The sequence below is a fragment of the Limanda limanda genome, chromosome 1 (genome assembly GCF_963576545.1).
Source record: "Limanda limanda chromosome 1, fLimLim1.1, whole genome shotgun sequence".
Lineage (NCBI taxonomy): Eukaryota > Metazoa > Chordata > Actinopteri > Pleuronectiformes > Pleuronectidae > Limanda > Limanda limanda.
Window position 1 is genome coordinate 34,734,567 of NC_083636.1, and position 137,103 is coordinate 34,871,669.

At 42.2% G+C, this 137,103-nt stretch overlaps 18 protein-coding genes across 26 annotated transcripts in view; 11 read left to right on the plus strand and 7 right to left on the minus strand.

The window, feature by feature from the left end:
* The first annotated feature begins 301 nt into the window (after positions 1-301).
* On the plus strand, positions 302-3,119 carry tescb (tescalcin b). Its single transcript, XM_061079413.1, has 8 exons — positions 302-423; positions 1,220-1,289; positions 1,513-1,593; positions 1,679-1,818; positions 1,899-1,960; positions 2,549-2,656; positions 2,734-2,781; positions 2,900-3,119. The coding sequence occupies exons 1-8, from the start codon at positions 360-362 to the stop codon at positions 2,975-2,977; spliced, it is 651 nt and encodes a 216-aa protein (XP_060935396.1). The 5' UTR covers positions 302-359; the 3' UTR covers positions 2,978-3,119.
* A 2,592-nt stretch (positions 3,120-5,711) lies between these two features.
* Positions 5,712-7,280, minus strand: m17 (IL-6 subfamily cytokine M17). Of its 2 annotated transcripts, none has more exons than XM_061078972.1 (3): positions 7,214-7,280; positions 6,575-6,723; positions 5,712-6,437 (listed from the first exon to the last, which is right to left on the minus strand). In XM_061078972.1, exons 1-3 carry the CDS (start codon positions 7,266-7,268, stop codon positions 5,964-5,966), a joined length of 678 nt encoding a protein of 225 aa, XP_060934955.1. In that variant the 5' UTR covers positions 7,269-7,280; the 3' UTR covers positions 5,712-5,963. The 2 variants fall into 2 exon arrangements, with proteins under 2 accessions (XP_060934955.1, XP_060934947.1); XM_061078964.1 differs by having other exon boundaries at positions 5,712-6,440.
* A 4,067-nt stretch (positions 7,281-11,347) lies between these two features.
* On the minus strand, positions 11,348-16,017 carry taok3b (TAO kinase 3b). The gene is made up of 7 exons (XM_061076967.1): positions 15,817-16,017; positions 15,566-15,694; positions 15,248-15,451; positions 14,216-14,455; positions 13,377-13,589; positions 12,965-13,147; positions 11,348-11,509 (listed from the first exon to the last, which is right to left on the minus strand). Exons 1-7 carry the CDS (start codon positions 16,000-16,002, stop codon positions 11,348-11,350), a joined length of 1,317 nt encoding a protein of 438 aa, XP_060932950.1. The 5' UTR covers positions 16,003-16,017.
* A 4,723-nt stretch (positions 16,018-20,740) lies between these two features.
* On the minus strand, positions 20,741-21,596 carry LOC133012412 (heat shock protein beta-1-like). Its single transcript, XM_061080319.1, has 3 exons — positions 21,224-21,596; positions 21,023-21,086; positions 20,741-20,900 (listed from the first exon to the last, which is right to left on the minus strand). The coding sequence occupies exons 1-3, from the start codon at positions 21,594-21,596 to the stop codon at positions 20,741-20,743; spliced, it is 597 nt and encodes a 198-aa protein (XP_060936302.1).
* A 1,529-nt stretch (positions 21,597-23,125) lies between these two features.
* LOC133012186 (sushi domain-containing protein 2-like) lies at positions 23,126-31,532 on the minus strand. Its single transcript, XM_061080170.1, has 16 exons — positions 31,472-31,532; positions 30,904-31,102; positions 30,415-30,566; positions 30,149-30,316; positions 29,889-30,063; positions 29,515-29,716; positions 28,025-28,110; positions 26,833-27,101; positions 26,605-26,739; positions 26,353-26,508; positions 25,363-25,611; positions 24,954-25,137; positions 24,406-24,500; positions 24,141-24,320; positions 23,320-23,416; positions 23,126-23,228 (listed from the first exon to the last, which is right to left on the minus strand). Exons 1-16 carry the CDS (start codon positions 31,530-31,532, stop codon positions 23,183-23,185), a joined length of 2,454 nt encoding a protein of 817 aa, XP_060936153.1. The 3' UTR covers positions 23,126-23,182.
* Positions 31,533-34,559: 3,027 nt separating this feature from the next.
* Positions 34,560-42,748, minus strand: myo1hb (myosin IHb). The gene is made up of 31 exons (XM_061068997.1): positions 42,595-42,748; positions 42,089-42,204; positions 41,197-41,395; positions 41,022-41,102; positions 40,737-40,916; positions 40,556-40,654; positions 40,348-40,461; positions 40,148-40,219; positions 39,939-40,058; positions 39,722-39,789; positions 39,520-39,625; positions 39,348-39,428; positions 39,163-39,254; positions 38,936-39,030; positions 38,549-38,595; positions 38,241-38,321; positions 38,047-38,152; positions 37,812-37,929; positions 37,588-37,701; positions 37,419-37,495; positions 37,258-37,326; positions 37,074-37,158; positions 36,828-36,990; positions 36,670-36,753; positions 36,274-36,367; positions 35,983-36,038; positions 35,769-35,904; positions 35,605-35,675; positions 35,225-35,322; positions 35,050-35,149; positions 34,560-34,980 (listed from the first exon to the last, which is right to left on the minus strand). Exons 1-31 carry the CDS (start codon positions 42,718-42,720, stop codon positions 34,951-34,953), a joined length of 3,078 nt encoding a protein of 1,025 aa, XP_060924980.1. The 5' UTR covers positions 42,721-42,748; the 3' UTR covers positions 34,560-34,950.
* Positions 42,749-49,996: 7,248 nt separating this feature from the next.
* On the plus strand, positions 49,997-55,754 carry svopb (SV2 related protein b). Its single transcript, XM_061075194.1, has 16 exons — positions 49,997-50,058; positions 50,166-50,287; positions 51,430-51,515; positions 51,606-51,704; positions 51,803-51,874; positions 51,958-52,082; positions 52,165-52,228; positions 52,348-52,473; positions 52,559-52,687; positions 53,247-53,320; positions 53,707-53,783; positions 53,878-53,982; positions 54,365-54,476; positions 54,566-54,647; positions 54,731-54,820; positions 55,569-55,754. Exons 1-16 carry the CDS (start codon positions 49,997-49,999, stop codon positions 55,752-55,754), a joined length of 1,611 nt encoding a protein of 536 aa, XP_060931177.1.
* Positions 55,755-57,154: 1,400 nt separating this feature from the next.
* Positions 57,155-68,466, plus strand: ssh1b (slingshot protein phosphatase 1b). Its single transcript, XM_061078527.1, has 15 exons — positions 57,155-57,235; positions 59,124-59,161; positions 61,706-61,806; positions 62,821-62,885; positions 62,983-63,104; positions 63,197-63,265; positions 63,691-63,756; positions 64,641-64,835; positions 65,183-65,276; positions 65,426-65,554; positions 65,724-65,770; positions 66,153-66,299; positions 66,826-67,026; positions 67,133-67,739; positions 67,861-68,466. Exons 1-15 carry the CDS (start codon positions 57,155-57,157, stop codon positions 68,464-68,466), a joined length of 2,568 nt encoding a protein of 855 aa, XP_060934510.1.
* Positions 68,467-84,265: 15,799 nt separating this feature from the next.
* On the plus strand, positions 84,266-90,228 carry coro1cb (coronin, actin binding protein, 1Cb). 2 transcript variants are annotated; one of them, XM_061073950.1, is made up of 10 exons: positions 84,266-84,463; positions 85,968-86,090; positions 86,353-86,482; positions 86,685-86,866; positions 87,003-87,122; positions 87,499-87,603; positions 87,694-87,839; positions 88,657-88,714; positions 88,834-89,076; positions 89,496-90,228. In XM_061073950.1, the coding sequence occupies exons 1-10, from the start codon at positions 84,266-84,268 to the stop codon at positions 89,616-89,618; spliced, it is 1,428 nt and encodes a 475-aa protein (XP_060929933.1). In that variant the 3' UTR covers positions 89,619-90,228. The 2 variants fall into 2 exon arrangements, with proteins under 2 accessions (XP_060929933.1, XP_060929941.1); XM_061073958.1 differs by having other exon boundaries at positions 89,499-90,228.
* Positions 90,229-92,142: 1,914 nt separating this feature from the next.
* On the plus strand, positions 92,143-95,037 carry selplg (selectin P ligand). The gene is made up of 2 exons (XM_061075807.1): positions 92,143-92,242; positions 92,668-95,037. Exon 2 carries the CDS (start codon positions 92,684-92,686, stop codon positions 93,911-93,913), a length of 1,230 nt encoding a protein of 409 aa, XP_060931790.1. The 5' UTR covers positions 92,143-92,242; positions 92,668-92,683; the 3' UTR covers positions 93,914-95,037.
* A 2,492-nt stretch (positions 95,038-97,529) lies between these two features.
* tmem119b (transmembrane protein 119b) lies at positions 97,530-98,807 on the plus strand. The gene has a single exon (XM_061075312.1). The coding sequence runs from the start codon at positions 97,530-97,532 to the stop codon at positions 98,580-98,582; it is 1,053 nt and encodes a 350-aa protein (XP_060931295.1). The 3' UTR covers positions 98,583-98,807.
* Positions 98,808-99,365: 558 nt separating this feature from the next.
* On the minus strand, positions 99,366-106,598 carry LOC133007669 (iron-sulfur cluster assembly scaffold protein IscU-like). 2 transcript variants are annotated; one of them, XM_061075749.1, is made up of 6 exons: positions 105,876-106,598; positions 102,200-102,416; positions 100,605-100,718; positions 100,220-100,330; positions 100,045-100,123; positions 99,366-99,952 (listed from the first exon to the last, which is right to left on the minus strand). In XM_061075749.1, exons 1-6 carry the CDS (start codon positions 105,896-105,898, stop codon positions 99,861-99,863), a joined length of 636 nt encoding a protein of 211 aa, XP_060931732.1. In that variant the 5' UTR covers positions 105,899-106,598; the 3' UTR covers positions 99,366-99,860. The 2 variants fall into 2 exon arrangements, with proteins under 2 accessions (XP_060931732.1, XP_060931731.1); XM_061075748.1 differs by lacking the exon at positions 105,876-106,598 and having other exon boundaries at positions 102,200-102,639.
* Positions 105,596-107,024, plus strand: LOC133007653 (chemerin-like receptor 1). The gene is made up of 2 exons (XM_061075747.1): positions 105,596-105,666; positions 105,787-107,024. Exon 2 carries the CDS (start codon positions 105,797-105,799, stop codon positions 106,814-106,816), a length of 1,020 nt encoding a protein of 339 aa, XP_060931730.1. The 5' UTR covers positions 105,596-105,666; positions 105,787-105,796; the 3' UTR covers positions 106,817-107,024.
* Positions 107,025-108,669: 1,645 nt separating this feature from the next.
* On the plus strand, positions 108,670-113,847 carry rnf185 (ring finger protein 185). Of its 2 annotated transcripts, none has more exons than XM_061073914.1 (6): positions 108,670-109,136; positions 111,474-111,492; positions 111,574-111,686; positions 111,869-111,923; positions 112,297-112,414; positions 112,500-113,847. In XM_061073914.1, exons 1-6 carry the CDS (start codon positions 108,931-108,933, stop codon positions 112,595-112,597), a joined length of 609 nt encoding a protein of 202 aa, XP_060929897.1. In that variant the 5' UTR covers positions 108,670-108,930; the 3' UTR covers positions 112,598-113,847. The 2 variants fall into 2 exon arrangements, with proteins under 2 accessions (XP_060929897.1, XP_060929898.1); XM_061073915.1 differs by having other exon boundaries at positions 112,297-112,399.
* LOC133004160 (uncharacterized) lies at positions 113,434-116,632 on the minus strand. 2 transcript variants are annotated; one of them, XM_061073912.1, is made up of 2 exons: positions 116,475-116,632; positions 113,434-114,567 (listed from the first exon to the last, which is right to left on the minus strand). In XM_061073912.1, exons 1-2 carry the CDS (start codon positions 116,602-116,604, stop codon positions 113,855-113,857), a joined length of 843 nt encoding a protein of 280 aa, XP_060929895.1. In that variant the 5' UTR covers positions 116,605-116,632; the 3' UTR covers positions 113,434-113,854. The 2 variants fall into 2 exon arrangements, with proteins under 2 accessions (XP_060929895.1, XP_060929896.1); XM_061073913.1 differs by lacking the exon at positions 116,475-116,632 and adding an exon at positions 116,092-116,152.
* A 4,713-nt stretch (positions 116,633-121,345) lies between these two features.
* LOC133005644 (homeobox protein goosecoid-2) lies at positions 121,346-122,434 on the plus strand. Its single transcript, XM_061075429.1, is given in 5 exon segments — positions 121,346-121,378; positions 121,380-121,428; positions 121,431-121,778; positions 121,870-122,120; positions 122,357-122,434. Coding segments are annotated over 5 exon segments (759 nt in total).
* A 1,410-nt stretch (positions 122,435-123,844) lies between these two features.
* On the plus strand, positions 123,845-128,162 carry ess2 (ess-2 splicing factor homolog). The gene is made up of 10 exons (XM_061071257.1): positions 123,845-124,242; positions 125,005-125,173; positions 125,350-125,430; positions 125,531-125,700; positions 126,038-126,155; positions 126,255-126,388; positions 126,509-126,611; positions 126,713-126,822; positions 126,937-127,052; positions 127,208-128,162. The coding sequence occupies exons 1-10, from the start codon at positions 124,096-124,098 to the stop codon at positions 127,476-127,478; spliced, it is 1,419 nt and encodes a 472-aa protein (XP_060927240.1). The 5' UTR covers positions 123,845-124,095; the 3' UTR covers positions 127,479-128,162.
* Positions 128,163-129,781: 1,619 nt separating this feature from the next.
* The window catches only part of dgcr2 (DiGeorge syndrome critical region gene 2), a 15,472-nt gene continuing 8,150 nt past the window's right edge, over positions 129,782-137,103 (plus strand). For 3 of the 4 annotated variants that reach the window (XM_061089462.1, XM_061089541.1, XM_061089622.1), the window contains exons 1-2: positions 129,782-130,177; positions 136,689-136,721. In XM_061089462.1, the coding sequence (XP_060945445.1) occupies positions 130,096-130,177; positions 136,689-136,721 (115 nt within the window). In that variant the 5' untranslated portion in view covers positions 129,782-130,095. The remainder of the gene's footprint in view (positions 130,178-136,688; positions 136,722-137,103) is intronic. The other variant, XM_061089701.1, reaches the window with a different exon arrangement.

The following is a 137,103-nucleotide window of genomic DNA, read 5'->3' on the forward strand; positions in this document are numbered from 1 at the left end:
TCTCCTCATCTTTCACTCGCATTAAACAAACACACAGTCGCAGCCTCTGAATAAATATCACCAATAATAAACAGGGTGAGGATGAATAATTGAAAGTGCAGCCTGTTGTTTCCCGTGGCGGTGTGTCGTCACCAGGAAGTGGTTGCTGGTGTTTGCAGAGGATGGGACCTGCAGGTGGAGGAGGAGGAGGAGGTGGAGGAGGAGCAGGGGGAGGAGGAGGAGGAGGAGGAGGAGGAGGAGGAGGAGGAGCTCAGCTGTCGGACGCGTGTTTCCCTCACAGCTCGGTGGAGGAGATGGAGGATCCCCGGAACTCGATCCTCTGAGATCCGACCCCAGTCGCAAGGGAGGCTTGTGGAGGAATGGGTGCTCTCCAGTCTACGTCCGCTCATCCAGAATACGTTGATCTGGCGGAGAAGACGGGATGTGAGTGTTAGTGTGTTTGACTTTTGAAATGACATCAGGAAAACCACGAGCTCCCTGTTGGAATTACAGGTTTAAACCAGTGTGATCTTAAATTCCAGTGTTGGACATGTGTTGAGCAGAAAGGTGATCAGGCCTGTTATTTGTCTATATCATGTAAGGTAAACACATCTCCAGCCTCTCTATGTGTGTCAAGTTGAAGCTGCTTGTCTGCTGCAGCTGCAGCACCGATGAATAATTCAAGTTCACAGGAGAGTACGTTTCAGAGATGGCGGGTAGCAGCAGGCAAAACCAGAATGTTTTGCATAAATATGGATATACAAATCTGTTGCCACGAAAGTTTCCTGTAGAACCTGAAGAGCTTGTTCATTGAGAACAAACGCATTGCATAGTTAAAGGTTCAGTGTGTAGGTTCTAGTGACACCTAGTGGTGAAGTTGCATGTTGCAGCTGAATGCCCCTCAGCTCACCCTCCCCTTTAAAACATAAGAGAGAACCTGTGGCAGCAGTCAGTTGTCGTACAAACTCAAAAGGTTTAGTTTGTCCAGGCGGGGCTACTGTAAAAAAAACATGGTGGCCTCCGTAGAGAGGACTCACTCCTTATGTAAATATAAAATATTTAAATATAAAGAGTAAAGACAACAACAATTCATACAATTTCGATGAAACACAGTCGTGAAAACATCACCAGGATTATTTTATATTCAATTTCTGCCTAAACACACTTTAAATGACCTTTTAAAATGTCGAAATGTTTCATTCCTTCAAATTAGAATTAGACCTAACGTTGCTTCTTTCAGTTTCATATGAACAGATCCGAGTCCTGCATGAAAGATTCAAACAGCTGAGCCACCATGAAGAAACTCTGCGGTAAGTTGACCTTGTGGTGTAATTTGCAAGTCATTTTCATTTATTTTGTTTTTTTTAAAGCAACTTTTCCTAATAAATTGTCTCGCTGTGCCACCTTTTTTCTCTGGAAATGGAAACCTGCATAACAGGCTCCATGGGGCCACAAACAGCCTGTAGCACGTGACCTCGGTTGATTTATTGTGTGACACCATGTTCCACTCCTTTAAAAGCCTTCTTTCCTCAGGAGAGATCACCTCAATGAGATCCCAGATCTTGCGTGCAACCCCATCCGTGCACAGATCGTAGAGGCTTTCTTTGACAGAAGGTGCAGTGACAATACCCTGTGAGTCTGAAACGGATCTCTCCTGTGGATGTGAGGGTTTTAATGTGATCACCGTGCATTTCTGTAGAAACTACCATCAGAACGGCGAGGGCCCGGTGCAGGAGATCGGCTTCGAGGAGTTCCTGGTGGTCATGTCCCATTTCAGGCCCCCGTCTCATCACATGACAGAGGAGCAGCGTGAGAACGTCAGGAGGGAGAAACTGAAATGTGTGTCTGAACACAAACCACACGATCACGTGCTCGACGTTCTCTGTGACCGAGCTGATGGTTCTTTTCTTCCTCCACAGTTTTATTCAACATGCACGACACAGACAACGATGGGACAATAACCCTGGAGGAATACAGACACGTAAGCCAAAAACAATGCACCACTCAAGCCCTGTTAAAACTTTTAAAAAAAAACTTTATGCATAAAGCTGCTGAAGATTACAACAATGTTTGTGCAAAGTTTGGGAAATTTTTTTTTTCTGTGGGCTTAATTATTATTATTTAAAATGCAGATTCAGCAAAGCAGAACAAAGTCTCCTTCATGTTTTACAGTATATATATATATATATAACTCCACTTCTGGTTATCGGACATCTCCACTCCACCGCTCAAGAGTCAACTGACTTCCTGCAAAGTACTTGATTGGCAGATAATGAGTGAAGGGGGAGGGGGTGTCATTTCCTCCAGCCCCCGGAGATCGGAGTGTCATGGAACTTAATGTAGTAATGTTATGACTTCCTCTATGGAGGTTTGTCTGTTTTCTTGTTTGTGAGCAAGATTACACAGAAATAATTAAACGGATTTCCACAAACCTGGTGGAAATAGGCAGCGTGGCTCAAAGAAGAATCCATTACATTCTAGTTATAGGGGACTGTCGGGCTTGGTGGAGTGTGCGCTCTACTAAGTGCCCTTCTAGTATTTCAACTGTTGTATTTCTACATCTGTCCAGGTGGTGGAGGAGCTGATATCTCAAAGCGGGACTCTGGAGAAGGAGACGGCCAAAAGCATTGCCGATGCAGCCATGTTGGAGGTGGCCAGCATTTCAATGGGTCACATGGTGCGTAAGCTATAAGATGACAAGTTTCAAATCCAAGTTGGTCGGAACAGTGTCTGTAAACTCTTTGTCTTACACAGGAGCCGGATGAATTCTATGAGGGGATCACATTTGAGCATTTCATCAAGGTAGGTAACCAGAACATAAACTATAAGACACTATAATACCATGTCCGATAAATATAAGTATAGTTTGAATTGTCATGTTAAACGATGTGGTGGTACTAAAGTCAAACTCTTTTTGCAGCTGCTGCATGGCTTTGAAATTGAATCAAAAATGAACATTTTCTTTTTGAACATGGACACGTCGACCCTGTGTAAGTGACGCTGGGACGTTAGTCGCTGACTCGGCGTAAACTCTGATGACACACATCGTTGTTTTCATGATAACAGCAACTCTCGCCTGTTTCCTACACCAACGTTTGGCGCTTCCTCTGACTTTATGCCTTATTCATGTTGGAATAACTATGCAGATCCAAAGAAAATATATATATATTTTATTATATATTATATTATGGATGTTTTAGGATTATTTTATTTGACTGTAAGCAATAATTTGAGGCACTACATTATATAATAACCAGCCTGTAGTTCGACAAAGCAATAATCAAATATCCATGTCTGGAGTAACAGACGGTTCGACTATGCATGCGAATATGGATGCTTCAACTGTTAATGCCATTAATCGATAGCACCCAATAATCAGGGATAAAGGTTTGTCTTTAAATGTAAATGTCTAGAAATAATAGGAGAACAATAAGAAATGCCTTCACGCTGACACTGCAGCATATTTAACATGGCTCCTGCTTTGCACACGACATTTGCACAATAAAAAAAAACCCATGAAAACAGGCCTGACTCTATTTGATGATTTGCATTTCTGTTAAAAAGGAAACGGGAGTGTGCGCTCATGCGAGATAAAATAGGCCAAACGACAAAATCTGATTAGTTCTAAGAACTTTCAGCAGATCACACTTTGCTTTCTCAGAAAAGTCAGTGCACGCTCCGGAGGGCGAGTGACTTGTGGAACTAGCCGCACACTAAGTTTAATGTGCGAACTCTGGTATATGATTTAATTACAACATTTTAAAATTAGAACCGTTTCTTGAAGAATGCAGAGAAGTCACAACACAAGGTGACTGATGAGAATATCCTCCCTCGTGATATTTCTTCATCTTAAATCCAACAATTACAAGAGGATCACGCAACCAGATCCTTTTTATTCCAACATTTAACACAAGTGTGAGCAAAGCGTTTATATCTTCATCATATTAGAAGTTTCAAGAGGTATTTGTAATCCTATTACTCCAAATAACTTCTTATTCCTTAAAAACTTTAATAACTGATATCCTCATGGAATCAAAATCCTGTAACGGAGGAAGAAGGGGCAAAGACAGAAATAATCAATGCAGGTGAGTTATAAAAGTGTGATCAAGGGCAGTTCCCCTAATCTTCCATTCTCTTGTCCTTTCATGGAGATCTGCTGTTCCACTGGCCTGCACTGACTCCCCCTGCTCTTCCTGTGACTGTGTTAATGCATCTGTGCTGTTTGTTGCTTTTATACTCAGACGTTAACTAAACGTTGTCTAGTTTTGTTTAGTCGAGCTATAAATGTAGAGAATAGCCAGCAGCACTGCTCATGCACTGTGACGTCAGACTCCAGCCAAGCTCTGCAGTGTACTGCCCTCTGCAGGACAAAAGATGGAAAAGCAAATTGAAGCGTGATGAACTTCAACCTGATTCTTTTTGGGTGTAATTTCAGATTATGTGAAATCTGTGACGCAGCGGTTTTAAACATGATACACTTTTGAGTCATTTTCTTCCTTGTTCTTCACTATTTTAATGTTTACGTTTTGTCACAGCCCAGAACATGATATCATTTTGTTTTTTAAACTGCGGGAAACCACAAATGGGGAAGTTGCCTCAAAGGTTTGGATCCTACTATAAATCCCTAAAGCAAATACATGTGCAAGTTTAAATCAGACCGCTCAGAGAATAGTAGTTTTTTAGGGATTTTTTTAACATTTTCCTTGATTTCTCAGAGAATAATTCATGGGTCTTGATCAAAAATATAGATCTGGCATATTTGGGGGACTGCAATGTGGTGCAGATCCAAGTGAAAAGCTGATTGTCCAAATGACAAATAATTTGATGCTTCCCTCCACCCTTCAGATATGATATTACTGACCTGTGCTAATTAGAAGTCAACACATTCTCATGGTAATGTGCTGTAGACTGATGGTAGATCAGGTCCTGTGAAGTGAAAAGGAATAAATAACCTAGACTGGAGAATTGGCGTTGTCCTAACGTACCCTCTGTGTTTGAGCTTTAAATAAAGCAGAGTTATAACGAGGAACTTGATTCATGACCTAGAGTGAATCCCCCATCTACTTCCAGTTTCCTGAGAGCTTGTGATTTCAGGAAAGTTAAGTTGGCATTACTTGGTTTCAACAAAAACTTCTAGTGTCTGTGATTTACATGTGATACGTTTACTCGCTGCTATTCATCAACTAAAATAAGGGTTTTCTGAATAATTTCAACTTTGCTCTTGTTTTTTCCGACCAACCCTTCACACACTCGCATCTCCATCTCGATGAAGATGCGAGCGTTTAACACGTACAGTATTCTCACCCGCACCTTGTGACCGGCCAGACGTCCCGCCAGTGTCATGAAGTCTTTCCTATCTGATGCAGCCTTGTGTCAAACACATGCGTCACTCTGAGCTGATATCAGCTCGGTCAGCGTCTCAGCAGCTTCCTGATTTTCTTTTAACTCCTTTTGATGGACTGATTCTGTGCAGAAAACACTACGCGACGCTTCAAACGAGTTAAACTGTTCCACTGAACTGTGTAACAATGTAGAAACAGATATAGTGGCACTTTAAATGAGTTTAACAAATGGGAATACAAGTGTAAAGCATGAAAATCTGTTTACTCTTTAGAGATGGTCATTTTTCCAGACACTCGTGTTGCTGTGTGGCTCAAATTGTGCAACAACACTTAGAAAATCAACAATCACAAAGAACTGCAGCTGTAAATTTTCTTTTAATAATTCCGTAGGCAGTAAATAAGTTTACATCAGAAAAATAGATCCTTATATAACATCAAATGTATTAAATATACATGGCTTTCATGGAGTTGTATTTGTAACATGACTCCATTTTATCAGGAACACAAAAGAAAATAAATATTAAATACCATAAATAGTATCAATTACTCTGATGTACCAGCCACCTTCAAACTTCTTTACAAGTCTTTATCAAAACCCGTTGAGAACAGGTGTTGTTGGGAGCTGACTGTCTAAGGCCAGCCTTAGGTCATCCTCAGGAGAAAGGTGTTGGACTCTATCCTCCTCCTGCACACTTTGCCCTTTAGGGTTCTCAGTTCTCGGGAGACATTCGACAGGAACTCCTTGTAGTTCTTGAGGACCGCACAGCCGTAGACCTTCTGCTGGAAGACGTTCTGAGGCGGAGGTAGCATCGTGGGCCCCCCCGCCGGCTCCGGCATGGGCAGGTTTGGGAAGAGGCTCTGGTAGAAGCTGTTTATGAGATTGGCCAGGCCTCTGCTGCGGGCACTGACAACGGTAAGCTCACCCAGGAGCGGGCTGGTTGGTAACTGCAAGTCTGTCTGCTGCTCGTACACCCGTTTGAAATGGGCCATGAAGGATTGGAGGTGCGTGTAGATGCTCGCTATCCTCTCCGAGGGCTCCAGGCCAGAGATGTTGGGGTCAGGGACGTTGTTGACCGACACCTTGCAGAAGAGCTCTGACATCTCTCCTTGAGCGGCCTTCTGCAGAGAAAGATAATTCAATTAGCTTAAAGAGGAACATGAACAGTCACCATGTGCTATATATACCACTGCATGAGCACATGGGGATTTTAACACAGCAAAACAAACTGTAGCACTTTTGCGCCCGTACTCACATAAGTTTTGATGAGGAGGACGGATTCCTTCTGTGCGAGTCTGGTGAGCTTTAAAGTCTGCTGCAGAGAATTCCCACACTCCTGGCTGCTGCTGGCTGCCACAGTCCTCGTTGAATCAACAGCCATAACCAGCAGGAGAGAGAGTAGCGCTGAGGAGAAAGGAACCGGTCAGTTACCGTGATCCTACATCACACCAGCGAGGGGAACTTTGGCGTTAAAGTCACAAGCGGCGAGCAAAGGAGATAAAAATAGAGTGGAAAACATCCAGCAAGTCGAGGAAGGAACACGACAGGTCTGTTGTGTTATCACTTCTGAGATTATATACATTTAATTCATGTACTTATGCTGACCTGTCATCCTACTTGTCTCTTTAAAGAAAGATCAGATTCTCCAAACACTTTACAAACTGATAAAATGTACTAATGCAGGAATACATCTTGAATTTGTAAGTTTATAATAGACTGTAAGGCTGTAAAAGTTATAAATATAGAACTGTATAACACTGTGTAGCACTAGAATTGAATATGAAACAGGCACAAAAAACATCCAAAACATGCACAATGGCAAGAAAAGCTGTGACATTGTCTAATTGCAGTGTTGATATTCCAATAGAATACAGCAGATTTGAGTAAAACTTACTTGTTGTCAGTTCCATAAATTGTTGAAAGCTCATTCTCTTTACATGACCATTCATTCTCTCCTCGGTATCTCAGGCAAATTGCGCGGACTTGTCATAATCACACCGCTTTAAAACTTTTTTTAAAAGACAGAAACCACACATTTGTCATAGGAGGAAATGACGTGCACTTTGTGAGGCAACCAAATTTCCCAGAATTTCCTCCTTTTTTTTCACGTGTGCATTTTTTTTTCTTCTGCATTAAACAAGTGGTCAACGTCCCCTCATGGCTGCTCAGTGCACAGACATGTTGGGACGTTGCCCACTTATTGTCACAGGTGTGAACTCAACCTTTTTGACACTTGTAAAGCTCTTCCTCTCCATTTGTGCATGGAAACTAGTCACACTTGTGATATATATTTAAATCCCTTGAGGAAGATAAACCTGCAAGATTTAGAAAATAGTCTCGGTATGTATGGAAATAAATTTAATTAATACACCTAATACTCATCCAAAATTGACTGGAAAGTACAAGTTGCAGTCTTAAAAGCAAAGTTTATGAACTGTATCTTCATATTTTCATCCACTTTTACTGCCTTAGGTGAACATTTATCAATATAACTGTATTTTGTACAACTTAAATTGAATCAGTGCTCGTGATTTTGCAGCAATATTCTCATGCGGGCACAGTGCAGGAAGCTTGCGAGGTCACAGGAAGCGCATTTCTCAATCAGAAACTTTTACATGTGCGTAAAGGGGCGGGACTGCGTCACTCCAGCATGCAGCATGTCAGCTTCACTACGCTGAAGCTTCGGTCCGACTGAGCTCATGTAACTCAGGGGATGATTTCATCCTGACATCATGAGGTGCTGCTTCCTCAGTTCCAGTGAATATTTGGAGGAGTGAAAAATATGAAGATAAACTGGGGTTTTTCATGTGTTGTCTCACTAACACTCACCTCTAGGAATTGAGGTCACTTCTGCTTGGAGACACGCTATGATGTGTTTAGTCAGCCGTCTGCATCACAGGGTTGGTGAGAGGTCAATGCCTCAGCTCACTGACATGATCTCCTTTTTTTTAATTTTTTTTAACGACAGTCATTTCAAGCTTCCACACTCTACGCTGTATTGTTATCAAAAACCACTACTGCTTGAGAAAAGCCAAGGGGAACTCGACACACCACAACCCTGTCAGCACTACTTCAGGTGAAGGCAAAACCACCTTCTCTGCTGCCCTCGGGGCTTTCCACTTGCCCCAGGGGATAATAGGGGGGTTGTGGTGAGGCAGGCAACTGCTGCAGAGGGAGCCGCAGACGTCGACGGTTCAAGGAAACTACTGCCGGATTCCTGCCAGCAGACGTGCCCCAAAAAAAGACACCAATCAACACCTAAATCAAGCAAGAATCAAGTTTACCCGAAACTTATAAGCGGCCTATAAAACCCAGCCCAGGCCTGCGCTGTTTAACTTCCCTCTCACCTCCTGTTCCCTTTTCAAAGTTTGGGTTTTCACAAGTCGTCTTTGACCTGCAGTTGCCTGTAGATCTACGGTGACTTAAAATGAAAAGTGTTTGACACAATGTGGGTCATGGTGGTGATGTGGCACCAAAGAAAAGCAAAAGTAACAAGTCCTCAACCGCACAACAAAGCATTACAAGGAAACTCAACCACAGACGATATGAAATGCAATGTCATAAGATGCAGGATGTCGACTGAGACTTTCTTTTTCGTTTTTTTCAACAGAATCTCTTTTATTTTGTCTTTTATCTGCACAGGAAACGGTTGATCAGGAAAGTCCCCTTTTATTCTAACTAAATACATCTTTCTATCAACTTAAAATTCACACAAACTGTTAAGGTTCATCACTGTTCCCAAGACAAACCTTACTCCAGCCGCCCAGTAGCACTTTATTTATTTTCTCACTGGAACGGCTTTGTCCACAAGGCTTCAGTTCATATCTGACCAGACAAAAAGGCCTTACTGCATATGAGAAACTTTTTCATCAAATTTCAAAAAACTTTTTATGAAAATGTAAAAGGCTGAAAAATCTCGAGGAGCCATTCAACTTCATCAACACATTCTGGTCAAACACAACAAGTTCAGAAATTAGATTTCTGTCTGTAAATTTTTTCAATTTCCATCAGAAATGATACTCAATATATTCCTCTGTTTAAAATACTGTGTTAATTCAGGGGACGTCTTCCGCCTTTCATCGTGTGGGGAACACGACTGAACATCAATACAAGCCGCGGCTACGAAATCAAAAGAAACAGGAAATGCCTGTCCAAACATAACAGGGTTGCAATTCAAGACCACAACGTTAGTTAAACAATGTTTCAAAAAACTGACCCGTGATAAAATAGTATTTATTTTTTCATACATATACTTCATTTTTAGAGGGTTTCACTGCATGGGGTACTCTAAATATGTCATGAGTGTCTGAAAAAACTTAGTAGTGTTTTGACTCGGGGAGGGGGGAGGGGGAGGGGCTTCAAAATGCTTCATGTTCACATTTTGTAAAAATCAATCGTCTCTCTCCAAGACACAAAACTACAAGGCTAAATGTGGTATTAGAAATTAAGCACCAAACAATTCTCGTCCCATTCGGTATAAATGGAAACATTGTGCAACCTGTTCAATGACCTTAATGAACATGGCAAAAAAAATATGTAAATCTGATCATTAGACACAAATTACTCAAATGCAATCTCGATTCAAGTGTTGTGTATTTTTTTTCCTTTTTCTAGAACCGCTGATCGATAAAAGATCAATCGGAATGATATTACAAGAAGTCTGTGGTTCCATTCACCAGCATTTATACAATCTGAGAGTCTAGTGATTTCCACTTAGCAATATACTGAGCTATTGTTTGACCGTATCTCCATGTTACAAAACAAAAACGAAGCAAAAACCTTTATCGTTAAGCTCTGCTATCGGTAATAGACCAGTGTCTCTGTGTGTCCTAGCTATTATTCTCATGTACAAATATTGATATCAAAAGTTATACAGCACAATTCTCACCATTTTTCCTTTACAAGAACTTTGATTAGTGAACATTAAATGATTCACAAGTTTAGATGAAACCAAAACAAAAAAATGGTGCCGGCCTCAGGAAATAAAACATAGAGAAACACAAAAAAACTAAAATCTGCTTCAGGCACAACTTAAATAAAGGCATTTGTGAAATTATCATATCAAATATGGAGCTCATGTCCAGTAACCATAGGCTTTAAACTAAAACTAAAATTAAAAAAAATGCTATGACCACTTTTATATACAAACAGCTAAAATCTCTGACAGATTCATGCTTCACTTCACAACCTGAATTTGTCCTTAAAGTGCATGCAATAATAAGCAGTTTTACCAAGTGGGATCTTGAATTGTGATAAAGAGAAACGGGCTGATCAAGCTGATGCCAATCGATCCTACATATCAAATGAAAAACCGTTGCCTAGAAAAGTGAGGGACCACAGTATACTGTATGCATAAGCACAATATGGAAGTATGACCGAAGAAAATGTAAAAAAAATAAACAATGAATAAACTCTGACTTTATCCAGTGACCCCATACAGTAATATTATCCACATTCAGAGCATAAAATAAATAAAACAAAGAAAAATAAACTTGTAAATTATAAGACAAAGCAGCTTAACACCACGGGGGAGTCCGCAGCTCACATTCCACAATGTCCCTCCATGTAACACACACATTTAGCATCATATGAACATGATGGGTTTCTACTTAAACATATCAAAGTGCCCATTTTACTAAAATTTCCTGATTTATTCATTTCATACCAAAAGGAGGAAATGGCATGGAGGAAAACCAAAAGAAAAAAGAGTCTGTTGTTTTGTTTTGAACACGTAGGTTTTGAGTTACACTGACTAGGTTTGATTTTTATTGACATGTTGTTGTTGTTGTTGTTGTTGTTGTTGCTGCTTCTTTTGTTTTACTTTCCCCCTTCAAGTTTCACAAAAGAAGTTCTCATTGCACGAGACACCTCGATTCAAAGATGCAATATCTGCGAGAGAAGAAAAGCAATAAGAGAAAGTTATCCAGCTTCGTCACCGTGGGGGGGGGGGGGGGGGGGGCGCGACAAGCGGGGGGGTGGACGTGAAAAGGGGGCGTGGATATGTTCTCCTCCAGAGATAAGTCCACTTTCATCTGTTGTCTTCTTTGGCGAAGTCCAGAGATCCCAGGCTTCCGAAGCCGAGACTTCTACTCTCTGAGTCAAAGGTGTTCATTTCTCTGTCCTGACGTTCCAACAAGTGCTTGATCCTCTCGGTGCGTTCCTTCTGAAGTGCGGCCAGTTCCTCCTCAATCTGCAAAGCCAAAAATATCACGGCAGATATTTCATGATATGGAAATTTGACTTGTGTTTTCGCCCATAGCCTGCATATTAACACGGAACACATGACGGCTTTCCAACAGTGAAGCCCAAAGCGCCTTGATCACACCCTAGTGGCTGGCGGCAGTATAGGTCATAAACACTGTCTCCTCCATGTTAGTGGATAGGACACAGACTAAACTGAAGAAATCTAAATAGATGTCAAATTAATTTTGACCTCACGGCTTCATCCTCTGTTTGCTACCGTGAAAACTCCGGCTCCTATTGATGCAATTGGCGCGAGATAACAGCTTTTATTTTACAGTTTATGGTTTCTTCCACTGGCATGTCTGTACTGTAGCCAGTGACTTTAACATAAGAAATCATACGGGTTACCATGATAATTATTGTGGATTTTCATGGTTCTGTAAGGAATTAAACTTAAACAGTCGGTAATAGTTCTCCTGACCTTTAGCACCCCCCAACCTCTACAGCTGAAATGTTAAGTCAGGATATGTCACTCAACATACAAATTGTCAGACATTACAGAGTCTTCACATAGAGTTTCTCTTATTTGAATATTTGATACTTTTATCTGATAGTAAATTGAAACGTTTTATTTTGGTTCTGTTGGTCACACCTAACAAGAAATTTAAGGATGTCTCCCTGTGCATTAGTTGAGCTTTATAACCCAAACACACTTAATTAATCAATAAACCCCTCTTGGAAACCTGTGGCTCAGAGGTTAGAGTGGGTTGTCCCCTAACCAGAAGGACGGCGGTTCGATCCTAGTCCTCCCCCATTCCGCTCGCCAACATGTCCTTGGGTAAGATACTGAACCCCAACTTGCCCCTGATGGTTGTGCTGTTCTCATAGAGAGGTCCTGCCCATAGCTGCACTGCATGGATATGTGTGTGAATGGGTAGAGCACTTTGAGTCATCAAAAGTAAAAAAGCATTGTTAGCCACCTCAGTCTGACATTTTCAGCTTGTACCAATCTTTCCAATTAGTTGATACTCTTTGTTTGCTTGCTCACGCCCCCTGGAGGATGTTCCCTATTCATTTTTTTGTGCTCTTTGACTTCTTTTTTTTTTCTGCACTGTCACCTTTAGGACAAACAAAATGAAGCTTTGCACACAACATTTTACACAATGGACAGATGTAATCAGCAGGTATTCCAGCAAACCACCAATGTCAGCCAAAACATATCCAGGTTAGATATAACTGGAACCTACTGGTACTCAGACGAGTAAAGTTGTGAGTTTGTGGGGACTTTTATTTCTGGGGTTGTAATGAACACTGCAGCCTCTAGGGGCCATTAAAATCTTCTTCAACTTGCCACCACAGGATCAATAAATCTCCTTCTGCACATGTATCTATCTGCTACCTATGCTGAGGTCATTCTGTTATACAGCTTGGTGTTTCAGAACGGTGTCCATCTCAAACCTACCTTCTGTTCAAGGTGCGCTCTGCGTATGGAGACCTTCTGCTCCAGTTTCTGCTGCTCCCGCTCGTGTTGGGCCTCCATCTGCGACTGGGTTTTTCTCTGGTAGGCGTCCAGCAGCTCCATCTCCTGCTTCAGCTGCTGCTTCAGAGCTTCACACTCTGCTTCCTGCTCCTCATCCAGTCGCATCTAGAGACGCAGCGAGACACAGGCGGTCACAATGGTATCAGCCGCGAGCTGAAGCCGGGCCACAAGATTACGGCAAAACTGTTGACAGCACTTTTGATTATCAGATTCACGATGAAGCGGGAAACAACTGATGCACATAGGGTGGTCGTGATGAATATGCGACATACAAATGATGATGATTGAGGTCCACGTTTGCAACTCAAGACAAGAGGCTTCAGGACCCTCGTACCGCTTGTGACGCCATCATCTCGTTGATGCTCTGCTCGTACTGTTCGGCCAGTATCGCCAGCTTGCGCGTCTGCTCCTCTTTCAGGCATCTCAGGATGTTCTTGTGGTCGCCCTTGGGGGAAACCTCCAGCTGATGGTTCCGAAGAGCTTTGTACTGCTTGTTCTGCACCTTGCACGTGTCCTGGAACTGTTTCTTGATCTGCATCTCCAGCGCCTGCAGAGGGAGACAGAAAGCAGTTTAGTGTCCTGTTCTTTCATGTTATACATTCAGATGGTTGAACACAATTAAACTAAACTCATCAAAATATGGGAAAGTGCAACTGATTACATGATGTGACAATATTTGTTCAATGTGTCTCTTAATTTGACTGATTTAATTAGTTCCACACTGAATCTACCTCTCAATGTGGAGCGAATACTTTTGAAGTGGTATTGTAATAATAATTAATTCATTTAATTGATTTGTTTGCAGTGACCTTGAATATTTTAGTTTGCACAGATGAGCTTTCAACTCTCCACTGTGCAGCTGCTATTGTCAATTGGTAGGTAGAGAAGGTGAAAGTATTCACATTTGGAAAAATTCAGTTCTCATGACAACTTAGTTAGAAAGAATAGTTTTCTATTTGGAACTTTAGAATAAGATACAAGGTTCATTAACCAATGGGAGACGTGCAGGGCAGATGTACAGTACCCGCTGAGCATCCACTTTAAACCTAATATCTAATCCTTTTGTCATGAACCATGTCCTGCTCCTTTTATAATCAAGCCTGTGTTGGCATGAAGCTAACCGGATATCAACTAAATAACTCAAAACACTGGTAAAGAAACCTCTTCAGGCACCTTGAGGTTTCTGGGCTGCTGCCGCTGCTCCAGACTGTGTTTCCTGTGCAGCTCCCTCTGCCGCCGCCCGTTGTACTCCTCCTGGTTCTCCAGCTCCGTCTGATGCTGCAGCCGCATGAGTTCGATGCGCAGCTTCTGCAGCATCTGCAGCTGCCTGCGCTCCAGGTCCTGTGTGGACTCGTCCTGCCGGATCATCAGGGCATGCTCCATCTCCTTCTGGGTCCTCTTCTTGTTCAGCTCCTGGAACAAGAAGTTGAGTCATTAGATTCTTTACCTCGAAATCTTAAGACTTCATTGGAGCATCATCATTTTAGTGTCCTCTCCTTTTAATTTCACATGCTGGTTTTTGGTATGCACTATTAGATTCTGTAGTATATTTAGCTTAGCTAATAGATCTATCTAGCATAGTTATAAAACATAATGAAATGTTAACATCTTAGGCGTGTTGATTCTCAAATTCTCAGACTCTTTTGAACACTATCCCAGGTGTTATTCTTTAGCGCTCTCCCCCAGAGAATACTCTTTTGAACTGTAAAATGAAGACTTGCAGTACAAGATACTAAACATGTCCTTATTTAGGTAAAAGGCCCGGTTTTGTGATGTCATGTTATCTCTAGTGTTGGGATCCCAGCTCCCCATGGGGTCCCACCTCCACGAATAAAACTCGTTGTCTTGCAAGAGGCAAGTCAGATTTTCACCATTTGGCAGTGTGATGTCTCCGAGTCTCTAGAGCTCGTCCTGACCTGTGAACTTCTTGTAATAAACATTGTATACATGTAAGTAATGGGTCTGCGGTCTCCTCTCTTCAAACACCGACTTCGTCAAGACTCTACTGCTGATAAGACACGATAATTCCATTCTTAAAAATAGCTGCAATGTCAGAGGGAATAATCGGCGTCCATCAAATTGAGAGGATTTGTAGGTTTGCTACTATTTAATGGTCATTTTTCTTTGAATGTCCACACACCTCCTCAAAACACCAATAACCATACTAAAATTGTGATTGACTCTAATGTCATGAAGTCTCACTACCTCTCTCAGCTGCTCCTGTTCAAACTCCTGCTTCCTGTACACACTCCGGCGTTTGAGGGCCCTGCAGCTCCGGTCGTAGACCAGCCTCTGCTGGGCCAGCAGGTGAGCTTCCTCCTCTGCCTGAGAGCGCTGCATTGTTTCTTTGTGCCTGGACAGACGCTCCTGCTTCTCCTCCTTGGGTGTGCAAGGGTCTTCACTCATCTCCTTAACGGAAACAGAAGCACAGATACACAGAGACGACACAAACAAAGCTCAATTAAATCCTCCGAGAACGTGTGTCTGACGAGTAGGTTGATACACTTTGTTCTGGATATTTACTTCTTTGATCTTGTCTTTGCAAAGCCTGTACTCCTTCTTCTGGCTGTCTAAGAAAGACGTCAGCTCCCTCTTCTGCTGAGCAACAATCTGTTGCTGGATCCTCCGCTCTTCTGATGCAACTGACTTCATCTGTGAGGAGACATTTAAAAAAGTGTTTCACCCAAAATGCTTTGACAACCATTGTTTTTAGCTCAAACTGAATCACTGTGTAGTTTCCACCTCATTCACAAGAAACACCCAGAGGGCTGTACCTCTTTGTCCGTTTGAGCAGCGTGCCGCTTGGCCAGTCTCTCCAGCTCAATGTAAGTGTTGTTCGCATGTGTCTCTAGTTCCTTCTGCAGCCGGAGCCTATGCTCATCCATCTCGGCCTTTAGCCTGTTCTCCAGGGCGATCAGCTGCTTCTGGTGCTGCCGCCGCATGCGCTTATACCCAGACATCTGCTCCCGCAGCTCAAAGTCCTGCTCATGCTCCTGGATCTACCTGATGACCTAGACAGAGGAACACAGGAGGCGGGAAGTAAAAGACACAGAGCAGGCAGAGAGACACAACTGCCATGGAGGAGACATGGGGGGGGGGAGGAAGGAAGAGGGACAGCTGGTAAGTCAGAGGCTGCGGCCTAAAAACAGACCACATGCACCACAGAGGAAAGAAGAGCTCTTTCAAAGAAAAGTAATGAGTCAAAGGATTACTACACATCCACGATAACCGAAGACTCTAAAAGGTGAATTAAGGTTATAGTGTAATCAATATAAAAAAAGATCTACTGCTTCAATCCCATTAACAACAAATATAGTCGCCCTGTCATGTTTCTGCAGCTCAGGAAACTTTCAAAGTTTGGATCTAGAGGAATTTTAAAGATTTGCCATTCATGCCTTCATTCCCTCTGGTTTGGATTATTGAAATTCCCTCTTCACCTGCACCTGAGTCCACATAAACTACAGCTCGTCCAGACTCCTCACCAAATCTGCTGAAACAGAGAATACTACTCCGACTCTAGCTTCTCTTCATTGGCCTCCAGGAAATTTCAGAATAGTTTTAAGATTTGACTGCAGACTTTGAAGGACCGTTCTGGACTTGCACCCAGGTACATTTTTTTTGACACCTCACGTGACCTCCAGAGGTGACCGGCTCTTTTCTGGCAACCTCTCGTTTTTCCTCTTTTCTCATCTGTAACCTTTTCTCCATTTCTGTATGTTGCTTTTAAAACTGTTTCTTATTGTTAGCTTTTTTATCCATTTCCTGGTTTGCCTCCAATTTGAACTTGCCAAACACCTTGTGACTGTTGTGAGAGGTGCCATGTAAATAAAGTTTATTAGATCCCATTCAAAATTATACACCAATGAGTCAAGTACTCTGCACAGTGTGCTTCCCAATCAGCAAGGACTATCCACACCATTTCAAACGTCGGGATCCGTGACCCGACCACCTGAGACGACGTGTGGAGAAGCACCTTTCAACACCTCTCTGACACAAACTAAATCCCATTAGCGGCAGGCGGCGAGCAGCGATCTGCACATGGACGTACGTACGAATGCATAAAGGCAGAGGCAGAGAGAGAGAGGGAAGCTGAGGATGGAAAAATGACATCCATTAACAGGATACGGTTGCCATGACTACAGATGTACAGCTGAGAACACAGACACCCCCTTCCCTCCCCTCATCCACCTCACCCCCTATACCACCACCACCCCCCAAATGGTACGCACACAAGCACGCACGCACGCACACACTCGCTCACACACACACGGGCGCGCGCACCCCGTCCGCGTGCACCCGCACACGTAGCCCTATTTCCCATGCAGGGAGAGGGGAGCTGCGTACCAAAGATGCTGATTTGATGGTGGTGGTGGCGATGTGTTCACGGGTCTTGCAGTCGGGAGACCGGCTCTTGTGAGAAGTAGGCCGCAGCTCTGGCCTGGTGTCCCCGTGCACAGCCTCATCCCTCACGCAAGCATGGTCCTGCAGGGGGGGAGGAAAAGGGGGAGATCGTGGGGCTGGGTGCTTCCCAGGCCCTCCGCACTCGCTGTTCCTGCCTGAGCCGCGATCACTGGCGAATGTCCCTGAATGCAGCACACATCCAGCGTCAAATGCATCATTCCCCCCGGCTACTGTCCGCAAGTCCTTCCTAAGAGAGAAGAGGGCATTGCCAAACAATTGTGCAAGGCAGCACCAAAAAAAAAGAGGCAGCCACAGGATGGAGTCGGGTTTTTCTTTTCTTTCTTTTTTTTTTTTTTTTTTTGCTTTCTGGCGTCCCCCCCTCTCTTCCCACAGAGGAGGAACCAAATGGCTCCGGTGGATAAGGGTGAATTATGCAATGCCTACCATTGATAATCGGAGAGCACGGGGACGTGTTCTGCTGCCACTCTTCTCTTCCGCCTCAAAACGCAAGAAATGTTTGGGAGGATAAAGACTTCTCCTGTGCGCCCATGATCGCATGTGGTGCCGCGGGTGAAAACGCTGGAGTCAGGCGGCGACGCGCATCCCAACATGGTTTGATTTCCCCGAATCTGTCGCCCGACGATCCGCTTGTGTTCCACTCGAATTTCTGTCCTACATTCACAGCGCACTTGGTCATGGTAGGTGGTTCTGGTGCCTTCTATTCATCTCGGTCCTCTGTCCCCTGCTACACTCCCCCTTCCTTTAAAGAGACACCGCAATACTACAGCCCCCCCCACCTCATCAGGACCAAACTTCTACATCCCAGGTCGCAGGAAGAACACCCGTCAGTAATCAGGTGTGAATGTGGGAGATACAATTTCACCTTTTTATATATATGTTGATTGTAAAAGATCATCTTAGTTTCCCAGTTTAAACACATTTGAGCAATGGCAGATTAAAAAAGAGATTTCAACTGTCACAAAATCCTTCAGTGCATTTTCTGAGAACAATGTTAAGCAAAAAATTATAAAATATCTTATCTCACACTATACATTTAAGTGTTTGCAAATGTTAAATTTAAATATAAATGTCAACCATACAGGTAAATTTTAAATATATATCTGAATGTTAAATGTATAATATACATGTTTAAGAAGTATCTAAATGTTAAATGTAAATGTTGAATTTAAATATTGAATATACATCTCTGTTAAATATAAATGCTAAATGTAAATTTAAATATTAAAGATATATGTAAGTGCTAAATGTAAGGGTTAAATATATATCTATATGTTAAATATAAATGTAAATGTTAAGAGTAAAAATAAATATTAAACTTTTAAAAAAAACTTGGGAAGAAATGGAAAAATAAGACCCATGCTATCAATCAGATTAAAAAAAAAAGTCTGCTGTGGACTATTATTATTATTACAATTAATTTGCAGTAACAATAAAGCAGAGACCAATAACATGAATATTTTTACCTCGCTTATCACTTGTATTGTTGATTCATGTGGCAACAGACAAATATTCAAATACAGTCTCTCTGGTGCTGAATATATCTCTATCAAATGTATACTGTCGTCACTTCTGCTATCATGTTCAGCACTATTAATATCAGCTCAATAGCGTCCCTGTGGCTGCTGGGAGTACTGCATAGTGCAACACTTAAAGGTCCAGTGTGTAAGATTTAGGGGAAAAGTATCTAGTTTAGATTTAGTTTACCCTGGAACAGGGCCTTTATATTTAGATACCTAAATATCGCCATCTTTTTTCACAGTAGTTTATACTGGACGAACTAAACCTTTTGAGTTTTGATGACAACTGAAGCTACTACAGGTTCATGTTTGGAAGGGGGGGGTGAGGTGAGGGGTATTCAGCTGCAACATGCAAAGTAACCACTAGATGTCACTAAATTCTACACACTAAACCTTTAACAACCACCTAGTACAACTCTAGCTACCTCGAATAACAGCTAGTAGCTACCTTACAATGCCAGAGACTAAATATACTATAGCAACTACCTAGCGACAAACTGCTGACACTATAGCAAGTCAATTAAAAAAGAGAACTTATAGGGACATACTAAATTATACATATAGCAACAACCCATAGAAGCCCTGTATCAATCATGTCCTTCAGAAGAGTTTGTTTTTTACTTTTCTTATTTGTGCTGCAATTGTTAGAACTGATGTACAACAATTGTTTCAGATGTCACAGTGATACAATGTTGTGCGGTTCAGGTTTGCTTTAATGTATTAAATGACACATTTAAATTCACACTAGAACAACCTTCACAAACCCCTATTCAGCTTAGAGATATTGTCGCAGACCAAAGTGTACTACCACTGAGAATTCACTCTTTATAGCTGACCCCTGGTCGGATTGTAAGTAAATAGTCAAGAAACCAATCAAGTAATCACAATAAGTTATATTTGTATGTGTATTTATATTCTGTTCAATAAATATTTTACTTTACCTTCTTTATTTTCATCGGTTATTCAAATTAGTACATTAATCCCTGTGATGTCATTCAGGACACTTGATCCGCTTGTCATGTCTGAAAACGGCTGAACAATAACTTCTATCATATAATACTCCAAACACTAGATGTCACTGTTCACTTTTGAATGACTCGGTCTTCGTCAGACTGACTCTGTGTCTCTCAGGGAGGAAGCTGATTGTTTACTTTTTCTTGTGATAAACCTCTATCAGCTGATTAAAACCTACATTGAACTTCTCCTAAAGAGGAAATCAGGGTAAACAGTATTTCAGGGGTTTCAGGGGCAATGGATGAAATGAAACAGAACGAACTGGTTCCTTCTAACCTTTTAATCTGCTAATAGATGCATCATAAATGAAATGAGAAACATACATTCTATATTAGTCTTATGAAAGGAGCTGTTTAATGAAATTGAACATTTTATTAAAATCAAAATTAAAAAACTGCAGCTTTTCCAGTGTTTCTCTGCCTTAAAAGCAAATTAAAACTCAAACCAAGTCATTTCTATATTCAGCTCTTCTGCCCAGTAGAGGACATGGCAACACTGTAAATGCATAAATCACTAATACACATGTTCAATTAGAAAATGCCGTCATGCTAAGACTCAAAATCAGTTACTTTTTTTTTACATTGATGAGTTTGCATTTATTTGTTACTGTAGTGGTGATGGTGCATTATATTAGAAGATAGTTCCTCATAGAGATCACCTATACAAAGCTGTAACAAACTTTTTATTCAGTGCTACTTAGGTCGCTACACACAACTTGAGCTACATCTTGTTCTGCTGGCTGGTCTCACTTGTCTCCGTCCTGCCTCTGTCGGATCTGAACGGGTATGACGAGCTCCCTGGGCTGCTCGCTGATGGACGTCCCGGGAACGGGAGCCTCCACTGACAGGACGCCATCGCCAGACAGGGACGAGCTGATGTGCTGCAGGTCCACCCCCTGCGGCAGCCTGGAAGAGGGGAAGGAAACCTCTGAGTCCTCAAAATCATGTGTTTTTCACTCTTGTTGATACAACACACTGCAATGGAAATCTCCCAGATATGTGAAATTATACAGATTTATTCAACTGACTTGTATTTCCTGTTGAAGCATCTTGAAACCGATCCATGCTGATCTTGCTTTTCTTCATGATTTCCTTCAAATAACAAAACAAATTGTAAGAAAAACACGATACAAAAACACTGCTAAACACATCCGTCCATTCACAACTTGCAAATGATGCTTTTACTTAGTTTCCATCACACGATTCAATAAAAGAAGCACAGGCAGCACCTGATATCTGCAGGTAGCCCTCCTTGGTTGTGATTGTGATCTCTTCAGGGGAGAAGTGGTTGACGTCCAGGTCAATCTTCCAGCTGTCCGGCCCCGTGCGAACCTCCGACACCCCACTCGTCAGTTGTCTTGGGCCCTTTGCGTGACCCCCCAGCGGAGGCAGGAGTGGAGTCTGTGTGTAGTCGGGCCAGGAGAACGTGGTCAGCCTCCTCTTTGCCCAGTGTATCCAGTCCACATCGCCGGGATCCAGGAAAGGAGGGAGGCCAAAATCCTGATTGAAGGTGCGGTTCGGCTGCGTCCAGTTTGGGAACGGTTCCCAGCTGACATCCCGGCTGAAAATGGGACGGGATAGTGTCTTGTTTTGTTCGCCCATGTCCCAGAAAACAAGCTCAGAGCGGATGAGAGGTTTGTTGAAACTGAAAAGCCCGTAGCTCCACCCTGACAAACAAGTCTGGATTGATGACCCCGGACACCGGACAATAGAGCAGCTGTATTTTTACTCTCTGGGTGAGCAGGGGCCTGATTTGGCATATATACCCGGCTGACTCATTTTAACACTTGTCCAGCAGCCAGTGGGATCTAGGTGATGAGAAGCTCTCGGTATGTCCTCAGCTGGGAGGTAACTCCTCCGTCGCCCTGGAGCCTGGATAGGAAAATGCTAATTATTTGTATTTATATCTCTGGAGTGTCTGTGGCAAGTTGTTGGCGAATGACTCTGGACAGTTTATTCAAGCGGTGGCCTCTACAGTCTTGTCACATACTGGTGCTCTTTGTCCATAGGAGTCACAGCTTTGTGTGATGTGAGGGAACAGCACGTACATCCAGTCACACAGTAAACAACCGAGTTAAACCCTGTTTCCAAACACAACACTGAAGTAAAACAATAAAAACTTAAGACCAAACAAACGCTACTACTGGATGAATACATATAGGTAAAATTATTTGATGTGACGATGATAGGTTATGTTTACGTCCAGCTCAAAGTGACGGGCTGAGAGACTGACGCGGTGAAGTGGAGCTGAGGAATTTGACATCTGCGGCATTCTCATGTTATGTCGTCCGAATAATGAAAGGAGCTTCGGAGGAATAAATCTATGAGCTCTTCGCCATCAGAGAGGAATGATATTTATTAATGAGGCAATATCTGTAACTTTTCCATCAGCGCCCATGAGTCACAGGTAAACAGATAAACACAATAACAGGGATGACATCGTGTTTTGAGGATGTTAATACACAATACAATCAGACACGATCAATTCAAATGACCTTGTTTTTAAACCAAAGAATTGTATAGATTATAGCTAATACTGATTTATGTCCTGTAAAGAAAAATCTTAATCTGTATTATGCTACATTAACTACAGGAGTCTCTTTTTAATAGGAACAGCTTCTGTGAGTCATACAAAGAGATTCAAGCTGCACAGTATTAGTGTATGAGAATAACTTTATTGTCGGACAATTGTGAATAATAAACAGTTAAATAATATTGATCAGCGTTTGAGGACGATACACAAACAATGCACACACAGTTAAATTGACTTTACAGTTGTTACTTCTGTTTTCTGCAAAATACATGGATGTAAAAAAACGATCAGGAGCCCAAACACTTAAAGCTCTGTGGATATTTTTACTTCCTGACTTAAATGGAGCGTTCAAACAGTTGCAGGAGGCAATATGCTTTACTCTTAAAACTAAATCCGTATTTTTTAGCTCAGAGTCCTGTGTAGTGTTGGGTGTTGTTAAAAACAAAAAAGTGCAACACATGTTGGACGTAAATCAAACGATACTTTTCTGCCACAGAGGATGTGGTATGGAGTGTTACCTGCTGCTCCCTTTGTTCAGTCTGATGATATATTCATCTTTATTATATAAGAAGGTATTTATGTACCAAATAAAGTTGTTATGGTATCAGTAGGTGGAGATATGAACATGTAGGCCACAGTGAAGCACAACCTGTGGTTAGAAGGCCTCACTCTTCACTTCTAGGTTTGCACTTGCAGCTTTCCTGAAATTAGAAAAATGATAACAATACACATCTGTCAATTCAAAGCGTATAGAGTTGATTCATTCATAAGATTTTAGATACTGTAATGCACCTTTTCTGTTTCCTGGAGCTGAGTATGATTGTCGTTATAATAACAATCAGCGCCAGAGCTCCAATGACTGAACCGGCCACGATTCCTGCGACATTACCTGAAATATGACAAGGATGCATTTAGACCAGAGGCTCTCAACAGAAGCAGAGAAATTTGATAAGATGAAGTGGGTTTGATTAAATGCATTCATTTTAGTTTAACTATATAGGTTTGGATGGAAAGACAGAGGTCAAAGGTCACCGGGATCCCCCAACATTTGTTTCAACACATACACTGAATCAAGCTCCTTTGTTTCCTTGTGCAAGTGGCATGAAGCACATGAGTGTGTTACTTCTCTCTCTTATGGAAAATGGTTGTTCTAGTGGTGAGGAACCAAGCAGCAAAGATTTTATATCGCTGCGCTGTGATAATGAGGCCCTCTTTTTGAATACTTAACAAAATCTCTAAAAGAAACAATTGATCGATTATTTAATCTGGTTGAACTACCCGTTTTTGAGGATGAAAGTAAAAACTTATAGTACGACAACTTACAAAAAAATCCAGTGATGATACGAGAGGAGAAGGAGGGAAGTTGTCAAATGCAAAATTGACAACATTTTATGTAGGGATTTGATGACAGATGGAGTTGTTTAATTTTGTTCATATTTCCAATTTGTTGCGTGCATTTGATTTGACTCAATAATCAAAGGTCATGAAAGAGATTACAGTTTTTCCTCATTCAACACTTCAGTCACAGAGCTGATTCCTTGGATGACACTCACACTCATGATTTATAAAGATAAAAATCATTGGAGAAGAGTGATCTCATAGTTTATTCATACTGGGAACCACGCAGCTGGTCTCCTCTCCGGACCACTGGCCGCCCTCCTGGCACACCCTCTCCGCTGACCCTTGGAGAGTGTAGCCGTCGTTGCAAGAGAGCACAACCTTCGCTCCTTGTAAATACGTGGTCCCCTCCTTTTGACCGTTGTAAGGTGGTGAGAGCCAGCCACAGGAAGTCACTGCAGAGTGTGACAGAAACTATTACACCTTATAAATGTTTCTAAACATGGGACAATAGGATGTCTTCATCACGTGAACACTGACCTGGTTTCAAATCCCCAACAAGAGAGATGTGATTCTGGAAAGACACTTTGGTGGCGTCTCCCATCCTTGGACTGCGACCCACCAGGACATCGAACCTGCGGTGCGGAGGAAGTGATCAGGTAATGAGAAGCTGTGACATTATTTAACAGACAATAGAAATTCCCATGACGTTGAAAGGTGAATCACCAGAGATTGAATTATCATGCCTTTTAGTCCCTTTGTGGGCTAAAAATACAACATGCTTAATAGGCTATTTCTTTCAAAAGTCATATCTCCAGTTTATAACATGTTGTTTTAGTCCAGGTCAAAATAACCCTGATGACATCGATAGGGCAATATCAGGATTATTTTGTCAGATGTCAATTTTTTATTATTTCATTATCAATTATTTGTTTATCCACTCTTCATGAATTTAAAATACTCAATAAATATTTTTTTCTGACAGTACAACTGGAGATGATCACAGAATATTTTTTCTTGACTAAAACAGTTGTACTGACTAATTTTGTCAGTATTATAATGAGTAAAAGTTAATTTTCTTTGTGCACCTGCAGAACTGCGCTCCCTCTCCAATGCAAATCTCTGACGCCTGTTCACCTAACGGATCGTCTGGGCTCACAGGGACAGAAAACACTGGAATAAAAGTGATGTCGTGTCTCGGAGCGTAGTAGTATGTGTCCAAAAGAAACTTTGTGTCATATGTGAACAAGGCCGACGCGTTGTATACGACCCCTGCAAGAAAAAGAAAAGAAAGACACACAGTTAATACAAATAATGCAAATGTTGGAATAAAGATAGAAACAAGAAGTAACATTTTCCACTGATGTTTCATAAAAGAGCATGATTTTTCTGTGAGAGAAGAATATACACAGTTTAAAACAGATTCACATCGGATGCAAACATCACAGGAATTCTGACCAATACTCAAAGGTTTCATTGATTTCATCGGTTTCTTACAGCTCGCCCCGAAGCTGAAGACCTCCTCTGGATTGTTGTGGTCCAGCACCAGTTGACCGTTGCTGAGGACGAGGTCGTCCGCGGCGTCACCGTTCATCTTTCCCAGCAGGCCGAGGGTAGAGTCTTTGAACGCCTCTGGCAGGAGCACGGTGGTTGTCATGGTTCCCTCTATCAGTCGCACCTCCACCCCGGCTCCGCTCGGGAACATCACGGTCACGTTCGTCGAGGAAGGAGAAAACACAAAGACGCCTGCGAGAGAGATTCGGTGAAAGTAATAAGAACTTAAGAACTTGATTGTAAGGCCATGAAAGAAAATGTATTTATTAGCCATGGGGATGTGATATGAAATCACAGTTTCTGGTTTCCTCACAGCAGCACGAAAACAGTAGAAGTATTATTGGCCTCAATAAGCGCCTATCATAGTACTTTACAGTTGTAGCTGTTCAGGGGGAAGATAATTTTAACATCTTTATATACTGTTGGATTGATGGATGAATGGATGGATCTTGGCCACACACCCATACACGTAGTGAGTCATATTTAAGTCAGGGTAAGCAGGTATAACTATTTATTTTCTAAGCCAAACAGATAAGGATAAAGAAAATATTCATAATTGGGATAATATAGTGGAGGATAATTTAATACACGATTTCTCTACACCTGAATAAATATAACACAGTCCCTTGATGTTGTCAAGAGATGTGTTTTGGGGCTTCAGGATGTCCGACTGTCTTTGTTTCAGGGCAGAAAACTTCTCTATAGTCAAAAAGCCTCCAAGCGTCAACTGAGGTATAAATTCTCAGTTTTTGCTTTGTTTACAATAAGTTATTAATCGCAAATCCATCGGTTCACCACAAAGTGAGAATCATGATGTCACAAATATGAGGATTTTGTTCAAATTCTCCAAAGAAATGAAGCCAAGAAAGTATTTCAGAAGATTTCCGCAGGAGCAGTAAAATGAATGATCAGGTGCAGTGGGGTGGATCTCACCGTGCAGGTCTATCCAGCTCTGCTCAGTGAAGGACAGGATCTTTTGGTTCTGCAGCACCTGGAGCCCGTTGTGTCCCGTGGTGAGCCGAACCTCGATAACATCAGAGGATGCTTCTCTCATGGCCACGGATGTTAACTGGGTCGCTTTTATGGTTTCTAATCATGAAAGAAGCAGATCAGTGGCTACAGGTATGTATTTTATTTCCAGAAACAACAGTGTGGTCTCAAGGCTCAGGCTCTTCAGTCACTCACCATTCACAGCTTCTGTTCTCCCTTGGATTGTCAGGTTCTTCTTTGCTGAGGTCACCAGAGTGTATTCCCCTTTACCATTGAAGGTGTAGCTGACGCCATCGAACGTTATGAAGTGGGGATCTCCAAACACCACAGCTGTTTCACGCACAAAACGTCACGTCATGCCACAGGACACTTTTTCTTGAAAACAAACTGGTAAACTGTTACCGCGGTGAGTGAGTCACTGACCCGAGCTGGGGGACTGGTAGTGTCTGCAGTCGCTGGAGGGCCGGTGCCTGAAGTAGTAGTGGCAGTTGTCCGACCACAGGCAGCAGTAGTAGAAGCTGAGCACGTCGTACACCCAGTGGGACTGTCCAGGGATGCGAGGGGGTCTCTTGTAGGGAGGAGAGCCCCAGTCGTGGGCTCGGTCCGGAGTGCTCCCCCCGATGGAGTCCGCCGTCAGGACCTGGGCACCGGTGCTGTCATAGCAACACTGCTGTCCCGCAGCGTACATGGGACTGTGGAGGGGTTTACCAAACACAATGTTGAGTTCACAATGACAAGGCAAACATCCATCCATCCGCTCTAGTGTTTAAAGGTGGCTGGGGACATTCACATCAGACAATTGAGTCTCTTTAATAAAATGCAAACTCAACGCAAACAGGCCTATGACCAGAGATCAAACCAAGAGGTGACAGCGTTGACCTCTGCACCACCGTGCCGCCCACAACGCTAATATGCTGATGGAAACGATGAAGAAGCAGGACTCAAAGTTCAAAGATACGTAACCTTTCACCCAATGTCCCCCTTGACCTGAGACCTTCAAAGGTTAAGCACTATAGATAACTGATGGATGGATGGATGATCAGCTGCTTTTCTCTCTCAGTAGCTCCAATAATCAATATCAATCGACAGTTCAAGGTGCCATAAATCAATATGGGTATTTAATTAGAGGTCAATGGGATTATGCAACAGAGTAGCAGGATAAGGAGGGAATTTACTGCAACTTACTGTCAAGGATAATGTATTAATGGTCAAGTACCGCAATGTCTTTGAGGTTATAGATAAGAGTACAATTTTATTATTAAGGTAGCAGAACGTCTGCAAGTATAAGAATTGTTTTTGTTTGCTTTCTCTTAATTTTAATTGTACTGCAATAAAAAAAGAAAAATCTGTGTGTTTGCCAAATGTGAATCTTTTTTACCTCGTTAAGACAGAGCTTATCTTTTGCTCTGCTGATAGACAGTTGGTTGGCACATCTTTAATTTAATCTGAATCAGTGGAAACTACAGGTTTGGCCTCTTTGCTAATTGTCACAGATACTGGTGGGTATCAACAGACAAATGTCACCACCAGTTCCCTCCATCCATTAAACGTTTAGAGAACAACATGTTGAGCTGTGAAGTTGAGGGTGTGTTCCCGGTGTCAGTGGAGCGCTCACCTGGCTTGTATGGCCCTCACACAGTGAACACTCCCGGGGTGGTAGGTGCAGACACTCCCTTTCTCTATGTCACAGCCATAATCCGTCTGAGGAGAGAGAGAGAGAGAGAGAGATAGAGAGAGAGAGAGAGAGAGAGAGAGAGAGAGAGAGAGAGAGAGAGAGAGAGAGAGAGAGAGAGAGAGAGAGAGAGAGAGAGAGTCTGTGAGCAGGCGGAGGATCGTACATTTCACTGTCTTAACGTTTGAACCCGTGTTCAGGAACTGGCTGCACTGTTTAAGAAAACCTATATGGGCAGAGTGACAGCCCCGGGGCCTCGGCTTGTGTGAGTTCTAGTTTTGTTTGTGCCCTAATGCACAAACAAGCCATCAGGGGAAAGTGAGGGCAGCTGAACACTGTGTCCCAGTAGAACATTTATGTGATATATGTTCTCAGATTTGGGCCAAGGCACCAGTTAAGATTTAAGAGGCTGGACTATAAGTCAGGTTTAATGGTGTAAACTGGATTCAAATTGAACTTTACAAGCAAACTTGGTGTGAACTCTGATGCATAGTTATAATATGGAAAGTGCAACCACTGTTATTCTGTTTGCTCGTCCGTGATTTTCACCACAGTGGTTTAATAACACATGCTGAACCAGAAGTTTAACAACATGTTTCTACTTCACCTGTCTCTAACACTCTGTAATGCATTTGCCTGTCCCTCACTGTAAAGGACTAAGATAAAAAGGTCATATAAGGTCTGTGATGGAACATGTAAATCTCAGAGAAGAGACTTCTTGACTTTGAACTGACATAAGACGTGAGTATTAGCAGGAGGCCACAGCAACTTAAGTACAAGCATCATAAACTCATAAAGTAATTACACACTTTTTATCTTGAATCAGTAACACAATGCAAGATAAAGGGGGTGTGGTGTGGATCCATGTGAGCATCTGGGTCCACCCACATTTAACTGCCTCGGTTGAAGAGGTTATGTTTTCACCCCTGACCGCAAAAACAACTGAATGTATTTCTAGAGTCTTTGACATAATGGCGTATGAGTTGGAAGAAATGTTACCTTCATGTTTAGGGGACTGATATCTATGAAATTTAGTGCAGATAATAAAAATCTGGATCTAGTGGATTTCAAAAATCCGGTTTCATGGAGCACAGAGTACCATTCTAGTTTCAGATTAGTTGATCAGGTAACCCAAGCCATTTGTCTCTTTTTCAAATGCCACCAAACACCTGACTCACAAGTTTATTATGACGCTATCTTTATATTTTTATACTTGATTTATAATATTGATTATATTTTAGTTCCAGCACATTTACAGTCCAGCACAGCATCTGTTCGTCTCTCTTACGGTACTTGATTGTTTTTGTGTGCGTGAGGTAATTCGGAGCATCTCAGGATGATTTTGTTGATACACTTGATAAGTGTCTTTATCGCGAAGCTGTTTCAAGTGGCTGCAGGTAGATAATAGACACTGTGCTGCTCTTCACACTCACATGAAACCTCCCTGTGTCGGCTCTGGCCTGAGCCAGGGTGCAGGGGCAGTCGATGACCTCACTGAGGAAGTTGGGGAGCTTGTTTTCCAGCTGGTCCCAGGCCACACACTTGTCCAGGGCCCAAACTGTCGAGTTCTGCCTGAACTTCTCCTCCAGGTGCCAAGCAAGAGCGTGGTCGTCAGTCCAGGCAGCTTGCACATTCCTAAATTAAACAGATACAGATATGAAATACTTTTTTTATTCAGCAATTGTTAGTAGGGACAGGAGCATTTTTGAGGAAATATGAGGTGTAAATAATAGAACACATTGGACTATTTGAATGTTATGAAACCATTATTAAATAGCAAGAAGAAGAATATTTCTTTCAGTCATACCACATGCCATCGCTGTAGTTACTGGAGCTGATGCGCACAGAGCCGAGCTCCCAGCTGGAGAAGCCGTTCTCTGCTGGTTTGGGCAAAAAGCTGAAGGATCCACTGTTGGGTTGATCCTTTGCGAGCGAGTACAGATATTCCCACTCACCCTGCCAGTTGGCTGAGTAAGGCTCTCCTGGAGAGAGGCATTACACAGATGCTCAGGTTTTCTACAGTTATGAGTTAGCTCAGGTGTTTATGTACTATACAGTGGTACTCACCGGTCTCCCTGTATCCCCACAACTCCACGTTGACCCTCGCAGCTCTGACCAGTGTCGTGTTCCAAGTCATCTCCAGAGAGCCTCCGACCCCTGGCGTGCCGTAGTACTGCCATTTGGTCGAGTTCACCAGAGCCGCCTTGAACTTAGAATCTAACTTGCCACCGTGTACTGTAGAAACACATTAAAAGCAAAAATAACTTGTGTTAATGGTGTTTAATTTCCAAGAAATGGTTTTAAATGAACCCTTACTATGATAATCCCAGTACCTGAAAGCCAGGATCCAACTCTGCTGAATGTGGTGCCATTATCAGAGGAGATGTGCAAAGGGATCCATCCCGTTTCGAAGAGAAATGGGGAGATACAGTGGCCTCGACTGTTTTCGTCCACATACCCCACAGTGTTGGTATCATTATTGAATCTGCAATTTCAGAAGGATTAATATTATCATTTATAAAATATTTAATAATTAAGGTTCCATGCTTTTTTCTGCACTTTAAATATATGTTTAAGCCACTGTGAGGCCATTAGGAGGCTTTCTACATGACAAACCTTTTGAACATGTAATTTGGGGAATGAAGAAGAGTTTAAGGGGCTGTTCTAAGCTACTGGAGTGGAACTTATACTATCATGGTTGTTTTGCTCAATGACAAATGCCCATTAAGTCAATGTCTGCATTACACTCTACCAAAATCAGCCAATTAAAAAAAGTTATAACCATTTAGGGACGTGTAAATGCTATAAAAGGAAAATGTTACCTGCATACAACCTGGGAACTTTGATTGAAAGTTGCATCGAGGACGATAAAATCCGTCCCACCGAACGAGGTCCCGGAATACGGAGAGATTCCCACACAGTAGTCTTTATAGTCCGTGCAGCAGGTCTTCAGGGACGTGCACGTCGGGTGACACGAGCAAACGTTGACTGTTTTTCCACAGTTTCCTTCACACGTCTGCCCTGTGCAATGAAAAAGAGGATTTAGGTGACGATCAATACATTGTATTATTATTTAATTAGCATTTAATTAATACACCTACAAAATATTTTAAATTAGACTTACATTTCGCAACTGAACATATATCAGTTTGTGAATCTTTATGAATTTTAATTGACGTAACCCATCTTTATATAATGTTTCACCATGTAATTGAGGTATCTCTTGCCTTATCATTTAGATTTTCTGTTTTGTTATTGCATTAAGTCAACAAGTGTGTTTCCTGTCTCTGTTTTGATCCTCCTCTCACTCTGATTAGACAGCGAAACAATAAAATGTCGGACATTAGACACGATAGAGTTTTAACATTTCAGAGGTGTGCAGATACTAACCTGCTGTCCTGCAGACACATGAAACCAGGAGGACAAATAGTACTGCGGTGACTCTGTCCATCGTGTCACAGTGTCTCTGTCTGTCCAAGGCTTCTGCTCCACGCTCCTCTGCAGCCTGCGTCTTCAACAACTCAGTCCCAGCTGGTTAGATCACACTCAGCACTCTTACAAACCTTGGCCCTTTTATCACATGCAGTTACAAACACTGGTTTAATCATCAGCCAGGAGTCCTTGTGATCCCAACGTCAGCTGTACATGCCCTGTTTCCCCTCTCAACTTTCACCATCTCAGGCTCATCTTGACACAGACAACCCAAGTTTGAACGTGGCGCAACGACACAGTCAAGCTATTTTTAGTTTGGATGCTGGACAGACATCAGCACCGGATGTAGCAGCAGACGAGGAGGATTTCAGTGCTTCTCCTTTACCAATATAGAATAGAATATAGGCAATGACATGAAATCCAATTAAATGAGGTTATAATCAAATTCAGCATTGGTTTGTAATCAGTATGTCACATTAAGCTATTAAATATATATGTATATATATACATATTCATATTCATATAAAATAGAGTCATACTAAAATCCAATAAACTGATGTGTGAGCTATTTTCCAGGTTATAATAATAATAATAACCAGTTCTGAGAGAGAGAGAGACGTGACCTTTGCAAGACATAAGGTTTCCTTTGATCTATGAAGACTGACACTGCAGGAGTGGAGTTGTTTATGGCTCAGCATCAAAGGATTCATGGTCTATGTATTTCCCCGTTACAGAACATCGTGTTTTATTGGCATGTAATCAAACTTTGACGCCACGCCACGCCACGGTCATACAGTGTGACGAAAAATCAATCCCTCAATCAGTTTTAATCTCAGTCTTGTTGTGATGACACTCATCTCAATTTGAAGTTGATACGATGAAAGCCCTTGTACAAGTACATCAAACTATAAATGTGGAATAGTGTCCAGTGCTCCTGGCTGTTTGAAACGTTGGAGACGTTATGGTGACTGTTGTCAGAGAAATGGGATGAGAGGACAGAGTCTCCTCCGGTCTTTGAGATATCGTAAAAAAAAAATTCACTCAATGTCTACTCACCACTGTTCAGAGGGTGGAGGGTGGGTGAAGTCTTAGAGTCCGAAAAACACTTTTGGAGTTTCAGGGGTGAACAGCGTTGCAGCCAGATCCAATACAATTGAAGGTTATGGGGACTCCTCCTTCAGACGTAATAAAACAACAGATAAAAAACCACAACATGCCTCCAAACACTTATATTGACTTGAAACGGCTTCCTTCAAATCATGTTTTAAATCATCCTCTTGTCCTCAAGCTCGAGGCGAGAGCTTGTGTGTGTGTGTGCAAAACTAAACTTGGCAATGTTCTGTGGGTTTTTTTCTGTTATTTTATTTTACCCTTGAGTAAGTGGTCACTATTTCCTTCAATTTTATTGGATTTGGCTGAGACTCTGTTTTCCCCAGAAACTCCAGATGTGTTATGTGGACTCAGACAGTTCCCACCCCTCCATCGACATAGTGGGGAGCAGAGAATGAGGGAATTTAGATTTTTGGGTGAACTTCAAAAACCTTTAAGGAACGCTTCCTCTTCTCCTCCCTGCTTCTCCCAAACCACCTATCCACCAAAAACATGCACGTGACGTGTTGAGATATCTATGTTTTGTTCTCTATCTTATGACTATCTTTTACTATATTTTACCTACATTTATATCCTGTGAATCAATATTAGCTGTATAGTCTATAGAATCAATAATACTACAACTGTTTCTTTTCATTGGAATGATGTATAACTTTTTGACTCAGGCGCAGGGTCAGACACAGAGCACAACCACACAGAGCACAGGAGAGAGGACGTGCCAGAACTAACACAATGAAGTACTTCATGAAATATTGTGAGAAAAAGGTATGAAAACCTCCTCTAAGTCTAATCTGCTGTGTCTCTCCGCTGTGGCAAACTCCCTGTTGGCCAAGGACACTTGGTCCGATAGGATTTTCCCTTACAAGTGAGATGTTTGCAAAAAACTGCACTTTGAGGAGACAGTATACATCTGGTCAATTGCTGAGTTCCCTCAAGGAAAGAACCGCCTCTGTGTTGCACCCTGTGTCTTTACAAATACTGTGGACTTAGGATGAGGGGGGCTTCTTCTGGACATGATCCAGAACCTGGTGACGTGTCCGGCAGAACCCCAGAGACTCTCTGTAAGTATTGTTCTTATACAATAAACTTATTGCTGTGAAACTTTTGAACATGGAACTTGTCTAAATTATTAACCTTTCCCATTTGAACCTCAAATCTACGAACACACTGTCTGGTCCGGTTGGGACCGGGCTCAACAGACGTCATCAAGGAAGTGTACCTGAACCTTCACCTGTAAGTAAACTGCTGAGTCATGACTTGAGGAATGACGGGCGACGAAGGGGGGGGGGGTTTATTAGCTAAGCAAGAACTTAATCTATTGCATTTTGAGCAATGTGTGACATAACCAAATCTAAAAGTAATACAACTTTTCCACTGGTCCAATCAGAGCAGGGCAGGTATTCTTAGACCCCGCCTCCTCCATCACGTGGTGAAGATTCAGAATCACCTGAAATGGATTCACCAAGTTTCAGCCACGAAAAATACAGCATCATCTGCAATATTCGCTATTAATATGACAGAGTCTCTATTGTATTAAACCAACTATACATTTAGCGCAGTTACAGATATAGTAGATCATTGCATTTGGGAATAGGTCACACTCTTTTAAGTATATTTAAAAGCAAGCATGTGCTTACTTTTAGTCAAGTACTTACTTTTACTTTTACTTTATTTAATTGTTCACTATGTATTTGTACTTCTACCCAAATAAAATGTTTGAGTACTTCCTCCATAACTGATCTAGCCTGACGTTGTCATACCCGACCAAGGCTTCCACTGATCCATAGCATTGATAGAATAAAAAAAGGCCAGTAGGTGGAGCTGCTGCCCAAGAAATCATCAACACTGTCTTGAAGGCTCTTATTGAATATTATGCCAAACACCCACTTCAAACGAGGCTGATATTTCCAGTACTGAAGCTGATACAGAGTCAGTGGTGGTTTAACATGTTTTAATGTAAAGTTACAGCATCTGTGAGCTATTATAAACAAGAATACACTAATGGTTGCACACATGTACTAGGTCTCTCTACTGGTGTAATCTAACATTTCTTATACATTTAATACAAAACAATACAAGTGCTTTTCTTCATATTAGGGGTAGCTGACAGTTTGTTCACATATAGAGCCACTGATATTCTGTACATTGGGTTCTGCTATAAACATGTTTTTTTCTCTTTACAGTCGAGGTATTGGCAGTAATTATGTAATAGTAGCATCTACAACTTAAATGTTTCAGATGCAAAATGCTAAAATTTTATTTGCAGCAGGATTATTATTAGAACAATCGTGGCTGTTGCAGCTCTGAGACTCAGCATCGTACTCGCATCATAATCTCGTCTTGGTTCTCGTCGATTCCTGAAAAACATAAAAAGCTTGGTCACTTGTTGGTGGCTTCGATGATGATTTAACAGCGTCTGTACTCACCACCATCAGATGGCCATTCTTTGCCCTGTAGACAATGAACTCCTGACCACTCTTAAAGTCCACAAAGCCTTCTCTGCCTGGCTGGATGTCGAATCTCACACTGCAAAATGACATCAGAATAAACCCATTTGTCTTTTACCATTTAGATATATACGTATAACTCTGGATCCTGTACCTGCCCTGCACCACTTTGATGCAGTTCTGCTTGTTGGCTATAACACTCAGCTTGATCAGGGCCTCAAACAGGAAGTCACACTGCAGCACCAGATCCCCCTGAAAGAACAAATGTACCCATTCAACTGATCAGTCTGGTGATTTTTACAAACCCATGTGATCTGATCCAGGTCTGATTCAGGTCTGATTTAGGAGTTGGCAAGTCTGATCTGCACGGTGTGAGCCTTACATGTTATTAAGATTAATATCAATTCTGAAATTTATTCTGAAGAATTTACAAATAAACTACTTGTCTAAAGAAACGTGATTTACATGATTCTTTTATTGTGTTAAACGTCCATATCTACCACAGACACCAGACTGTTGATAGCTCTATGGTACCTTTTTCTTGATGTCATCACTTTTAACATGAAGGATCAGGAAGTTGTCGCTCAGGTTGCTCACGGATACGCCTGTTTAAAAAAAGTGCAACCTTTTTTAAAGCATGAATCACACAACAAATGCAGGTTTCAAGTGTGTGTGTCACTTGTCTCCTCACTAGTTACCTTTCAGAGAGCTGTAATCGATCCGTTGCTTGATCCTGGCCTCTTCCACCAGGTAGGCGGCTTCCAGGGTGAAGATGAGCTGCCGGTCACGAGGCCTGAAGCCGTTCCTGTCGTACTTCACGACTGGCACGCTGTACTGTGGGTAGAAGGTGACCGAGGTGAGAGGGGCTGAAAAAGACCACGTTAATGCAGAGTTAAAATAATGTCAGTTTACCTTGACTTGCTCCTGTCGTATCATCTGAAGCACTTTGATGTGTATGTCGTCTGTGCCTTAAGAAAATAAAAGAAGGTTTTGAGAATCCATGAGAGAGAGTTCCACACTAATTGGATACTATAATATGGAAATAAGCCAATTGACAGTATTTTTACATGCATATTAAAATTTGTGAATGAAAATATGCAATTATTTGCTTTTTATTAATTGGAAAATAATAAAAGTGAAATGTTTAAAGGCAATATTCCTGTAAGTACATTCAGAGGCTATGAAATAATTCTGCAATCTTACTGATCCTGGTGTCCAGGAAGGGTCTGCAGACACTGAATGAGTAGTTTTCTTTCTTTCCTTTAAACATGGAGCTCGTCTGTAATTTTAACAGAAGCTGCAAACAGGAAAAATATGTTAAACATAAAGTAAGATATATATAGTAATAAACAGTATACCTCATATTTACTGTATAATGTAACTTTATTCATTCGGGACATTTGTCTTGGTTTCGTGTTTTCCACAAACTGGTTCAAGAAATAAAATACAAAACCTAACTGTTTGTATAAAAGTGAATGTTAATATCAGAAGAATGAATTTAAATCTTACTATTCTATTAATGCGGACACACATGGGAAGTTTAGGTTATTGCAAATGTGACTTGTTCTACCCTTGTGTGTGACAGAGTGTGGATCGTACCTGTGCTCTCCTCTGTGGAGTAATTCCTCCAACGTACTTCTTCACCATGTGGCGGATGTAGATCTGCTTCAAGAGCTTGGACGCCTGCACAAAAAAAAGAGCTGTTTGATTTCCAGCATGTGAACTGGTGCATGCAGCCTTTTGGAGAAACAACCCACCTCCTGCATCACAGGCGGAGGCGTGAGCCAAGCGTCTTTCTCCAGGACGGTTCTGGGAAGGTTCTCTTTCAGTCGGGTGAGGAAGTTCTGCCTCACGTACGCCAGGTACTCGCTGTTGTCGACGCAGGCCGGCTGATTCCTGGTCATGAAACCTTTGATGAACCTGGAACAAATCAACAGACGTCACAGCACAGACTCTAAACACACATAGCCTCACTGTCATACTCATATATCATATCAACTTACTTCTTGATGACCTTCACAGCCCATGATCTCTTTTCTCGCTCCTTTCTGGCCAGGATGCCTCTCCAGCAGTTCTCAATCTTAGTGGCTGTTAAGATCAGACAAGTAAAAAAAGGTAAATAATCCAATAAAACATTTAATCAAGGAATTATAGTTTGTGCCCATGACGCCAAATGCTGCCTCTCACCAGCGTCTCTCTGTTTCATGTAGTCTCCTTTCACCCTGTAGCCTTTGTACTTGGCCTGAATCCTTGTCGCTGCAACAGAAACAGTCAGAAGTTTCACCCCGTTTAGCTTTTTGATGCTTTTACTCCGTCAATAAAAACCTATCTACAGCACCACAGCTCACCTAGCTTATGTTTGCAGACCTGAAAGGCGTCTTCTGTTGCAAACAGAGTTCTGGGATGGCGGATGAAGATTTTTGTCCTTCGGGAAAAGACGGCGAAACACTCATTACTGTAAATCCTGAATCCACCACAGAGAGTCTGTGACAGCCATACATTAGCATCTGTTTGTACCTGCCCATCTTGTACTCATTTGATTTGTAGCCCAAGTGTTTGACGAGGCACCGCACCCCCTCTGCTGCCGTCCCTTTCCAGTTGGGCCAGGTTTCAGGACACAGAGGTTTATACCTGAGCACAGAGGAACACACAGAAACATTTGATACCAGCAGAAGCTAGTAAATTAGTACCTTCATGCGTATTTTGAATGCAAATAAGGAAATTAAATGGGTGCTTGATACCTCTGGAGGAAGATCTCATATTTGCGGCGGTAAGCAAACCCGGCGCGCCTGACCCTCAGGTGCTCCATCAGCCCCAGGTACTTCACCTGATGCCGCACCAACACGTCATCAAAGCGTCCTGCAGGAGACACCGCAGTAGTAAGAGTTCAAGTGTCTCCTCCTAACTTACAGTGCACATTTAACTAAGACGCTGAGGTCTCTAAGGTCGGAGGTGTTGTGGGACACCTGGCCTCACCTGGCTGCTTGGCATCATTGGGCTTAATGCAGCGGACATACCACGGCTCTTTGGACATTAGGATCTCTGTCAAGCCCACCAGGCTGCTTTTAAACTGAGTCACCACCTAAGGAGTAACAGAGAAATGGGATATGATAACTAAAGGTTTGTTTAGTGTACTTGTGTAAATGGGTCATTTAATGACATCATCTTACAGTCTCAGGTCTCCTCTTAGTGTCCGGCTCAGTAGAAGGAAAACAGAGCTTGATGATGGCGTTCTTGGATTGTCTCATGACCTGAGGAGGAACAGGAAATCTGTACCATCAGTAAACACATCCAACGTATGACCCTTAATGTAAGAGAAAAGAGATCGGCTCGTTTAATCTCAATATATTGTCAGTTATGTTGGTGTTGAAGTGGAGAACATTAGAAGTCATTCAGTACATTTAGAAAGAAGTCTGCATTTGTGCAATACACTTGTTCAAACTCCTGGTGTCAGAGGAGTCATATGAGATGAAATTACCTCTTTCCCATTACGATACAAGAGATCATTGTTTTTGTCCAAGAATCCTGAAAGTTTATAAAGCAAGGAAAATACTTTAAATTCACAAGAAAACAATACATTCCAATTCTCACAGAGAGTCTGTGTCAGCTGTCAATCATGACGTTTCACTATGTTTTTATCGCATTGAATAACCAATGAAAACCAAACTTGCTGTAAAAATTAGAACTTTAATGTTATTTACTTTGAAACTACCTAAAATGATAGAATAACTAGTAGCATATGGTGCATAGCATATGGGCTTTTCTTTACTTGCACTACTGTTGTTCTACATGTCATTCATCGGCTCATTCAATGGGATTTAAACACAAAAAGACGTGAACAACAATATAGTATTTCATCTCTCACCGACAACACAGTAGGTAACTTCCCCTGCGTAGTGCAGGAGGCGGAAGTCTCCCCGATCCAGTGTTTTTCTCGTCTTTTGGTCTGCGAGTTTATGTCTGCATTGAGCACAGGGGGAGTCAGTGAAGGTAATTAGGTTTATGTTTATGGTTATGGGATGTGCTGGCTTGATTGCTGGGTCACCTTTTAACCATATGCATTTTCTGTAAAGCAAAAGGTGCTGGACTCACGTGACGAAATGCGGGTGGCCACCCATCTTTTCCTCCATCTTCTCCAGGAAGGTGAGATCTGTTGCTTCTCCCGGACGTAAACATTCTTCGTCCTGTGTGAGAGGACGAGCATCACGTTTTACTTTGTTGTTGTGTCACAGAGTTGTTGATATTTACGAACAACCATAAATGAATCACAGCTTTACCAATTGAGAGATGATTCCTCTGTATTTCTCCTCCACGAGGTCACATATGATCTTGTTGTTGAAATATGGCACCGGTTCCCACTGAGCATAGAAATCATTAATAGGATGAGTGTTTTGTACCACTGTGAGTTACTAATGTAGTGAAAAATATAAGGAAAACTGATGTTCATACTTCTATCCCTTCCATATCGTACTCCTCCTGCTCTGATTTGAGGGTCAGCTGGATGAAAAGCTGCTGCAGCTTCTCGTTGCAGTAGTTGATGCAAAACTGCTCAAAGCTGAAATGAAACACGTGCACGTCAGTATGCAGATTCCTCGTTTTACACTGTTTCTGTTGAAGAATAATCAGATTCTTTGTTTTAAAGTGGTCTCACCTGTTTACATTGAAAACCTCAAACCCGTAGATGTCCAGCAGACCGATCACTGTCTTTCTGGAGGAATCCTGGATATGGTTTACAGGGGGGAAAAGTCACGCTTTCTGGTTTTTAAATGTAGATTGTACAAAATTTGCTAAAGTCTTCCAGTAGATTAATGAGCTCAGGTTAAGGGGAGATTAAAAAAGAGTAGTTGTAGATCTTTTTTACCACCCACCTTGTTGGCTAACGATTCATTGATCTTGTTGACCAGCCAGTTGAAAGTGCGGCCATAGATGGCTTTGGCAAGGGCATCCCTGGCATACACTGCGTGGTCCACAGAGAAGGGAGTGAGCACCTTCAACATTAGGACGAGGGAAATGATTTAAAACCAATATAATAATAAACAGCCCGTCAGATTTTACACTGTATGAAGAATAAAGTCACCTCCTCCATTTTGGCTTCAATCTTCCTGTGGGTTAAGCCCTGTTGTAGCACCTGAGAAGGAATCCCCAGCAACTACATAGCAAAGGCAAAACGAAACCGGACATGAAATAGTCTTTTACATCAGGAGGTCTATATGAAAGCTATAAACCATAAGAACGCATATAAAGATATAAACTCTCTGTTGTCTGTTTGGGACTCACCTTTGACACCCAGTGCATCTCCTGGTTGGTGTTGAGAGAGGCGTACCCTCGACTGTCTGCTTCAAACCGGATGTTACCCAGGTGGAGCACACTGGCAATGATTCCAAACAGTTGCTGCATTACATCCAGAGAGAAACCCAGTTCATTATACATGGTTTTATGTGAGGTTTTGTCCAGCGTTAGTGTGTAAAGTCATTTTCTACCTCACCTCAATATCACTCTCACTGAACTCTATGACAGAGAGAGCTTTCCGCACTGTCCTCCAGTCACTTTTATCATTGATGGAGCTAACTTTGGCACAATCTCCCTGAAGAAGATAAAAAAACTAAAGGTCAGACTCACGTTTTTGTCACCGGATATATAACAAGAAGTTTTTTTTTCACGCTGACCTGCACCAGATAACTGTAGTGCTGGCAGTTTCTCTCCAGGCCGAGCCAGAGGAGCAGATCATCCTCTCCTCCGTCCACCAGCTGATAGAAGATGTGGAAGTTTCTCTCTCCGTGGTTCTGGTGGACCACTCGGGATTTCTCCAACAGGTAACTGAGGATGTGACCTCCTACCGCACCACCCTGAGGAGGAAAGGTCATCTTAAACCCCTGGTGTGTGCTCAGTGTTATACACAGAGTTTGTAATGGTGCAATGTAATGTAATGTAAAGATGACAAATCAGTCCACCTGGTGGTCAAACTGGATATCCATGTATTTCCCAAAGCGGCTTGAGTTGTCATTCTTCAAGGTTTTGGCATTTCCGAAAGCCTGGAAGATATAAAACGCAATCGATTTTTCAAATGACATTTTTCTCAGCACTGGTTCTACACGGTAGCAACTTGGTCCGACATGTGACACTGACCTCCAGCACTGGATTGGAGAGAAGAAGTCTGTCTCGAACATTGTTCAGGAGTCTTGTACTTGGGCAGCTCACGGCGTAGTACTGCAGGATTTTCTTGGAGGCCTCGGTCTTTCCAGCCCCGCTCTCCCCTGAGATCAGGATGAAGTGGTTGTTGAACTCAGACAGCATGGTGCGGAAGACGTTGTCTGCCAGAGCATAACTGAAAGTACAAATTCAGTCAAAACTCGGACATCAGACTCGCCATAGCTTTATCTTAAACACTTCTTATATAAGGTGCAGAGAAGGTGAAGGGCTCTGGCCAGATGCAAACCAGGGACATTGTGGTTCATGGCCCCTCACGTGCATAGATTCCCTCCATGATTAAATCAGTTAAAAGTTAAATGTCAATAGGCAGTTCTAGCCATGCTAACAACTCTGTGAGGCTGGACTTGGCCAAGCTTGGTGCTGTGATGTAAATGATAACACCATAATGCTAACATGCAGAATTTATATACCATGTTTATTGTTTTGCATGTTCACCATCGTGGTTTTGGGTGCTAGCATTCATGGATTAGCAATGTACACATAAGAAAAAAAATATAAACAAGTAGTTGACAGTTTTTTTTCACTGAAATTTTACAGAAAACCAACAAGTTTATGGTGGTCCTAGAACGGTGAAGAGTCAGGGGATAGTCTAAGTCATTAGGGTTCATCCTCTGAGGATCATGAATTTAAGCATTTTGTGAAAATCCATCCAATAGTTGTTGAGTTATTTCAGTCTGGACAAAAGTCTTGGACTAAGCGGGCAACATTCCTAGACCCAGTGTGTAAGTTTTAAGAACTGTCTAAGAACTGTAGCATATTAAAACCCATCCTTGATATCATCTTTATCCAGAACAAAAGGAAATCTTACATGTGAGGTGGCAGCTCAAAGAAGTTGACTCCCATGTAGGTGTCCATTTGCTTCTTGCTGTAGATGTCTAACTCTTTATATGGATTGACCGTCACCAGCAGCGTCCCAATGTAAGTCTGCAGACAAAGACAAGGACAGGAAGTCGAGTTCTGCAACTCTTGCACATTTGAAGATTGTTTTTCTCACCAGTGACATGACTTTAAAAAGGCCTCCAGCTGCGTGTTGTGTCTGCATCATTCCACTGATAAGTTATTTTGTTCCTCTTATCAAAAGCAATAAGTTTGTTTAATCACTTCTCATGACCTTACAGACAGCAGTGACCTCTAGAGTGCACACTCTGCAAATGAAAAGAACAGGAGATGCTGTTTCAGCAGCACAAGGTGCCAGATTCAGGCGAGGGCGACGCAGCGTTAGGACCTCGTGGGGTTGAAGGTCGAGGCTGTAAAGTTTCATTAGAGCACAAGAGAACAACTGCAGCGGGCACAGTTAACCAAAATTAGACTCACGTAAATGAGATTCTCGTGGAAGCGCTTCCTCAGGTTTTCCAGGAAGGCCGTCTCGCTCGTGTAGGGGTCCAAGAGAACAAAATCCTGGATGCCCACGCGATCCCGGGCCGTCAGGGAGTTCTCCATGTTCCTCAGGATCTGGTTACACCGCTCATCCAGGCTCTGTGCCCGAAGAGGAACACATCAGTGACATGACACGGAAACAGAATCACAAGAAAACCAAGTAGCATCACAGAGCAGGAATCTATTCCTCTCAAACAATATAGTATTTTTAGTCTGATTATTCCAGACCTATATGTCCCAAGCTTTTTACGTTGCTTCCTGTTTTCCTCAAAAGTTATCTGCTTTTGTTGGAGTTGTCAATCAAGAACACACACACACACACACACACACACACACACACACACACACACACACACACACACTCACAAGCACAAAATAATGGATAACCTGGGATATACATTTCCCAGAAGGTGACTAATTTCCTGCCGGTCTCTCCCTATGTCTGCAACTTCCAGTCAGGCAAGTTAGCGGCCTTGGCTGCATCCTTTATATGATATGTTCATGACGAATCTAAATTCAGCCGTCACTATCTAATCTGCTTCTGTGTTCTCTAAAGAGCCATTAGTCACGCTCATGGCAAGGACAGGGCGAGCGCCGAATGCTACACCTCCCCCCATCTCCAAAACGTGAATGACAGTCAGATAACGGCCTCAACAATAATTTAACACAAATACAGAATAAAGTCGATCAAGCACAGCCCAGATGTAATTAGATTCATTATGGAATCCACAAACACGGGATTTGTTCTGCTGCTTTACTCACAGCAGAAGAAGTGTCAAGTGAAATAATCAGCAAATGAGATGCCCTTTAATTACGGTGCTACCAGAGAGCCGCCTGTATTATGCTCCAGTAGTTTCAGTCTCATCGCTGCCAAGTCGACCTGTCACCGAGTCACAGTGTCTGATCAAATCATCCTCCACTAGAACCTAGACGTATCAATAAACCACATCCTGGAAACAACAAATAATTGTTTAAGGGTGCAACAAAGAAAAGATATTATAAAATATTACATATCATAGACGTTACCTACCCTGTGGGTCCTGGATGTGTGTGTGTGTGCGACCTGGTGCCTGCTCTGAGCTAAACATCTGGTTTTATTGAGGGGAAAGGACAGTAACATGTCAGGAAACTCTGACAGATCACTGCCTGTACTTCCTTCTCTAGGAAACCATCAATAATATAGTGCGTGTCCAGGAAAGGAAGAAAATCTCGTTCTAAATTTGTATGTTTGCGTGGGTTAGCATGTAGAGATGAATTACATGTTTCCTGAACATACAAACTGTTTCCAACTATTGCTAAATAAGTAAGGTCGTGACCTCACTCTGTAAAGTGAGATGATATATTGTAATTTGTCGGAACACAATTAAAACTGAATTGAATGACACGTTTGGGTTTTTGAAAATCATAACTTAACATCTAAATCACACTTGTAGTATTTGTACACTTGCCATTGTTGCATCTCTGGACACTCAATGTTTAACCTTTAGAAAATACATATAACTTTATGTAAATTTCTTGTTTTTTATTGCCACATTCTAAATATGTCTCACAGTATAAAAGGTAAAAAATTATTTTTAAAACAGCTAAATAATAATTAACAATAATTTGTTTTCTCAGTGGCACAAATATAATACTCATTCTCCTGATAGATGTTAAAACAACAAAGAAGTGAGCCTCTAACAACTAATGGCGATAAGTAAACTTTAGAAATGAAATACCCCTGAACTTTAAACTGTTAAATACTTAATACTGACCTAATGTGATAAACTAAGATTGTAGCAGTTATAACGACCTGAGAAACCAGAAATCTCCTCACAGAGGTGGAAGCTTGAAATGCTGATGAACAGTTCTTCTGACTGACCAACTATTCTTTGTGACACTTGCTTATGCTGTACATTTCCATCGAGGGGTAAAGAAATGAGCGGCTTCTATCCGTCACTCTGCCCTGTTGTTGCTCTGCGGGCACGGAGCACGGGACAGAGATTTAATTCCATTCAAAAGTAACATGACCTCCACTGAACACACGGCCAGTGAGAAAACAAACACTATCCTGTGAGACAATGGACAGCTCTACCAAAGAAGTGGAAGATAAGAGGTCGACTTCTCTTTGCAGCGCTGGCCTCTGATTTAACTGTGTAAGTATGTGACCTTTAAAGGAAGAGAGACTACCACGGATGAATCAAACTCTCCGAAACAAACAAGTACCATAGAACATCAAATTTTGATGCCAGGCTTCATCAGAACAGGAAAGTCTATCTGACCCGGAGACCATCACCCGAGAGGGCGCTCCATTGTCCATGTCTATCCAGTATGGTGCCGGATCCTGTTACGCCGCCACAAAGTGGCAGTTAGGCTCCTGAAAGAGATAGCGCTCCTCGTGGGCCATTGACTGACACCACGCATCGCCCGGGGCAACACACTTTAAGGGGGCTCCAGGTGTCCAGAGAAACCTGACCGTCAAACAGGCCTCCATCACACCAGCCCAGTGCCTCCTCCAGTGCTACTGTGTCACACCGACAGGCAAGACACGGTAACAGACTCATCACCCTGTTTGCAATGCATTGTTGAATGGTAAAGAATCAAATGAACAGAAAAATCTGATTAAGTGTTTGTTTAAAGCATCATTCATTTATTTCACCTCCACCTGGAGGCAGTGAAACAAGATGAAAACGACACATTCACACTTTGTCTTCACAGAAACATCTTGTTGTGAAGCTGCTAGTGAGCGATGACCTATGTCCTCAACATAAGCATTCATTTGGATTTGTGCTCCTTGTCACCAAGTCACTTTCCTTTTAGCTCAGTTTTTGGTCTTCACCGATTTATTATGGAAAATTTGGCTCTTAAGCTGCTTAATGCTTCCCTGACTGGTTCACCGGTAAGTTGCTTACGTTGTCTGTGATTTGGTGCTGCAGATTTTTGGCCAAAACCAAAACAACAAGCTGAAAAAGGCTAAAAGGGCACAGATACATATAGGAGATAATTTTCTGTGGATTTGTCACAGCAATCAATACCTTTAACATTACACATAGTAATTGGATTTGTGAAGTCAGAGTAAAAAAATGAATTGGTGCAACTTGAAAATCTACACAAATTTTGACCTGTACTGTCTAATTTTTTTATAAATAAACAAACATGTCAGAGAACTTTGAAACAGCAGTTAACTATACACACACGCCAGGTCCATGTAATTACCTCCTTGCTTTCCAAAACCATGTGAGTCATGGCTGAATCAGTCGTGTGGGACGAGCCTGATAAATCCAAACTGTTCTGAACGTCGGTCGTCAGGTGCACAACTCGGTAAAAAGGGTTTTCAGTCGGTGAGAAGTTCTCCCATAGTTCACTCTGTTCAAGTCAGCCACTGATATTTCACGAAGAATCTTTTCTTTCTCTTCTGACTCTCAGGTTTGCATCGGCCCCCTGCTTCAAACACCTGCTCGCAGCGGGCCTGGTACCACGCCTGGGACTGAGAAGCCGGGATGAGGAGGAGGAGGAGGAGGAGGAGGATGAAGAGGTCCCTGCTGCTTCCTACTGGGCTGGCCTTCCTGCATTCTGGGTAATGGTGCAGCGATGAGCTACCTGGCTCTGGCAGCACTGAGCTGGTTAAACATTCATGGAGCGCACGCAGCAAACGTTCATTTCAGTGCTTCACCTGAGTGATGAACAGCCACACTATGTGTTTAAGGACGAGTGTGTGTGTGTGTTTGTGCGTGTGTGTGTATCTGCAGGTCTGTTACACAAGGATGAGGTAACTGTATCTTCCCGGAGACCCCTCCTCACCCTCCTCCCCACAAAATTACTGCACAGGTATTCGATTACTGATCTTTGATTAGACAGATGCATTTCAAACTAATTACTAACTGCTCATTAGAGACACACACAGCGATCAGAACCAATTTCAGATTCTCAGACTGAACAAATGAATTACACGTGTACCGTCATATTATCATTTAATTACTGTGAATCCTGACAAAACCACAAATAGTATTAAAGTAATTACAGTATGAAATGATAAAATGGACTCTATTTTAATAATTTCAACACATAAATCAAAATTCATTTCACTAAATATATATGTCGTTTATATTTATTGAGCATGTCTTGCCTTTGTTTTAAACTGTACAGCACAGAAGTGAAAGAAAGTGAAGGAAGACGAGATAAAGATGGAGACCAGTAGCAAGCCTTCCAAAATTAAATGTAAATTATGCTGTATCTAGATTGGACATTACACTTTAAACATTATTCCATCCTGGTGCCTTTGTCTTATCGATTTCTTACGTTTCAATTGTGACAGTTAGGCCGAGTAACGTTGCCCTCGAATCCCATCTGTTTAAATTTTAACTGTGCTTCCTGCAGGCATCAACAAAAGGCATCTTACGTTACTGCCTGAAGATCGGCCGCAACACGCAGTGACATGAGAGAGCACTCTGGAAAAAAACATCAATTAACATAATGTAATCCATTATGCAAATAGTGAAGGATGTTCGGGATCCGCTCCATCTTTAAAGAAGCTGCTTTGAGAATGTTAAGGTGCCCAATAAAAACACAAAGACACTTGCTAAAGGTCACATCTTATTGATTTGTGGGTCACCTTAAAAAAACCTAATGGTCCCTATAAGGATCAGTGGAGTATGATCATTTGGATTCCAATGAATATATCACATATCAGCATTTATAAGTGTTCAATCATCTGAGGGACATTCGTATATATATATATATATATACTTTGCACATTGTGACACTGCCATGTTGTTCCCAATTCATCTTTTATTCTACGGGAATAGTATTTAAAATGTTAAAATACAGAGTAAATGAATTGACATTTGCTCTGTTTGAAAACACCTCTAAGTCTCATGTTTGTCATCCATCTATGAAGCACTGAATATATTTCGAACAGTTTTGCTTTAAAGATAAATACTGTTTTATAAAAGAAAAAAATATTTAAAAAAAAAAAAAACTCCCAAAATGAGAAAACATTGTAGATTATGAAAATGAATCAAAAGCTAAAATATTTTGATTCCAAAAAGGAGCATTCAAACACAAGAAGCCTTACAATGTGAGCATTAATCTTCAACATGCATTTGGTATTTGATTATTCGGACCAGACTCAGTTTTTGGAGGCTGTTGTGGCTCGAAAGAAAAAAAATCTATTTCATGACCTCACCCATGCACTTAAGATTCATATTGATAGATTAGTAATTAGAAAAGCTGAATACTTTAACTGTACGGACTCACACAGGTACACACACAAGCAAACACAAGCATACACACACACCTCAACACCTCACCATCAGATAGGAGAAGAATAACATGTCCAGTTGCAGTCTCGATTCTACACAGTGAAGGACGAGTGTCCTTGATCCACCACTTGTCCAAATAAATATTCACAGGCTCAATTAGGACCAAACAACTAAACGTTCAACTAATCCCTTATTCATGTGAGCAAACGGATTGCTGTCGCAGCGGCCGGACTCTGAAGGCCACAACAAGCTGTGAGGATATTCCTTTCCAGGGGACCGGGGACACAGCATCACAAAACCGACTGATTTAGACATTTCCACATCCAAGCGACTTTGCATGCAACTGAAATCATAACAGCTTAAATATCTGTTATCAGGAAAAGTCATAATACAAGCATCTCATCTGGCTAATATATTAGTTTTCGAGCATGAAAAAATCACCCAAATCTTACCTCTGCGTCCATGTCGCAGTTCTGTATGTAAATCTAAAAGAAGCTCTGCTCGGTCTCAGTGTGAATCTGTGTGAGTCTGTGTGAGTCTGTGTGAGTCTGTGTGAGTCTGTCCAGCCGATGTGACTGCAGAGGAAGCTGCGAGGACGAGGGACCGGACTGTAATTTCTACCTGTACTGTATTTATGGCCGTCCCATAATGCAGCAGCCTCAGCATGTCCTCACTGTGTCCCACTTTGCTTTGATTTTCAGGTCGACCTCTTTCACTCGAAAGGGCTGAGAGTCTCCAGCAGCTGTAGATACAGTTTATTGTATCATTGTTTAAGATATTCTCACTTACAGGAAACAAACTAATTCAACTGTACAAATTAAATGTATAACACACTGTAAAACAGTGGTGCAATGTAACTAAGTACATTTACTCAAGTCAATACTGTACTTGATAGTCTTTTATGTAATCATACAGAGTAGATTTTCACATTTACACACATAGTGGATTATTGTTCTTTTTACTCCTCTGACATTAATCATTGCAAATTATATTTTTTATGATTTTTTTTCCGGTATTTTGTTGTCTTCATCCGTAGCAATGTAACATTCTGATTATTTTTACTTAATCAGATGTGAATGTAAACCTTTAGTTTGTATTGTGGTATCTTGTTTTTGTTGTATTCATTATTATACCAAGGCTCAGGATCTGACTACTTTGCTCTTAGCCTGGTGAGAGTTTTTTTCGGTTGCATTCCAGGGTTTCAGTCCATTTTAGCCCAGAGACCAGAAACCTCTTTGAGAGACTCAAACAGGTCAAACAGGCTTTAGACAGGGCAGTTTTACTCTTTGAGTATCTTGGTGAATAAACACAGGTACCGCAGACATGTACGTGATAAGTTTCACCTCTGACAATAGTAATTTTTTCGTACTTTATGACCAAGTGACAGAAACCACAGGCGGTGTAAGAGCACAACCTGCTGGCGGCTGGAGGCTACAACAGATACTGAGCTGCTCAGCCTCAGAGCTGCAGACAAGCTGCAACTCTCCCTGATCAAAACCTTAATACTATTCTATCAATACTTTTATTCTTACATTATATGCAACCTGTATGTGGTCATGAGGGAACGGGGCCCTGAAAATAATAAAATTTAGCCAAACTGTTCTTAGCCTGGATTATTCTACTTGTTACATTTCCGTTTTACATTTAATTTCTCACCAAAGAAGATGTTTGTATTTAATATCTAGCTTGGTGGTTGATTTAATCACACTATTGACTCAGATTACATCTTTTATTATTTTCTCACTTTGATATTTAAAGGGATATATGTGATCTGGCTGAACTATCTATTCATTTATCTTGTTTATTTTTGTTGATACAGTTACAAAGTACTTCACACTGGAGTAAAACCAGAATAAAACTACAATAAGGTGAAATGAAAAGTGTTGTTCTTGTCTTTCACTCTCATCACTCGCTCACCGGTGGGACTCCTCCCCCTCTCACCTGGGCAGACTGCAGATCTCTTATGGGTTGATCCGGAAACCTGAAGCAGGTAGAGAGCTGGTTTGACGAGTTGAGCTGTGAGGAGGAGACTCCTCCACCTGCAGAGTGGAAACATCACACCGGTGTTTCTGTGAGTCGCTGCAGACGCCGACTCTGAAATGGACTCTTTCCATAGACCTGCTCAGATCAGCTACAGGCGCTGGAAGAATCCTGAACTGAGGTAAAACAGAGAAATGTTGTGATTTCCACTCCTCCTTTGAATGTAGATCATGATCAACTCTGACTTGTTTATTTCTGTTGCTCTCCTTCCTCTGTGTTGACTTTCAGGTGTGAGGTGGACTTCGTGGCGAACAGTGATGAGTCCCATGGAACAGAGATCGAGATCTGCACAGTGACCTCAGGCTACAGACAGTCTGCTCCCAGCTCCGCGTCTGGTCCTCACACTGAAGGTTCCTGCAACTTCACACTTTACTTATCTCTATATAATGTAAAAGCATGTGAAGTTATTCATCATGCAGCCGCCAGTGCTTTGTTGTTATTTTACTGGATTTTTGTTGGAGTAGTAACCTGTTGTTTGATTGGGTGGAGCTCTTTCATATATATATTTGTTTTAGTTTTGTACATAGTGTTCTACGTATTTTTAGTAGTTTTATATATTTTATTTTATAGTTTTGTATATAGTGTTGTACACATTTTTTGTAGTTTCGTATATTATATAGTATTTTTATATATTTTTTTATTTTTATATGGTGTTAGAAGTTTTATATATAAGGTTTTTAGTTGTTATGTATATTCGTTCATATATTTTAGAGATTTTATCTAATCTATCTTGTCTAAGGTGTAGTGATGTAAAACGTGCAATATTTCCCTATGAAATGTATTGAAATACAAGTAGAAAGTAGAACAAAATGGAAATGTGTACATTTACATACTTAAATAATGTACTTAAGGACAACATGAGGTCACTCTACACCACCTGAAATGGAGCGACGCCGGCGAGCTACTTCACGCAGCCAACTCGATCTGCGCTGTGCCAATCATGTGACAAACATCATGTGACATACATCATGTGACGTACCTCACTCTCCACAACCATTTATAATACATCATATTTAAGCCGAGAGAAGTTTCCCATCATCCCCTTTGCTCGCACTGCTGCTGCAGTATTGCTATTTGCTTCAGCCCCTCCACCACCCCAGCATCTACCTGTAGGCTCCGGGGGGGGGGGGTTACAAGTATTACTCATCACTCCCGTCATTCCTATGTAATCATGGGGGAGTGATTAAGTTAGAGCCTAGATGCAACACACCAAACCTGTTCTAATGCTGCAATAAATGCTTGAACGTGAGTCGTCTGACTGAACTCCAGTTCAACATCTCTCCTCCGAGTGGGAGTATTGATCTGAGATCTGTTGTCAGCTATAAGTCTGACGAGCTTGTGCTGGAGTCCTTTATCAGCTTGTAGCATCCTTACATCACATGACAATATTTGAGTGTGTGGATGCATTTCTGATGGAATTAGTTTCTTTGGATTCTTACGTGATGCACTTCTTCAGAGTGAACTCACAACGACCGTCTTGTCCCCTGAACAGAAACCTTCACAGTAGAAGATGCACTGGACGCCGCCGGTTTTGGGCCTTTCCAGTGGAAATTGTCGCTCATCACTGGTCTCTCGTGGGTAAGTCTGTCCTGAAACACGCGGATCGGTCGTCTCTCCCTGATTTCAATGAGCCGTCTGTCATGTAAGGCCGTGTCTCTCTGAGTGCAGATAGGAGACGCCATGGAGATGATGATCCTCAGCATCTTGGGACCACAGCTGCATTGTGAGTGGAGGCTGCCGAGCTTTAAGATGGCTCTGCTCACATCGGTAAAGTCTGTTGTGTTGGTATACCACAGCTTGTTGATATTTACGAATGCCTGATAATGCTTCATCGTTTTAACCTTTTCTCTCTCTCTCTGACTCAGGTGGTGTTTGTCGGGATGGGGATCAGTTCACCTCTCTGGGGGAATTTGTCCGACAAGTACGGCAGGAAAATTGTGAGTGATTCTCAGGTCATCACATATGATTTGTGACATTTTTGTTTTATTATCTCACGTGCTGATGTTTCTGCGGTGACCAGGGTCTGGTGCTTTGTATGTGCTTCACTCTGTACTTCGGCCTGCTGAGCGCCTTCGCTCCGATGTACGGCTGGCTCTTGGTCTTGCGCGGCCTCGTAGGCTTTGGCATCGGTGGAGCTCCTCAGTCGTGAGTTCACTGTTTCATGACGAGACGCCTCCACGATTTGTTAATGTTAAACAGCAAAGACAGATATTTGGTCTCTATCTAGGGTGACATTCTACTCAGAATTCCTCCCAGCGAAGAAGAGAGGCACCTGCATCATGCTGCTTGCGGTACTGTGGTGATTTTGTTATAAATGCAATATTTAACTGTATTCTTGTGTTGAATATTTAATCCGATTGAGTAAAACAGTTCATTAATTCCCACTTATTGATGTGTTTTTGTGAATCAGATTTTCTGGGCAGTCGGGGCTGTGTTCGAGGTCCTCTTGGCCCTGGTGATAATGCCCACCCTCGGGTGGAGGTGGCTGCTCGGCCTGTCCACCTTACCAATGGCACTCTTCCTTATTTTTTGCTATGTAAGTACTCTACCTTTACAATAGAGATCCCGAACACTAATCCAGCTGCAGTCAAACTCTCAACTGAACGTTCTGTGTCTCGCAGTGGCTGCCGGAAAGTCCTCGTTTTGACGTTTCCATTGGAAGAAGTCATAAAGCTTTGGTAACTTTAAAGTCCATCGCCAAACAGAACGGCAAGGCCATGCCTCGAGGGAAGATGGTTGCTTATAAACAGGTGAGGTGACAGATGTTTTACAGAATGTGAAGAAGATATGTCAGGTTCTTGAAGACGGTCATCTCTAACTTCTAACCTGCCCCACTCGCCCATATTCTGAATGACCTATCAAATTTTACTTTCGGAAAAAACAAGTACTATTAGCTGGGTTTACAGCAGTGACAAAACGGTTGCAATGTGTTAGAGGCCTTTCAACTCTTTCTTTTCATGAAGAGTCCATGGAGAAAAGGAATCGGATCCATCAGGCTTGGTATTAATTTATAATAAATTATTCAAGGACAGTTTGCAGTGATTGTTACTGATCGATTGATTGATTGACTTTTCATTTTACATTTTACTATTATTTTAATCAATACAGTGCAAACAAAGTCCAAACAGTCTTCACGTTATATAATGAGGGCTCAGGCAGAAGCAAATGCTTTTATACAGCTACTACATATATTCTTATCTTAAATGATCTTACTTTTAAGTTTTTTGTGTTCTTCATGCATGTGTATTTATTTGTATTTTTTTGTGTCTTTGGATAAAATTAAAAAAAGATTGAAAATAAATTTTACAGAATAACCGTGGACGGATCAAAGATCTCTTCGCTCCTCAGTACTGGAAGACGACTCTTCTCCTGTGGTTCATATGGTTAGTTTATATTACACTTCCTACTTCCTACTTGAACAAAGGAAATTATTCAATGGAGGTTTGATTAACAATCGCAAAAACAGGTATCGGCCCAGTTTAAATTATGACTTCACCTAGATAGATGTGCTTTGTATGGTTTTAAGTTTTCTGTCCTTACAGTTGTTATCTATGTCTCTACTGAAACATATATAGGCAGGTCGTATTACAGAAGCAGTGGTTGGTATCTAGGGCACCAGGTACAATAACAGTGCGATTTCCTTGTCTGTAAAACACAGTGATGGAAGCAAAAGATGCATCATGGGAGCCCATAGCGATCCAGTCATGTATTTAATTATTTAAAAACCTTTCTGAATGACACAACTGAAGTGTTGTTATTTTATCCAAAGGTTTTCAAACGCCTTCGCTTACTACGGCATAGTCCTGTTGACAACTGAGATGTTCCAGGCTGGAGATTCATGTGGAAGTAAGTGGCAGCTGCTCCAGGTCGATCTGCTTTTTTACATTTGTCTTAATCTGAGCCAAATACCAAAAATGAAAACCTCCCTCCTTCCTTATAGCGACGCAAGGGGCCAAGATCGAGCCCCGCTGTAGTCTGGAATGCAAATATTTGACATCGGAAGATTACAAAGACCTTCTATGGACGACGTTGGCTGAATTCCCAGGTGAAGTACAGTATATTTGCAATTTTTCCTGTCAGCTGTGAGGTAAAGACACGTCGTGATGCTGCGGCCGAGAGCAGCGTTAAGCTTCCTTACGTCTTTGTCATCATCCATAAATACTGTAAGAAGATCTGAGAGATCACGGAAAGTCTAATCTAATAGATTTCATAGAATAGAATTGAGGAGGCAAAATAATTTACCTGCGATGCACATGTAAAGCTGCACCACATCGATATTAAGAGATCTTAAATATTTGAGGAAACTCACATCACCAGGCCTGTAGCAAATCGAATAAATCCAAAGCAAATGTTATGTTTAAGGGAGTGACACTTCTGAAAGGTTATTTATCCTAACTGTTACTGTGTGTTTCTCTTGTTTGTTCCAGGTCTCGTGCTCGCCCTCCTGGCAGTTGAGTTTATTGGCAGGAAGAAGAGCATGGCTCTGTGTTTCTTCATGTTTTCCTTGTCCATTCTGCCTTTATATGCTTGTATCGGGAGGTAGGTTGGTTTTTGTGCCTTAATTCCTCATAAAGCAACAAAAACAATACATTAAAACACCCTCTGCCTTTCTGTTTCTGTTCGTGTAGGACGGCTCTGACAATCTTCATCTTCCTCGCCAGAGCCTTCATCTCTGGTGGATACCAAATTGTTTTTGTTTACACACCAGAAGTAGGTTTTATACCCCATTTTTTAACTTTTTAAAAATAGCTAATAAAGGCTTAACTCAAATTGTGTTGCCTCTTTTCTCTCAGGTGTTTCCTACAGAAATCCGAGCCTTAGCAATGGGGGCTTCCAGTTCCATGGCCAGGCTGGGAGCTCTCATCACTCCCTTTGTGGCACAGGTATGAGGCACAGTGCTACATATTTTGCTTTTTATCATTAAGACGTACTCATTTTCATCAAATAAAAGCTTGTTGATGTGGTAAATTCAGCTAAATAGATCCCTGTAACCTGGGTATGAATCAGAATCACATGTTTAAGCATACAGCCCTCATCTTTAGCTTCTCAGTAATTCGTCATTATATTTTTAGTTAGTTCTCTCCCCTAGGGAATGATCTCTGACCTGTTGTATTTTTTAGTAGTTCTCTCCCCTAGGGAATGATCTCTGACCTGTTAATGGATAAGCATAGAACATGGGTCTTTGTCTTTCTTTACGAGGCATGTTTTTATGGATACACCATTTCATTCACATTAAATGCTTGGACACATGCAGTTGTGTCCGGCTGAAACACGAGATTTGGGATGTTGTTTTGCCTTGGGTGGCAACCTCTCTATATAATGTGTGCTCGACTCCTGCAAAGGCGGGCTTCCACTATTGGCGTGTGGATGTCTCCGGATCTCTAGAGTCCGTCCTGACCTGTAAGACTTTTGTGTAATAAACTTTAAACTATACAAGCAAGTTTTGGGTCCGCGGAGAATTCTTCCTTCAACATCAACTTCACCATCATCGACACCTCTCGGCTGCCCAAAATAGACGATATTGACGTTGTTTATTTTTGTGATGCTGTATTCCCAATTCAGAGTTGTGCAGCTTCATCTTATAGCAGACGATCGTTCCGATTTCTCTCCTAAGTGTGTTATTGTTTTCAGATGATGCTCCGAACATCAGTGTATTTGACGCTGTCCGTGTACTGCGGCTGCTGTGTGCTGGCTGGCATCGCCTCCTTGATCCTGCCCATTGAAACGCAAGGCCGAGGTCTGCAGGAGTCCGATGTCGACCAGGAGGCCGGAGGACAGGCAGGCAACACAAGCAGTCAGGAGGAGCACCGATCCTAGACAGGGTTGACCAGGACAAACCCAAATGGAAGAGAAAGAGGATGTGTTGGTCGCCTCGGTGCCTGTTGTCTCTTCAACTGTGGGCTAAACCACTGAGCGATGATGGGTGAAGATCAGCGCGGGACAATCCCATTACAAGCAGCCGGTGATAATCGAGGGCGGACCTTCTGCCCACGTCAGGCGACCGGAAGCACATTGGTGCTCGCTGTGTTTACGCTCTCCCCCCATTCCAGGCATGAGGACAAGCAAGGGACATTTTGGGGGGGAAATGACGAACTGTGAAGGCTCTGCTTTGAGCTACACACTTTAGGATTTTGCCCTGAAGAAGCTGTAAAGTTCATTTAGTAACATTCCAATAAAAGATTATTGGTTTATATCTATTTTGTATGTATGCCTTTTGTATATTAAAGTGTGATTATGGCTGTAGATTAAGGATAAATTGATTATTGAACAAGTCTACACACATATCCAATTATTCTCTTGTTTGATTATTTGGGCGTTTTGAATAACAAGAATGTTCCAAGAATGGATTTTATGACATTTTGGACTATAGGATATAAGGCATTTTAAAAGTTTTATAGCGAAGAATAGAAAATAAGATGATATAATATAAAAAAAATAATGAAATTATTGGTGTTGGATTTGAAATAACTAATCTAATTATTTATGAGTAATTCAAATATTCAAAACTCAGGTTTTTGATCAATAGGAATTTATATTTGGCAGTTTATACAGTCATATAACATAATTAAAATAATAAAATAACTGGTGTTGAATTTGGAAATAATTCATAATAAATTATCAAAATAAAAAAATATTTACAATCCTTTGAATTGAGCTTTTGATCTTTGACGATATTAATAATGGAACAGTCTGGTGTTGCTGCGTGTTTCATAACATGAGGGTAATTTCATCAACATTTGTATTTGGGAGTTCCTAGTCTGGCCAGTCACCTTGACAACATTGGCCCAATGACAGCGCACACGCGAACTAGGCCAGCCAATCAGAGGCGGCCGCCGGAGCTGCCTGTCATGTGTGCCCCGCTTCAACCTGCGCCGTGTTGTGTTTGTGTGTCTGCGGACATGATGGAGCCCCGCACCTCCCGCAGCGACTCCCCGGCGACCCCCCGCACGTAGGGACCCGGGTGGGCCGAAGAGGAAGCACGGAGCCGGGCCGAGAGGCAGGAGCAGCCCCCCCCCAACCAGCCGGGACTCGGGATGAGGAGCAGCGGAGTCTGACTTGGCGTTTTTTCTCCCCGGTGACAGAGACACAATCCCCCCATCTCCTCTCCTCCTCCTCCTCCTCCTCCTCCTCCTCCTCCTCCTCCTCCTCCTCCTCCTCCTCCTCCTCCTCCTCCTCCTCCTCCTCCGCCTCCTCCTCCTCCTCCTCCTCCTCCGACCATGGCCCTGGTGACTCTGCAGCGCTCCCCCACTCCCAGTGCAGCATCCTCGGCCAGCACGACCACCAGCAGCGCGGGGGAGGTGAGTGGAAGAGCCGGTGTGTGTCTGCTGCTGCTGCTGCTCTTTGTGTGTCCGCGGCAGTGAGATGCATGCCCGTTGCAGGATTTCTCCTCAACAACAGTCCGCGGGTGGTGGTCGCTGGACATCGTGCGGTGGGTGGGGTGGGGGGGTGGGGGGGCTGGGGGTCGCCCGCCCTCCCTCACTCACTTCCGTCCCTGCTGAGGAACTTGATTTATTGTGTCATTGTGTTATAACAGCACCAGACTTGTATGTGGCAACTGTGGCGGCGGCGGATTTGTAAACAAAATCCTGCACTGGGGGGGGGGGGGAGGAGAGGGAGAGGGAGGAGGAGGTGGGTGAGTGTGTGTGTGTGTGTGTGGGGGGGGGGGGGGTATAAGCTGTCAGAACAAAGTGCTCATTTTGCTGCTGCACAAACATTTGCTGCTGTTTGTGTGCAGGTCTGTCCTCCTCCCTGCTGGGGTGCTGGGCTGGTTTTATGGGCAGCAGTGCAGTCTGGGTGATGGGGGGGGGGGGGGGGGGGGGGGGGAGAGACTTTAAAGGTCCAGGGTGTGAGATTGGGGGGGAAAGTGATCTATGGGCAAGAAGGGAGTCAAATATTGTTTCGTCTAAAATTTGTCAGAATTGCTGTTTTCTTTAATGGGCCCTTTCATATTTAAATACTTTACATCGGGTGGCAGCCATGTTGTTTTTAACAGTAGCCCAGACTGGACAAACTAAACACCTTTTGAGTTTTTATGACAACTGAAGGCCACCGCGGGTTCTCTCTCGTGTTTGTTATTCAGCTGCAACGTGCCACTTCACCTCTAGATGTCACTAAATTCTACATGCTGAAACTTTAAAAAGGGAAATGCCATAACTCGCGATATAACGATAGTATCGTGACACTTTCTGCGTTTATTGGTATATTGCAAGATAATCATATAACAATACGTTGTGATATCTGTCTCACTGAAGAAGAAAATGCCACTAAAGAGGTAAAGTGCAGAGTTTGTGTAGCTATTTCAGAGACGCAAAGAGCAAAGAGCGAGCAAAGTACAAAAAGTACATTAAGTTTTAAGGTAGTGCCTCTGTCAAAAGTCCAAAACTATACATATGTAAATAAACAAATAAGTAATAATATTGCCAGCATTTCTATAATCTACAATTATAACGATTTTCTGCCCTATCGATATTTTGTCCAGCCTATATTTATGAACTTGCAGAAACAATATAAAAAGACACGTAGGATGCTGCAGATGCCACCAACCAGAACCACATTAAACAATCTTATGTATGAGCCGTAATCTAATATTTAAACACAGCATTAAAACAAAGTCGTCACAGCACCAGAGTCTTTGCTCCAGTTTCTAGTTTTTAGGAAAGTGGATAAAGTGCTTGTAAGTCGGCTGAATGAGCCGAGGCACAAAAACAAGTGGTGACAATCGTCTTTCTGTTGATAAGTGATTTTCATTTTTAAATATCGGTTTCCTCTCACTGTTCCGCAAGAGTCAGCAGCCAGGATGAATAACTGGTGTGATGTGTTATTTTCCTGAACTTGAAGGTGTCCTCATGAGTCAGCTGACAGCTCCATGGGACTTTTCATATATGAGATCACAGCACTGACCAGGAAGGGACCAGCAGATGGCGCTGGAACACCGTATTCCAATTTACTCATAATCACTGATTGGCTCAACTGTACCAACTCATTTAAAGGATTAAACAACAACTACAGAAGCAGAGTGCCGTAGTTACTGTACAGGACACAACAATTCTCCTGTTTGTCATGTCTGCAGCCACAAACACTAGATTCACAGAGAGAGTTGTTTTCAGCTCAGGAGTCAAATGTAAAATCTTTTACTTTTGAGTAACACTCAGTTTTTAAACTGTCTGCCTTGTTTTTGTCTTTCAGGACTTTGGAAGTGACGATGACCGGAAAACTAATCAGAGGTGAGATCTCTCTCTTTTAAAAAGTTAAACAACTATTTAAAAAAAACAACATTTTGCTGCAACGAAAAGCTGGAATCAAACACCTAGTATCCAGATTAATTTGTTTGTTATTGTTGAGTTGTTTTATGACTTTAGCTGCTTTTACACTTACCCTCCTCCATGGTCAGTGTGTCTGACTTCCATATTAAACTGCCAGGGACCTAAACTAGAATAAAATAAAATAATTTCTTATTTAAGAACATTTCAAGGTCATAAAATGTGTTTTTCTGATTTATAAAGAGAAACATGACACTTTTTGTGGCTTCTGCATTGAAAATCTGTGTCAATCACTGAAAATAATTATTTTTAAAACAATTTCCATTTTCAACTGACATCAACTAGAGGTTTTGTGGAAGCTCCTCATCAGCACTTGTCTTTCGAACAGTCTATATTCAGTCTGTCTTCTCTCACGGCTCTGAGTGTCTCACTGTGACGGAGGACAAACTGGCTGGAAGTGCTGTTGATTAACGCGACTGAGTTAACAGTCACATCAACGGAGATCACGTAAACAGTTGTCCCTTCTCGGTCACAAAGCTTTTCTTTAATCAGCACAACGTCACAGAAGCAATAGTTTGTGTCAGCAAAGCTCCGGCACAGAGTCTGTCATTGTGCCCGGTGCCCAGTGCCTGTGTGTGTGTCTGTGTGTGTGGGTGTGTCTGTCTGTGTGTGTGTATAGGTCCGTCACAGTTGAAACAGTCGTGTCATGCTTTGTCTGACTCAGTGGGCGACATGTTTCTGCGGCTCAGTGATCCATCAGTGTTACAGATTCTGCACGTCAAAACTTTCAGCCTGACGCCAGGGCAGCGTCTTCCACCGCCCCCCCGCACCTGCGTGAATGATGCTATTGTGGCCGAGCTTGGCGGAGGGAGCGCTGCCTGTGAGGAGGAGACAGGGAGGAGACACAACGGCACGGATGAGGAGAATCGAGCACCGGGGCTGGTGGGAGTAGGGAGGGGAAGGAGGACGTGCTGGGACCCAGACCATGAGGAGACACACATGCTGCCAGAGGAGGCTGCAGCCGTGTGTGCAGGTTTAGAAGATGGAACTGGAAATAGGTTCATATTGGAAAAGTTAGTGTTTTATCAGGAAATAGTAGAACAAGCGTCAGGATGCACCTAGTGGTGAAACCGTCACAGAAAGCCATGTTGACCGTGCTGCCCGACTTTGTGGAGAAAGCTGCTCTGACTCGGAGGGAGATCTGTCGCATGTAAGTTTTCATGGCGGCACAAACACATGAGGACATAGTGGACACTTTGTTGAGCTAGTCGTACTTAGTGGGAGTACGTGAAGACTGGTATTTCATTTAACAGATCAAATGTTCACGTTTAAAGGACAGGAGATGATTTTATAAACGCACTGGCTCTATTTTAAAGCTTTAATCTGGGTCATAAATGAGAGGATTTTACTTTCTTGTTAAGTACATTTTTTGTACGTCAATCTTTGTTGGTAATTAACCTCGCTGTCACAGTCGTCTGCATGAATTTGAAAAGGAACAGTGACACCAGCAGAGGAGCTAAAACAAAAGGCCTTGTGATGATCCCACTCAGTCATACCAGGCTTTGTGTGTGTGTGTGTGTGTGTGTGTGGTGGCTAGGAAAGTGGAATGAGACTGTGGTTAAACAAAGCTGCGCCCTGTCCCGTGTGAGGAGAGACACTGAAGCTCTCCTCCTGCTCACTGCGGCTCTCACAGTGTCTCATGACCCGGGAGTCCTGCATCCAAAAGAGACTGGACAGGAGAGACAGGTTTTAAAGCCACAGAACTGGATCAGGACGGACAAGGCTCCTGTCCTTCTTGTGCCCACTGACTGCATATACACCTACAGTGTCCTGACTGTTCCTGTGTTTCTCTTCTTTATGTGATTCCATTTCTAATTTGGCCCCAATGACAAATCTACAACCTTAATGGAGATTCTTTGAGACACACAGACACACAACCAAAAACCTCCAGACCAAAGTCATTTAGAGGGACGAGACCAGAGTCAGTCTTTACAGTTACAAATCATGATCGTGGTGGCAGCTGATCGTGGAACATGATTAGGGATTGTGGATCATAATAGTGGTGGTGGACCGTGATGATGGATTTGTGGATAGTGATGGTGGATTGTGGTGGCATCTGATTGTGGTTTCTTTACTCTTGTTGAGGGTTTAGGGCAGAGAATGTCACATCTTGTTAAGCCCTAAGAGACAAATTGTGATTCTTGAATATGGGCTATACAGATCAAATTTGATGTGATTTTACAAATACTAACACTATGCTCTGAGGAGTCAACAAGGCCTGTGATGTAAAGCACAACATTCATGTGTGGGTGAATGAAAGTGTTTCATGAGTAGATGTTGTTTTGTGACAATCATCTATAACAGATCTTGTGGGATTCCTTCTAAGTCAGTTTGATTTTTCAGGACTTGAATCTGGACGTTTCCTCCTCGATTATTGCAGGTCACTCATCCCCCAAAGTTCACTGTTCCTGAAGCCTTCACTTTATGTCCCACTCCTTTTTGTTTCAGCCTCAGTGAGAGTTTCTTCATGGTCAAGGGAGCCGCCCTCTTCCTCCAGCAGGGCGGCACTGCACAAGGACCAGAGACCCCGAGCCACCACAAACATGCAGGTAGGAACCGACACAAACGACTGAACAGAGAAGCTTTTCTCTTCTTCTGTTTGAGCTGCTGTGGCGACTCTTTCCCTCTGTGGGTTTTGTGTTTATTCTCAACCGTTACCGAGCTGGGTGTGACTCGCCGTTAACACCGGGGACGCCCAAAAAAGATTTAAACAAAGAACAAGCCAGTTTGCTGAAAGCTATTTCAAATGAATAGACAGTTACTGTTAACAAGCTCCTGCTGAACAATGCTGAAGTCGTCCTCCAGCTCTCAGTGGCTGATGGTGTGTGTTGTCTAAATTACTGCAGGTATATGTGTGTGTTTTTCTTCTGCCCAAGCTTTACACAATCCCACCGCTGCTCTTTGTCTGCACATCAAAGTGACATCAAAATTTGTCATAGTCATTCTCAGTCTAAAAATAAACTCAACGCTCAGTACAGTCTTTTTAAATTCGTTTTTTTAAATAATTCAAGGTCCTTATCTGACGTCCTTGTTGAGTCTGAAGTCTTGATTCAGACTGTACACGACTCAGGTGACTAACACACATGATAACCAGCAGGTTGTCAGGTTTAGATTGGTCTTCATTGAGAGAAAACTGCAAATATTTGCTTATGGACAGTGAAAGAGGATGACTGGTCAGTTTGTAGCAAATTATGCTGTTTGCGGAGACACATGTCCAATGTCACTGTGTTTGTGTGTTTGTGTGTGTGTGTGTGTGTGTGTGTGTGTGTGTGTGTGTGTGTGTGTGTGTGTGTGTGTGTGTGTCTGCACGAGCAAGCGAGCGAGGGAGATTCTGAGAGAGGGGACGTCAGCTGGGTCGTGGGGTCCTTTTGTCCTTTTGTCATAAAGCCCAGACATTGTTATTGAGTGTGTATGTTATTATGTCTGTATTGTGAGTTTGGATATTAGTGTCTTTCAGATTATCATTATAAAACACTTCTATCAGACCACGTCAGAAAAAACAACTGTAATAATCTGCATCTTCTTCTATTTTAATCATCTGTCTCAAAATGCTTCACTTTCAGGTGATTTACCTCAGCACCTGCAGGTCATGTTTAAGATCCTCCGCTCTGAGGATCGCATTAAACTGGTTTGTATAATTCTCACTCTTCATTTCTCCTGGCTCGGGACCTATCTTGACGACAGCAGTAAACACGATATTCTTATTTTTCCTTTTGTTTCCCCAGGCAGTGCGGTTAGAGAGCGGCTGGTCGGACCGGGTGCGCTACATGGTCGTCATCTACACCAACGGTCATCAAGATACAGAGGAGAACATCGTCCTGGGAATGGACTTCACGGAGAAGGACAAGTAAATAATCTCCCAGCAGCCTCACATCTACACACAGTACCCTTCACACCGATTAGTATGTTTTTAAATGACGTGTCCTTTCTGACCCTCAGTAAGAACTGCTCCATTGGGATGGTGCTGCCACTGTGGAGTGATACCAACATACATTTAGATGGAGATGGGTGAGTTTCATTTTCTCCTTTTCACGAAAGATGGAATAATTAATGATTGAATCAGCCGTCCAAGTGTAGCTACAGAACTACTTTAATAATGATATTTTATTTATATAGCACCCCTCACACATATAAATAACACAAAAACAATTAAGAACAGTGAAGTGAAAGCTGGTTTAAGGGTCTCAAGCTGGTTTTGCTGCCCCCCAGTGTCAGGGGGGTGAACTACCCTCATTTTCCTGTTCCTGCTGACCTGGTAACATTGTCCCTGTGTCTGTGTGCTGGAGGAATGTTCCACTGGTTCACGGCCTGAATAGTCCCATGAAACGAGCCCCGTCCAGTCCATGTTTACACCCCATCATCACAGCTCATCTCTACCCGGACTCAAACTAATCTTCCTCCTCCTCCTCTTCCTCTTCTTCCTTCTCCTCCAGAGGTTTCAGCGTGAACACAGCGGGGCGCTCACATGTCTTCAAGCCTGTGTCGGTGCAGGCAATGTGGTGAGCAAACTGTTTTTGTTTACATGGGATTACTGCGGCGTGTGTGTGGTGTGTTGATTGAGACTTTTACATTAAGTAAATAGAAACAAGTTTTAGTCCATGTGCACCAACCACAGGACATGTTGTTATCTGGTGCCACAGTTAGTTGTGATATAAATCACACCATAGTAAACATTCCTTGACTTGTACAACTTTTAAAATATGTCATCCTCTTGAAAAATATGAAGCTTAGAAATATGGTATAAATCAGATGTCATCATTTAGTTGTGACATTATGAATATGTAAACTGAAGAACCCTCCATCACTGGACACTGGTCTCCCTTCTAGAGTGTGAAGTTGGTTTATCCCGTAGACATTTAATTTGCAGTTTAATGGAACCAAAGAAAATAAATCCATACATTTCATTGTTCTGTCTCCTTAAATCTCTATTGTACTTCAAAGTTTTTGCCATTTATTCACACACTGGGCGGCTGTGGTTGAGGGGTAGAGTGGTTGTCCTCCAGCCTGAAGGTCGGCAGTTCGATCCCCAGTCTGACCCATCTGCATACCGAAGTGTCCTTGGGCAAGCTGCTGAACCCTGAATGGCCCCCCAAAGAATAACAATGTGCTGCAAATAGATGCACTGTATGAATGTGTGTGTGAATGGGTGAATGTAAAACTGTACTGTAAAGCGCTTTGAGTGGTCATCAAGACTAGAAAAGCGCTATATAAATACAAAACCATTTACCAAAAAACATTTATTTGTTCAGAGATCTCCTATTGTAGCAGCATGCCACCTGCTGGTCACTCAGCAGAATCACAAATAAACAAGTCTGCCTTCTGTCTTTCTGCTCCTGTCACATTACTTGTGGTCTTCAAGCCTTTTTGCTGTGTGTTGCCACAGGTCTGCCCTGCAGGTCCTGCACAAAGCGTGCGAGGTGTCGCGCCGGCTCAACTACTTCCCAGGGGGCATTGCCCTCACGTGGATGGCCTTCTATGAGAGCTGCATCACCTCGGAGCAGAGCTGCGTCAACGAGTGGAACACCATGACCGACCTGGAGACCACCCGGCCCGACTCCCCCACCATGTTTGACGACCGGTGAGAAGCTTCAGGCTGCATCTCACACCAGTTCTAGTTGCAGTACACCTACACTTAAATATTATAATAGTATTGGTCTATATCCTATAGATACACTCTACCAGTTATTAGCCACTCTGAGCTGTCAATCACGCTCTTTTTATTACATCATTAACTAATTCAAAAATGACCACTAATATAGAGCATGTGGGGTTTTCAGCCAGCCACCAGGGGGCGACCATGATGACTTGGCTTCACTATGGGGGAGTTTTAATGTTGTTCATCTTTATATGAAGTCTATGGTCTGGCTTGTGTATGTTGTTTTCAGCTGAACAAACATATTGATCTATTGATTTTTTTCTGTACAGGCCGACGGAGCGAGAGAGAACAGAGTGCCTCATTAAAGCCAAGCTACGCAACCTCATGATGTTTCAGGACCTGGAGAACATCACGTCCAAGGAGGCATGTGTCCAACTAACGCCTCATCTGTGTGCATTTGTTCTAGATCTGTCTATATAATCCCGTAAAGCTGTATTCTAGTATTTGACTGAATATGGGAAATACATCATTAAACAAATAGTTATTTTAACTTGTTTGTTTCTCAACATCAGATCCGTAACGAGCTGGAGCAGCACATGAGCTGTAACCTGAAGGAATACAAGGAGTTCATAGACAACGAGATGCTCCTGATCCTGGGTCAGATGGACAAGGCCACACTCATCTTGGACCATGTGTACTTGGTGAGAGTTTTTATATCACACGTCTACATTATATTCTTCATTTTCCCCACATGCTGATACTTAAATACACAATGTGGTTCTTTTTTTCTCAATAAAATACAGTTAAATTAGTTAAATAAATAAACCACTAATTATCAAATTGAAATTGTTCATATCTTTACCTTCGTAGGGCTCAGAGTGGAACGCTTCAAACCTTGAAGAGCTACGTGACTGCGGGTGAGCTGATAAACATATATAATATTTCCCTTATTAAATATTACAGGGTTTATTCTGACACTGGATTCAATAAATCATATCAATGCATATTTTTAGTATAATTTTTAGTATTTTATATTTTTTAGTTGCTAATATCTGTAAAAATATACTGTTAGATTTACTTTAGTTGAGTCTTGCTGACGTATTGATTTATTTTATATTACAATTGATAGTTTGTTATTGTGGAATAATCCAACCTCCTAGTTCAAAAAGCAAAATGCACTCTATTTATGAGGTAAAATAAAGTGTGCTGGTTCATGAGTGAATGGTTTGAATGTGTACAACAAGAGAATAGAATCTGGTCCCTGCATTGAGAGTTAACGTTCCTTCATTTCCCCTGCAGAGTGGGCTACATCCTGAACGTGACCAGAGAGATTGACAACTTCTTCCCCGGGATGTTCGCATATCACAACGTGCGTGTGTACGACGAGGACGCCACCGACCTGCTGGCCCACTGGAACGACACCTACAACTTCATCCTCAAAGCCAAGTGAGGCGCTGCACATAAAACATAAACCAGTGAGCTGAGTGGAGGGTGAAATGATCCAGATATATGGACTGTAACAGCCTGGTGTTATGGCCTATGCTGATGATAGACTGTAACTGTGCTCCTACAGCACTGTGGTATTATTAGATGGAGATTTTAGACTTTTTTTATGAGCTGTCACAGTTCGACTCTCTCACATCATTCATTATCCAGGACCAGAACCAGGGTATGGTCATACAGGACACATTTTTTCTTGTCTCCAAATACATCACACAACTGTGAGTCGCTCCAGTAATAGAGAGAGATTAAATGGTGCAGTCGGACTGGTTGCTATGCAACTGTCTAACCATGCTCACCTGATGTAAAAAAGAAGATGTTTGTAATGTGAAGCTTTAAAACAGCACAATCCTAAAAATCCCGACATCCTATTGATCTAATAATAGTGTGTCATAGTTTCTGATCCATGCTTCTCTGTCCTAACATCATCAACTTAATCACCAAATAATGAGATTTCCTTCCTGTTCAATAGGAAGAATAACTCCAAGTGTCTGGTGCACTGTAAGATGGGCGTGAGCCGGTCGGCCTCGACAGTTATTGCCTACGCAATGAAAGAATACGGCTGGTCTCTGGAGAAAGCCTACAACATGGTGAAGCAGAAGCGGAGCATAGCCCAGCCCAACGCCGGCTTCATGAGACAGCTGGCAGAGTACGAGGGAATCCTGGACGCCAGGTGAGAAGGTTCACAGGTTTCACTGAGGATTGCTCAAGTCATGGTGGGGGTGGTACACACTCACACAAGCTTCACATGTAAACCAAAGTTGACTTGTCCTTCACAGCAAACATCGTCACAACAAGCTGTGGAGGCCGGGAACAGGGGAGGAGGGATCGGAGGATTTACAAGCGTCTGGTGGAGGAGGAGAGGAAGCCTGGGGGGGCTGTGGGGCGTCTCCCTGCAGGGCTGGGGGTCTGGAGATGGAGCCCCTCGACTCTCTCAACTATAATTACTATTTCAGACGTTTGTCAGACTCTGCGTTAGACAGTGAGCCCTCCACCCCAGTACGGGGCCCCCCCCTGCTGGGTATGGAGAGGGTCTTCATCGAGATTGAAGACGTGGAGAGAGACGCCCTACTGGAGGACGAGGGTTTCCCCATGGCCCATCTAGCTCTGCCGGGCACGGCAGCGCAGACTTGTGGACGCCTGGACCCCCTGGAGGAGATGAGACAAAGACTTGAGTTCAGTACTTTGGAAGAGGAGGACGAGGAAGAGGCGAAGAAAGAGGAGGCTGAAATGGCGGCCTTGGCTCAAACCCCTGGAGGTTCAGATGGGAGGAGGGCGGGGGAGGAGGGTGAGAAGACGGAGGAGAGACGGTTGGGTCTCGCCAACCTCAACACCAACAACAGCAACCGGCTAGCGGCCAAACGCAGCTGCCCTGCAGCTTTCGATGTGAGTTGAGATTGATTTCTGTTTATCTGCATATCTTAAAAATACATGACTGTTAACATTTGAAATATTCTGCATGTCACTGACCATATACTGCATTCTCCTCCAATTTTACTCCTTGCAGGACAGTGCGAGCACAGGAAACCCTTTAAAGGTGAAGCCCTCCTATCAGTCCTGTAAAGACTGCTTGCGTCTGCCACAAGGGCGGCGCTGTGACCGTCCAGTAGGAGGCCGTTCCCACCGCCTCTACTCCTCCCGCCACTACAATGTGCCCTCTATATACATAGATCCGCCAGGGACCAACTTTTCTTCCACTCCAATTCTGCAGTCTCTGACGGCCCCTGCAGTCGCCCCCCCTGACGTGATCCAGCCCTGTGCTCACCTCTACCGCTGCACCACCTGCGTCCCCGGCGTCCCACCAGCACATCGCCTGAAACTGGTGTCACCCATGAGCTGCGAGGAGGCAGAGGACATGGACCAACCAACTGCGGTAAACGTGGATGTGCAGCTCAGGGAGGGTTCAGGGACGGTCAGTGCTGCTACTGCTGAAGGTTTAAAACTCCAACCTGGTGATGCAGCCGAGCTCCAGCAGCAGGCTCTGGCTCAGCTGCAAATGCCAGGACTGGGGATCGAGTTCGGTCTGGAACTGATGCGACAGAGGGCGGAGCAGCTTGAAAAACTGCCAAGCTTGGGGATGGAGGCCCAGCTCCCGGTGGGCCCCCTGCCTTAAAGCAGGAGCTGGAGGAGGAACACTGCCTCCACCGGGTACACTATGATGGCTGAGAGCCTTTAGATGACTGCCGCTGTGGTGTGGTACCAGAAACGAAGCCTGAGTCTGACCTGTCCCGTCAGGTCCTGGCCTCAAGCAGCTCTCTGTGCTTTTGCGTCTGCTGGCATGAAGATGGAGATGAGGCTGGTTGTTTTCACCGTCACACCATTAAACGCTTGAACGCTTCTGGCTTCATACTGGGACTGAAGACTTCTCTCGCGTCCCTCGGAGTTGCTGCCATTTTAACCATCAACACGCAGGTTTAGTGGTGGTTTGTAAGATCTACTCGTTTCCTTTGAGACTCCTCAGAGAGCTGTCGTTAACACTCTGATGTTGATGGAAAGAAAAATACCTGGAGTAACCTGCTTCTGTCGGTGTCCTGTGTATTTTATCAATCCACCTCATCGAGAGTATCGAGAGGCGCTCGATGAATGTTGATCCTGTTTGATTCCAGGCAGTATGTCCTCATGTCACCACGGATAAACGGAATCCCTGTTCAACTTCACTTCTGTTTCTCTTGCCGCAGCTGCTTTCGTTTCACGTGGAAGCTTAATCATTTTTTATAAAAGGATGTGAGCGGATGTGAGCATTTGAAAAGCATCGTACCTCGGACCACGGATATCTGTCGGACTAGTTTTGGTCAAAGACTTTTGTTTCGGCTCAGTGGCTGGTTCACCCCCCACCTTCCATTCATGTTAATGTAATTAAGTCCTTAAAGTGCTCAGTTTAGCCACGCATGACTTTGCAGTATTACAAAGCATATCCTCAATGTGCTTAAGCAGAAAAACACATTTAAAATCATCTTTCATTCTCACCAGGGTTTTGAAATACATGTACTGAAAAACATATTTCAACATCCAGGCATCAAGAAACAATGATACGCTTAAATATCACTCACTCTTATTCAGGTCATTTCTGATGTAACTAAAGCCATATCATGTTACCAGGTTCAGTTTTCACCTAATTATTCTCTGGGAAACCATCAAAAAAAAAATCTCTCAATCTTAAAGAAAGTGAAAGAAACATTCCTGAATCGTCCGGATCGGTGCCAACATTTTAAGGGGAACTATTTCGGCCCAAGTTTTATGGAAATTCGTTTGGTAGTCGAACAATATATAATAAACATAAGAGAAGCTAAGCACAGTTTCCTTTGACCAGTGAACCATCTGGCTCTTATGTCATAGGCTCACCCAGTAAACCTTTTGGTTACATGTTGAAAAACCTTTCGCTGAACCCACAATTATTTGCAAGGCACAATGATCACATATAGATTTTACACTCGAGCACAACTCTAGTATCCATTCACACAGCGCACAGGCGTAGTTCAGATGCATATCTACATTTAGTCAGAATTAATTTCAAAGCACTAAGTCACAAAAAATAATCAGAAATGAAAAATACACCTGCTCCAAAGACGTATTTAGTTTCTCAGCTTGCAGTCTGTAGCCCATTACTGTAAGAATAATTTAATTGATGCATTGGTCATCGGACACAGGCTTGCGTTACATTTTTTGTTTTCCAATTTAATTAAATACTTGGTGACAATGTAAAAGTTGAAAAAATATGAATTTATCAACTGACAAGACAAGAGTTCCTTTTATTTTCTAAATGGAGAAGTAACCTATTAAAACTGCAACTCCCAGTTTCACAGTCCCCTGTAGTCCATCAGTTCTTCAATTCTTATTTGAACTTTTCATATTGCACATTGAACAGCGTGAGGTATATTATTTTAACCTGTTTGGTTAAAATTAGGCCATCGATCCAAAGTTGCTGTGCCGCAGGACTTTATTTTCTTTAGTTGATGTTGTGTTGCTTTTGTTTTTTGGGCACGCTGGGTGTGCTAGAGTGGTTCTGAATGACGCCTGTTTAGGAAAAGCACATGCAGGTGTTATTACTGTGTTTAGAGATCCAAGTGCTTCAGGAGAACTGTACAAAGAATGGATGCAAATTATCAAATCACCTTTCTTATCATTTATTGTTTTTCGATTTGGCTTTTCTTTCAAATCTATCTGTAGAAACTTAGGGGGGAAAAAACAATAATGCCTCCTCTGTTCCTTCTCCTCTCTTAAATGAATCCCAGGGAGCTGCAGGTTTGCTCCGCTAGTTAGATTTCAGTAATGTGGTTTTGCCTTTAACCGGTTCCTTCCCCTCATGTGGACATTTGAGTCTGGTGCAACAACAGCACTTACAGAAAGTTCCCATAAATAGTTCCCAGCTGAAAGCATTAAGAAGCGTAGTGTAAAAGACGGACTAAAGGAATAGTATATTGAGTATATCAGATATTTAGCTCAACATAAAGACTGAAGGAAAAGCCTGGTTCTGAAAAGTCTGGCACCTCTAAAGTAATTATTACATTAAATCTCATAAACCAAAAGTGTACACCCACATAACTTTAAGTACGCTGGAAGTAGGGTTACTGAGGGGGCTGCATCATATCCTACTGGTAAAAGGCTGTAAGTGCAAGGCAAAATAAAGTTGTCGTAATCAATTAAATCAATCGAAATTAATTTTTAAAAATGGATTTAAGTGGTTGAAATGCAAGGTTAGATATGTCTCAGAAAGATCATCAGATATTATTTTACTGCACCTTACGAGGAGGGTACCATTGATAAGGAATATATCTTGACTCAAGATGGGTATGATTTAATTGCCTCCAGTCTATTTGTCATTTTGAAAAAACCCCATGTTTTCTGTTCCTTCATTTCTGGTCCTTATGCTAAGCTAAGCGACTGCATTATGTTTCCCATTCATACATCACAGTGACAGCTCCTCCAACTCTGGACAACAAAGCAAACAAGCCTACGTCTCAAAATCTCCAACAACTCCTTCAGTGTATTCTTCATTTAATTCTGAATGAATGCAGTGGTTCTCAGTAAGTTGTTGGCCGGACAACGGTGCTCGACAACTCTCCGCTTGTGTTTCCTGACCGCAGCACAGATATTTGGTTGTTTGCTTCACGTGTTGAGTTTGTTTTTGCATTTAAGTGCCTTAACCTCGGCCTTAGCTTCGCCATAAAGCATCACAGGCTTTGCAGAGTTTCTGTGAGTGTGTTGAAGGGTTTTTTGTTGTACATGACTTCCCCTCACTCCCAATAATAACCACGCTCTTTGCAATGTATAACTCGGCACATTTATCCAATGTATGCAAACACAGATAAGCTCATGCACAGCAGCCTCCTCTTCCTCAACAGACACATACGTGATGGACTTCCATTTATTAAATAGCCTATAATAACATTGTACTTGTTTGATATTGTTGAAACTTGTGGTATTGGTTCAATAGCTGGCTGAGGAACCTTACTTGCTGGAATGAGAACTATCATTTATTTACATTAAAGCATAAGGATAAGAAGGATTTAATTACCAGTCTGTAAATATTTTCCTCTTCCATTTATTATTGAGTCGACAAGTTTGCAGATGTGGTCAGGACTAAGAAAAGCACTGATAATGCTACAGCAGAAAAAAAGAATTGGGGGGTCATCTCTAATTTTGTCACATGACCTACGGCTCTATTAAAAATGGAAAATTATAGAATTTTTTATTTATTATTGTTGCTTCATTCCCAGGCATCAAACTGACAATCCTACTTTAAGGGCCAGAGACTGAGGACAGACATTAAATAAGACATATATTGTATTTTCAGGGGATGGGGGGGGCGTTTATAGAGTGGATTGATACAGAGCACAAGTTTGCCCCCTAATGCATGAGACGAGTGGAAACGACCGAACATGAAAAACCTACCTGGGAGGAGGATTTTGTTGATCGTCTTTTGTTTACTTGTACTGTACATTGCCAATGTTCATGTGTAATGCACTTTTTTTTACATTTTGTTAAACTGATGTCCAGTCTAATGTTTATCATGGAAATAAACCATTTCCTCTGCAGAATGGGTTTATTGTGCACGTATTTGATTCAACTCAATTGTATTTGTAAAGTGCCATATCATAACATACATTAAACATATTTGAGACCTTAAAAATTAGAGAGAAAACCAGCAGTTCCCACAACAAGTAAGAACAGATAAACAGATTTTATTTGTGTTTTCAATACACCATACATATTGATTCTCCTGGTTATGAAGAGGTATCAATCCAGCAAGAGAAACTTAAAAGGGAAAAAACATCATGGCCCTCCTGCAGCGGCTGAAGGTTTGGTTCCGACCCGGCCCTTTGCCCATTCTCTCATCCCAGTTCAGACTGGTGTCCAGTGTCCAGTCAATAAAGGTGAAGTACACAAAAAGTACCATGAGGGAAGTCCTGTATGTGCATCTCTGTATCTGTGTGATTGAAACGCTCCCGTCTCTGGCAGCCCGTGGCCTTGCTCTCTCAGTCAAATCAACCGGGCAGAGAGAGATCTTATTGAATTATTCAAATTATGTCAGCCTGACATGGGGCAGGTGACAGCTGAAGGAAAGGATCTCCTCCAAACGCTAAAGTCTGACACAGGCAGAAGGAGCATCTTTTTTAAACACCAGCCTCAGTAAGTATCTACCTTTTCTGCAGTATTACGCCTCAATGAAATGTTTATATTAATGTAACTTTTGCCCTTATTAAATATTTTCTAAAACTGCAAGAAGTTAGTTTTTTGGGATGCAAGTATTGATAAGAATAGTCAGTATTGAGTGGGATGGTGAAGTCTATAGCAACTACAGGTCAGGAGGAGAATTCAAATTTTAAAGGTAAAAACATAATTCCCACATTAATGACAGAAACAAATGTATACGATATTAAAACTGCATTGTTTTAATATCTGTGGCTGTATTGTATATGCTGATAAATATTGTATAACTATATTCTACACAACCACCGACATTGATCATTAGGAGCTGCTATGTTGCATAAATCCATCAACTTTAAAATAAGCACATTTATCTTTTTTATGACTAACTTCTGCTGTAGATAAAGCTATGAAACTTTCACTGTCAAACTAGATCATGTGTCTGAATACCATCCTGTCTAAGGGACATTGGAGATATATCATGTCCTACGCTGCTCTTAAGGCCTGTCACTGTGTTTTGTAGAAGGAAAAACAAAGTCCGAGGTAATTGACTGGGCTAATAGTTGGTGCACTCTGTGTCACGAGTCTCTTATAAAGTTTGTGTTTGGTATTAAAAGCATGAGATGCACAAGAACGAGTGATGTAAGGAGAGAGGGGGTCACAGAGTCAGAGTCACAGATACCTCTAACGCTGCTATTGTAACACATCCATCCCAAAATAACACTATGAGATACACTAGAGCTTCAAGCGCACGTGTCTGTCAAGCGTTGGATCAATGTAAGCGACATCATATCCTAAAACCAGTTTGTGTCATGACAAAACAAACGCTGCTGAAAGACAAGCCTATTGTTACATGTTCTGTCAATTCTATTAGTGTGTGTTTGTGTTGTGCGTGTCGCAGAAGCACAAACACACTGTCAGATGAACTCAATGATTGCTTTAAGTTGAACTAACTATTTATACATTACTCTTAGCCAACAAATCTTTAAGCTTCAATTTTAAATTTTGACCCTTTTAATATTATCTTAATACTTAAAATGTTCATCTGTCAATTGTAACAGACCATCAACTTTTGCTTATATTTAGTATTTCATCAATTTAATCATCACTGTTAACTGTTAACTAACTGTAATCGATTGTTCTCAGCTGCCGGGCACTTTCAGCGTGTGTAGCTCAGATGTCAAAGCTGGATCAATATACATAGATATAGTTCTTTATAGATTGTTTATTTATAGATTAAAAAGGAGCCAATAAACATCAAGGGGAATCATTTTATTTATGTGCTGTGGACAAGTATGTTCATGAAATGGACTGACAAGTGTCACTCAGCACTTCTCGTGCTTCAAATGCCACGAGCAGCAGAGCACATGATTGCAGTTGAGGGGTGAAGAGGTTCTGTCACCTCTCTTTCCTCACTCACTTCTCAACTCCAGAAACCAACGGCTCTATGGGAGGAAATGTGTCATTTTAGTATTCAACATAATCCTAAAGCAACTGTTAAGTTATGTGTACAGGAGCTGTCCCTTTAGTTGTGCGTTTGCAGCCTAAAAATACTCCTGATTCCAAATGTCACTTCAAAGCCCGTTGAGCCGTTTTCCCTTTGTAATAATCTCTCCTCCACCATCCGTCATGTCGGTGGTTAAAATCTCATCGGGCTGCGCACAAACAGCTCGGTTCAGCCGTTCGAGGCACTTGTGACTTGCATCACGTATTCCAGGTGACCTTTCTATAGACCCGGCCGTAACCAAAACAATCATAAACATTGAGATAGTTCGAAGGGAGGCACACAGCGCACAAAGAAACCTTGTCTCCAAAGCGGTAATTGACATTGCGTGATGTCCCACACTGCGCTGGCTCTGAAGAGGCATGTTTGTACAAAATTAGTTATCAAATCCACAAATCCTGATAAACAAGACTTTGATGCAATTGAAGACTTATTAATATACATCTTAAAATGTAACGTCCATGTATTTGGAAGTAGTTATGAGAACGCATTTTTCTCTGGGCATTATATTTGACCTTGGCACCTGGCGGCCGATCGTTTATCTCACTTGTCCTGTTTCCTCTTTGGCCTACTGACTCACAGGCAGCAGTCGGACCTTTAATTATAGCAACCGCAGCATTCCTTTGTGACAGAATGGGGGGGAGATAGGCAGAGAGGACAGGGGAGGGCAAGTGTGAGCCATATAGACGAATATACAAAAATAGAGAAATATTCACGATAGTCAAAGATGGACAGCAGTGTCTGTTGTGTGGTTTAATTTCATTAGGACTGGGAGGAACGCCATCCTTATTAGGCTACTATAACTAGGCCGCTGTGTCTTGACATTTGTCTCTCTCTTTTCCTAAGAACGAACAACGACCATGGGCCAGAAGCTGGAGAAGCTGTCGGAAAAAGACGAAGAGTCGCACACTACTTCAGAATGTTCTGAGCAAACTGGAGAGACAGAACAGCCGGAGACCAGAGAGCGAGATGAGATCATGGACCAGGACAACTGCAGTTTGGCGACCCCTCCGAGTATTGATGGGATTAGTGGGAGCAATGTCAGTGGCCTGGCGACCGGGCACGCAGGGGGGCACGCAGTCACTTCTGCACGTACAGACTCCCAAACTGGGCAGCCAATCAGGCCTCTGTGTCGACAGCAGCACCCTTTCAACACTAAGGGAAAGCGGGTGGGTGGAGACAGGGAGAGCCGGAGTGTCACACCAACTGTCGAGGAGTCAAGAACTGTTCTGAGACCTAAAGACAGCAGACAAGCTTTAATCCAGAAGCAAGGCTCTGAGAGTGACGCTGTGGTCTGTACGAGGACTACGGCTATGGAGGAGAAGGGAAACGGGAGGAAATCCGAAACTAGCTGCAGCAAGTTAGATCCCGACACTCGAAGCAGGGGTCTATCCGCCTCAGGTGATCCAACCAACGAAGAGGACTTTGTGGTGCTTGAGAGGGACGAAACCTGGACGTCTTCCGATGGAGAAAATTATCCTTTTGGTGCTGAGATAGAAACAGAGAACCTCCAATCATCCACTAAAAGAAGAGTTGAGGAAGACGCTTCTGCAACTCACTGTGACGATAACCTTTCCCAGCCTTCCAGGAATAGCCCTCTAGGGAAATGTTGCGAAAATAAAAGCAGAGGAACATCTGACGCGCGTTTAGTGACGGCTGAAAGTGTGGAAGCACGTGCTGGAGGTTCACCCGCTGCCTGTCTGGAGAATGAAATGGGTCGACGTTTGGCTGAAGTGACAGGCAGCAGGTGTCAGCTAAAAGGAGTCAGTCATTTGGAGGCTGCCCACGCTGAGACAACTGGGAGAGCCAAAGCAGAGAGAGAGCAAAACAACAGCAGTAGGTTCAAGGGAAACATGCTTGAGGACGCCGGTTGTTTGAATGCACAGGGAGAGCAGGCTGGGGAGAATAAGGAGTGCCACAATTCAGGATTTGATAAACAAAAATCTAAAGTTGAAAAATCCTTTCTGAACAGGTTTGCTGATGCTGTTTCTAAGAGATCTAAATCAGGTCCTGTTAGTTCATGCACTAAGAAAGAGGATGACCGAGCTTTAAGAGGAGCAGCCGACTGGCACCCCCCAAAGGCCAAGGCCCAGAGATCTGAAATACCACAGCGAGACCATCCCTCATTTTCACTGGAGCATTGCGACGCGATCCCTTCTCTTCCGCTGCCAGGGAATGAAGCCTGCGATGAAAAGATACAGGTAGCAAACTCAAAGAATGAGAGGGAACTCGTTCTTTTCTCGGCAGTCGTGACGCCTCCACCTTTAACTCATTTGTTGACGAAGAAAGACACAACAATGGAAACACAAAACGACACAAGCGTGGCCAACTCACAGATGCCCGCCTCATGCGATTCCAAAGATGAGTCTATGCCAAAGGAAAAGCTCAAAGTTAAAGGTCCGCCTCCGCCGGTCCCCAAAAAGCCTAAAAACCCAATGATAAGGCTAAAAACTGCACAATTAATGTCCACTGATGTGCAAAGAAGAAACAAACCTCATTCGCATTCTGAGGAGAAGGCCAAGAGAAGACACACTTTTCATTTTAACAAAGACTTTCCAGTTAACGCACCGATTAACCAGGACATGTGTTTGCTGTGGGACGAAAGAGGAACCTACCTCGCGCCATCCAACATGCGCCGGCTCTCCGTTGACCTTGAGCCGTGTCAACACCGTTTACTCGGACGCATGGAGGATCCGTACAGCGATATGATCGACTACGACTACTGTGCGCGCATTGCAAGCCTGTCTCCGGATAGAGAGCTGCAAAACCTGGACATGTCCAAGAGGAGAATATCCCTGAGGAGGCGATCCAGCTATAACAGCTCGCCTCCTCCTGGTGCGAGAAAAACCTCAAATCCCTTTACGTCCACAGAAAGTCTACACATGCCAGAGGTCATGTCCGACGTAGAGGTCCAGAGACCGAGACCTGCTTCTTTACGGAGAAGAGAAATCTACCCCGAGCCCCTATATGAGAAGGTCAACACACAGGACAGCAACGACAGCCAAGCTTACTACAGTTACCGTAAAGATGAGACGGTTCCCGGTGGTGATTGGGACGTAGGACACGACAGTGAGGTGGGCTCCTACAAGCCTGTGTCAGAAATTGTCAAGGAGGCAAATCAAATGCAGAGACATCCGGGCCGGGTCAAAGCTGAAGGGGTCAAAGCTGAGGTTCGAGTGGCAGAGCAGGGTCCAAGTGTGAAAGTGTCCCAAATAAAGAACGCCTTCGATGTACCCAAGAAATCCAAAGAGAGACCACAGGAAGTGCCACCACCCCCAAAAAAGGGTAAGGACTTAGGACTGAAGCGGCAATTTAATGTTCTGGTTAGGTTTCATCACTTTCAGGCAACAAAATAAAGTTTAGATAAACCCTCTGTTAATAACTTGCCCAGAACTAAATACACTTAATAAGCTGGTGAAGCTAGTTGAGCATTTAGCTTCTAAAGAGCCTGATACTTCTGAACAGTATGTGAATGTTTGACTTGACAAGTCCACATGGAAGCTAATGCTAATCTAATAGTATTAGAAAAGTTCTGTTTTTGCTGATATTTTAGTTTTTGTTGTACTTAACTCAAAGCAGCTGATCTGTTCATCCTCAATGAAAAAATGTCAGTGAGGGAACAACAGGATCTCAGTTACATAAAACACGACATCTAAACTTTTTGAACTAAATTCTATTAAGAGCCTTGTTTTTCTTGTCTGGTTGCGAGAGTAATTTAATAAAACACCAAAGCAGGATTTTCCCAGACAACGTTTTTCACATGGTTCAACTATGCCTCAGTAGCATTTGTTGAATATAGAAGAAAATAATGCATGTTTCATATTCCTGGCTGTCATTGAGTCAATCAGTTGATCTTATAAATCTCAGCCCCTGTTCACCTTCATTTTTTCCTACATTCATAACATGTGCAGCTCTTTACACTCTCATTCACTGCTAAGTGTACATTTGGATGTGTTCATCCATCCTAATTATCTCGATGGCAGTCTTGGAAACTATCCATGATGTTTTCTCACCTTCTGCTAATTCACACTGGGGCCGGCTCCAAGATCCTCTTCCATAGAATCAAGCAGATTAAGAAATAAGCAAATACATGTGGTTTGTATCCGCTACATGTCCTATCTCTTTGTTTACAAAATATATAACGCTTTTAAAATGTGTATATTTTAGATACAAGATTTTACAATAATCTCTCAGTAACTTGAACCACTACAATATTATATCACACGTGTGCACACCAACCTTAAAAGAATCCAACTCAAGGTCAACGTACTAGCTTTTTATCGTGTTTTCCACAACAGAAGGTCTACTCAGGTGTCATATATGATCTGTTGACATACGAGCTCAGTAGCTGTTGAAATCCATTAATCAATAACACTTACCGGACTTGTCTGTGGTGGGTTTTTTGTAAGTTAATTCTTGACCTTGCAGAAGAGTGTGTGATATGATTCCAAAATCCATTAAATTGGAGCTTGAGAAGGAATTATCTTCTCATACGATTGTTTTTAATGTAAAGAATCAACTTCCATGCTTGCTTGACAATAGTTTTACAGTTCCACTTTCAGATTGTGTATTCAACACTAATTAATACCCAACACCCTTTGGTTTAGTTACTTTTCTTGCTTTACTTTATAGTCACAATCTCAGCTGCGGAAATTAAAGTTTTAATCAACCTTATTTAAATGCTGCTTTCAAAGCCATTCAAAGCCAAAAGGAAACATGCCTCAGCATCAGCACTTCATGTTGTAGTGGAGGTCGTGTTAATTGAGTTTATTTGTGGGATTTAATTGGCTGCATGCTTGCTTCAACTGAAGGACGTGCCAATCATCTGTTGATGTATGTTAAGAGGTTGAACTATGAATTCACACACTGAAGAAATGTGTGTTTAACTGACCTGATGAACAGGTTCCAATACTGTATATGAGAATAACGGTGGCAGGAAATAGACTGATTTGCACATGCAATGCATTAAGCAGTGATAAATTCTATGAATTCATATTTTATAGACACATAATGGTTGCACTTGTTTTCGGTCGTCTATTTCTCCAGCACACCTCCCATTTGTCTTCCTCACACCGATCATCATCTTACATTACCATTCAAATCCCATCTGAGTTTTTGTAATTTCTATAAAAGAACCGAATAATTTAACCTCAATATGTGTCTAATACCAAATTAAAAACGTGTGACCTTTATCTGTAGTCACATATAAACATCAGGTTTAAAATGAGAGAATCTATGGAATCAACTCCTGGAGCTTGATAATTCAGCCAAGGAGCACAAATTTAATTTGAAACATCAAATATTAAATCAAATATATTTTAATGTCCCCATGGGGAAATTCTTCTTGGACCAAAGTGATACAGCAGCTGCAGGACAGAACAACAACAAAAACAGTACACAAGGACATATTGTGTAAGACCCAGAATAACAACACAGAATCAAAGTGAGATGAATATTGCACCTGACAAGGCAAACAGGTAAAGGTTGACAGCTGATTCTCCTGGATGTGTGTGGTGTTGTTTGGGTGGGGGGGTTCTTTATTGTGGATAGATAGGATAGGCTGGGGTGGGGATGGGATTGGACAGAGGGGGGAGGGGAACAAGGACCCCGACTCAAAAGATGCTGCTGGCTCCTAAACGCACAATCCAACAGATCAGTGCATGATGACCATCAGAGCCAGTGGATGTATTTAGAAAAACAGACACGAAGATGACATGTGGAGGAACTCGAGCTTCCCTGCAGACCCATCCCCGATCCGAAATCTGACTTCTTCTTTTTGCGCATGTGCAGTAGCTGGTTTCCACAGTAGCCTATTGAATTTAATAACGATGAGAATAGACGATTGCTACTAGTCTTCTACCGCAGGTGAGGAGCGCACAGGGGATGCTCCATTCGTGCACCGGCGTCCTGAAGCACCACTCGATTTAAAACACACACACACAAAAGAGAACAGAAAAGGAAGCAGGGGGTCTGTGGAGAGTGAGGGGGAGTCAGGGCTGTTTTCTGTGGAGCCTCCAGAGCGACGTCCTGCAGGATAAGGGCGCGACTCCACCACCACATCCATGTGTTGTGATTGATTCCCCCCCCTCCCCGTGCGTGAGAGAATCGTGCCTAGATTTTAGGAGGAGGTAAGAAACGTTTTTTTTAATAAAATAAAAGTCTTTCTCCATGTGACGCGTGGACCGGGGCCGTGCAGCATCAGGGATCGGGAGCGGGAGCAGCCCTCTCCGGGGTGGAGATGTGTCTGCACTGCCGTCAGCTGGCGGAGCTCCACCGCGGCTAGCAGCTAGCAGCGTTAGCTTAGCACAAACCGAACCGTGGATGTAGAGCCCAGTGTCCGGCCGGAGGGAGGATGGTTAAACACTGTAGCTCTGCACTGGTTTAACTCCCCATGGTGTCAGTGGTGTGCTGGTGTTAATGGATGGCAGCACCAGTCGTCTCGCCTCTTTGCGGTGCCTCCGTGTAGGCGGCGGTGGAGACGGGACCATCCCCCGGCACAGCTGCCCGGAGCCGGGTGGGCAGCGCGGCGGAACCCGGGAGAACCACGGCTAGCGTCCCCTGCTAGCATCGCTATCACCTCTAAATAAAACACCATCTTTTTTATTCAATTAAAAACCTTAAGCTTGGTGACGTTTGTGAGTGAGGTTCACATCTGGGGCGTTCTCACCCAAATACCAATCTGCACAGCCGGGTCCTGACCCCCTTGTTTCATTAGCAGGGGTTAGCTAACTCAAGCTAACAGCTTTATCCCCTGGGGTTTATACAACCGCTGCTTGGTTGTTTATTAAAACATCACACCTGCGTGTCATCGTCACCTGGATGATGTGATTTACAGCATCTTGTTCTAATGGAGGCAGGAGGAGGAGGAGGAGGAGGGGACACACGGTTAGCTTCGTGCTAACAGGAGCTAACGTTAGCCAGCGGCGACCATTGTTTCACTGCACAGCTGCTCCCGGTGATGCGGGAATCAGACCGTGAATCCTGCACATGTGTGGACGGAGGGACAGACAGAGACAAGCCGGGGATGGGATGAGGAGAGGTGGAGGAGGAGGAGGTGGTGGTGGTGATGGGGGGGTGCGGTGGTGGCGGTGTGCACACCCATTTAGTCGCATTCTCCAGACACTGGAAACAACAGACCTGAGGGAGGAGGAGGAGGGAGGCAGATGTTGACTACACCTTATTAATGACAGGGAAGACATCAGTGTTTCATTGGATCATCACATTTTAAGCATTAGCTGCTGCAGCAGGAGAATGAGTGAGTGAGTGCACATCCATCAGCCAGGCCTCCATGATACAGATCAGACCTGCTGGGAGCTGATGGGGTGGAGCATGCTGTAGAGATGCATGTTGAGATGCATGACACCAAGTGAAGCCTGCAGGAGCCGAGCTGCTGGTGTCATCAGGTGCATGAGAGGAGGGAGAGCAGCTTCTCCTGCATGGAGGCTGAACGCCGGCTGAGGGAACACGCTGTACTGATCAGGACTCTGTGGGAATCTGGGCCTTCACAGGAGGAGAGTGTGGGATTCATAAGATGTGTCGTGTTCAATCATCTATTTTAAAACTGATCATTATCTCACATTGTCACTGATTAAAGTGTCTGAGGCTGCGTGTTCGAGCTCAACCAGTTTAACGCTTGGCTGATGATATTGGCTGATAGGAGCTAAGGGGGGGCGATACGCTAGTCTACAATTATCATGATTAATGTCACATTATTATTTCTATAAACAGTAAAACATTTTACAAATCTGAGGTACATCCTTTATGTTTTACAGCTTCTCTCCATGCTTTAGCAATGCATACACATTATATCAATATATATTAGAATTCTGTTATATTGCTATTAATTAAAACTACATTGTGATAGGCGCCCGGGGGGCAGATGTTGGGGGAGTAAGGTGCCTTGCTCAGGGGCACTAGACAGGGTAGGGAGAATCCTCTTGGATTTTTGGACAGATCAATCCAGTCTTTTTGTTGTTTCTCCGTGGAGTCGAACCAGAGACGAACCAGAGATGCCTAGTGTTGTAGCATTATAATCATTAAAAAAACACAGATTCTTTATTTATATATCTTTTATCTACATTTTGTCCAGTTCTTTGCAAAACTGTTCTGGTGCATGAAAGCAAATCCAAGTTTCTATACTGGATCCAGACGACTGTGATTCATCTTTTCCATTTTGATAGTCTGTGATTGAATGTGAAGAAGCAGGTGGTTTGGTGTGATGGCGTTTTAACTGGAGACAAATCTCAGCATCCGGTATACCAGCACAGTACGTGGCCTCAGACTGGTGGCGTAATTACTGCCCTGCGGCGCGATAGTTTCCACATAATTACACCGCAAAGCATGCCACTAAAACTGAAGTATCTCCATCACTCAGGAATGACAGTAGATGGTGCTAAGACAAGGCAAGGTCCTGGAGGAATTTCTATTGTGTTTGGTTTTCATGTCGCGGCCGCAGACGTTATGAAACCAACACTTGACTCTGACGTGGGAACATTTGTCTGTACTTGATAAACGACATCTCTTGAAGCAGAAAAGAGAGTGAGGGAGCTCAGAGCCACAATGAGAGGCGAATTTAGAGTGTCTCCAAAATCTCGGTGCAGCAACAGGCCATCTGTGGTGTGTTCACTGTTTCAAAAATACAGTCAAACGTCACTGATGACCGCTTTCATTGTGTCCCACTGAAATAGATCCTAAATTATAACCAAGCTTGGCACAACACTACTGCAATACGTCAGAAAAAAAACGTTTTATGTTTGCGAATAAGACTTTTATATATAATAAGAATTCAATTTTTTAACCACTTCAATGTAGTTTCTCTTCTTGTAGCCAGGGAAGGCAAAGTTCTTGATTAATTCAACTTTCAATCCAGAAAGATGAGATGATGATGACATCGTTTTCTGGAAATAATAATCAAATGTCCTTAAGATGTAAAAAGGATATAAAGCTATTTCAGATTCAGATTGTACTAGAAACTTGAACGTGGGATTTATAAAGGAACATTCAATCACACAAAGGAAGTGCGTTCCCTTTAAAATATCTTCAGATTAAACCTTGAAAGAGTTGCCTCATTTTTTCCCTGAATGAATCCGCGTGGCTGCAGATTTTGGTTTTGCTGTCTTGCAGAAATGGAAGTTACTTTACGAGGCGTCATCATAAAGTCCGCAAAGCATTTACTCATAAAGACTGCTAAAGCTCTGGGTTACTAAGAGCTCTCCACACACTGTGAAATGGTAAAATATATAGTACGTTTATTTAATTGGATCTGGAGATGCAAGGCAGTTTGATGAATATACAGTTTATATTTTTTGCCTCAGCTGACAAACTGTATTGGTGATATAAATCTTTCGACCTAAACATAGAAACAACCTCAACATCACTGCGTTTGCAGAACTTGAACCTTTTTTCCACTCAGACGTTTGGGAAATGGCCCTAAGATAAGGAGGTAAACACAGCTGGAGGACAAAAAAACAGCGTCTCATGTTTTCCAGTAGTCAGAGCTGATTTATTTGCTTTGCATGCACAGGAACAAACTGAGTCACAGGGAATAAATGTAATCTCACATCAGACAGGCGGTGCTGGCTGGACGCCCAACGTTCCCCTTCCAGGTTTCCTCAGCAGGCTCAGCGGTGACAGAAGGATGCTCACTTCAGGATTATATATCTGCCACTTTCCGGTTTTGTGCTTTTTATACAAAAAGGTGTTGTAAAAATGTTCCTGGAGCTGCAGCTTAATGTTCTCGCTCTTATTTCTCTCCCCAGATATGTTGCGGCGAGTTGTGCGACAGAGCAAGTTCCGTCATGTCTTCGGTCAGGCCCAGAGGAACGACCAGTGCTATGATGATATCCGCGTCTCCAGGGTCACATGGGACAGCTCCTTCTGCGCCGTCAACCCCAAGTTTGTGGCCATCATCATCGATGCCAGCGGGGGAGGAGCATTCCTTGTACTTCCTCTACAAAAGGTCAGATGCTGTGCTACGCTCCCTCTTGTTTGAGACATGAAAAAGCTTTTGTTTGGTTTTTAGCTCCATTGCAGAAGAACTGTAAGGACCAGATTTGCACAACCCAATAAAAATTTCAATAGGAATGAGTTCACTCAAGGTCCGAGTACAGCGTCCCTTCCTAATCTGTGAGGCTGCTGTAATACACTCAGATCAGCTGACACCAACAAGCAGTACATCACGATTCAAATCTCTGCTCCTCAAATCTGCTCCTCAAGGCTGTTTTGGAGGTTTTAGTTCTGCTCTGGTGGTTAATGAACCACAACTGCTCCGTCTGTGCCTCTGCTCAGGCAGACTTCATGTCATATGTCCCTCTTTACATATTAGAAATACAATTAATATCCAAATGTATGTGGTAGTTACTCCTCTGAATGAGTATTTTTCTGAAAGCTCTGGTGCCATCTGGGTAGAGCACACCCGCCCACTAACTGTGAAATGATTTTCTTTATTCTCACATGGGCTCACTCTGATATTTTCTTGACATTTAACTTGGGGGGTCTTGTAGGAAAAGTTCCATAAAGATCCTGAGCAAGGGTCCAGACCCTGCCTGAAAGCAACTTATTAAAAGTTCTATTCTAATGGCATGTTGTTGTTTGTTTTATCTTAACCATTCTGACTGTAACCATACTCATATTGGCTTTAACCAACAGATAGGGTTAAACATCTGTGAAACACTGTCTCTTGAAGCTGGGAACAGAGGGTGTAAATCAGAGGCTGGAGCAGTGCACTGTCATATTCTAGCATTCAGAACATGTGCTGAATCAATTCTCTATAGGTGCGGTCGTCAGTGCTCTGCTGCTGTGACCTCGTGCTGCTGAACCCTGAGGCTCAGATCTGTAGTAAAACCCCCAGATAATCAATGTGTAAATCTGCCTGTTAGTAAAGGGAAGTGATTTGTATCCTGTTACACTTCCCCCATTCAGGACATGATATCTACAGATGCGGGGGGGGGGGGGGGGGGCTCTGACAGGATTGTAGGCCACTGGGTTAATGAATTTATATTGCACACACTGTGTAATGCACTGACTGTAAGTTTGGGATTCTCTAGTATCCATCCCTGATGAGAATGGATCATCACAGTAAAAACATGTTAACTGTGTGCTCATGTGACAATGACGTTTATATAATCAAGTCTCGATGACTCTGCCGTCAACCGTGAATTTACTTTTCAGGTTTAGCACCTTAAAGTTTAAGTTCAGTGTAATTTGAAACTTCCCTCTTCTCTTTTAGTCGTTTACCACAATTAAATACATTTTGGGGAAATAATTGGTTGAAGTGTTACTTCCTCTTTTTCATTGTTTTACAAACTAGATGTTGTTTAATATTAGAATGAATACAGTTTGAGTTGACGTCTGTTTTTTGAAAATGTCATTTGATTGTTCTGTAGCCACGTATGAAGTCGGTTGTTAAATAAAGCTCAGAGCCTTTAACCCCTTTTTAACAAACTGCCCTCTCTTCTTTTTAGACCGGCCGCATAGACAAGGTCTACCCGGCAGTATGTGGTCACACGGGCCCGGTGTTGGACATCGACTGGTGCCCTCATAATGACCTTGTCATTGCGAGCGGCTCCGAGGATTGCACAGTCATGGTAAAGTCACAGTTAATCTCTAAATAGCATGTGATGCATGTGAAGATTCCTTCACAGTTTATTATGCTAGTGCTATTTATGTGTATATCACATATGAATACTTGGAATACCTTATTGTGTCATACAATTTCCTGTTATTTATAAATCTTTTTTAAGCTGTAATGTCAAGTATATGTTGACATCAATATATTTCAATCACTTCTTCAGTGTTTTCCTGGCTGTATGTAAAGCTGCTAATTTTTATTTCTTTCTTCTCATGTAGGTTTGGCAGATCCCTGAGAACGGGCTGGAGAATCCCCTCTCAGAGCCCGTGGTGGTGTTAGAGGGCCACTCCAAGAGGGTGGGCATCGTGTCCTGGCATCCCACCGCTCGCAACGTTCTCCTCAGCGCAGGTAAGCGTCGACTGGAGCCTCCGCTTCGTCCTCTGCCCTAAAGCGGTCTGCCATTTGTCCACTGTGCACAGCTGAACTCCATATCTGTCCAACTCTCTCAGGCTCCGCCCTCTGTCGTGTTGCTTTGTGTGATGCAGATTTCCTAAAAATACACTTGGAAACAGAGGTGTGTGCAGTCAGGCCGTGTGTGTGTCCATTTTAGGGTGTGACAACCTGATCATCATCTGGAATGTGGGCACGGGACAGGCCATGATCAACCTGGAGGACATGCACCCTGATGTCATCTTTAGTGTCAGCTGGAACCGCAACGGCAGCCTGCTCTGCACTGCCTGCAAGGACAAGAAGGTCCGCGTCATCGACCCCCGCAAGAAAAAGATTGTGACCGTAAGTAGAAACACTGAGGGGATTTTTTACATTTTTTGCTGGGGGGACAATATGATTGACGTGTGGAATAATGTTTCCCAGAGTCAGCGACCACGCAGCCATGGCCATTCTGACCGGTGTTTTTGTGTGTTTTCAGGAGAAGGACAAAGCCCATGAGGGAGCTCGACCAATGAGAGCCATCTTTTTAGCAGACGGAAAGCTTCTGACCACCGGATTCAGCCGCATGAGCGAGCGCCAGCTAGCCCTGTGGAAAAGTGTACGTCACTGTGGAGAGTCCCTTTTTCAATGTCACAGAAACATTGGAATCCACACGACACTTAGAGCTTTGGAAGCGATGTTCAACTTTCATAGAACTTTGATTTGTACAGCCGCCTGTCCGAGATACACACAGATCAGCAGGTAAACTGGTTTCAGTGTTGAGGCTGATCAGACGACCAATTTGTGTCTCTAGCCTCTTTGCTCCAGCAGGGGGCGTTGAATTCACAGAGAAACCCTTTATTGTCATTTGTGACAATATTGTCAGAATTATCGGCAGAAATTACGTTTTAATCATTAATCACAGGCAGTAAATTATACAACTCAAGGTTCCGCTGAACTGTGACAATAATTCAAATGTGATCTTATGTTACCAGGACAACATGGATGAGCCGATAAACGTTCAAGAGATGGACACCAGTAACGGAGTCCTGCTGCCCTTCTACGACCCCGACACCAGTGTCGTCTACCTGTGTGGAAAGGTGAGAGGCTCGTGAAATGAAGATACATCTGTGTTGTTTCCAATAACCAGATTCACAGACTCACACTCGGCTCTGACCCTCTGTCCTCAGGGCGACAGCAGCATCCGGTACTTTGAGATCACAGACGAGGCGCCGTTTGTTCACTTCCTCAGCACCTTCTCCACCAAGGAGCCTCAGAGGGGCATGGGCTACATGCCCAAAAGAGGCCTGGATGTCAACAAATGTGAAATCGCAAGGTAGCACATCAGCTATGTTTTTTTACTTTGTCTAGATAGTGTGGGCTCCTGTGGATTAATAATGTATATTTATTTGATATACAGTGTGATATAAAAATCTAGAAATTAGTACATAAAGCATTAAATACTCAAAAGGCACTTCTAATATAAAATATATATTTAAGTGTGTATTTACAGACGTCAGTATTCATGATTGAAAATCAACAATTACTATATATTATATCACCTCAATATTAACAGCTATGTACCACTTCAGATTGTCCAAACATTTCCTTGTTCTATCATTCTCATATTCATACAGACGACATTGGTCTTCAAATATATAACAGGCTATCTACATTTTATTGTAAAATACAATATTATAAAGTTAGAGGGGAAAGCAGCATTGAAAGCGTTCTATTTTATTCCCTTAAGAGATGTTTCTACAAAAGCAGATCAAAATTATGAAAAGCAGCAAATATTCACATTTTAAAAGCTGTGTTCAGATCAAATTAGTTATTAGTTTATTATCAATTAGTTTATTATCAATACGTTCCTATTAATTTAGTTAAAAGAAGTGTCACTCATGGTTAAACCTCTGTTGTTAAAATCCAGCTTTCAAACTTAATAATGTAGATTTATATATTAATGTTTTACATATTTTCTTTTACAAATTCAAATAAACAGATTGATATCTAGATAGTTATGACAGTAATATTAGGAAATATATTATTAAATATAGGCACCTTGTAATATGTACATGCAAGTAATAGATGGAAACACTATTGTATTCCCTTTTAGGTCAAATTAAAATGACCATAACTTCTCTTCTTGGCAGGTTTTACAAATTACATGAGAGAAAATGTGAACCTATCATCATGACAGTCCCACGAAAGGTGAGTCTGTTTCTTTTACTGTTGCTGTATATATCACGCAGTTTTCCTCTATCCACCTTTCAGCCTTTTGTACAATCCTTAATTTTCCTTGACCTTTCCTCTTCTCTCCCCCTGCCCAGTCGGATCTTTTCCAGGACGACCTGTATCCAGACACGGCCGGCCCCGACCCCGCCCTGGAGGCAGAGGGCTGGTTTGCCGGCAAGAATGGAGGCCCCATCCTCATCTCGCTCAAAGATGGCTACGTCTCCACGAAGGCCCGGGACCTGAAAGTGGTGAAGTCAAACGCCCTGGAGACCAAGGCAGCGCCGAAAGTAGAGAACACCCCGACTGTCCAGAAGCACGTCGCTGCTCCGCCCTCAGCAGTGAGTGTTGAACACCTGCACAGCACTCATGCTTCTGTCTTTAGTAGATTCTTACTAATAGTTCACTGGGATCTAACTAGGTTCTTAAAACAGATTGTGTTTCCTCCCAGTCAAACTGTTCAGAGATGTTCTTTCAGACTTGCACAGAGCTTTTTCTGCTGACATGGGCACTCTCCCATTCACAGTAATTATTATGGTTGGAACAATTCACAGAAGTTATGGATCAGCACATACTTTGGTATTTGGGTCACAATTCAGTGGAGCAGCAAAGGAAAATGTGAACAGCTCCAGGTCTTCGAGGCCCGTGAAGTCCCTGCTTATTTTCCCCGAGATTAATTACTAGATTATATTTGATAATCTACAAAGTAAATACACAAGTCCTACAAAGATTTTTAGTTAACTCTCTGTGAATGTTTCAGCAGAAGATGGAAGACAAACTGGAAGAGGTACTCCGAGAGTTCAAGTCACTCAGGGACCGTGTCATCCTCCAAGACCGTCGGATCGCCAGACTGGAAGACCAGGTCGCCAAGGTCTCCATGTGAGACGTTGTTTCAGAGAGGAATCGAATGGACGGAGTCAGCCACGGCCAAATTCTCCCGATTCGGCTTCATTCAGCTCGACACCGCCCGCCCCTGCGACCGGTCCGAGCCTACATTCCAAGATGAACTTTTTATTTTTCTCATCAAGCCTCCGGTTTTACACGTTGCCCCAACACACACTGAGAAACGGAAAGAACTCTTGCAGCTCATTTTGAAGAAAGGACATTTTTTTTGTTGAAGGAAAAGTCTTAACTTCTTTTTTTTTTTTTTTTTGTTTCCAAATTGTGGTAAAACATTCTTATGTGAAGTTTGTACTTACTACTCAGAAACTGTATGTAGCATCAGTATTTCCATTGTTCTTTTTCTTGTGTTGCCAAATATGAATGGTGTGCGGTTTCATGCACTGCTTTTACATTTGTTTTCTATCCTGTTGTACATTCCGGTCACAACCTGGTAGAATGACGTAGTCGAGCTGGATTTTTTTTAAACGATAGCCGTTGAACTTTTTTCCTCCCACCAGTTTGTTCATTGATAAACCATCAGATTTATGAATGTGGAAGAATTCCTACGAAAAAACGTTTGCTTCCTGTTCTTCTGGGGATTGAAATTCAACATTGGGTTTTAAAGGGGGGGAGGGGAGGGTGGGGAGGGGGTTTGCATCTCTCTGGTGTAAATGTTGTGCAAATGTAGTGGTGCCTCTTGTCACTGTCAAGGGTCAAACTAAAAGTCGCCCTCTCCAGTAGTTCGGTGTTGGGAAGGGACCACTCACCCAGCTTGTGTTTCACTGAACCCCCTGACAAACAGTTCTGTGCACATAATAAAGATTTTACACACGGAAACCTCCTTTTTTGCCTTTTCTTATCTATACACACATATCCTTCCTCTGGCATCAGATGTGGATCTGAAATCTCTTGAGTTACACAGAGAAGAAACACGGACAATGGAAGCTGGTAAAATGTGGTAATTCTACTTTTATCGATCTGAATACTTCTTCCACTGCTGAAGCACATTTGTCTTTCAAGATGAGATGAATCTTTATTGATCCCCATGAGGGAAGTTCAGGTATTACAGCAGCCCGAGTACAGAACTACAACTGTTGTGGATGGAAGAAGAAGAAGAAGGAGGTGGGTACGTGTAACATTACAACTCAGAAACAACATAACATTACTTTAATTATTCATTACTATTACTGCTATTTATTTGGGTAAACCTGTTGTTAAAAAAATAAATTATATCATGAACTTTTTTTCAAATGACTTCAGAGCCTTAGGTGACAACTTTAAATAACTCGTCAAGAGATATTTGATTCAAAAACGACATCACCAATTATCTAAATGATCTAAACTGGTCTCATTAAGCATTCAAGCTATTGCTCGTTCATACCTACATTTCCCAGAATACTTTCAGAGTTGTGGTTAAAACTGTGATCATTTTGGAGCATTCAATTTGTGCTCATGTTGCATCATATCTCAACCAGAGAGGAGCAAATAATAACAACAGCTTCAGTTAGTTGTACCTAATAAATTGCTTATTGTACTGTATATAATGCAATAACAATAAACTGAAAAAGTGATATATAAGTTTGCATGTAGACAGATAATTAACACCTGGGTTGAAAGTCACTTTCACAACATGTTTTTGAATATTGTCAACATGGCAACGTTCAAAACACTCAACGATTTTCATCTTCCTCTGCAGTTTTTCCACAACCACATCTCAGTGTGACTCATTAGAACAGGAAGTGACGGTTATGATTTTCAAACCAGAGAAGCCTTTTTTATTTCCTGTCTGTGTGTAACTAAAGAGGCCGAGCATTAGCCGCCTCGCTGTTATGTAACAGTCACAACAGCCATGTTGCCAACACAACACACTTCAGGTTGATTGATTGAATAAATTAACTTTCAGGTGGATTGTTTGTAGTTTGAATAGATGTTGGCAGCTTCAGTGGAATCCTTCCCTGATAGAATTATATTAGTTCAGGTTACAACGCTTAAAAAGAGACACAGCTATAACTATAACATAAACATTTTATTCCTATTTGTTTCTGAATTCACATTGTAATTTTTAAATACCCTGCACAGTGGTTTGGAGGCAATTCAAAATTAAGATGTATGTTTTACTGTGTCTCTTACTGTTATCATCATATTTAAAAAATGTTACGAATGAATAAAGAGAAAAGGGCGAAAAGATATAGTTATTATTTGCTTTATGATTCTTTCTTTTACTCATGTACTTGTCTGGCAATTCCCTGATGCACTTATATCTATGTAATTAACATAAGATGAAGAGGTGTTTTTTTATAACTACAATAACTATTAATAATTTATACACTACGATAAACTTACATAACAAAAATAACCTTGTGATATATTTGAGCGTTGAGAAGGAAATGGCAAAGTGTTTAGGGAAGTGTGTGTTTGTATCCGTCAATCTGAAAATGTTTCATAGCGCTGCTTTTTTTCGGAGGGGTGGTGCACATTTCCTGTTTCTTGTCTCAGGCAGTGCAACAATCAGTCGGCATGTCAGAGCTCTGAGGATGTTTCTTACACAGCGGCTGAAATGAGCTGAAGTCAACTCTGGTTGTTTTGAATCCCTCACGTCCATCGACCTGCTTCTCCAGCAGTGAGGTAAGACACATTTAAAACCTGCGATCTGTCTGAATGTCTCTGGCTATGAGGGCTGATGCCATCAGATAAAATCACTTTTTGAAAAGAAAAGTTTCACCAAAGGAAAAACATGTATTGAGGTTTGTTTACTTCCTACCTTAGATCCTTGTTTACCTCTTAACTTTGACATTTCAGACCTCACACAACTTCACATCTTCTTTTGTATAGAAAGTTTTTTCAGGAAGTTTGAGTTTTACTCCACAAACGTTGCAGTTCTGTGTATTTCTCTGTTAAAATGGAGCAACGGGTGTGGTGAAAGACTTATGACGGTTTCATCATAAGACATATGACACATCGATTTTCCCCCATAGCGTGTCACCTACTCTTATCCCCCAGCAGCTTTGTGCAGTAGATCCTGTGAACATGAATCCGTTCTTCTGTTTCAGATCTTTTTACTCAACGATGATGCGTCTCAGCTTGAAGGCCTGTCTGCGTCTGCTATGTGGAATATCTGTGTTGTTCTCCGTGGAAGGGGAGATCACCTCCATCACAGAAACAAGCAGCCAGGCGGCTACTGCTGCACCAAACACGGCAAACATGCTGCTCACCTCTGCACACAAGGAAGCAGAGACGCAGGCTGCCACCTTGGATCGTTCTGTGCCTCACAATCCTGCAGAAGTCACGGCGACAGCTCACACCTCTGTTTCACACACAGCAGAAACAGAGGAGGCAGTTGCAAGCAGCTCAAACGGCAGCACGGCTGGTTTGGTTGTTGTGACCACAGCAGCAGCAGCAGCAGCAAGTAGCTCAGGACCACCGACGCTTCAGACCCCGACAGCGGTGACCACAGCTCGGCCTACAGGTGATGCACAAACTCCCCAAGATACGACAATCTCTGAAACGGTGAAACCTACAGAGGATAAGACACAGCGACCATCATCCACCACCTCCACCGACGGGACTTCTCCTGAAACCACCTCTGCAACATCGCTGCGCCTCACGTCCACGACTAACCCAGAGGTTACATCAGGTTTATCTCCCAGCACCACCTCTCAGACATCACATACCAGTCCCTCATCTTCTACTGGGACTGTCACAAACCCTGCCTCCGAGGTATCTGACACCACTTCTTCACCTGTCACGACGACAAAGACCCTCACCACCAGCAGCTCTGAGAGTTCAGCCTCGTCTCACTCTCCCACTGAGTCTCCCACCGACAGCTCCTCCAGCTCCACCTCCCTTGTCTCCACCAGTCCGGCAGCTATCTTTCCCAAGAGGTTGCCAATCCCATGGACCACAGCAACTCCAGCAAACACAGCAGCACCTTGTAAAGTCTCAAAAGTCCCACCCAGCCCCTCTGAGGGCCACCCGTGCTCCACCCGCGGCACGAAGAACCACTGCCTGATCGCCATCGCCTCTCTGGCTGTGTTGGCCTGCATCTTCATGGTCTCCACCATCATCCTGTGCACCAAGCTGTCATCCAGGAGATACAAGGTCAGGAGGCCCAAGGAGTCGACTGAGATGATGTGCATCTCCACCCTGCTGCCCGAGGAGGACTTCATCTACACAAGGCACCGCACCCCCATCGCCAACGGGGTGCTGGTGTTCCCCGGTGGCAGAGACAGCGACGAGGACGGAGGAGATAACGTGACCCTCAGCAGCTTCCTGCCAGAGAACGACCGTTATGTTTAGAGACATTTGTCAGACCTGCAGTTTGTGGAAGGTCTGAGGAATTATTGAGAACTCAAAGCTCTTAACAGTCCCAGTCATTCACTTCAAACTGCACTTTTTCCTTTCCAGCCCAGACGTTAGGGCCAGTTTGGGATTCAGCATCTTGCCCCCAAAAAAAACTTCAGAACGCAGCCTGGGGGAGTCAGGGATCGAACCGCCGACCTTCCTCTCTACCTCCTGAGCCAAGATCAGGCTGTTGTCAGTGATGTGGAGACAGTTGCTGTTTTAATAATATATGCTTCCTCTTTGATGTTGGTGGTTAGGCTTCAGTGCATGCTCCTGCAGGAAGTACAGACAGAAACCACACACACACTTTGTTTTATTATCTCACACTGAAGGCTGAACGCTTGGATGAGGATCATGATCATAGATTTTATTTGTCTGAGCCTTGATTGTATTTCACTCAGGAAGACTGGTTTTGTCACAGACACTGGTCTCTGGTCCCTCTGAGGCTTTATCACATTAATGGAGTATTTTATTTTGTTGATGACAAACGTTATGTGTCTCTGAACGAGTGAATGTTTGTTTTGAAATGCAGTTTGTGGGATAATTTATTAAAGGAGAATTGTATTTAATGTTTTAGTTCAATGCTTTTTTTTTCATGGGTCTGTTATTGCTTCATAATTTTTCACAAACTTCCTGAAAAGAAGTCTATAATAAGGACAAAGGTCAAAGCACTTTTAGTTCAGAGGCTGTGTTGAGTTGAGAAAAATAAATTTGAATAAAGGAAATCTACTCGAGGGCTGATGGATCCAAAAAACCTCAGAAGTCTGATGAGGAGCCTCGTGCTCGAAGCATCACTGGTAAATTAATCCTTTAACAGGAACTTTAGGTTTACGCAAAAGTTTTAAAGAAGTCGCCCATTCATTATCTATACCACTTATCCTTAAACAGCCACCTACATGGGCCCCTGTTCAAAAAAGACATGAACGGCCTATTGACGAGGTTAAAGGTCATAGGGAGTCCTGGAGCCTGGAGCTGACATTGGTACAGTTTGAGCCAGGATTCAAACCTAGAACCTTTCTGCTCCATTTAGACCGAAACAAACAGGCAGCCTGGGTAATTGGAGCTGATAATTCTGTGGTTTAGCATCTTTTTTGCTGAAAATGTCCAAAATAAAAGCTGAAATAAAAAAAATACATAAAAAAAGACTTGTTGAAGGTTTCATCCCTGTTGTCTGTGACCTTAAGTCACTTCCTTTATTTGTGAAAGGCTTGATATTAAATTCACTTCCCTTCCTGTGAAACGAAAACAGAGAATCCTGCATACTTATTAGGGCCCCGTGAAGCCATGCTTTATTTTTCTTTCTCCTCCTTTCTCTTTTATATTTTTTTTTCTTCATACTCAGCAAAGGGCGTCAGGACCAGACACCGGTGACTCTCAGCAGAGCCTGGACGAATGTAAACCTGGAGGATGGCGGACGCTCATCTCCTGCTCCTCGGTGACCATATAAAGCTCGACTTGTCTTTGACTGATCACAAACAACGTCCACGTGCCAGAAACACATCCGTGCACGTACACACACACACACACACACGATCCCTCACAGGCTCACACTCACACGCTGCGTTGTGTCCCCAAAGTGGTCACACACACCATGTGAGTTTAATTGCCTGATTCTGAGGGAAAAAAAGTGGAGAAACACAACACGTTGTTTCAAGCGGCCTCAGTCGTCTGCAGCCCCCCCCCCCCCCCCCCCCCCCCTTCTCCTGGCTGTCCACACAGGAAACATTAACCTCTTCCTGCATTGACCGGTCACTCATTCAACCCACTCTCAGTCTGACTCCTTCTATTTTAACCCTCAGAGGTTTTGTTTTAAGTCGTCAGAGGCCGAGGGGTTAGAGGGGAGGCCGGGCCGCCCACCAGAGCAGGAATCCTGGAGACATGAGAAGTTGCTGATGCTGATGATGTCTGAGCCACAAAGAATTCACTTCAATTTTTTGTCGTCTCCGTCCAACACATCCAGCCAGCCACACATAAGGGTGCAGGAGAGGAACCCTGCCCCCACAGCTCATAATAAACTCCTGCCTGTAACAAGAACAATCTGTGTGTAGGCCGGAGAGCCCAGACACTCTCTGGGAAACTGAAGAGGGGGAGGAGGAGAGCAGAGGAGAAGCAGAAGGAGGGATTTGTCCCTGTGTTTTTTTTTTTGTTGCACTATCCAGACAAACCTCCAGCCCTGAAATCTGAAACTGCAGAAGTTGCGTGGCTCGCCGAGCAGTCGCTTCACTGTTAGTTCACTTTTTCCAGACTGGTTTCACTCGTCCTCCCATCAGACGCCAACTGAGACGCTTCTTCAGGACAGTGAGTGAGATGTTTTGTAGTTGTTTTTGTGTGTCTCTTTCTCTCAACTCTTTGAGTGTTGCATGGTCCAGCTGAACTGGGCTGTCTTGGCATCATCTTGGCTCAGGTGATAGTTTGAAGTGATGTGACAGCATCGTGATGCCGCCACTCTCCAAGAGCACGGCTATAAAAACTTAAAGGCCATATTTTGAGTCTGTTTTAAACATTAAAATGGACAAAAACTGAATCTAGCTCATTCCTATTCAGTTTATTATTGTTTCTTCTTATCTGCCTCCTCCTGTGTGTTTTATGTGTGTGTGTCTGTGTGTGTGTGTGTCTGTGTGTGTCTGCGTGTGCGTGTGCGTGTGTGTGTGAGAGAGATTGCACAGGCATGTGTGGCTGTGTTTATTTGGTCTGGGTTGAGAAGGTGATTAATTTTGGGAGGGAAAAAAGAAAAAGACCATTCCTTCTCCAGATGAGAGCAGTTTCATGTTGCTCCATGCAGCTCGAACACAGACGCAGCAGATTGAGGATCAAAGTGACACAGACAAAGTAAAAACAAAGAACTTCACCAGACTGATGCTGGGCTTAATGGGTCACTGCAACTATCCACCGATATTCTGCGTTTTATTGAACATTTTTAACTCTGGGTGAAGAAACATGTGCTTAGGCTGTAGAAATGTTTTACACAGATGTCTTCACCATATTGATCCTTGCTTCTCCATGTAAATAGGATCTAATCCAGGTTTATGTATCTCATGTTTTACTATTACATTTGAGTTACAATATCAAAAGACTTATTCTTGATGTTTCCAGACTTCTCAGAGAATCAGTGATCAAAATGATTCAGTCTGCTGCAGAAATGTTAATGCATTTCCCTTTGTTGTGCCTAAAGTAATGAAACCCGGATATAACTCATAATAAGATCCATCTGTAGTTGCACTTCTGGCTACATCCTCTCCGAGTTTAGAAACAGTGGCACAACTTGAAAGATGGATGAAAGATCTTTCTTTTTTTTCTTTATCCTGCAACAGACTGAATATTTTTCCTCCAGATGGTCAGAGGAGTCTCTGAGGATTCTGGGAACATACTGGGAACAGTGGCGAGCATTGTGAAACAACCTGGGTTTTTCTAAGATCCTTTTCTTTTTCCAGAGAAAACAGATGCTCTCCTCTGAGACTCCAATGTAAAGCCAAAACATGAGATGCACAGATTATCTTTACATATGGAGCTGACATTCCAGTCACTGACGTTCATTGTTATTTACAGATCCTGTGGGGACACCATGCTCCCGATGGGCCTTCGTCAGATCGGCGCGTGTTTGGTGTTTTGCCTCAGCTGCTGTTTGGCCACGCCTCTACCTTTTTCCAGTTCTCTGGAGGGAAGTACAGATGAGGAAGACCTCAGTAACTTTGCTTCCTCCCTGCCCACCAGCTACCTTTTCTCTGTGCCCCAAACCACACCTGCTGGCCCCACCCATGTGGAAACTGACTTCCTGAGTCAGGTTGTGAACTTCCTGGAGGAGAACATGCTCCTCATCCTCGTCACAACCTCCTTCATCCTCCTCATCTTCTTTATCATCTGTGGGGCAGTATTCATGAGCCGCAGGCGAAAGGTCAACGCCTACTACCCTTCCTCCTTCCCCTCCAAAATGTACGTGGACCACAGGGACAAAACCGGAGGTACAAAACCCTTTAATGAAGTGCCAGAGAAACCTGCTCCCGAGCAGGAGAGTGAGCCTGTGGACTCTCACAGGCAGCTCCAGGCCGACATCATGAGGGCCGCCAAGAGGCTGCGGACGCCAAATAAATCTGTAGACGCTGCAGAGGGAAGTGGCAGCAGTCAGAAAGCAGCAGACCACAGTCCTGGAGACAGCTCTAAGACATGTGCCAGCGTCCTGGATCCGCAGCTGCCAAGTTTCCCTGAGGAGAAGGCGCCATGCGAGCTCCTCAACATGGAAGAGGCAGCAGCAGCAGCAGGAGGCAGCACTGAGCTGAGCTGTCCTCCAGAGCAACCACAGCCAAGAGATGAACCAGAGCAGCCACAACAACAAGGAGATGATCCAGAGCAGCCACAGCCACAAGGAGATGATCCAGAGCAGCCACATCCAGAGGGAAATGATCCAGAGCAGCCACATCCAGAGGGAAATGATCCAGAGCCACAGCATCCACATGAAGATGTTCCAGAGCAGCTTCATCCAGAGGGAGATGATCCAGAGCAGTCACTTCCAGAGGGAGATGATCCAGAGCAGCCTTTGATTGGCAGGAGTCTGCGGCCCTCCTCCATGCATATCCACAATGACTCTGCAACGCTCCAGCTGATCGCAGGAGAGAAAACCGCCTTCTGATTCCTCTCAACACTATGAACTGACTCTATAATCCACTTTGAATCCACTAGTGGCAATTTGTCCATAAATCCTCAAAAAAAATTTACAGATTTACAGATTGACATCACTTGATTTGACGTATTTTGTCCAGTGAGGGGAAGATGATGTGCAGCAGAGCTCACCAACGACTGGTTTTATCACTATGACATTTTATCTGCTACAAACAATATTTCCTTTTATGAACATGTGTTTTTGTTATATCCTTTCAAAATGGCTGCACAGCTAGAGATTGTGGAGCTGGTATGCTCCCCCTGTGTCTCTGTGGGTTTTCTCCAGCTTCTTCCCACAGTCCAATGACATGCAGATTGACGTTAAGTTAATTGGAGACTCTAAATTATTTAAGTGTGAGTCGTTGTTTGTCTCTGAGTGACACCCAGCGACCCTCAAAGCAGACAAGTGTTATGGTTAAGGGATGGATGGGGGGGTCACTTTAGTAAACATGTAGTCCTATGTGGCCCATTATCTGTACTTCAGTGCATAAACATTAAATACTTTAAGAACTATAACTATAATTTATGACAACCGCTTTTTAGCATCGGTTTTAATTCTAAATCCCACCTTGACATGTTACAGCTTATACATAACCAGTGTTTATAACAGACGCATTTCATTCGAGTGATCCACATCCATAACTACTATATTATGATTTTGCATAATTTACTAAATAAGATACCTGCATGTTTAACGTGAAAAACATCTTATTATTCAGGAGGTTTCAAGTCATTAATTGCACTCAAAGCAAAAGATGATTCAGGATTTTTTTTATTGCAGATTTTCACAGAATCATTTCTAGATACTTACATATATTACACTCAAAACCAGTGGACCCTTTCATGGTTTCTAGCAACGTCGCTTGGTTGCATATATATTAAAGGTCAAAGCTTAGGGTGCAGACAGGATACATAATCAGCTCTTAGCTTTAATCGATATCTCCATCACACCTTTCACGACTCTCTCCTCGCGCTCGACAATCTTAAAATATTTCACAATCTCAAAAATAAGGCTCAACTTTGTACCAACCGCTCACAGCAGTGCTCACATTGTGCGTTTAAGTGACAGGCTAAAAGGGTAAGAGGGCGCAGGGCTGGCCACAGACTAAGCCTGGTGTACCACTGCTACAGAGGGTTGACAATGGTGGACTTGTTATCAACGTATTTGGTGTGTGCGTGTTTCAGTACTGTAGGAAGGTGAACTACAGCTACTTCTCTCCCTGGCAGCAGGAAGCAAGTGGAGGTGGGTTTAAATGCTGGCCCTGACTGCCTCCTGCTGGTCGTCCTGCTGCTTGAGGCGATAGTCAGCCAGAGCAGCCTTGATGGCATCCTCTGCAAGCACTGAAGGGGAACAGGAAATAAAGGGTGAATATACACGAGTGGAGCAGTTTGTAAAAGAAGACAATCATGACAGGAATCTGCCGAAGACTTACTGGAGCAGTGAAGTTTAACCGGAGGAAGACTGAGCTCTCTGGCAATGTCAGTGTTCTTTATTGTCAAAGCTTCATCCACCTGAAAAATAAAGAGCAAAAACCTTGCTGGTCAGTGGGCAGAAGAAGAAAACAAGAAATGGGAAACAAGAGTCATGTCTGTTTTGTTATCACTCACAGATTTGCCCTTCACCCACTCGGTGGCCAGAGAGCTGGAGGCGATGGCAGAGCCGCAGCCGAAGGTTTTGAACCTGGCATCCACAATCTTCCCCTGGTCATCCACCTCAATCTATCGGGATGAGAGAATTCATAGTTTTACTGCAAAGTGATCATTTCATTATGAGCCAAGTAATAACTACGTGTTTAGCCTAAATCATAACAGGGAAATGATTTATAGCTGTTAAACTATTAGTCAAAGACTTGAGCCAGCTACTTGGTGAAATAAGAATATTTAGTCTATCAGTGCTCTCTGTGTTGTTCTGCCACTTGTGATTTGTTATTATAATCCATCTCTAAAACCTGTCTATGCACACTAAAGGCTGGGATCCATCCATCCATGGTACCTGGAGCTTCATTACATCTCCGCAGGCTGGAGCTCCCACCAAACCAGTCCCAACATTCCTGGAGTTTTTGTCCAGCGAGCCGACGTTTCTTGGGTTCTCATAGTGATCCACCACCTTCAGAGGAAAGAGAGGAATTAAAATCAGGGTGGGACTTGGGAAAATTTTGAGAGTAAATCATAACACCGAAATAAATCAGAAGAGCCCAGACATCAGCAGCATCCTGGAATGTTTTTTTCCCATTATGATACAATCACAAAATGTCTATAAATCGTGTTTATCGCTGTTATACAACGATGCATTTCCTCCATTGTGTAAGGGACACTGAAATAAACAGATTAGGGCTGGACGTCATTGTCCACTACACCAACTCCTGCACCCCCCCTCCTTCCTCAGTTCCTGCTGAGTCACTCTGACCAGGACAACACGAAGCGGCTTAGTCCGTCATTCAATACAGCAAATTTCATGTGATGTGAGATTTTGGGATGTTTCTCTTTTTGTTCACTTTCAAAACTGACTTTCAGCTTTTTATATTTATTGTTATGATGTAAGGACCATTTTTTTTATTAAAAATCTTTATTTTAGAGCTTTTTGTTATATTTTCACAAACACAAGGGATAACAAACCATCTCTGTTTACAGGCATAAATCAACTCAACCTAAATGTTTGTAAGATTCTGATTCCCACAACTCACGACACAAAATGTGCTTCACTATCAAGAATAAATACACAGCTCTCCTGCATGTATTACAGAACGTTCTCATGTAGTCTTACACAATGTGCACCTTCACCATCCTGACGGCCCTTAAAGCCTATTAATGGGATGTGATTCAGGTCTCAAAGCTGTGGCAGTGGACAGCTGAAGGGCAGATAAGTGACCTTACTTTAGTATTCCACTATCTAACAGATTAAATAATGTTTACTTAATTTATTTATTGTGCTGTTAAGTCACATGTATCCGTATCTGTCAAACTCCCCTCGGTTTTAGATGAAGCTCATATGGAAGCAGATTTATTCTTATGACATGTTTAGGGTAACATTTTATTTTAAAACTAATTGAATACCTTATAGAATATAATTTACGACCTGTAATACCATTATTGACTAGATCCACATGTTTTCTCACGCTTTTGAGGGTTTATTCACTGTTTAACCTTTTCAAACTTGGACTTCTCTTTTATGTCTTTTATTATATAACACTTTGATCGACTGGTTGATTCTTTTTGAATACAGCTGACTTGAGTATTTCACGTTCACACAGGCCGAAACCAGCTTAAGAGTAATTTGGTGTCGTTACATCACCCTGCAATATGTAACAGTAATGGCCTAATGATATAACTGATTAAATCAACGAGACCTGGACTCGGATAAAGGTCATAACACACACAGATGGATTAATTAACTAATAAGGCTTGTTCTGTTTTGTAATAAACATTCCTGCTAGGTGAGCTAGCGTGTTGTGGCTAGCTCCATCGCAGCACAGCAACTTCTCCGTGGGAATGTTTGTAAACAAAGGTCAAACCGCAGCCAACACACACAAACACACAAACTAACAGCACCAACGCAGACACACACACACACACGCTGGGTGTCGTTACCTTCTTGTGGTAGCAGCACTGGGTGATGAACTCCGGGGCAGAGAGCCTGCGGGTGAGCAGAGCCAGAGGACTGAGACACTTGTTCATCACGGTGGTCGCCATGTTGGAGAGCGGAGCAGTAGTGACGCAGTTCGGAAGAGAAGTGCAGCTAGAGCCCGGACCGCGAGATACGTCACTGCCAGGGGGCGGGGTCACACTGACGTGGCGTGCGCATGCGCTGTGCAGGTAAACAACACTGGGGGTAAACATCCTCTCGTGACTGCTGCAACCTGCGACTTATAACTTGTCCTCTACGTCACTTCTACAAAATGGTTTTTACTCCATTTTCTTTCTTTCATTTTCTAACTGCACAATCCAGTCTCTGGTGTTTACTTACAACCTATTGTTCAATCCCTCCCCTGGTGCTTATAGGGTTATTTTTGTTTTCCTATTTTTTATAGTTTTTAAGCTACTTGCACAAATATATGGAGGACCATACATGACATAAGTATAAATAAATAAATAAATAAATAAATAAATGTAGATATAAATACAGAAATAAATAAATAAATAAAAAAAGGAAATAAATTAATAAATACAGAAATAAAAATAAATACGTTACTAACAACAGAAATAAATAAATAAATGTCTTAAATATATTTGCACATTTATTTATTCCCTGATTTATATTTTTCACGTTTTCAATCACCTTATGCTAATGAGAAAGGCGGGCCTAACCGCAGTCTCATGCAGGATTGGTCACAGGAGTGTAATGATCCAGCCTTTCAATGCTGACTGGTGTCCAGTAGCTGTTTGCAGTGTTGAGCCATGAAGCAGCTGATCTCTGAGCAGATTGGACCAGAGAAACTCGGTGTTTTCACTGTTTTCACTGTTTTACAAAGTCACTCAGCGGCTGCTTCGCGGTGAAGAGCTCAAATCTCAGTCACTGCTTCTGTCTCTGTGCGAGTGCGTGTCACTGAGGGGTGGAGCCCCGGTGCCTGTGTGTGCGTGTGTATAGCTCAGTTGACCAATCCTGCTCGAGACTGAGTTTGGGACCTCCTACCTCATTTACTTATGAGACAATTAAATGTTGAAATATAAATGTGTTGAAAAAAATAAAAGTTGAAATAAATGTGGGAATAAGTTTAACACATTTATTCATTTATTTATTTATCTATCGCAACTTTTATGTATTTCAACATTTATTTAATTCCACATTTAATTGTCTCATATGTAAATGAGGTAGGAGGTCCCAAACTCAGTCTCGAGCAGGATTGGTCAACTGAGCTATACACACACGCACACACAGGCACAGGGGCTCTGCACCCCTCAGTGCCACACACTCGCACAGAGACAAAAACTGAGACTTGAGCTCGTCACCTCGATGCAGCCTCTCAGTGACTTTGTAAAACAGTGAAAACACAGAGTTTCTCTGGTCCCATCTGCTCAGAGATCAGCTGCTTCATGGGCAGAGCAGAAGCTGAAGGTGGTTTGTACCGAGCAGGAGTTTCTGTTTCCTCCTCCTCTCTGCTCTCTCCTTGTGCTCAGGAGAACACGAGACGTGACGCTCACAGTCAGGATTACTGACACCTTAATCATCCCAATAAAAAATAACCTGAACTAACCCTCTGAACTTGAACTAGTTCATTTTAAGTGTGAACTGGCACAACACTGCAAACAGCTACTGGACACCAGTCAGCATTGAAAGGCTGGATCATTACACTCCTGTGACCAATCCTGCATGAGACTGCGGTTAGGCCCGCCTTTCTCATTAGCATAAGGTGATTGAAAACGTGAAAAATATAAATCAGGGAATAAATAAATGTGCAAATATATTTAAGACATTTATTTATTTATTTCGGTTGTTAGTAATTATTTTTTTATTTCTGTATTTATTAATTTATTTCCTTTTTTATTTATTTATTTATTTATTTATTTCTGTATTTATATCTACATTTATTGATTTATTTATTTATACTTATGTCATGTATGGTCCTCCATACAAATACACCTCAGCAAATTCCTTGTATGTGTAAACCTGCTTGGCCATAAAACAAGATTCTGCTTATATTTTTTACGGTTTACTTATATATCCTTTTATCATAAATACTGCATGCTCCTTATTATGACTTAATTGATGTTTATTCCTGACTCCCCTCTGGCTGCTGTGACGCTGTAAATTTCCCCTCTGTGGGACTAATAAAGAATTAACTTATCTTATCTTATCTTAGAGGTTCAGTGTGTAGAATTTAGTGACAGCTGGTTGGGGAAGTTGCATGTTGCAGCTGAATACCCCTCACCTGACCTTCCCCTTCCAATAATGAAAGAGAAAAACACGGTGGCCTCCGTAGAGAAGACAAGTTCCGGTTTACATATAAAGAATTTGAATATAAAGGATCCATCGATGGGTAAAGAAAAGAATAATTCGTACAATTTAGATGAAACACACTCGTGAAAACATCACTAGGATTAGTTAATATTCAATTTCTGCCAATAGATCCCTGTCGCCTAAATCTTACCCACTGAACCTTTAAAAAAGACTGTGTAAGATGTTCTTTATTTCTTCATCAGAATCCTGCTCTAATAGGATAACTTTTACTTATTTTATTAGATTTTATATAGTTTTTAATATGTTTCTGTATCAGATAAAGATTGTGGCCTTCAATATGTTTTCTTTTTTTCTTTCTATTCTGCAAAGTTAGTACTATCACATTGTATACTTCGGTTGTAGTGATTATGACTACAATATGGTAATGATTTTTAAATATAAATGTGAATTTAAAACTTTTGGTTGCAATTTTAAACATGGTTTTATCTTACCTTATAAAATTACCCTTATATGTCGTCTTGCAATGCTAACAAAAGTCGTGTCACATATAAGGATGTTTAAAGGTCAGTGCTATTGCATAAATGGATCATGTGATTTTTTGGGGAACTACAGAGAAATGCTTACTAAGGCCATAAATACTTGATGGGGATTTTCAGCGCAACTGATTAAAGACACAATAGCTACAATTACGGATAGTGATTCATATTAAAATAGAGAGAGAGTGTTTTTTTTCTTTACAAATTATTAATTTAGTTTTAAATGCAAAATTATGATACGTGAGTTTAAAGGGGGACTCTACAGACCCTTGGTCAATGAGTCTTTTTGTGTTACTGTGTGAAGGGGATCCCAATGTGAGATTACATCAGTGGGCTGTTGTAAGACTCAACAAACTTTTATATTTATTTTATCCTCATTCATAAAACCTCTTAAACTCCTTAAATGGTGTCACCATCAAACACAAACTACGTTTTCAATAATGAGTCAGACTAGTTATTAGAAACTAACTTGTTCCATTGCGTAATAATATCTCATTGTTTTCCTCATTTTACCTTAAGTCAGTAACTCTGCCCAGGAAGCAGAAGAGAGAAGTAGCTTCCAGCCGCTGGGTGTTTCAGTACGAAGGCATCAGAACAGTGATCGCTTCCACATTGACACAAACGTGAGTATTTAAAACCTCTTTCATATGATAATCTCAAGGTTTTTCTTTGTGCTTAAATAGTAAAACTGCTATAATTATCTATGTGTTTATGGAAACAAGACTCTGTGCTTAATATTACAGGAAAACAAGCATGGATGTGGATTATAAAGAATATGAGGATTATACGCCAGAAAATGAAACTGAGAACGTCAATGCCACCCCTACCGTACTCATGAATATCAGCAGCTCTCATTCTTCGTTGTCACATGCTCTAGTGGTATTCAATATCCTTATAACTGTCATTGGCCTCATCGGAAATTCAGTCGTTATCTGGATCTGTGGATGTAAAATGAAAAGAACGGTGATCACTATTTGGTACATCAGTCTGGCCATTTCAAACTTTTTGTTCTGTGTATTTCTGCCCCTGGAGGTTTTCTACAGAATAACCTTGCACTGGCCTTTCGGACTGCTCTTGTGCAAGTTCACCTCCTCCGCCCTGTTTCTCAACATGTACAGCAGTGTGTTTCTGCTGGTTCTGATCAGCACTGATCGCTGCGTGATGATTCTATTCCCCATTTGGTCACATAACCACCGGTCAGTGAAGAAAGCAGTTGGAGTTGTTGTGCTCATGTGGCTCCTCTCTGCGCTCCTAACGTTGCCCTCACTCATCTACAGGCAAACTGTAGTCCACGGCTCAGTCACTCAGTGCTACACAGGCTATATGGACCACTCCAGACACAAGGCGGTTGTCCTGTCTCGGTTCATCTGCGGGTTCCTGATTCCGTTCCTAATAATTGTCGTCTGCTGCTCCGTGCTCGGTGTGAAGCTCAACACTTTGACCGTCAAGTCAACAAAGCCGTACAAAATCATGGCTGCGCTCATCTTGTCGTTTTTCTTCTGCTGGGTCCCCTACCACACCTTTGTTCTTCTGGAGTTGGACCTCAAGTACCTCAGCCTGGAGGTTATTAAAACCGGAATGTCGGTGGGAGCCACGCTGGCCGCAGCAAACTGCTTCATATCCCCGGCTCTGTACGTCTTCGTTGGTAACGACTTTAAACGAACCCTGAAAAGGTCTCTGACATCCAGGATGGAGGAGGCAATGGCTGAGGATTTCCGTACAGTGGGTCTCAATCATTCAAGGTGTAGGTCAATGGAAGTGATCAAAACCTAAGATGGCACTTTGAGAGCGTATTCCGCCACCAAGTACCAATAGTCTCCAGAATTTCAATAAATATATACCTTTTTTGTCAGATTATCGGCTATTTGTTTGGCATTAATTTAGTGTCTTTCAATTTTGTTAAGAAAATATTCAGATTCAGATGATTTTTATTTCTAAGATTTTTTTCATGTCTACAACTGAATTTCTTTTGTGTTATAATTTTTGCGAACAGATTTAAATTGCAACTTAAATAAAGTGGAAGGCAGAATAAATTGAATGTAATGAATATGTATAATAAATCAAATATGTAACTAATTGAAAGAAAAAGAAAATGTATTTTTTTATCTTGTTATTAGAAATTATTTATCGTTCTAATCTATACATTTCCAATATGAAATATGAAATAATATGCTATTTTTGGGTTTATTTGTGTATTTGTGTTTAGTAAACTAAATAAAGATATTAAATGTTAATATTTCTATAAAAATGGTGTACTGTGTTCCATCACCACTGACGAGTAGCAGACTTCACTAACTTCACAAATCATTTTACTACAGCCAGGTTCATCACTGTTTTGGGGAGCTCCTGGAATCTTTTTAGTTGTTGTATTACCAATTTGTTTCCCATCCCACGTTTCTGTATTTGCATGTGTCGGGACTTTTTGCAGCTCATGTGATGTGAAATTGATGAAGTTACTTTTTGTAATTTGCGGTGCGTTTGGCTCTCTCGTTCTCCCTCTTCCCAGTAGTGAGCAGCTGTTTTCTGAAGTTAGACCTTGAGCAACTGTAAAATAGGCTCTGCACCAAAATCAAGCTTTCTCAGGGCCCTTTATTTGCACCATTGCATTTTGCACTATTGCACACACTTGCACTATTGTTTTTCTTGTTTCTATCTTTAGGTGTATATATATATATTTTAGATATGTGTATTTTATTTGAATTTTGAATTTTTGTATTCTCTTTATCTTGTTTTACTCTCTATATTTTTTTTATCGAGTAATTTATTATTCTGAGCATTGCTATAAGAGAGCCTGTGACCCAAGCATCTCATTGCAAGCGACTGCTTAATGAAATGGTTTTGCATATGACAATAAACTCTTGAATGAGCTCGGCGTCCCCGTGTCGGTAACCCTGTTGCACCGCCCCCACTCTTTGCAGTAAGAACCACAGACTGTGTGTAAAGAGGAAGGAACAGACAAATGAAACACTTTCTGGGTGTCACAATGTGAGCGGAATGACTTCGTGGTGAATGACTGCAGGTTTAGCCTGTCAGCTGTGTGCTGTGTGGAGCCTCCTGATTGTCAACACTGAGGGAGGCAGGAGCAACCATAGATATATATAAAGACTAGATGTCTCGTCTGCGTTGCCGGCCAACGGAGCCGGACGTCACCACATGGCGGCCATCTTGCCAAAGGCAGCTCGCTCACCCATAACATCGATTTTGAAACGGTCTAGTTTGTTATAAACGTCAGAGATGTAGTTATGACACTGCATAAATTATTACATTTTTTAGAAAATAACATAATTATTCATAATTTATGCAGTGTCATCATAACTACATCTCCGACGTTTATAACAAACCAGACCGTTTCAAAATCGGTTGAAAATTGAGCAAGTTATGGTTATTTACCACTACCAACACAATATTATGGGTGAGCGAGCAACCTCTGGCAAGATGGCCGCCATGTGGTGTCCGGCTCCGTCGAACGAGACACCTAGTCTTTATATATATCTATGGGAGCAACACCCACCCCTCTCCCTTGATCTACTTCCGGGTCCGTGTAGCGGATGTGTGATGCAATCAGCTGGGACCAAGTCGTCACAACTCCTTACAAGTTACGGATCATTCACTGAACCCCACCCCCACCCCCCCCACTCAGCTAACACCGCTGCTGTGTGTGTTTATCTCCGCGGTGCTTCCGGTTAGACCGTCGCCTGGCTCCGCTAGCTAACACGTTAGCCTCTCCGTAGCTAACTAGCTCTCCTGCTACCTGCGGGATTAAAGTGTCTTTTAGAAACCACTCCTCCGACCTGGACCTCCGCATGTGTGTGTTGTGAAGCCCCGGGTGCTGCCGGCGGAGTCACCTCCACCTGAACCTGCCAGCTCGAAGAGGATCTCGGTTTTAAATGGCCACCGCTGCCCCCGCTCCACCTCCTCCTCCGGCCTCCGGCCCCTCCACCGCGGCCACAGACAACCCGAGCCCCGGGTCCAGCGGCTCCAGCGCGGCAGCGGCGGCGGCGGACAGCAGCAACCAGGACAGCACGTTCGAGTGCAACATCTGTCTGGACACCGCCAAGGACGCAGTGATCAGCCTGTGCGGACACCTCTTCTGGTAGGTCGGAGTTTAGGTTAGGGTCTGGTAGAGACTGATTAAAGCTTTTCAAACTAGAGCCCACCTCCCCAGTGTCAGTCCGGGTAAATAGGCCACAGTTCAGGGTCCAGATTGACCGAGACTGTTTTTAAAATCTATCTAATCTACATCATGTTGTTTATTAGCAAAACGTCATTGTGGCTAATGTAGGGTGACCAGATTTGAGTTTGTAAAAAAGAGGACACTTCGTCGCGGGGGGGGGGGGGGGGGGGGGGGGGGGGTTGGCGTGGGGAGGTGTAGTGTATAGCATGCCGCACCATGACCATGTGAATGCATACAAATGTCACAAATGAAATGACAAAAATTACACAAATGACTATATGAACATCTATTTATTGAACTTTAACAAAATTGCAAAGTGCAAATGTAAAACAAATCTTTTTTGTGGCATTTAAATGTGTCAATAATGATAACAAATAAAACATTCTAAATAATAAATTCTTTATATGGCCACATATTAAAATAAGAAAATTAAGAAACTTTTCAGTCCTCCTCATATATTAAAGCAATAATGATAACAAATACAATATTCCAAATAATAAATTCTTTATATGGCCACATATTAAAATAAGAAAATTAAGACACTTTTCAGTCCTCCTCATGTGGTTGGCCATATTTCTCTGAAGACTGAATCTCACCCAGGAGTTGGCGATTGCCTATCAAATAGGTATGAAAGTCCTTGCAGGTCATGTTTTTGAAATTGTACTGGGTGCACAGCTTCCAAATCGCTGCCACCTTTATTTGCCACTGACACGTAAGTGCCTGCTCTGCATGTCATGCACTCAGCTTCCGAAGCATCACGGCCGAGGCGAAAACATGGGTATTTTTTTTTTAGTTCGTCCGTGAACTTACATTTACGTTTAGGCATGGCTACAGATGTAATGTGCTGTTGTAAACAGCGCACGGAGTGGAAGCGGCAAGGTGCTCAATGTTGCCAGATTGGAAATGACAAAGTAACGTTCCAAAGGCTCAAAATAGTCGTATTTGGAGGATAATTATCGTGGCTCTGGCAACCCTGAGATCAGTCGCACAATGACAGACTCTCTCTACAGTCAGCTCGCGCAAGAAGGTGGAACGTAAGGGTGGTACCATTTCCAGAACTTGGAAGGCCGAAATAACTAATAGGCTATGTGAAAGACCCAGAAACACAAATATGCGACGAGGCAAAAAAAAAAAAAAAAAATTATTAATATTTTTTTTGCGACGAGGCAAAATACCGGACGTTTTTGGAATCCCTGCCGGACGCATTTTTTAGGTCTCGAAAAGAGGACATGTCCGGGAAAAAGAGGACGTCTGGTCACCCTAGCTAATGTCAACAACAACCATCACGAGGACATGTTTACATCTGCTTTACTACGAACTGACCATGTTTATCGTAATCACACACCACAACACACACACATGTAATTTTATTATCTCAGTCACTTTCATTCAAGATTCAAGATTTTTTTATTGTCAAATGAACAGAGATAACATGAAGTAGTCACTGTCAATGAAATGCTTGGGTCACACACTCTCTTTAAGCAATGCTCAGTAATTTCAACCCCAAAAAATAAAATAAAAATAGAAATAGTATAAAATAGAATAACAATGAAATAGAATATCAAAAATTTAAAATAGAAAATAAAATATATACATCTAAATAATTTTATTATCTCAGTCACTTTCATTCAGGGCCGGGTCTAGGCAGGGGCAAGAGGGGGCCTGGCCCCCTCAAATAAATGTTGTGCCCCCTCAAACTAAATCCCAATTTATAATAATAATAATATAATAAAGCACAATGCCCCCTCAAGATTTGTGGCTGCCCCCTCATACATGCCTGTCTAGACCCGGCCCTGCTTTCATTCAGGATTCAAGATTTTTTATTGTCAAATGAACAGAGATAACAGAAGTAGTCACTGTCAATGAAATGCTTGGGTCACACACTCTCTTTAAGCAATGCTCAGTCATTTCAACCCCAAAAAATAAAATAAAAATAGAAATAGTATAAAATAGAATAAAAAAGAATAAAATAGAATAACAATGAAATAGTTATTCTAATCAAAAATAAAAAATATATACATCTAAATATATATCTTTACATGCTGCTAGATCCACCTCTTCAAATATAATCTGACCCACTTTTGTCCACTGGGAACCAGTCACGTCTGAGCATCTGGTCTGGTTTAAGTGGTGAAAGTATTTATTTAGTTAATCATTTGTTAAAAGTAGATAAAGTGGGTGTGTTTCACTAATCAAATCTCTTCTCTTTCCGACATCTCTCCCCTCTCGCCCCCGGTTGCATTTCCTCTCAATCAGTTGGCCATGTTTGCATCAGGTAAGTCAAACTTCCCTTTTCCTCATTTTGCAAATGCCAACGAGAGGGCGGTGCTTTAACTCGTCTTTGTCTTTGATTCAGTGGCTGGAGACCAGACCGAGCAAACAAGTGTGCCCGGTGTGTAAAGCTGGCATCAGTAGAGACAAAGTCATCCCCTTATATGGGCGGGGAAGCACAGGTCAACAGGACCCCAGGTTGGTATTGTTGTACAGGTCAGACTGACCCTAAACTTCATGTATTGAGTCATCACAATCCTCCTCCCCCTAGTACTGCAATGGTGAATATGTTCCACTCAGATTTTAATGTAATATTTAAGAGAGACTGAGAATAATAACTTTTTTGAACTGTTCATGATGGCGTTTTTTTTGTTTTATAGAGAAAGAACACCTCCTCGACCACAAGGGCAAAGGCCTGAACCAGAAAACCGTGGTGTAAGTTCTCTGTACCAATAAGAATGATCATTTCATGCCAGATCTGTACCTTTTTGTTTTCTGGATTTCAACCATGTGACGCAGCAGTGTGTATTTTCTCATTGAAATATTAGCGGTCGAGCAATCTCATGATGAAATGATTACATGGAATGACGCAGGTGCTGTGGTGCAGTCCTGTCGTTCATTCATTAACAAAAGAACATTTCCCTCTGGGATCCATTAATCGCACTGTGTTGCGTTGCAGCCTCGACTCTGGAGAATTACCACAAGTTGTACCGCCTGTTGCGTCACATCGGACAAACCGTACAGTAGATTGTGCGTCAGGTGTTGTTCATACGTGACTATACAACAAACATTTTCCTATTTTTCACAGGGATTTCAAGGGTTTGGTTTTGGAGATGGGGGTTTCCAAATGTCGTTTGGAATCGGCGCCTTTCCATTTGGTATTTTTGCTACGGCGTTTAACATCAATGATGGTAGGCCTCCTCCAGGTATTTATGTTTTACACCCGTCACTATCACCATGATGGATCTTTCATCAACAACATGTCGTGTAACTGTCAAACTTGTTCCCCAGCGGCACCCGGGACGCCCCAGCACACGGACGAGCAGTTTCTGTCTCGACTCTTCCTGCTTGTGGCGCTGGGGATTATGTTTTGGCTGCTGATTGCATGAATGTGCAGGAAAACAACATGTGGGGGTGCGGCCAGGAGATCTGCCCAGGTTGAGACGGGAAGGCTCGTCGTCGTCACGGTGATGTGCGAATTGGATTCTGCCTCCGTGCAGGTTTTTCTTCCTCCATGATTTTTTTTCTCTCTCAACAAGCCATGTGAGATTAGAGCAAAACAGTTTTTTTGAAAATAAATGTATGAGTGCTAATCTAAGAATAACAACTTGATGGTGAACCATGTGAGATTGGTTGCCTTTGACGTCAGGGGGCTTTCACACTGGACATTTGGACTTGTCTTAGTAGGAAAAGGACAGGATTGGTACTGTCTACCATGTTGCTGATATGTCACAATTCAGGAAAGTTTGGAAATCCTCCAGAGACCATACAGTCATTTCAGCCTGGCCCCTGTGGACCCCTGGGGTCTAGGGAGGCCGAGCTGAAGGATGTGGTCCCTGAATAGGGACACAGCTCATCGGGACCCTCCTCTTTAAACCCTGACAGCGTGATGGTTAAGATAATTTGTGCTTTTCCTACTCTAACATGTCAAAATGTTTTCAGGGAATAGACGCCTTTTAATTAAACAGTGACTATGAGTCTGTAGTTCCTCTGCGTCATCAGTTCGTTTACTAATGTACTTAGAATGTTCTTTATTTAATTTAATGCTACCTGATCTTACAAATTACACCTTTTTGTTGAAATTTACCAAAATCTGTCACATGCTTTGTTGAATCAAAACAATGTCGGACAGTCTTTGGATTTTAAAACTCCATCGATGCAGTTGAAAGATTAAACTATGAAACAGTATTTATCTCCAAATTTTAACATTTTTATTTTGCTCAGTTTATTGTATGTCCTTGTAAGTAAATGTTAAATACTTTACTGCAGAGTAGAGAGAACTTGGTCTGTTCACGTGAAATCTTTTCTCTAAATGTAAATTCAGACTATTGACAGAAAAAGGTAATGTGAATAAAGATGTGAATCATCTGTTTTCCTATGAAGGTGTCACTCACACAAGCCTTACTTGCTCAGTTAATATGCAAATGAAGACACACCAAACCGAAGTGGTGTTAAAAAGTTAAATACTCTGTTGAGAAGTAGAATACGTTTTGTTTTTCTTCACTCTGAATTATTTCACATGGAAAAAAAGATGTTCAACTAAACCACTTTATGCTGTAACAAAAGAAAAATCGATATTTTGGTCATTCTGTGGAAGACGTTTATAGAAAACAGAATAAAGTACAAAAAAAAAATGTTGGTTTGGTTCAGTTCTGTGTTTCTTGCTTTGCGTTTTTCTCTTGGGATTCCGACGGTGTCACGTTGAACTCGGCCTCGTACATAATCTGCTGGATCTTTATTTTTGTCTCGCACCTTTTCTGTGGAGCGAGTCGCTTGAGAGCCGGAACAAAGCTCAGCAGAAATAGTTCATCCTCGTCCCGGGGCCTGGTGGGAAACGAGGCGCCATTGTCTTTGACCAGCCATTTTGTCGGGGACTGTATACTTTGAGAGGAAGGCGACGAAAGTGACTCTTGAATCAGGCGCCGTTTCCGCCCGGTCTTGCTATTGGCTGTGGTCTGAGAGGTTGGCGGCAGCTTGGCCATAACAGCCAGCTGCGCCATCTGCGTGTCCTGGGACATTGAAGGAACCTGCGTCAGAAACGCCACCTGGGGCTTGAGGTCAGGTTGGCTCACGGGGGTCTTCATGATGGACTGCGGCGCCCGGACCACCTCGGATGACGTGCTCTCCCCCTCCATGCTGCCAGACTCGTTGTCAGGGTTGTCGTGGTCGTCATCCTCGTTGCCACAGATGTCCGCCACGCCGCTTCTTGACCCGGTGAAGGGTGCGATAAACTTCATCAGTTGTCTGTATTTCCACCGGCTCTGCACGACCTCCCCTTGCTTCTTGCTTTTGATCTCCATTCGGACTTCCTTCAGGTAGCGATCTCTCATGTTCTTCCATTTTCTTTTGCACTCCTCAGCTGGAAAGAGAAATTTTAGAGTCATGATTCTCATGATGACTCACAGTGAACAGAACAATGAATAATAAAAAGGAAGCAACCTGGACATGATGTGTTCATTATTATGATTGTTGATATTAGGATATTAAAGTTATTTTCAACATTTTTGGTAATTTTACATGGCTCTTGACATAAAATCAGGCATATTTAGGGGAATTGAATATATATATGTGGTCCCATTAAGGGACTGATGGGCCTTGGCGGAGGTATGTGCTTTCTGAATTCCCTTTATACTTCTATATAAAATTTATTTTGTAAGCTCCATAATTTATTTAAAAGGTGGAAAAATATATAAACCAATAACAATTTGGCTACAAAAAGCAAATGGATTAATATTGAACATATAAAATAAGATGTCTGAAAACTGACAAAAGGTCCATTATATTGTCTTCAAAGGGACTCTTACCTTTGTTGCATTCGAGAATTACAGCACATTCAAATCATCCTGCCTTCCTCCAATGCCCCACCCCCTCGTTCCCATCCGCGGTGTTTTTTTGAAGAAACTTTATTTACAAGCAGACTAACAAGCTACTGCCTCCGCGCACCCACGTGAGTTTTTGTTTACCAAAGCAATGGATTCGGTAAGTTATATACATTTACATTCACATGCCTTGATGACGCGGGCCCGAATGCGCCACAAGAAGCAGACGGAAAACCTGCATGTCCATGCAGCAAACAGACAGGTCTGTCGGCCAATAAGGTCCTTCGGTCCGAAGAATTTTATTGGTTGAAGTTTTCACTAAATATTATGAGAGTGAAATAATTGTTTGTTTTTACTCCTGGTGGGTCTGTCTTGCATTTTAGAGTGTCATTACCTTATTAATACCAATTTAACCTTATCCAAAAAAAGTGTAAAAATGCAACAAAGGTAAGAGTCCCTTTAAGTCGAAACTGCATAAAACACAAAACAAATATTTTTAAATTAATTTAACAGGTCAGCAGATCCTCACAACTGACATTTGAACAAAGTAATGTTTTTATCATTTTATATTTCTCGTCCACGCTCTACTGTTGTGTGACCTTCAATTAGCTTCCAACTTTTTTGTTGAATTTTAAGTATTGTAACTAAGTTTTGAAAGGTGCTTTGTACATAAAGTTTAATATTATCATGATTAACTTTCCCCTTAAAATGTATTATTACCTGCTTATCTTGATAAATGAAAATAAATTCTCTATTCAAATGTTATTCAACTTCAAATCCCAGAGAATAATTCACTCAGATAAACTCAAAGATCTGAAGTTGACACCACGTGATGAGTTTCTCCAGGACCCGGGCACCACGTGCTGCTCTGGCTCTCTGACACTGACATGTTGACCCGAGACACTGACATGTTGTTGACCCGGGACACTGACATGTTGACCCGGGACACTGACATGTTGACCCGGGACAGTGACATGTTGACCCGGGACACTGACATGTTGACCCGGGACACAGACACAACCCGACGCTTCTCACTTTGTGTTTTCTTCGCTATGTGATCTCACCCTGACGATCGACCGAGGCTCAGTGCTTCCTCCTCCGCAGAGCCGTGCCGTGCCGTGCCGTGCTGTACCGTGCAGCGCAGCGCGGCCTAGGCGAGGCAGCGGCGGTAGCTACCGCTAGCACGGCGGCTGCGCGGCGCTGCGGCGGCACCGAGCTGCCTCCCCCCGCGGAACTAAAACAACCAGAACAGCCAACCCGCCGGAAACAGCACCCGACACACACACACACACACACACACACACACACACACACACACACACACATATGTGCGCTCCCTCACCCCCGCCCCCCCCCCCCCCCCCACCCTCTGCGCTGCGGTGCACGGTGACGCCGCCTCGCACATTACAAGTGTCAGTAAAGTTTTGGGACGAACACAGTTCCTCACCCGGGAGATCCAGCAGGAGGCTGATGTTCCTCCAGGCGTGTGCGCGGCTCTCCGTGCACCGGTAGTTGGGCAGAGTCACGTTGTAGAGCTCCGGGTAATTGAACACGGCCAAGATCAACTTCTCGTCCATCTTGCGCCTGCACGTCTCGCTGCTGCTGCGTGCGGGGCTGCGCGGACGCGGAAGCGGCAGCGTTCTTCTCCCGCCTTTTCCGCTCCGCTGCCGCCCCGACGCTGCGCGGAATGACGCGGCGGGGCGGGCGGTGCGGTGCCGCGTCGCTCCGCCGCTTACACTGGGCCACTGCCGCCAGGGGGCGCACCACCGCACACAGGCCTCCCTCACTCTCTTTTTCACTGTGGGAGAAGAAAAGAGATTTAAACCCACATCTTTGCATTATTACATTATATCATTATGATACCAGAGGGATGAACAGGCTATTTCTCCACTTCTCAAACTCAACTGTAAAAAGTGTTTGTGGTTACCAACTGCAATACTCCACCAAACCGGCACCCTGGAATATTTGTATATTTGCACCAGCACCATAACAAGCATATTTGAATATTTCCACTACTGCACAAATTGAACATTCATCTGTAAAGATATATATTTAGATGTATATATTTTATTTTCTATTTTAAATTTTTGATATTCTATTTCATTGTTATTCTATTTTATTCTTTTTTATTCTATTTTATACTATTTCTATTTTTATTTTATTTTTTGGGGTTGAAAAGAGATTTAAACCCACATCTTTGCATCATTACATTATATCATTATGATACCAGAGGGATGAACAGGCTATTTCACCACTTCTCAAACTCAACTGTAAAAAGTGTTTGTGGTTACCAACTGCAATACTCCACCAAACCAGCACCCTGGAATATTTGTATGTTTGCACCAGCACCATAACAAGCATATTTGAATATTTGCACTACTGCACAAATTGAACATTCATCTGTAAAGATATATATTTAGATGTATATATTTTATTTTCTATTTTAAATTTTTGATATTCTATTTCATTGTTATTCTATTTTATTCTTTTTTATTCTATTTTATACTATTTCTATTTTTATTTTATTTTTTGGGGTTGAAATTACTGAGCGTGGCTTAAAGAGAGTGTGTGACCCAAGCATTTCATTGACAGTGACTACTTCATGTTATCTCTGTTCATTTGACAATAAAAAATCTTGAATCTTGAATCTTGAATCTTGACCCTTATATCACTGGTTCTCAAACTAGAGTTGGGCGGTGTGGCCTAGGGGGTAGAGTGGTCGTTCTCCAACAATAAGGTCGGCAGTTCGATCCCCAGTCTTCCCCATCTGCATGCCGAAGTGTCTGGGGCAAGATGCTGAACCCCGAATTGCCCCCCATAGAACAACAAAGTGCTGCTAATAGATGCACTGTATGAATGTGTGTGAATGGGTGAATGTAAAACTGTACTGTAAAGAGCTTTGAGTGGTCATCATCAAGACTAGAAAAGATTTAACGCAAATGGAGAGAGTCGCAAAAAGATTTCCTGCAAATTAAACAAAACTCATAAGCCATTCTTGATAATATATTTTACTCATTAAAAGTTCCAAGAGCTGAAAAATAATTGTTTTACCTCAAATATTTAAAGTGAAACCGTGCAAATGCTCATCAGCCGTTCGATCTTATAGTTTCTTTGTGACCCCTGAGGGGATTACGACAGATTAGCGACCGCATCGGTTGCAGCCGGTCAGTTTACAGCACCGCAGGAAATGTTATGTGCACGTACACGTGATTTGTTTTTGTTAACTATTGCTCAGTTCTATAACCTTTATGATAATGGGAGTCACATGTCTCTGGTGGGGTTGTTTCGGGGGCTGAGAAGTTTATGAGCCCCTGCTTTAGATAACCTTATCCTGCTCTACTCTGAAAGGTATCAGAAAACATATACCTATCAGAAATAGTGTAGCCTGTCTTATGCATAATAATGCTATTTTTAACCATATAAGACAAGTTGCATAATAGTTTTTTCACACCTGTTAATTTTTCCATTATTTGTTGGATACAGTGTTATTTCTAAATAGTCTTTTGAATTATGCTGGATCCTACAATGGCTTACGCAGGTAAAATCCTGAACTTGTGTGTTATCAAATAGTTTGTCGTGGTTGTGATAGAATTCCAGTAATTTAAAAAGAGATAACAACACCTGACTTCCTCCACCCGTCCATATTCTAGTTCCTCAACTTGTTTTAGGGCCACAAACTGACCCCTTATTATTGCAATGTAGGCAGTATAAAATACTGTTGTCTTGTAAACTCGAATAGATTCAAATGCATTAAAGGGAAGATTTAAACAAACTCCAAAAAGGTTGTGTGTAATATAAATGACAGATACATATCCTTAACTGACGTAAATGCTGCTCACAAAGTGAATGTAGGATGTGGAAAAGTGCAGCGAGAACCCAGTGGCACATGGGAGCAATTTGTCTTCCTGTGTAGTTCAATGTCGGTAACGTAAACCTGCTTAAATAACAAAACACATGGTCCCAGTGAGTCTGAAGCCAGACAGACTGAACTCCAGGTCCCAGAGCTCATTTTCAGATTTCACGGAAACGATTTGAGAAAAAAAAGAAGGGGGGGTGGAGAGAGAGAGAAATATAATATTTGTATTTACACAGATATCAGATATGGAGTTTCTGCAATCACAGAGTGGCTTTCTTGATTCCTCTCCAGCCCCCAGAGGATCGTTATCTGACGCGTGCTTTCTTAAGCTTCCACAGTCACTTGGTAAAAAGTAGTGTGGATGTTGCTTGTGTTTTCCCTGCACAAGAAAACACAGAGGAAGGTTGATCCTCTGCATTTCGTGGTCTCACAGCTGCAATCTCCAATTCCCCAGGAGGTTTTGGGCCCCGGTCCAGCGGTAAGCAGAGACACTGAGCTTTTTCACACGTGAATGCTCTCATGTCATGTTGGGTTCTCTGCTCATTTACTAACAGTCAGTGTGTGGGTGTATTTCGTAATCCTGTGTCTCCTGTCTGAATTGTACCGATTTGATTTGTGTCCTTTATTATTCATGTTTTCATTTTTCCTCCCGCTGACCTGAAATTTGAGCAGCAATGCGATTTTTCTCTGTCCCAACCGGCATGTTAGTCACTGATAATTACGTTGAAAAGAACCTCACATTCTAACCCTTACCCTGATAAACACATATTTTCCAGAAATAACTGTGTACAAAATATGCATTTGCAAAGGATATGACAGAAAATGTATGAATTCATTATAATATTATTATATATATGTTTCCGCCTTGACCTTTTGTGAATCATGCTTTTTGTCAGAATATCTGAATTAGTGTTTGGACACTTTGTCAACATGTAGCGTATACATTTATTATATCAGATACATATAGAATGTACACAGGAATGTTCTGCAAACTGCTCGCATTAAACACAAAGTATCCAATCTCTGATATTCTTTGATTATATCAGTCATATTTGTAACTGCACGATAAGTGAATAAAGATCATTCCCCTAAAAAATTGGCACCAGATTCCACAGAGATGTTACCACAGACCCCCTGATCTGGATCTGCACCAAAATTGTATTGGTTCTTCCTCCAGTCATTCCCCTCCCTTCCACTGAATTTAATGGAAACTGGTGGTGTGGTTTTTGTGTAATCTTGCTAATAATGACAGAGAATCTTCATAGTAAAATTAATCGGTTGTTAGGTATTGTCCGTCTTCCATGTACTTCCCTTCAGGCTGTGTTATTGAGAGTATACGACGAATCATGTGGTGCGGCACCATTTCATGAGCACCAGCAATAATGTTTACCCATTTTTCACTGTTAATAATGTTTGCAAGTGAAAATCGCATTAAATTGAAGAGAATCAAAAGTCCATAAAACTGTATTGATCCTGATGTGCAGGTGGTTTCCCTCACTTCCCTTCTTGTGCCAGGTATTTCTCTTTACAACAACAAAATGAACCTTTATCAATCTAATCCCCAGTAATGAAATTTGAGCTGTATGAACCAGTGCGGATGTGCTACAATTCCTTCTTTTGAGAGCCACAATAACTGCAGATAGCGATCTCCCATGCTCCTCAAACTATATGTCAACAATCTGGACGCTATTAAACCCGGGTGAAAAGGATGGGATGGTGTTTATTGTTATCTGTTTTCAAAAGCCCTTATAAGCGGAGCTTAAGACAGATTGTGGAAATCCATTAATTCGTATATTGCCTTGTATGAAATCACAGGATTTGTTGAGGGGGGGTATGAATTTAACCTGTAATAGCTTTACCTCAGCTGTGCACATTGTCAGAGCAGTCTGAAAAGACTGCAGCTCACAGATAAAACACATGATGCATTATCTTGAATACAAACTACACAGAGGAGCCCCTATCTGTGCTTATCTGTATTAAGTAATATTGTACATACAAACCCATTAGTGACACCACGCATGTCACTATAGCACTGGCAAAAAAAGTCACTCATTCATCTGCATCTCTTTATTTAGTGGGTATGATCATTATGCATTGTTGTCTTATTTACCGACCATATCTACTAATTTGCACAAGATCATTTGCTGATAAAGCTAAATAGGAAAGTGACATCATGAAATAAATGTAGGCAGCTAATCCTCAAGTTCAGCATGCACAAGTCTCTGGCCACACCAAAAGAAAAAACCTTCATCTCTAAATCCAGGGTTCTAATACCGAGCAATCCCCTTTTCTCTAAAACCCCAACAATAAGGATCTTAGGAGCTCTCCACTTCTCATTTTATGCAGTGAAATCTGATTTCTTTTGGAGAAAGGAATGAGGCAAGATTAACTGAATCTGCCGTCCTCCCTAACCTCTTCACAAAACTGCCCAGATTAGCTAGGAATTAAGTTTCAACCGTTTTATGTGTCTGGTCCACAGGGGGGATTATAGTTTTTACTATTTTTTTTGCCTCCCAATTTCACTATAAGGGCCTGACACAGTGTTGTAGAAGGGGAGAAGCAGAAGAGCAGCGGAGCCCGAACAATCAAAAAGGGCTGTGTGTCAATATCCTGTGATTATCATTGCTTTTGTTTTATTGGGCTTTCTTTGAGAGATGGATGGAGTGATGAGGACGGAGAGACAAAAGTTTCCTTTCACTATAGAGAACATATTGAGCAAATATCCGGACGGTAATGGTGACAGGTGGACGTGTGGGACGAGTGGTGCTGGGGAGAAAGAGAGGACAGTGAGTCCTGCTGGGGACCAGACAGAGACTGTTGTTCATCACGCCTGTGTGTGCTGCTGCTACTGCTCCCACTGTGGAGACATATTCAGAGCTGATTACATCCATGAAGGTAAGACTAAACCAGCACCTCTGTTTTAACACGTGTTTTAAAAAAAGCTGGATTTGTCTTCTGAATCAATTACTCTCCTCTCTTACATCAGATTTCCTGCCTGCCGCCTGTCAGTATGGATGGCCCCCGGCGATGCTCTCCAACCCCTGCAGGCTGGGAGAGGCTCTGAGAGAGGAGCAGCTGCCCGGTCAGGTGCACAGGAGGACCAGGCGTCACCGCACCATTTTCACCGAGGATCAGCTGGATGCACTGGAGGAGCTGTTCCTGCAGAACCAGTATCCAGACGTGAACACGAGGGAGAAATTAGCACAGCACACTCACTTGAGAGAGGAGAGAGTAGAGGTGAGTCTGTAAGGTCATATTCAGCCTTTAAATAAATAATGCAATTGTGAAGTTGTAAATGCCACATTTAAAAATAATATATATAATTGCATTTTCTTGTATTTTTATTTAATGTCTGCATTGATAAGGATGTTTGATAATAGTCTCAATGTAGATATACGTATTTAAAAGTTGCCAGATATTGTGAGTACAGTGAATAAAAGCATGAAATTACCACTAACTAACTTTTCTGGCAGGTTTGGTTTAAAAACCGAAGAGCAAAGTGGAGGCGTCAGAAAAGACTATCGTTTGCTGTGGGAAATGGAGAAAACTAAATTTTGTACTGTATGTCCGGACGCCAGCACTGAAAATGAGAGAGTTATATTTGTATGTATGTGTGTCAGTGTTTGAGGGAATAAATTATATTGTAATCAGTTCATAAACAGCCAGACAAAAAAATGTTTTCCACCAGATAATAATTTTCTTGTAACTAATTATGTGACTTTAGCCTGGGCAGTTTGTAGCCGTTTTATGAAGCTGGTTGGTTGAGTGCATGATAGAAGTACTGGCAGCAGATACGTCTTGGGATCCTGAAAGATACGTTTTAAGTTTGTAAATATATTGTTCTTACTTACAACAGTTGTGAAAAAAAGTGCCCTTGATAAAAAATAAAGTTATTTTGAAAGAGTTGAAAGCTCCTGTTTTTCCCTCAAACCACAATACACAAAACATCATGAAATATAGAATATAATTTAAATATTTCACTTTATCTGCTTTAGTTTTAGGTTTATGTTTTGGAGAGAAATAAAGAAAAGCTTTCATCCAAAGAAATTCTCCAGCCATGAGCACAGGCAATATTTACTGGGGGCACAGGATAACACTAGGAGTTAGTATATATATATAAATAAATAAATATTACCTGTGCTCCTGGGTGGAGAACTTGTTGTATCTTTGTTGGATATATATATATATATGTATATATATATATATATATATATATATATATATATATATTCCACAAGTGCATAGATAACAGGGGTCAGATTGAAGCCACTTGTTTGAAGAGTCTATCCTGCAAACTATACCTATATTGCATGTTAGATAATGGTGATCAGTAAGGATGAGTAGCCTTAGTTATTACTTTGTTGTTCAAATGAGGAATGCTATCAGGGAACTTTTTAATTAAATATAATATACGTAATTGATATGATCTTGAAAATACAGGTATATTTATTTGGTTCAGCTTTGGTTTTGTAACATTCTTTTGTCAGGTAAGTAGATCTTACTTTGAACATTGATGTATATTCTACAAACAAGTGTTAATTTCAAAGAACGTGGAACATTTTGTCTCCTGTCTAAGTAACAATCAAAGTTATAGTAGACATTTGATTTAATCATGGTGATTTAATCTAGTCAGCATTCACAACATCAACTTTGATGGGTTTGACATCAATGACATCTTTTTAACTCGTGTTTTCTTTCAAGGAACAGTTGAAGTTGAGAAACATGTCAGTTGGTCGAGACTCAGGAAAGATCCAGTTTGACAGTCTTTGACATCAAAGACATCAAAGACAAGTCAAAAAGCGGTTGAAAGTAATCGAACATTAATACGGAGAAGAGGAAATAACAGGTTAAATATAATTGAATTTAAACAATAACAAAATATTTAATTCAATTATAATAAAAGCGACCGTAAATATTCTTAGAGTTAACTTCCGGTGACGTCCATCGCGCAGTACGGAACTACGTCGGTCGGACGCTGTCGCTCTGTTGTGGCTAATGATCTATGCTAACAATACGTAGCTAACGCATCGCAGTTGTCCACAGCTTTCTACAGCTTAGAACCTTCCACGGTCCCTTCAGGTTCTGTACGCGGGGTTTGTGAGGCAGAGAAGCCGCCTCGCGTCTCCGTCCTCTCGCTGCTTGTCGGTGAACGCTTCTCCGCTAGCTGTTAGCTGTTAGCTGTTAGCCTAGCCGAGGCCAGTCCAGCTCCACGATGGAGGGCAGCGCCAGCGTCAGGAGAGCCCTGTGCGGGACCCTCGTCCCCGCGGCGCCGACCACCATGGCCATCCGGCAGCAGCCAGACAATAAGGACAACGGGAGGCCGCACAGGAAGGTCCTGGACGAAGACCAGTACATCGAGGTGAGGACAGGACAGACAACCGTGTGGGGGGGCGGTGTTGATCTGGAGGAACCAGACAAAACAACGGTGCTAGCGAGGTTAAACATAGCAGGAAACTGACCATAACAAACTCAGTGTTGTGTTTTGTCACAAAGGATTTAGTTTTGTACCTAGCTTCTCTTCAGTGCTTTTTAACTCGTGTTTTCTTCAAGGAACAGTTGACGTTGAGAAACATGTCAGCTGGTCTCTTGGATGTTCGACTCAGGAAAGATCTAGATTGACAGTCGTGGAATTAGTTTTGTCCATTTATGATATTATTGGAGACGTGAGACTGTGAAATAAATCATTTAATCAAATGACAGAAAGATATCAGGCAACAATATTGATAATCTTGTAATAATTAAATGATTAAATAGGCCACAGGTCCTCAGGTAATAGCCTCCCATACCTAATGAGTTATTAGGAGTCAAATAACATTCAGCTTTTAACTGGTCAATATTTCAATGATGATTTGTTGGTACATTTTTGTCTGTTTCTTAACTTTTCATTGACTGAATAATTGGATTAATCAGCAGATAACTCAACAATTAAAATGACAGTTGGAGCGTTACCATCCTGGTTTGTTCTTACAAACAAGCAACTCAAGTAAATATGTAGGCTTGTTTAAAAGTGCGACTGGCCTGAGAAAAAGTGGTCAAGTATATACTTTGTTTCTTGTTTTGGAGTGCCATGTCATGATCCTTTCATGTTCAAAGTCAAGTCTTACCTGTTGTCTGTGAACAGAACTTGGAGAAGATCATCCAGAGGGACTTCTTCCCAGATGTGACCAAACTGCAAGCGCAGAAGGACTATCTGCATGCAGAGGAATGTGGAGACCTGGCGAGAATGAGGGAGATTTCCATCCGATATGGATCATCTGTGACAAAATCCACACCACGATCTTCTGCACCTTGTGAGTATTGTGATGTAATTTCCATGTTTTTCTTGTTTTTTTTTTAATCACAGAAAGAAAGAATAGCTTTTGTGTTCTTGTTGCACCTTTATAAATACTTGATTTTACAAGCTAGTTACACTTTATGAGATTGTCATGAATGGGCTTTTCAACTGTGTTTTTATTTTGTGTGCAAGATGTGACTCCAGCCAGCTTTGAGACACCAGAGGGCTACGCGGCGTCTCCCTCCTCCATTCATAGTAAAGGTTTAGATGGAGGTGAGTGTTTCCTTTTTTTAAATGAAACAAATTGAGATACTGAAGTTTACCTGTAGTTTCCAGTAGCTAAACTGTACTTCTCTCAATGTTTTATTTACAGAAGGCAGAGATGAATTCAAGGTAGAAAAAGAGCTTCCCCCCCTGGATCGATTCCTGGCTAAGAACACCAGTGAGGATAATGAATCGTTTGAGCAGATAATGGACCTGGCTAAAGACAAGGAGAAAGTGAAGCATGCCTGGTTATATGAGGCTGAGGCTGAATACAAACAGGTACATGTGCAGACTACTTTACTTAAATTCAAAGCAAAATGGAAAAACAGGGGTTCTGATCACACATACTTCAGTGAAGTTAGAATTTTGTGAAATTGTTAGTTGCAGAACTTTTTATGACTGAATAGCTAATAACAGAAATACTTTTTATGTGTTGGGTATCAAACAATCACCAACTGTGGGCTTGAAATGGGGCTTTGAAAATGTTTTGTTTGTAGCTTGGATTTAAACTACAACTTCAATAGTTCTAAGGGTTACCTTGCTGTAGTTTATAGTGGCAGTTGATTGCTGACTGACTACAGTCAAAAAACATATAATAAACAATGGTGTGTTTCAGCGCCACGACGAGAACCTTGCCTTACCATCCATGGAGAAAGCAGCACTGGAATGTGTCAAAGCTGGACTGGAAACATGGGAGTACAAAGCAAAGAATGCCTTGATGTATTATCCAGAAGGTAAGATTTTTTAAAACATAAATGGTCAAATTTGTTGAATACATTTCAGTGTGAAAATAAATGATTATTATAATGTGTTTTTTGCATTTTCCAATTCAGGTGTTAAAGATGACGATGCGTTGTTTAAAAAACCACGGGAGGTAGTTCACAAGAATACGCGTTTTGTCGTAGACCCGTTCAGCAAAGCTCTCAACAAAAGCCAGATTCAACAGGCCGCCGCTCTGAATGCACAGGTAAGATTTAGGATTATGGTTCATGAAACCAAGAAATAAGGGATTATGTTGTATTTGGGTAATATACCTCAGTAGAATTCCTGAAAGATGCAGATTAATATGTCATGTCTCTATGTCCAGTTCAAACAGGGTAAAGTTGGCCCTGATGGAAAAGAGCTCATCCCACATGATTCCCCAAATGTGAACGGATATGGTTTTGAGAGAACGCCTTCCCCTGCGCCTGGTAAGTGCATCTTCTAATCCTTCCCCACCTGGAAAGAAATGTGGCCATCCATTATTCGAGAGCTCTGCCAACATTTTGTTGTTCTGTCAATTTCTATTTAGGTGTATGCGACTCACCTCTGATGACGTGGGGTGAGATCGAGAGTACACCCTTTCGTCTGGATGGATCGGACTCGCCATATGTTGAGAGGAATCACGGTCCGTCATTTAAGGTACAGAGCATTGAGAAGTTTAGATTTTTGGGCCAAGGATGCCATTACTCCACCATATCTTCACATAAAAATGTTATTGTTTTGTTTCTAAATCTTTTAATATTGTCTCTATAGATTCCAGAACCTGGGCGGCGAGAGAGGCTGGGAATAAAGATGGCGAATGAAGCTGCTGCTAAAAACCGTGCAAAGAAAAAGGAGGCATTTCGAAAGGTCACAGAGAATCTTGCAAGGTAAGAACATTCATCCTTATTCACTCTTGATTTGATCTTCTAGAGGTAACAACGCCCTGCTCCATCTGTCAGCTATGTCTTTTACAGCGTGTGTTATTGTGGTTATTAAGAAGTTACTATTGTCATGAACTAACTCATCACCTTTTGTGTTGCAGTCTGACACCTAAAGGTCTGAGCCCAGCACTCACCCCCGCTCTGCAGAGGCTCGTCAATCTGACGTCGAGCAAAAACACGGACAAAGCGCTGAGAGCAAGTTACACCCCCTCTCCCTCACACAGAGCCCCCGTGTCTCCCTTCGGTGGCCTCACCCCGTCAGGAACACCGACACCAGACAAGGACAAGACACCAGGCTCTCAGGACGTTGCATCACTCACAGACAATCTGCTGCAACTTCCCAAGAGACGGAAAGCCTCTGACTTTTTCTAAGGAGGAGAAGCTTCTCTTTATTTGGATATTATAAGATATTGTATTGTGGAAAAGTTTATAAGAAACTAGCCACGTCCATTTTTTCTGTGATTTAAGAGCACATCATTCGACTGGATGGCTTGTTGAATAAAATGTACAGTGGACTGATGTATTTTTAAGGATTTGTTTGTTTCATGTTTGCAGGTTGCTATAGATCCCAGTGAAATATGCTTTCCAAGTTCTATGTAATTATTTGTTTGTTATATTATATTTTGTTTCGGTCTCAAATATAAAGTTTCCTGTTACAATTTCTGCCACTTTCGAAACAGCACATCCTGAACTGATATTTTTATATAATTATGGCCCATCATTTTTTGGGGGAGAATATCATGTGGATTTTAACACATTTTACACAAAAGTCTTTTGCCCAGTTCTTCATACATGTAGCCATGGCATTTTAGTGTCTCCCTTCAAATGTAAATGTGTGTTCATGCCATGTCAGCTACATCCAGAAATATTCAAATATGTACTCAAGTCTGTTTCTTTGAAATATCTGAGGGGACAGGGTACCTTAGGGCCGTCTTTTAATAAAATGAGGTTGGCCTTTTTGGAAAGTCAACACACATGCTTGATTTCCTTCTTACCACTCTCAAGGGAGTCTGAGGTCATTGTCTGTTTTCATTATAAAGAAGTGAAGCAAACTGATGTAGACTGAGGTGTGTGCATTACATACTTAAGATTAACCTTGTATTGGATTTTAGTACCAGTTCATATTTAATATACATGTTTATCATGTGTAAGAAAATGGTCTTGTTACTGAAGCAGAAGAGACTAGGTTTGTATTTTGTTACTCGTCTGCCTATATGTACATTGAAAGAACAAGTGCACAATGCATGGCATTGACGTTTACTGCAGCAACAGCACAAGAGGTGGAGGACAAACTCACCTCTAGTGCAAGAAAACGTGTTTCAAACCTCAGCGGAAGCAAATGTGAAGCTTCAGCAGTCTCGAGTTTAACTGGACATCATCTGATAGTACAGGAGCGAAAAAAATCCCCTCTGTGTGTTTTCTCCAGACATTGTTTTTTGGGCTGAGAACTGTTTGGATTCACAACACTTGTTATGTCTAACTCAGACTGATAAGGCAGCTGAACCTTAGATTACAAAGCATATTTGTACACAGCAGGCACAATAGATTTCCATATTACTGTGTGGGAATTGTTTTCAGGGGGACTTCCAGATAAAGAGTCACAAGCTAGTGGGAAAAGGAAAACATTTTATTTAAACATTTATTTCTCTCTGTTTTATGCTAATGCAACTTTTAATTCGTTTTTTCAACCTCAGTCAACATATCAGGTAGTTCACATGTCTGCAAACAGCGGCTTTATATTATTGTGAGGCACCTATTAAAGAGTCTTATTCTGTTGCGCACAGCCAAATATAGCTGACTATATTAATTGTGCTGTACTTAATTGCCCCCAAAGGTGCTGTTAAAGTTATTAGATATCAAACAGCTCTGAGTGTCTCCAGAGGGATGAAAAAGTACAGCCACTTAAATAGTTGCATGTTAGTGAATCTGCATATGTATCTGATTGTGTATAAAAGCTTTTCAGTGATTTCAAATTAACCAGATACACTTTATTTAAATTGGTTGGATTTTAAAGTAAAATGGAGTAAAATCAAAGCTTAGCTAATATGGATGATTAAGGGTCATGTAAAAACAACCATCTAATGCTAATAATTATAATGATATTTTAATCAAGCTGATGTGGTGGATGGTTCAGGATCATGTTAAAAAACAAACAACATAACAATAATAGAAACCAGAGCTTATATATGACCATAGTGTGTGCATCCTAACCATTCAGCTATCAGGTCACCACCTAACCAAATTAATTTAAGATCATATAAAGCTTCAAAGTAACAGGACCTGAGCAGAGAACATCACCACAACTCCATTTAGTAAAAGTATATGTTATTCAATTGATAATACAAGTTACGGAAACAAAACAAAGTTCAGTAGCAAAATAAAAGAGTCTTTAAATTAAGGCTAAGGTTCATACAAAACAAAACAAACGGGCAAAATACAGGAAACTAGAAAAAATTACAAAAAGGCTAAACCGAAAAAACTGAGAAAACACTAGAAAATTTAAAACTAAAAGAAAAAATTAAAATCTCCTGGGCAGAAGATACGCAGTTTATTTAAATAAAATAAATTTCAAACACACACACACACACGCTGACACACACACTCTGGTGATCGTGTGTCTCTAATCCGCTGGCCCCGCCCCCAGCTCCTCCAGCTGCCGCCTGCCTGCTGCATGTTCGGGATTGTTGTGATGAGGAGGCCGCAGCCATCTTGGATCAGCGCCGCTCCGCACCGAGCAGCGTTCGTAGGAGGACGAAGCTCACGTCAGCTCCTCGGCCCCGGAACAGCCTCTCGACCCGTCCCCGTCACGATGCTCCACGACCGCCCTCTTCCTCCGTGTGCCGCCGCCTCGAACGCATAAAAGGAAGATGGGTGAAAGCAGCGTGAAGCGTCTAACGTGATAGTTCCGGAGGAGGAAGGTGGGAGGTGCAGATCCTCGGTCTATGTTTCCCCATTTCTGGATAGAGGAGCTACTATGAATGGAGGATAAATGTTTCCGAAGGCTGACAGCAGCAGTTTCGTCCTCTTCTCTCTCCTCTTCGTCCTCACGCTAACGGACCCACCACGGACAGGTAAGCCCGTCCACGTCGCTCCTGCTCCGGGCTCCCGACCCGCGGGCTGCCGCTGTGGAGAGACGGATGAACAGATTACAGCGGAGGGGTTCGGGCCTGCTGGAGGAAGCCACGGGCTCCAGTTGGGGCTCGGGCCGCCGCTGTGCTGCTGTTGTCGGGCAGTGCGTCGGCACAGAGGCGGGGGGTTTTAGTAAGAGCAGGTCAACTAAAACCACAATTTGGCAATCATTGAATCACAAGTCACTCACTGACTGCAATGCACAGTCCACACAGCCACTTTATTCTTAGAAAAATCAAATCAACCATTGGTTCTTTTTTTAGCAAGAAGCTAGTTTTAACTTATTCGAGATTGTTGTCAAGGATTTGTTTACATCCCTCCTCGGTCTCCGCTCAGCTGTGAATCTGTCATTTTAAATGCAGGTCAGAGATTCTTCCTCCACTAAGCCTGACTCGCATTCACTCAATCCTCCTAAGTTGATAGATCAGGAGTGATTGTGTTGTTTTTTAGGACGAAAAGTCATGTGTCACCACTGCAATCAATTCTTCTTAGTCTGGTGTATTTGTGGGTTAGTGTTAAAATCCTTTTATTCAAGGGATTTGTTTACATCCCTGCTCAGTCTCCGCTTCAGCCGTGAATCTGTCATTTTAAATGCATGTCAGAGATTCTTCTTCCTCCACTAAGCCTGACTCTCATTCACTGAATCCTGCAGCTGCACAGTCAAAACACAAACGACACACTAACGCAACAGCATCAGAGACCTCCTGTGAAGATGCTCTGGATCATAATCCTTGTAACTGCTAAGCAGATAGATCAAGAATGATTGTGTTGCATCTCGGGATGAAAAGTCATGTCGCTGGTGCAACGTGCTGCAGATACAACACAATTAAAAGGTGACTCATGAAACGACAAAAGACTTGATGCACAGTCCACACAGCAACTTTAAATCTCAGAAAAATCACATCAGCCTCTTAATAATTAGCTAGATAACACTTCCTATTCTTCATTTTTCTATTTATTTGACGACTCGAGGTGCATTATCTGCTTTTCTTCTCTTTCCCTGTATGATGGTTCTTCTTCTTCTTCTTCTTGAAACACAGTCTTCTTCTTCCTATTTGGGTTAATTGGTGTCTTCACTCCTTTGAATGAAAGGATTTGATTTACCCTCCACAACATCCCTCCTTCGTCTCCGCTTCAGCCGTGAATCTGTAATTTGAAATGCCTGTGAGAGATTCTTCCTCCTGCATCACTAAACCTGGCTCTCATTCACTCTACCCTGCAGCTGCATGGCTAAAACCCATCACAGTGATAGACTAATGCATCAGCCATGACTTCCCATGAAGAGGCTCTGGATCATAATATAGGATAAGAAATGCAACTTGCATCAGATACAATACATGACTTATAAAAACCATTAAAACAAACCCTCATAAGGAAATGCCAGTGTTTTATGACCCGAACTGGCAGGTCACTTGGCTCGTGCATGTTGTGATCTCCTCCTGGCCTTGGGATTCTGGCACTTGTATAGAATATGAACTGTTATCAGCTCAGCCTTTGGAAAAATAAATTATTATTTGGGTCAGTAAGCAGGTGTTACCTCCTGCCTAGAACACACATTACAAATAACAAAACTGCAGGCTTCTTTTTATTAGTGGTGGGGGAAAAAATCGATTCTGTTCAGTATCGCGATATTTGGGCCCGCGATTATATCGATACTGTAGCACAAAGTATTGCAATATTTAAAAAAAAAAAAAAATGTATTTTACAATTATATATGCAACAGCCCCTGGCTGGCAAAGCATGACGAGGAGAGTTTCAGAGTTTAAAAGATACCTAGTGTGTATGCGGAAAGGATGTTCTCCACTGCAGCAGATATATTAACGGCCCAGAGGAGCTCTTTAACATCTGAGCAGGTTGACCAACTCCTTTTTCTGAACAAAAATGCCAATATTCCCAAATGAATTTAACATTTTGGGTCATGACCTTGCAGCCGACTGGACTCTAGTAGTACAGATTTTTTTGTTTTTCTCAATTTGATTGAATCGTGGCCCAAATATCGCAATACTATTGAATCGTCACATTTTTGCCAATTCCCACCCCTACTTTTTATGTATGGTTTGTGTGCACATGCTAACTTCTTATTATGAGGCTCATTGTGGTTCATTTGCGTCAGATAACAGAGTTAAGTCAGCTGTGGTTATTTATCTTTTCAAAGGCCACATCCTCTTATCTCTTAGACGCTCAAGAGGGAACTCAAGACCTTAGTTTGTATCGTGACAGTTATCTGTGGTTGTGTGTTGCCTGGGTTTCTTCATCGTGTGAAATCACTCCTTATTGTTTGGGTTGCGATGTGGCCTTCATCCCAGGGTGTCAGCAGGAGGCTCTCTGTTTACATGCACAGGCTTCACTGTGAGAAAGGGTGTGTTTTTGCAGAGCATGCTAGTGCACATCATGTCCAGAAATGGAATAATCCTGATTCTTGGAACATAATTCAACAGAAGTAATTATGCAGGTGTGAGCATGAAATATTTCTCCTATTATTTCACAAAATGTCAGAATCTGACTCTGAACCTGACTTACCTGGTTTCCACACTGGTTCCACGGCAGGTTACCGAAGCAGGATGACTTGCTCTCACAGGTTAAGGTTTTATTTGAGCGTTTACTTGACAGTGGGCATAGATGTCACATTTCTAAATTGCTTTTAAAGATTTGTAAGAAGCCTTCAGTCTTATTCAACCAGGTCTAGATGCGTGCCAGTCAGCCAGGCAACATTCAAATTGTTTGGAGAGACAATTCTTTTCTTATTTCTAAACAATGATCAGAACCACTTTTAAAGACAATGTCGCTTTCTCTTGCAGAAAATGTCCTTTATTGGATCCAGCTACTTCAGTTTACTCTGATGATACAAAGACACTGTGTCAGGTGGACTGTCGAACCGAAGCTGAAGCTATACAAAGCTTCTCAAAGCCTGGCCTACTTTAAATGCAGATTTTAAGGACAGACACATCAGCTAATTCATTTTTATATAATGATCATCAAATCACGCAGCGTTATCAGAGTCCGGTAACAGTACATCTTATTGAGACCGACCTCTTTCCCTTTGTGTCGACTTGGCCATAAATTGGAGCAACAAGTCAGCTGAACTTTGTTTATTGTGTGTGGGGCCGTGTTGCTCTGGCAGCTTATTTGTCACTATTTGTTCTGCACAGAAAACGTTGGCCGCGGTTGAACTTTTGGCAGGCGTCATCTGTCAACAACCAGTCAGCTGATGAAAACAACAGTCACAGTTGGCAATTAATTTGCAACGGACCCAAATGTAGAAACCCTTTTATTGGTCTATTATATGCTTTGTCATTTGTTTGTTTCTGGTAAAGTTCCTGTAAGAAACTAATGTCTTTCCAGCCAGCATACTAACTCGTTTATGATCTTGGGGAAATGCATGTTTAATGATAACCAGTAGGAACAATAGCTTTGCTCAGGGCAACTTATTAAGCAGTTGTCTGCAGATAATTGATTCAGAGCAGCAGAGATGTGCACATTGGCTCAGTTAAGAGCCCTTTATACACACTTGCATCATAAAGTAGGTCATTGGTTTGGAATACAGACAAAGTGACCCACAGTAGAATGGTTAATGTTTTATATAGGTAATTATCTAAAATTTGTAAGATAAAATCTAGAATCTTGGAATTGTCTTTTGTTAGTTCCCTTGACCTCTATGAGTAGTGAGATGATAGATGAAGACATATGAGTTATTTCCTGCTGCCGTCGGCTGTGAGGCGGCCCTGACCTTCCACACATCTCTGGCTCGAGAACAAGACTTTCTCCCCCTCACATCTGAAATGTTTTGCACCGCTCCGCTCCGGCTGCTGTCCTGGGTTGTTGAGCAGGAAAAAGTTCATGTTGAGAACACAGAAAGTTCCACGATGCAGAAATATTTTACTCAGGGCAGCGATACATTTGGGTTTTTTATGATTCAGTAAAGATCAACCTCACTGAAACACACTAGATGTGTCAAGTAATTTTCAAATAACCCTTGTTAGCTTTTCTTTTAAAATGAAGAACCTCAGTGGTAAAGCTCTGTATTTTAGAGCGTTTGGTGGTACAGTTCTACTGGGAAATGAAAGTGCTTACAGTGCAAAACAGGAAACATTAAAATATACTTTCATCTTCTTGCAGGCCAGTTCAAGAAGTAGCCCATTATGCTTTTTTCTACTTATTTTATGCAAACCTAAGAGCCTGGTTTATCTGAAGGATCTGCACTGTTTCTATCCACACAGAGCAGAGAGGAATATTGGTTTTAAATGTGGGTTTGTATAATGAAATGGACATGAATGCCTGAACCCACTCAGTGCTTTTACCAGTGAGCCTCAGAGCTGATGTGATTCATTAGAGGCTGGAGATGAAACAACGTGTGCACAAGGACAGTTCACCATAACCCTTGCTTTTCGGTATGACTGAGTAAAAGCGCTTTTATTGTCATTATGGTATTTTTCTGTTGATTATGTAAGAGCTGCAGAGGCTTCCTTTATACTCCTGTATACTCGACATCACAAAATCCAAGGCTAGTGAGAGAAAAGGACAATAATTGTATCCTGCTCCCTCTTCGTTATTCTCAACCTCATTCAAAATCTCAAATTCAGAACAGCCATGTTTGACATTCTTTAGTTTATAATGCTGTGATACACAGGCAGGCACATAAATGTGTATGAATCGACTAACATGGAGGAGGCAGAGTTTAAGACCTATAATGCAGCCAGCCACCAGGTGGCGAATCAAGATGCTTTGGCTTCACTTATTGGGAACAGTCATGTCGTCCATCTTCATAGTTACAGTGTGTTCAGCAGTAATCTGTGACATATGACGTTAACCATTTGTCAAATGGTCTTCAAAACCGAAAAAAATACTAACTTATCACCTTATTAAATATTTAATATGTGCAGTGAAATCACCACCAAACAGAGAGGGGAAGAGGAGCTTGTGGATTTTCCTGCAGCAGCAGTTATCAGACAAGCACAGAAAGCATGAATACTGATGAAGTGTTTTTTCTGGTCAAGAACACATGTTGATGAGGCTCAGCAAGAAATAGTCACATTTCCAGGCCGCAGTAAGCAGCTAGATTTTGATTCTGTTCACTGGTTAGTTCTCAATGTGCTAAAATAGCGCCGCAACAAGTCTTAATATAAAAAAAGTAAGCTAGCAGTCATGCGCATTTCTTGGATTCCTGCTTCCTCACCTCCTCTTGTCAACATACATTTGTTTTGTCTAAATATTAATAATTTAAATCACTAACAAATCTTCTCTAATGCATTTGGGATACGTGGTCTCTAATGGTATCCATCAACCTGACACACATTCAGGCCGCTGGGGTCCCAGGAGACTGAGGCAGGTCTGTAATGCGTCTCAATCCACTTAGTCTTAAGTACGACGGGGGGGGGGGGGGGGGCGTGTGCTGTGTGTGAGTGCTTTTCAAACACCTTTTGACAGAGTGAAGACAATTTCAGTTAAGGTCCGCGATAAGGGATGGGTTCACTTTAAGTATTTTCGCCTCATCGTTTATAGATAATGTTTGCATTGGCTCATGAATGACAGAATAACTAGAGTGATCATATATTTGATTAAGTGTATTTCATCTGTCTACATACAGTAAGATGAGCAAAATAAACTCAGTACAACTTGGTAATGTGAGGTCTGTGGCTTTCGTAGTAGTACTAGGGCATAAGAAGTACATCTTGTGTTTTTGAAATTATAGTTCATGCTATTTATCCTGAGAAGGTCTGAGGAGTTCTCGAGTCATCTTGTGTATCAGCTCAGTGAGAAATTGTTAAAACAGTTTTATTGGCGAGGCTGCACTTTGCAGGAAAATCCTAATGGAACAAAAAAAATCTAACTCTCTAAAGTCGGTATCAGCAACGGCCCCATAAAATCCATATTGGTAATGTAACAATGGGAAAACTTTCAATGAAGTCTGGTTTTAAATAGAATGAGTTTGTCAAAGCACTCCCAAAGCTAATATCAAGCTTGAGTATAAATAGAGAGCGAGTCGAATATCTTCAAGCTTAGAGTAAGTTTCGACTCTGCTCTGTGGGCTCATTGTAAATCTTTTTTTGTTTACCGTCGGCTCAGGTGCTGGGTACACAGGTGGAACAATAGTCACAGTCTTGAAATAGCGCAAAGCGGCCTCTTTTTTCTCAGTAAAAATAGCGTTGCCATATTTGCCAGGTGAGTGGGTGGTCCAGCTCCACTGTGGGACCACCTGTATCCAAGAGCAGCTGGTCTAATGTACACACACCGCTGGGGAGCACCAGGGGAAATCACTGGGCACTGACTAATACCAGGGTTGTCGACAGTATAAATAATAGATTTCCTTATAGTCAACATAGACAGCAGCACAAACAAGTTGAGCGTCGTCTGCCTTTTAAATGACACTGGCTTTGGCGAGAAGTGAAATTGAAACTTCCTCAAAGTCAAAGACACTTGACAGAATAGTCACACTATTGTCTTTATTTGTTTCAGGTCCACGGCTAGCTCTGGCAAGATTATTGTCAGGTAAGAAAGCTGTGTGTCTTCTAGTGTAGTAGCTGTCTGAGCTTTTTTGTTTGAATATATCAACAGCTTCTTTAGTTTGAACCTTTTTTTTTTGTCCTTAAAGCTCTTTAGATGAAAAGTTTTCCCTAAAAAAGATTTAAATCTGGAGTTTTTTGTGCTTGAGCTCTGACTCCGGCTGATCATTTCTTGATATAGGGTCAGAAAAACTGTAATTTTAAAGTAGTAATCATAGTTTTTCACACTGATCTCTTTAGACATGAGATCATTTCCCCTCCCATGATAGATAAGAGACCGGTTTGTTCATCACATGAATAAAGTTTAACACAGTTTGCTCTGACGCAGAGGAATCGCTTACATTAGTCTCATAGGACATGGAGACCCA

Excerpts from the sequence above, each read along its gene's own strand:
- LOC133007669 (XM_061075748.1), bottom strand. The coding sequence starts at position 102,448 with ATGTTTACCCCCAGTGTTGTTTACCTGCACAGCGCATGCGCACGCCAC. Across the intron at positions 100,719-102,199 it reads AGTGCTGCTACCACAAGAAG|GTGGTGGATCACTATGAGAA; the intron begins GTAACGACACCC and ends TTTCCTCTGAAG. Across the intron at positions 99,953-100,044 it reads GGTTAAACTTCACTGCTCCA|TGCTTGCAGAGGATGCCATC; the intron begins GTAAGTCTTCGG and ends GTTCCCCTTCAG.
- LOC133004160 (XM_061073912.1), bottom strand. The coding sequence starts at position 116,604 with ATGGACGAGAAGTTGATCTTGGCCGTGTTCAATTACCCGGAGCTCTAC. Across the intron at positions 114,568-116,474 it reads CCTCCTGCTGGATCTCCCGG|CTGAGGAGTGCAAAAGAAAA; the intron begins GTGAGGAACTGT and ends TTCTCTTTCCAG.
- svopb (XM_061075194.1), top strand. The coding sequence starts at position 49,997 with ATGGACTCTTTCCATAGACCTGCTCAGATCAGCTACAGGCGCTGGAAG. Across the intron at positions 50,059-50,165 it reads TGGAAGAATCCTGAACTGAG|GTGTGAGGTGGACTTCGTGG; the intron begins GTAAAACAGAGA and ends GTTGACTTTCAG. Across the intron at positions 53,784-53,877 it reads GGCTGGAGATTCATGTGGAA|CGACGCAAGGGGCCAAGATC; the intron begins GTAAGTGGCAGC and ends CCTTCCTTATAG.
- coro1cb (XM_061073950.1), top strand. The coding sequence starts at position 84,266 with ATGTTGCGGCGAGTTGTGCGACAGAGCAAGTTCCGTCATGTCTTCGGT. Across the intron at positions 86,483-86,684 it reads CAACGTTCTCCTCAGCGCAG|GGTGTGACAACCTGATCATC; the intron begins GTAAGCGTCGAC and ends TGTCCATTTTAG. Across the intron at positions 87,840-88,656 it reads AACAAATGTGAAATCGCAAG|GTTTTACAAATTACATGAGA; the intron begins GTAGCACATCAG and ends TCTTCTTGGCAG.
- tescb (XM_061079413.1), top strand. The coding sequence starts at position 360 with ATGGGTGCTCTCCAGTCTACGTCCGCTCATCCAGAATACGTTGATCTG. Across the intron at positions 2,657-2,733 it reads GCATTTCAATGGGTCACATG|GAGCCGGATGAATTCTATGA; the intron begins GTGCGTAAGCTA and ends TGTCTTACACAG. Across the intron at positions 2,782-2,899 it reads CATTTGAGCATTTCATCAAG|CTGCTGCATGGCTTTGAAAT; the intron begins GTAGGTAACCAG and ends CTCTTTTTGCAG.
- LOC133012186 (XM_061080170.1), bottom strand. The coding sequence starts at position 31,532 with ATGGACAGAGTCACCGCAGTACTATTTGTCCTCCTGGTTTCATGTGTC. Across the intron at positions 30,317-30,414 it reads AGTTGGATCCTGGCTTTCAG|TACACGGTGGCAAGTTAGAT; the intron begins GTACTGGGATTA and ends GTGTTTCTACAG. Across the intron at positions 24,321-24,405 it reads TGTTGGGGATTTGAAACCAG|TGACTTCCTGTGGCTGGCTC; the intron begins GTCAGTGTTCAC and ends CACACTCTGCAG.
- LOC133012412 (XM_061080319.1), bottom strand. The coding sequence starts at position 21,596 with ATGGGCGAACAAAACAAGACACTATCCCGTCCCATTTTCAGCCGGGAT. Across the intron at positions 21,087-21,223 it reads GGGCTACCTGCAGATATCAG|GAAATCATGAAGAAAAGCAA; the intron begins GTGCTGCCTGTG and ends TGTTATTTGAAG. Across the intron at positions 20,901-21,022 it reads TGCTTCAACAGGAAATACAA|GCTGCCGCAGGGGGTGGACC; the intron begins GTCAGTTGAATA and ends CCCCTCTTCCAG.
- rnf185 (XM_061073914.1), top strand. The coding sequence starts at position 108,931 with ATGGCCACCGCTGCCCCCGCTCCACCTCCTCCTCCGGCCTCCGGCCCC. Across the intron at positions 111,687-111,868 it reads ACAGGTCAACAGGACCCCAG|AGAAAGAACACCTCCTCGAC; the intron begins GTTGGTATTGTT and ends TTTGTTTTATAG. Across the intron at positions 112,415-112,499 it reads TGATGGTAGGCCTCCTCCAG|CGGCACCCGGGACGCCCCAG; the intron begins GTATTTATGTTT and ends CTTGTTCCCCAG.
- taok3b (XM_061076967.1), bottom strand. The coding sequence starts at position 16,002 with ATGTCTGGGTATAAGCGCATGCGGCGGCAGCACCAGAAGCAGCTGATC. Across the intron at positions 14,456-15,247 it reads AACAGGAGCAGCTGAGAGAG|GAGCTGAACAAGAAGAGGAC; the intron begins GTAGTGAGACTT and ends TTCTTGTTCCAG. Across the intron at positions 13,148-13,376 it reads AGATGATGGCGTCACAAGCG|ATGCGACTGGATGAGGAGCA; the intron begins GTACGAGGGTCC and ends CTGCGTCTCTAG.
- ess2 (XM_061071257.1), top strand. The coding sequence starts at position 124,096 with ATGGAGGGCAGCGCCAGCGTCAGGAGAGCCCTGTGCGGGACCCTCGTC. Across the intron at positions 126,156-126,254 it reads CTTGATGTATTATCCAGAAG|GTGTTAAAGATGACGATGCG; the intron begins GTAAGATTTTTT and ends TTTCCAATTCAG. Across the intron at positions 126,389-126,508 it reads CCGCCGCTCTGAATGCACAG|TTCAAACAGGGTAAAGTTGG; the intron begins GTAAGATTTAGG and ends CTCTATGTCCAG.
- m17 (XM_061078964.1), bottom strand. The coding sequence starts at position 7,268 with ATGAATGGTCATGTAAAGAGAATGAGCTTTCAACAATTTATGGAACTG. Across the intron at positions 6,724-7,213 it reads ATTTATGGAACTGACAACAA|CGCTACTCTCTCTCCTGCTG; the intron begins GTAAGTTTTACT and ends CTTTCTCCTCAG. Across the intron at positions 6,441-6,574 it reads TCCTCCTCATCAAAACTTAT|AAGGCCGCTCAAGGAGAGAT; the intron begins GTGAGTACGGGC and ends CTTTCTCTGCAG.
- myo1hb (XM_061068997.1), bottom strand. The coding sequence starts at position 42,720 with ATGGAGAACTCCCTGACGGCCCGGGATCGCGTGGGCATCCAGGATTTT. Across the intron at positions 39,790-39,938 it reads ATGAATCGTTAGCCAACAAG|GATTCCTCCAGAAAGACAGT; the intron begins GTGGGTGGTAAA and ends AACCATATCCAG. Across the intron at positions 36,991-37,073 it reads GCTGTGAAGGTCATCAAGAA|GTTCATCAAAGGTTTCATGA; the intron begins GTAAGTTGATAT and ends GATTTGTTCCAG.
- tmem119b (XM_061075312.1), top strand. The coding sequence starts at position 97,530 with ATGGGCCTTCGTCAGATCGGCGCGTGTTTGGTGTTTTGCCTCAGCTGC.
- LOC133007653 (XM_061075747.1), top strand. The coding sequence starts at position 105,797 with ATGGATGTGGATTATAAAGAATATGAGGATTATACGCCAGAAAATGAA.
- selplg (XM_061075807.1), top strand. The coding sequence starts at position 92,684 with ATGATGCGTCTCAGCTTGAAGGCCTGTCTGCGTCTGCTATGTGGAATA.
- ssh1b (XM_061078527.1), top strand. The coding sequence starts at position 57,155 with ATGGCCCTGGTGACTCTGCAGCGCTCCCCCACTCCCAGTGCAGCATCC. Across the intron at positions 64,836-65,182 it reads CCCACCATGTTTGACGACCG|GCCGACGGAGCGAGAGAGAA; the intron begins GTGAGAAGCTTC and ends TTTTCTGTACAG. Across the intron at positions 65,555-65,723 it reads TCTTGGACCATGTGTACTTG|GGCTCAGAGTGGAACGCTTC; the intron begins GTGAGAGTTTTT and ends TTACCTTCGTAG.